The 144,179-nt window shown below is 45.5% G+C and overlaps 1 protein-coding gene across 1 annotated transcript; it reads left to right on the forward strand.

Moving 5' to 3' along the window:
- Nucleotides 1-1,772: 1,772 nt before the first annotated feature.
- On the forward strand, nucleotides 1,773-98,528 carry LOC143768184 (uncharacterized). The gene is made up of 9 exons (XM_077256874.1): nucleotides 1,773-2,598; nucleotides 3,262-3,505; nucleotides 36,096-36,153; nucleotides 54,395-54,544; nucleotides 54,674-54,853; nucleotides 54,937-55,060; nucleotides 55,138-55,235; nucleotides 55,864-55,954; nucleotides 96,716-98,528. Exons 1-9 carry the CDS (start codon nucleotides 1,773-1,775, stop codon nucleotides 98,323-98,325), a joined length of 3,381 nt encoding a protein of 1,126 aa, XP_077112989.1. The 3' UTR covers nucleotides 98,326-98,528.
- The last annotated feature ends 45,651 nt before the right edge of the window (nucleotides 98,529-144,179 follow it).

Below are 144,179 nucleotides of genomic sequence, written 5' to 3' on the forward strand. Positions count from 1 at the left end.
ATGAGGACATAGTAATATGCAGCGATGCCCTGCGCATCAGGGTTAGAAAATCCAAATGCGATCCCACCAGTAGGGGCACATGGGTCCTGGTTAACTCTACAAATGGCCCAGTTTGCCCATTAAAAATTGTTAAAAGATACGCCGGAATAAGACATGCAGGGAGATTTTTCTTCGCTCATACAGATGGGTCCCCTCTGACCAAGTACCAATTCCAGGCAATGTTCAAGCTATACTTGGAAAAAAATGGCGCAAATCCAAAGGAGTACGGAACACATTAGTTCCGGATAGGGGCGGCCACAGAAGCAGCTAGGGCAGGAGTGTCAGAGGCCGAAGTGCAGAGAATGGGTCGTTGGAAGTCCGCATGCTTTGCCAGATACATAAGACCTGACTTGCTTAATTAACATATGTTGTCTCTTACAGGGGTTGAAGTTTGGGGTGTAGGAGATTCCTACGTGTACTGGGCCGAAAAGAGGGCCAAACTGCGGCCAGGAGGAACAAATGTTTACCTCCCGGGCATAAAAGTTAACTGGAGGGGTATCAGAGGCCTCCAGTGGAAACAGGTGTTCAAGGAGATAGTTGGCATAGCAAGGATGGCGGAACGCCCGGTGATAATGGTGTTACACGCGGGTGGCAATGACCTAGCCAAACAAAAGGTGGCCGAATTGTACAAATGGATGACAACAGATATGGAACGGTTCAGCTGTCTATTCAGGAACATAATACTGGTGTGGTCGGATATAACACCACGGGCCGTTTGGCGAGGCGCAAGAGATAAAAAAGCCATAGAGGGGACAAGGAGTAAATTCAATGCGCGGATTGGAAAATATGTGAGAGGAAGAGGCGGTATCGTGATTCGTCACCAACAGCTACAAGGGGATAACACGCCTCAATTAAGACTGGACGGAGTTCACCTAACGGACATTGGCCTCAATATTTTTCTGTCTGGTTTACAGGATGGGGTTTAACAGGTGTGGTGCAGTAAAAGGTGTAGTGCTGGACAGAAGATATATTTCTCCCAGCAGGATAAGTTTTGGCCTGTTATTTTCCTAAGGTTGAGGACCTGCAGTGATGTCACGATCACGTGATCAGCCCATGTGATGGGTACCTCACCTGTGGGTGTGGCTATAGACTATGTAATGGAGTTTCTTTTGTTTGGCACATGTTATTCTGGGTTTGGAGCTGGGCTAGAATGAGCCTGAACTGTTTTTCTCTGCCACATATGCCGCAAAGGACAGTGACATGACTGTTAGCAACTGGGAATGGCACCGCTGATGGCACTTGGCAGCCGCTTAGTTAAGCCCGTCCTGTGTAAGGGTGAGTCTGAGACCAGTGGTTCTCCAAGCTGGAGTATGTTTGGTTTTTTTCTCTTACTTTCTGTCATGGACTGTTTAAAGTGCCAATAAACCACTGAAGTTTGGACTGTAAGCCTGTGTGTTGCCTCATTACTGCAGCCCTACCTCTGCTCACCCGAGCCAATCCCTACATTTTGGTGTTCGAATACGGGCAATCGCAGTGAGGCCAGGCTATTTTGGCTTATTTTAACTCTGAACTCCAGCTTATGTCCTGGGTGAAAGGAGTGGCGCAGACCCAGTCGGGGAACTCTGCGGAAATGGAGGCCACAATAAAAGTGCTTGTGGATGCTATGTGACAACAGCAGCAGGCTACACAGCAGCTGCAGGAAACCAACCAGCTGTTGATACAGCGTCGCAGACAAGAGGAGCTTACGGGGAATCCATGATGTCCGGAAAGCGGTTCGTACAGCGATCCCCAAAATGGAGAAATCTGATGATGTCGAGACATACCTGGAGATGTTTGAGGGAGTGGCTGAGCGGGAGAGACTACCCCGGGACCAGTGGGCAGAAGTCATTGCTCCGTTTCTGGCTCCAGGACCGATGAAAGCCTATCAAGACCTACCCCCCGAGCAGAGGGAGAACCAACCAACCCCCCACAAGAGTGTAATAGAGCATGTTGCAAAAATGCAGGAAAGGATGGAGACAGTCCTACCATTGGTCTGGGAACATATGGAAGCAGCACAACGGTCTCAGAGTCGGGTCTATAACCGGGAGGCTCGGGTAAGAACCTTTAGTCCTGGGGATCGGGTATTGGTACTTGTGCCCACAGTGGACAGCAAATTTCTGGCAAGGTGGCAGGAGCCCTATGAGATTATGGAGAAGGTGGGTCTGGTAGACTATAAGGTACATCAACCAGGTCGAAAGAAGCCAGAGCAGGTTTATCATATTAATTTGCTTAAACTGTGGAAAGACAGAGACCACCTTAGCGGGGATAGTCCGCTGCCTGCATTTCCTGTAGAGAAGGCTCCATTACCGCTGAGTGAGTCAGGAGAAGCCTTGTCTGTAGTCAAAATACCAGATACTTTGTCTCCTAAACAGGTTCAGAAGGTCCTGGAGATTGTTAGCCGAAATACGGTCGTTTTCTCTGAGCTCCCTGGATGTACCTCCATAGTCCAACATGACATTGTTACGGAGCCACAGGTCAAAGTCCGATTAAAGCCATATCGGGTGCCTGAGGCCCGGCGACAAGCCATATCACGGGAGGTGGAAAATATGTTACAATTAGGGGTCATAGAAGAGTCGCAGAGTGACTGGGCCAGTCCAATAGTCCTAATACCTAAGCCTGATGGGACGCTAAGATTCTGTAATGACTTCAGAAAACTTAATGAAGTTTCAAAATTTGATGCTTACCCCATGCCCCGGGTGGATGAGTTGATAGAGCGGTTTGGGCAGGGATGGTATTTTTCAACCCTTGACCTTACAAAAGGGTATTGGCAGGTGCCCCGATCAAAGGCAGCTAATGAAAAAATGGCCTTTGTAACGCCCGAAGGGCTGTTTCAGTATAAGGTATTACCCTTTGGTTTGCATGGCGCGCCGGCGACGTTCCAACGGCTAATGGATATTGTTCTCCATCCCCATCGCCGTTATGCCTCAGCCTATCTGGATGATATTATTGTGTACAGTGCAGACTGGGAAAGTCACTTACCCAAGGTACAGGCGGTGATAGATTCCCTCCGACAAGCAGGGCTAACAGCCAATCCCAAGAAGTGTTCCATAGGGTTGGAGGAAGCTCGGTACTTGGGTTATGTCATCGGGAGAGGGGTCCTTAAGCCTCAAATAAACAAAGTGGAGGCAATTCAGAACTGGCCCCGTCCCCTCACAACCAAGCAGGTAAAAACCTTTTTAGGCTTAGTGGGATATTACAGGCGATTTGTTCCCAACTTTGCAACATTGTCCACGCCTCTAACAGACTGCTTGAAAGGGAGGAAGTCTGTGTTGGTCCAATGGAATGATCAGTTAGAAGAGGCCTTTGTAAAGTTAAAATCAGTACTGTGTGGTACACCTGTTCTAATTACACCCAATTTCAAAAGAGAGTTCATCGTGCAAACCGATGCCTCTGAGATAGGTCTTGGTGCCGTGTTGTCTCCAGAAATTAACGGAGAAGAGCATCCCGTTAGTTTCCTGAGCCGGAAGCTTACCCCAGCCGAAAGCAGGTACAGTATTGTGGAGAGAGAGTGCCTGGCCATTAAATGGGCACTTGAATCTCTTCGCTATTATTTGCTGGGGAGAAAATTTCGCTTGGTGACAGACCACTCCCCTCTTACATGGATGAGTCAAGCTAACGAAAGAAATGCACGAGTTACCAGATGGTTTCTGTCCCTGCAAAATTTTAAATTTTCAGTAGAACATAGGGCAGGCAGACTACAGGAGAATGCAGATGCCCTGTCCAGAGTCCACTGTATGTCATGTGTCCACCCCCATAGGGTTGAACAAAGGGGGGAGGTATGTGGTGCAGTAAAAGGTGTAGTGCTGGACAGAAGATATATTTCTCCCAGCAGGATAGGTTTTGGCCTGTTATTTTCCTAAGGTTGAGGACCTGCAGTGATGTCACGATCACGTGATCAGCCCATGTGATGGGTACCTCACCTGTGGGTGTGGCTATAGACTATGTAATGGAGTTTCTTTTGTTTGGCACATGTTATTCTGGGTTTGGAGCTGGGCTGGAATGAGTCTGAACTGTTTTTCTCTGCAACATATGCCGCAAAGGACGGTGACATGACTGTTAGCAACCCTGGGAATGGCACCTGGCGGAAGCCGCTGACTTGGCAGCCGCTTAGTTAAGCCCGTCCTGTGTAAGGGTGAGTCTGAGACCAGTGGTTCTCCAAGCTGGAGTATGTTTGGTTTTTTCTCTTACTTTCTGTCATGGACTGTTTAAAGTGCCAATAAACGACTGAAGTTTGGACTGTAAGCCTGTGTGTTGCCTCATTACTGCGGCCCTACCTCTGCTCACCCGAGCCAATCCCTACACAGGCCCTAACATTAATGGGTGGGGTCAAAGTCCCGCGTAGGTAATACACGGGATCCTCCGTGGCGGAAGAAGCGGAGGAGGGAAAAGGTCGTAACCGCTCATTTGGCCAATTCCCCTGTCGATCACGGACAGGAGCTCGGCGCGAGCCCCCGTTAAGATATGTAATTGCCTTTCTCTGCTTATTTAATTAATAAACTGTGACCAACCTGCTCAACCCACCTAGGACTGTGTGTGTTTCATTACGTGAGTGATGGGAGGGGGGAAGGCACTGGTTACAACACCCAGGTCTCCACAGTCTATTACTTGCTTTGTGCTGCATTTCAGTGGCATATAACACTCCAAATAAGCGTTGAGAAATTTTTCTGGATTGAATTTGTAATCCATACACTTTTACATGCTTTATGTTACATTATAGTGATATTAAACTAAAAAAAACACGTTGACCGCTGCAGGTGACCAATTTTTTTTATTTTTAAATAAAAAATAAACTTGGTTTCTAGAGAGCTAGCAAATTAGAAAATTGGTAATGCTTGACGTAAGGGATAGGGAAGTAGAGGTGCTAATGATGGTGCACGTAGATGCCAAGGACTTGGGACAGATGTGACTATGCCTGTTTCTGAAGTACAAGAACCGTGCCCATCCACGTCACATAGGTTCCTGTCCCACTTTGCAGGAAGGTAAGGTACACCACTTCTGAAGACAGAACAGTGCCAACCGGTGGTCAGTTGTATAGCAGATAATGCCTCTAGCATGCTGATCCTCCTTCCATTTTGAGTCCCAGAAGATTAGTGATCCCACACTAGGACACTCCGTGAAGCTCTTTACAACATAATTTCTGGATTGTGGCCTCTCAACCTGCATATTTCAAGAGGATATTCAGTTTAATGATGCACAAAACTTAGAGCACCCACATTTTGTCTAAGGAGGAAGATGATGATGAGGCACAGTTGTTGACAAGTCAGGTTGTTAAGTCACCAAGTCAGGAGGACCAAGATGCAGTGGTGGAAGATGAAGTTGTCCATGACAAAGTCGGTGACCCAGGGTGGCATGCACAGCAAGGCCGGAAGTGAGGAGGGGGATAGATCAACCACACCGAAAGAGGCAGTGAGGTGATGAGAGGCAGAAGGCAGGCAACTGTTCCATAGAGTACCGACACTCGAGAATTTCTCCATCATAGAGTTAGTAGTTTGTTATGAACTGGTGGCCTAGGAGCAGCATGGACGAGCTCTGGAGTAGGTGGCCTCTATACTGACCGCAGACCCTGAACTTAACACATCAACTAGAAGTAGCCGTGGGATGTTTCTGTCACTCCCTAGACACCTCGTCACGGCCGGAGGACTAATTACACCTAAAGAAAGAAACAGGAATACTATTTTGCCTCAGAGAAAATTCCCAAAGGAAAGGCAGCCCCCCACAAATATTGACTGTGAGAGGAGAGGGAAATTACAAACACAGACTGAAAACAGAATTTAGCAAAGGAGGCCACGCTACCTAGAAAGAAAAGACAGGAAAGAGTACTGTGCGGTCAGTACAAAAAATACTACAAAATCCACCACAGAGAATACAAAATCTCCACACCTAACTAAAGGCATGGAGGGTAACTCTGTGACTCCAGAGCTTCCAACTAGTAAATCTTAACACAGACAAAGCTGGACAAGAAAAAACATAATAGTTCTGTGAATTGCTGTCCACAGCATGTAGACTGCAAAAACAGAGCCAGGACTTATCTTTGATTTGGACAATCCAGAAGGAGAAACCAAGCAGACATGTGGATCCCTAGAAAACAATGGACAACTGGCACTCATTAAAGGAAGGAGCCAGACTAAATAGCCCCGTCCAAAGTGGAAGCAGCTGATGACTGTTGTGAAGGACAAACAGCAGCACTACCACTTATAACCACCGGAGGGAGCCTAAGAGCAGAACCCACAACAGAATTCACAACAGTACCCTCCCCTTGAGGAGGGGTCACCGAACCCTCACCAGAGCCCCAAGGCCGATCCGGATGAGCCAAATGGAAGGCACGAACCAAATCGTCAGCATGAACATCGGAGGCAACAACCCAAGAATTATCCTCCTGGCCATAACCTTTCCACTTGACAAGATACTGAAGCCTCCGTCTAGAAAAACGAGAATCCAAGATCTTCTCCACAACATACTCCAGCTCCCCATCAATCAACACCGGGGCAGGAGGATCAACAGAGGGAACCACGGGCACCACATATTTCCGCAACGAAGATCTATGAAAAACATTATGGATGGAAAAAGAGGCTGGAAGGGCCAAATGAAAAGACACTGGATTGATAATCTCAGAAATCCTATAAGGACCAATAAACCGAGGCTTGAACTTCGGGGAAGAAACCTTCATAGGAACATGACGAGAAGACAACCAGACCAAATCCCCAACCCGAAGCTGGGAACCCACACGCCGACGACGGTTGGCAAAATGCTGAGCCTCCTCCTGGGACAACACCAAATTGTCCACAACATGAGCCCAAATCTGCTGCAACCTGTCAACCACAGAGTCCACCCCAGGACAATCAGAAGACTCAACCTGCCCTGAAGAAAAACGAGGATGAAATCCTGATCGGCAGACACAAAGCATCTCAAATAAGTTTCCAAAGTCTGGTTAGTTCACTCGGTTTGGCCGTTTGTCTGAGGATGAAATGCGGAAGAAAAAGACAAATCAATGCCCAGCTTAGCACAAAAGGACCGCTAAAACCTGGAAACAAACTGGGAACCTCTATCGGACACAATATTCTCCGGAATGCCATGCAAACGAACCACATGCTGAAAAAACAACGTAACCAACTCAGAAGAGGAAGGCAACTTAGGCAAAGGTACCAAATTAACCATCTTAGAAAACTGGTCACAGACCACCCAGATAACAGACATCCTCTGGGAAACAGGAAGATCCGAAATAAAATCCATAGAAATATGCGTCCAAGGCCTCTCAGGGACCGGCAAAGGCAAAAGCAACCCACTGGCGCGGGAGCAGCAAGGTTTGGCCCGTGCACAAGTCCCACAGGACTGCACAAAAGAACGCACATCCCGTGACAAAAAAGGCCACCAAAAGGACCTACTAACCAAATCTCTGGTACCAAAAATCCCAGGATGGCCAGCCAACACAGAACAGTGAACCTCAGAAATCACTTTACTAATCCATCTGTCAGGAATGAACAGTTTCCCCGCTGGACAGCGATCGGGTTTATCAGCCTGAAACTCCTGAAGAGCCTGTCGCAAATCAGGGGAGATGGCAGAAAGAATCACCCCCTCTTTAAGAATACCAACCGGCTCAAGAATCCCAGGGGAATAAGGCAAGAAACTCCTAGAGAGGGCATCAGCCTTAACATTCTTAGAACCTGGAAGATACGAGACAACAAAATCAAAATGGGAGAAAAACAGGGACCATCGGGCCTGTCTAGGATTCAGCCGTTTGGCAGATTCTTATGATCGGTCAAGACCACAATATGGTGCTTGGCCCCCTCAAGCCAATGTCGCCACTCCTCAAATGCCCACTTCATAGCCAACAATTCACGATTGCTGACATCATAATTGCGTTCCGCAGGCGAAAACTTTCGAGAAAAGAAGGCACACGGTTTCATCAAGGAACCATCAGAATTCCTCTGAGACAAAACGGCCCCTGCCCCAATCTCAGAAGCGTCAACCTCAACCTGAAAAGGAAGAGAAACATCCGGCTGACGCAACACAGGGGCAGAAGTGAATCGGAGCTTAAGCTCCTGAAAGGCAGAAACGGCCTCAGAGGACCAATTAGCTACATCAGCGCCCTTCGTCGTCAAATCGGTCAGGGGTTTCACCACACTGGAGAAGTTGGCAATGAAACGGCGATAAAAATTAGCAAGGCCCAAAAATTTCTGAAGCCTCTTCACGGATGTGGGCTGGATCCAATCATGAATGGCCTGAACCTTAGCCGGATCCATTTCTATAGATGATGGAGAAAAAATGAAGCCCAAAAAAGAAACCTTCTGTACTCCAAAGAGGCACTTAGACCCCTTCACAAACAAGGCATTATCACGAAGGACCTGAAATACCATCCTAACTTGTTTCACATGAGACTCCCAATCATCTGAAAAAATCAAAATATCATCCAAATATACAATCATGAATTTATCAAGATAATTCCGAAAAATATCATGCATGAAGGACTGAAACAGAGATGGGGCATTAGAGAGTCCGAATGGCATCACAAGATACTCAAAATGGCCCTCGGGCGTATTAAACGCAGTTTTCCATTCGTCACCCTGCTTGAAACAAACCAGATTATATGCCCCTCGAAGGTCAATCTTAGTAAACCAACTATCCCCCTTAATTCTGGCAAACAAATCAGAAAGCAAAGGCAAAGAGTATTGGAATTTGACCGTGATCTTATTCAAGAGGCGATAATCAATACAGGGTCTCAAGGAGCCATCCTTCTTGGCAACAAAAAAAAACCTGCTCCTAATGGAGAAGAAGATGGCCGAATATGCCCCTTCTCCAAGGACTCCCTTACGTAGCTCCACATGGCGGCATGTTCAGGCACAGGTTGAAAAGCCGGCCCTTAGGAAACTTACTGCCTGGAATCAAATCAATAGCACAATCACAGTCCCTATGCGGTGGAAGGGAACTGGACTTGGGCTCATCGAAAACATCCTGGAAATCTGACAGAAACTCAGGAATTTCAGAAGAGGGGGAGGAGGAAATTGACATCAGAGGAACGTCATCGTGAACCCCCTGACAACCCCAACTAGTCACAGACATAGATTTCCAATCCAGCACCGGATTATGTACCTGTAACCATAGAAACCCCAGCACAACAGCATCATGCAAATTATGTAACACCAGGAAGCGACAATCTTCCTGATGGGCTGGCGCCATGCACATGGTTAACTGTGTCCAAAACTGAGGTTTATTTTTAGCCAATGGTGTAGCATCAATCCCCCTCAAAGGGATAGGACTCCGCAAAGGCTGTAAGGAAAAGCCACAACGTCTGGCAAATTCTAAGTCCATTAAATTTAAAGCGGCGCCTGAATCCACAATTGCCATGACAGAGAATGACGATAATGAGCAGATCAGGGTCACAGATAACAGAAATTTAGGTTGTACAGTACTGATAGTAACGGAATTAGCGATTCTCTTGGCACGCTTAGGGCAATCAGAAATAACATGAGCAGAATCGCTGCAGTAAAAGCACAACCTATTCTGACGTCTGAATCCTTGGCGTTCCGCTCTAGACACAATCCTATCACACTGCATAGGCTCAGGACTCCGCTCGGAAGACAACGCCATAGTGTGCACAACTCTGTTCTCACGCAAGCGCCGATCAATTTGAGTGGCCAGAGACATAGAATCACTCAGACCTGCAGGCGTGGGGAACCCCACCATAACATCTTTAACAGATTCAGAAAGACCCTTTCTGAAAATTGCCGCCAAAGCATCCTCATTCCACTTAGTAAGCACAGACCATTTTCTGAATTTCTGGCAATATGACTCTGCCGCTTCTTGACCCTGACACAGGGCCAAAAGTGTTTTCTCAGCATGCTCTACAGAGTTAGGTTCATCATACAATAACCCAAGTGCCTGAAAAAAGGTGTCTACATTAAGCAAGGCCGGATTCCCAGATTCCAGGGAAAATGCCCAATCCTGCGGGTCACAGCGCAACAGAGAAATGACAATTTTTACCTGCTGGATGGGATCACCAGAGGAACGGGGCTTAAGAGCAAAAAACAGTTTACAGTTATTTTTAAAGCTCAAAAATTTGGACCTGTCCCCGAAGAACAGATCGGGGGTAGGAATTCTAGGCTCTAAAACAGGAGTCTGCACGATATAATCAGAAATACCCTGTACTCTAGCAGCAAGTTGACCCACCCGAGAAGCAAGTCCCTGAACATCCATGTCAACGCCTAACTCCTGAGCCACCCAGAAGTGAAGAGGGAAAAAAAAACACAACAGAGTACAGAAAAAAAAATGGCTCAGCACTTTCTTTCCCTTCTTTTGAGATGCGGTTAACTCATTGTTGGCCAGTTGTACTGTTATGAACTGGTGGTCTAGGAGCAGCATGGACGAGCTCTGGAGTAGGTGGCCTCTATACTGACCGCAGACCCTGAACTTAACACATCAACTAGAAGTAGCCGTGGGATGTTCCTGTCACTCCCTAGACACCTCGTCACGGCCGGAGGACTAATTACACCTAAAGAAAGAAACAGGAATACTATCTTGCCTCAGAGAAAATTCCCAAAGGAAAGGCAGCCCCCCACAAATATTGACTGTGAGAGGAGAGGGAAATTACAAACGCAGACTGAAAACAGAATTTAGCAAAGGAGGCCACGCTACCTAGAAAGAAAAGACAGGAAAGAGTACTGTGCGGTCAGTATAAAAAATACTACAAAATCCACCACAGAGAATACAAAATCTCCACACCTAACTAAAGGCATGGAGGGTAACTCTGTGACTCCAGAGCTTCCAACTTGGCTGAGTAAATCTTAACACAGACAAAGCTGGACAAGAAAAAACATAGCAATTCACAGAACTATTAAGTCCACAGCATGTAGACTGCAAAAACAGAGCCAGGACTTATCTTTGATGATTTGGACAATCCAGAAGGAGAAACCAAGCAGACATGTGGATCCCTAGAAAACAATGGACAACTGGCACTCATTAAAAAAAGGAGCCAGACTAAATAGCCCCGTCCAAAGTGGAAGCAGCTGATGACTGTTGTGAAGGACAAACAGCAGCACTACCACTTATAACCACCGGAGGGAGCCTAAGAGCAGAACCCACAACAGAATTCACAACAGTAGTTCCCCAGTCTGGGACTTTTTTAAAGAGAGTTCTGAGACCTAACCACTAAGAGCCTAAGCACCATTAGCATGATCAGGCCCCTGTCATCTCTGCACCCAATGCCTGGGTCTACGATTGATGCAAGCGTGTGACACCACTGCCTCTTCTCCTGTACTAGATGCTTCCCAATCCCCTGTTTATGACACTGGGGTGAATGCCTCCTGCCCTGCACCTGTCCTTGCACATTACGATTCACCATCATTAGGCAATTCCAAATCATTGTCCCAGCACAGCATTCAGCCAGATTTACCAGAGCCTCTGATCCAGGTACTCTGCGTCAGTGCTCATTTCCCCAAGTCTGCTACAGCTGCTGCCGCTCTGGCAGTGCTGCAGCAGCGCATACAAGTGCCAGCTTACCGACTGGTATATGACATGACAACGCCCTGAAACTCCGCTGCACATACGAGTAACGATTTGTGAGAAGCAGAGGTCAGTTGTGCAATACCAGCTCCAACACTTTCTTTCTTGTGCTGTGCCTAAAGCGTTGGCATGGATGTTTGACATTTGTGCGGTTCTTTAAGACTGAGGAGTCCACTAAGATGGTGAGCAGCGATGACGCCATAGTTCGTACAACAATCCCACTTCTGTACCTACTTAAACAGTCACTGAAAATTAAACATGAAGCTATGCATGTGGACCAGGTGGAGATGGAAGAAGACATGAGTCAGGGAGATATTACCTAGACCAGCCTCATTTCATCAGCTCAGCGTGCATTGGATAACAATGAAGAGGAGGAACAGGATCTAGTTGCTAGCACAACATAAACAAGTACCCACACAAGCTTTGTCCTGTCTCTCCTATGTGGCTGACGAGTTGGAGATGGAGAGTAATCATCATGGTAGAGACAAGGAAGTGTTGGCTGTAGTGAGCTTGGCACATATGGCCAATTTTATGTAGCGCTGCCTTTCCTGTGACCCTTGCGTTATATTTACCTTGGCCAAAAAAACAGTACTGGTTGTTCTCCCTGATAGACCCACGCTACAAGGAGAACTTTGCATCTCTCCTTCCTGTGGCGGAGAGGTTTTCTAAAATTCTGCTATACCAGAAGGCCATTGTGGAAAATATGCTGAAAATATTACCATCAAACAACACTAGCAGCAGAGGCCAACCAAGGAAGAGAGGCGAGGGAGACACACAGCAGAGGCAGAGGTACATTGTCAAAGGCATGGTCCAATTTCATTACAACATCCTAGCATCCAGGGCCTGATAATCGGTTATTTGTGACAAGAAGGGAAACATTTTTAAAGATGGTCAAGCAATACCTGGCTGACCAAACCAGCATACTCCCTAATTCCTCTGTGACCTTCAACTACTATTGGGTCTCAAAGCTGGACACCTGGCATGAGCTGTCACTCTATACTTTGGCAGTATTATGCAGCCCTGCCACTTGCGTCTTGTTTGAGAGGGTTTTTAGTGCTGCCAGGAGGCATTGACTGTTATAAATATATGTTGACTTTTGAATTTTTATTTTTCTAATTGGTCAGCAAAACACAGATTTTAGTTTGTATAAGCCTGTAATATTGACTTGTAAGTTGACATTTGATGTAATATATTGTGCTGTTATACTGGATGACCAGAGAAGCAGGATAATTGAATAATGATTTTTGCTGATATGTTGATTGATTACACATTGTCCAGGCCAGCTAGCTTGTAGGCTTGCAAAACAGATGAGGAAAAATTATGCAAATAGATTAAATAATCAAATAATGCGACTTGACCCCATTATCATTTTTCCCTTTTACCTCTGGATGCTGGCTTGAAGGACAGTTGTAAACTATAAAAAGAGGATTTATGTGCCTCTATAACATATACCTCCATATACAGATATACATTCAATGAACCTTGAGACTCTCTATAGGAGAGCATGGCTCCATCACAAGGGACACAATTTGTCATTCTACAGGATGCCAGTTTAGGGGTCCATGGCCCTGGCTGAAAAAATACAAGTAGTGTAGCTTACAAGTTATTTGTCAAACTTTAACCTGACAAGTGACATGCCACTATCAAAGGGTTTCAAAAAGTTTGTGTTCTGTCCCCCCTTTCCAAACACTCTCCCCTCCCCATCAGACGATCTGTTGTGCTGTTCCCTGCATTTTATATGTGTTTGATATCTTGTATCTCTCCCTATATTTTATGAGTTTGATATTCCCATTATTTATTTGTCATTCTTATTTGATAGCACGATTCTCATTGCTTAGGTCTGTATTCACTATATATGCAGTATTTTATAGGAGTTTGATATACACATCAGATAGTTTATTTGTCAGTCTTAGATCATTTGTCATTCCTATTTGATAGTGTGTTTATCACTAATTGGATATATTATTTATAGGGCCCATAAATCTTATTATTCAGCTCTTCCAAATCACCTTCCCAAGTATAAAGTGTGTGTTTTGTACGTTTGTGAAAAAAAAAAAGGAGAGACACAATATTGTAAATATTGCAGTGACGTGGCAGTGGGCTTAATACAGTCTGATCAGAATGTTAAACTAAGAACCTCTTGTTCAGTTATATAAATTTTTGCCTAGCGGCTTTAGATCAATGTATGATTTTTGGAGGTTCTGTCTGTCCATTCTCTTTTTTTTTTACAATATTGTAAATGTTTTAAAAGATTTTATTATCCTGAAAATAATTACCTCTCAAAATGATTCAGTCACAGATTTAATGTAATCAAGAAAGGTATGCAGTCTATAGGGAGCTCTAGGACACAGTGGATGGGGATAAAATTAAAATTAGAAAAGTCTGGGTGACCCATGGTGCCTGCTGGGGCCAGTGTGCAGAGATAGTACAACGTGACCGCTGTGCGCGCTCTGCCACACGTGACCGCAGGTCCTGAGTAACAATCCAGATTATTCTGTAAGAAATGTAATAATGTATATTATTAAATGCATTTGTGATACTTTTATATTATTCTGTAAAAATTGTAATGATGTATATTATTAATTGCAGTTGTAATGCTTTTTATATTACTGAATTGTCTTGTGTCTACATAAAATCTGTAAAAACAAAAGAGTGTGCGGCCTGTGGAGGAGCGCTGAGAGGCAGAATGGGTGAGGATAAAATTTAAAGGTGCAAACCTTTATTAAGGGATAAATTCCACAATACATTTCAGTGGCAAAACGCTGTGTTCATCAGGTGGGGTACTGAAGATACTTGCCGTTGAAACGCATTGCACCTTTTAATTTTATCCTCACCCATTCTGTCTCTCAGTGCTCCTCCACAGGCTGCACTCTTGTTTTTATTCTCTATCCCTCTCTGAGGCTGTGTGTCTAGAGCTGCGACCCACAGGACTATTTCTTAATTCATCCTTAGTAGTGTAGCTTACATATCACTCGTCAAACTCAATTTGACAGGTGCCCCGCCCCCTATCAAAGTGTATCAAAGTGTGTAACCTGTTATGATCCGGTGACCCTGGTGCCGCATGAGACTATCTCTGGAGTAGGTAGTACCTGTACTGACCACAATCCCAATACTGACACCTCAACTAGAAGTAGCCGTGGGATGTACCTAACATGGCCTAGACACCTCGACACAGCCAGAGGACTAAATACCCCTAAAGATGGAAATGGGAAATCCTATCTTGCCTCAGAGCAGAGCCCCAAAGGATAGGCGGCCCGCCACAAATATTGACTGTGAGTTTAAGAGGAAATACGTACACAGGCAGAAAAGACAGAGTTTAGCAAAAGAGGCACTTCTAGCTAAAATAGAAAAGGATAGGACAGAGTACTAAGCGGTCAGTATTAAAACTCTAGAAAAATCCACAGCAGAATATACTATCACTACATCTAACTAAAGACATAGGATGTATATCTGCATCTCCAAAGAATCCAGCATGACAGAAAAATCCAAGCAAGTCTAAGCTGGACAAAAACACAATAGATTGCACTGCACATAAAAGCACACTGCATACGTGCTACAGAGAACAAAAACCAGACACTTATCTTAGCAGAAATGACAGCAGGGCAAGTGGAGCCAGACAGAGATGCAATCCCTCCAAGATACAATGGACAACTGTCAGGGATTGATGGATCCTACAACCCTAAATACCTAATAGAGCTGCAATAAGCAGAAACACCTGCCATGCTTACAATCCAGAGACCGCTGCACTACCACTAACAACCACCGGAGGGAGCCCAAGAGCAGAATTCACAACAGTACCCCCCCCCTTGAAGAGGGGTCACCGAACCCTCACCAGAGCCCCAAGGCCGATCAGGAGGAGCCAGATGAAAGGCCCGAACCAAATCAGCAGCATGGACATCAGAGGCAAAAACCCAAGAATTATCCTCCTGGCCGTAACCCTTCCATTTGACAAGATACTGAAGCTTCCGTCTCGAAAAACGAGAATCCAAAATCTTCTCAACCACATACTCCAACTCCCCATCAACCAACACAGGAGCCGGAGGATCAACAGAGGGAAGAACGGGCGTCACGTATTTCCGAAATAAAGATCTATGGAAAACATTATGGATGGCAAAAGATGCCGGAAGGGCCAAACGAAAAGAAACCGGATTGATAATCTCAGAAATCCTATAAGGACCAATAAACCGAGGCTTAAACTTAGGGGAAGAAACCTTCATAGGAACATGACGGGAAGACAACCAGACCAAGTCCCCAACCCGAAGCCGGGAACCAACACACCGACGACGATTAGCAAAACGTTGCGCCTCCTCCTGAGACAACACCAAATTGTCCACCACATGAGCCCAAATTTGCTGCAACCTGTCAACCACAGAATCCACACCAGGACAATCAGAAGGCTCAACCTGCCCTGAAGAAAAACGAGGATGAAAACCAAAATTACAAAAGAAAGGCGAAACCAAGGTAGCCGAACTAGCCCGATTATTAAGGGCAAACTCGGCCAATGACAAGAAAGCCACCCAATCATCCTGATCAGCAGACACGAAGCATCTCAAATAAGTTTCCAAAGTCTGATTAGTTCGCTCGGTTTGGCCATTTGTCTGAGGATGAAATGCGGAAGAAAAAGACAAATCAATGCCCAGCCTAACACAAAAGGCTCGCCAAAACCTAGAAACAAACTGGGAACCTCTGTCGGGCACAATATACTCCGGAATACCATGCAAACGGACCACATGCTGAAAAAACAATGGAACCAAATCAGAAGAGGAAGGCAACTTAGGCAAAGGCACCAAATGAACCATGTTAGAAAACCGGTCACAAACCACCCAGATAACTGACATCCTCTGGGAAACCGGAAGGTCTGAAATAAAATCCATAGAAATATGCATCCAAGGCCTCTCAGGGACCGGCAAAGGCAAAAGCAACCCACTAGCGCGGGAACAACAAGGCTTAGCCCGCGCACGTCCCACAGGACTGCACAAAAGAACGCACATCCCGCGACAAAGAAGGCCACCAAAAAGACCTACCAACCAAATCTCTGTTACCAAAAATACCAGGATGACCAGCCAACACCGAACAATGAACCTCCGAAATCACTCTACTGGTCCATTTATCAGGAACGAACAGTTTCCCCACTGGACAGCAGTCAGGTTTGTCAGCCTGAAATTCCTGAAGAACCCATCGCAAATCAGGGGAGATGGCAGAAAGGACCACCCTTTCCTTTAGAATGCCGACCGGTTCAAGAACCTCTGGAGAATCAGGCAAAAAGCTCCTAGAGAGGGCATCAGCCTTAATATTCTTAGAACCTGGAAGATACGAGACCACGAAATCAAAACGGGAGAAAAACAAAGACCATCGAGCCTGTCTAGGATTCAGCCGCTTGGCAGACTCGAGGTAAATCAGATATTTATGATCGCTCAAGACCACAATACGGTGCTTGGCTCCCTCAAGCCAATGTCGCCATTCCTCGAACGCCCACTTCATAGCCAACAATTCCCGATTGCCGACATCATAATTACGTTCAGCAGGCGAAAACTTTTGGGAAAAGAAGGCACATGGCCTCATCAAGGAACCATCAGAATTCCTCTGAGACAAAACGGCCCCTGCCCCAATCTCAGAAGCGTCAACCTCAACCTTAAATAGAAGAGAAACATCTGGCTGACGCAACACCGGGGCAGAAGTAAATCGGCGTTTAAGCTCCTGAAAGGCAGAGACAGCCGCAGAGGACCAATTTGTCACATCAGCGCCCTTTTTCGTCAAATCGGTCAGGGGTTTAACCACACTGGAGAAGTTAGCAATGAAGCGGCGATAAAAATTAGCAAAGCCCAAAAATTTCTGAAGACTCTTCACGGACGTGGGCTGAATCCAATCATGAATGGCCTGAACCTTAACCGGATCCATCTCTATAGATGAGGGAGAAAAAATAAAGCCCAAAAAAGAAACCTTCTGCACTCCAAAGAGACACTTAGACCCCTTCACAAATAAAGCATTATCACGAAGGATCTGAAATACCATCCTGACCTGTTTCCAGGCTCGGACTGGCCCACCGGAGAATTGGAGGATCCTCCGGTGGGCCCAGGCACTGACACCTGCTGGCAGGGCCCCCACTGCTCCAGGGGCCCCCACTGCTCCGGGGGCCCCCCCGGCCGCCCCCCACCCACCCTCCTTGAAGACGATACTCACCCTGCTCCAGCGATGGTCTCGGCGTCTGCTCTGCACTGCATCTTCTTCCTGCTTGTGCGGTCACGTGGTACCGCTTCATTAAGGTCATGAATATGCGCATATTCATGACTTTAATCAGTATCACATGACCGCACAAGCTCAAGCAGGAAGAAGATGCAGTGCAGAGCAGACTCCGAGACCATCGCTGGAGCAGGCAGCAGGGTGAGTATCGTCTTCAAGGAGGGTGGGTGGCGGCCGGGGGGGCCCCCGGAGCAGTGGGGGACACTGGGGGGGCAGAATGCTGGACACACACTGGGGCAGAATGCTGGAGACACGCTGGGGCAGATTGCTGGAGACACCCTGGGGCAGATTGCTGGAGACACACTGGGGCAGATTGCTGGACACACACTGGGGCAGAATGCTGGAGACACACTGGGGCAGATTGCTGGAGACACACTGGGGCAGAATGCTGGAGACACACTGGGGCAGACTGCTGGACACACACTGGGGCAGAATGCTGGAGACACTGGGGCAGAATGCTGGAGACACACTGGGGCAGAATGCTGGAGACACACTGGGGCAGATTGCTGGAGACACACTGGGGCAGAATGCTGGAGACACACTGGGGCAGACTGCTGGACACACACTGGGGCAGAATGCTGGAGACACTGGGGCAGAATGCTGGAGACACACTGGGGCAGAATGCTGGAGACACACTGGGGCAGATTGCTGGAGACACACTGGGGCAGAATGCTGGAGACACTGGGGCAGAATGCTGGAGACACACTGGGGCAGATTGCTGGAGACACACTGGGGCAGAATGCTGGACACACACTGGGGCAGATTGCTGGACACACACTGGGGCAGAATGCTGGAGACACACTGGGGCAGAATGCTGGAGACACACTGGGGGCAGAACGCTGGACACACTGGGGGCAGAACGCTGGACACACTGGGGGCAGAACGCTGGACACACTGGGGGCAGAACGCTGGACACACTGGGGGCAGAACGCTGGACACACTGGTGGCAGAACGCTGGACACACTGGAGGCAGAACGCTGGACACTGGGGGCAGAACGCTGGACACTGGGGGCAGAACGCTGGACACTGGGGGCAGTGCTGGGCACACTAGGGGCAGTGCTGGACACACTAGGGGCAGAATGCTGGACACACTGGGGGCAGAATGCTGGACACACTGGGGGCAGAATGCTGGACACACTGGGGGCAGAATGCTGGACACACTGGGGGCAGAATGCTGGACACACTGGGGGCAGAATGCTGGACACACTGGGGGCAGAATGCTGGACACACTGGGGGCAGTGCTGGACATAGTGGGGCAGATTGTTGGACACACTGGGGGTAATATGCTGGACACACTGGGGCAGATTGCTGGACACTGGGGCAATATGCTGGACATACTGGGGCAGGTTGCTGGACACACTGGGGGGTAATATGCTGGACACACTGAGGTAGATTGCTGGACACACTGGGGGCAGGACTGGAGGCATGGGCAGAATGTAGATACAGGGCATGATTGGAGACACGGGGCAGAATGAAAGACATGGGGCAGGATTGGATCATGGGGCAGGATGGATACGATGGAGACAGATGGGGCAGGATGGGGAGATCATATGGGGTAGAATGGATACTCATGAGGGCAGGATGCGAGAACATATGGCTGGAGCCAGGAATTAGATAAACGGGGCCAGGATGGGGAATATTATTACCATAGGGGCTAATTAAGGGATATTATTACTGCAGTGATGTATTTATTTTATTTTTTTAGTATACTGTTTTAATTGGGGGGGCGGTCCTGTTACTGTGTAGAGTGACACTATGTCGCCTTTTTTTCTTCATGTGGTGTAATGTAGAAGTTGTGAAAAATTAAGTAATGTGTTCTGCAAGCGGAGCTCGAGATAACTGTGTTATTTCCTGCAGAAATGAGTCCTGGCTGGAAGAAATGATGGCGGTCTGTGCTGGATGAAAGATGAAGGACTTCACCTAGAGACGTCACTGGTGAGTCAGTGTTACCTATACACTGACACTATACACTGTATACTATATACAGAGCTCCTGTGTACAATGTCACCAGTGATCACTGTATTACCTATACATTATATACAGAGCTCCTGTGTATAATACCACCAGTGATCTCTGTATTACCTCTACACAGACACTGCATACTAAGTACAGATCTCCTGTGCATAATGTCACTTAGGCTGCCGTCACACATTCAGTATTTGGTCAGTATTTTACATCAGTATTTGTAAACCAGGAGTGGGTGATAAATGCAGAAGTGGTGCACATGTTTCTATTATACTTTTCCTCAAATTGTTCCACTCCTGGTTTTGGCTTACAAATACTGATGTAAAATACTGACCAAATACTGCGAGTGTGACAGCAGCCTTATGGTGATAGTATTGTGGGTTATTTTTGTTTTTTTTTATTTCTGATCAGTATTGTAGTATTCAGTCACTATGTGGTGGTAATATGTGGTCTGGAAATGGTGTTGTGGTATTTGTCCCTTGTATGTGCTATTTGGTCACCAAGTGGTGGTAATATGTGGTCTTGATATGGTGCGGTGGTATTTGTCCCTTGTATGTAGTATTATTCGGTCACTATGTGGTCTGGTCATGGTGTGGTGGTATTTCTTCCTGTATGTGGTAATATTGGTCTTGGTATAGTGGATTGTGTTGTGTATGGCGGTCATTTGTTCTCTCTGATATTAATTAGGAGAAGATTCTTTATTTCCATTAGAGTTTTAATGCTTTGTACACAGCGGCGGAGATGCACTTACAGGGGTTTCCTGTGGAAAAAAGTAATCACCTCTCCACAGGATAAGTGATAACATATTGATTGGTGGGGGTCTGATTGCTTTGACCCATTCAGCAAAATGTGGAACTTTTTATCCCCATGAGACTGGAGTGGCATGTCCGACTAGATCACTGATCCATTCATTCCCTCAGTGGCTGCTCTTGTTTTTTTCTGGAAGCCCCAAAGAGAATGAATGGAGCTGCGGTCAGAAATCCCACCTGCCGCTGCATTTTAAAATAGTGATAAAAGTGTCCTGTCAGGGATAAAACTTCCCCAGTTTCTAATGGTCGGATCTAAGCGATCACCTATCCTGTGGAGCCCATGGATCAGTGATAACTTGTTTTACCAAGAACCACATTAATGTAAACTACCGTAATTATACATCCCAGTTATTGGGGCACACGGTAGATGTGCGGCAGCCGCCGGTGTTTTACAGCCGATGCTCCACTATAATGACAGATATTTGCATATAGCTGTAGGCAGTGGCGTAACTACAAAGTTATGGGCCCCGGTGCGAACTTCCAAATGGGGCCCCCCCGCCATAAAATTCAATGTAACCCCCATAGAATACAATGCAGCCCCCCTCATAGTATAATGCAGCCCCTCCATACAGGGGCAGTGAGAAAGACACAAGCAAATGGTGATGAGGGGGCAGGGGAGAGGGCACAAGGGGGCAAGGAAGACAGGCACAAGGGGACACATGGGGGCTAGGAGGAAGGGGAGAAGGTTACAAGGGGACTAGTGGGCAAGGGAGACTGACACAAGGGGACAATGGAGACTGACACAAGGGGCACACGGGGACAAGTGGGCAAGGGAGACTGACACAAAGGGCACACGGGGACTAGAGGACAAGGGAGACTGGCACACGGGGACACAGGGACTAGTGGGCAAGGGAGACTGACACACAGGGAACAGTGGGCAAGGGAGACTGATACAAGGGGACTAGTGGGCAATGGAGACTGACACAAGGGGACACAAGGGGACAAGGGACAAGCACAAGGGGACACACGGGGACAAGGGACTAGCACAAGGGGACAAGGGAGACAGGCACAAGGGGACACACAGGGACTAGTGGGCAAGAGACTGACACAAGGGGACAAGGGATACAAGCACAAGGGGACACACAGGGACAAGTGGGAAAGGGAGACTGACACACAGGGACTAGTGGGCAAAGGAGACTGACACAGCCCGAACAGTGGTATATCCAGCACAGCCCGCACAGTGGTATATCCAGCACAGCCCGCACAGTGGTATATCCAGCACAGCCCGCATCTCTCGCCCCCCCGAGAATGCCCCCACAGTCCAGTAAAAAAAAACAAAAAAAAAACCACTCTCCTTACCTTTCCTCTTGCCAGCGTTGCTTCCTGCTCCGGTCTCAGGCTCGGCTGCAGTCTGCCCGGGACACAGCAGGTGCGCGATGATATGACGTCATCGCGCACCCGCAGTGTCAGAGGCAGAGCGGGGAATGATGGGAGAGGGAGCGTCTGTAGACGCTCTCTCCTCCGTCATTGCATTCAACTGTACCGGCGTCATAGACGCCGGTATAGTTGAATGCGACGGCAGGGGGGTGAGTCGGCGGCGGCGGGGGGGAGGCGGATCGAGCTACCCATGACTGGCACCGGCTCTTCTGGCATTTGCCAGAAGTGCCTGATGGCCAGTCCGGCCCTACTCTGACCTGCCGGCCCTGGGCCCTTGACCTGCCGGGCCCGGTCGCGATGGCGCCCGCTGCAACCGCGGTAGTTACGCCCCTGTCCATACTGTACAATGGCCACACATAGTGCTCCATACTGTACAATGGCCACACATGATATTGCCTACAGTATAATGGCCACACATAGTTACTCCTACACACGTGGCTGAGCTCCGTACACATTGCACATGCGGCTCCCCTCCGTACACCTCGTACACACCCGGCTCCGCTCTGTACACCTTGCACACACGGCTCCGCTCTGTACACCTCATACATACGCGACTCCGGTCCGTACACCTCGTACACACCCGGCTCCGCTCCATATACCTCATACACACCTAGCTCCGCTCCGTACACCTCGCACACACCCGGCTCCGCTCCGTACACCTCATACACACACGGCTCCGCTCCATACACCTCGTACACACCCAGCTCCGCTCCGTACACCTCGTACACTCCCAGCTCCGCTCCGTACACCTCGTACACACACGGCTCCGCTCCATACACCGCATACACACCCAGCTCCGCTCCGCACACCTCGTACACACACGGCTCCGCTCTGTACACCTCATACACACGCGACTCCGGTCCGTACACCTCGTACACACCCAGCTCCGCTCCATATACCTCATACACACCTAGCTCCGCTCCGTACACCTCGCACACACCCGGCTCCGCTCCGTACACCTTGTACACACACGGCTCCGCTCCATATACCTCGTACACACATGGCTCCGCTCCGTACACCTCATACACACGTGGCTCTGGTCCGTACACCTCGTACACACCCGGCTTCGCTCCGTACACCTCATACACACATGGCTCCGCTCCATACACCTCGTACACACCCAGCTCCGCTCCGTACACCTCATACACACCCGGCTCCGCTCCGTACACCTCATACACACACGGCTCCGCTCTGTACACCTCATACACACACTGCTCTGCTACATCCACACAAACCCCTCCTGACCTCACACAAAAGCTTACCCTCCTCCAGCACGATGACAACCAGCACTGCACTACTGTCCTGCACTACACGGAAGCCCTTGATCATGTGACTCTGACTCCTCCCCTCCTCTGACCTCATCACAGGTCCTGTGTGCACAGAGCAGCTGCAGCCATAGTTGTGGTGTGCGGCTCTCTGCGGTGGAGGGGCTCTGCTGCGGGACAAGTGCAGTCCCACCCGTGATCGCGCATGCACTGAGAGCCTGCACGTGCACCAGGGCCTGTAAAGAAGGTTTATTTAAAGGGCCGGCAGCCCATTTTGTAGCTCAGAGTTCTTAGGGGCCCGCCCAGTCTGCTGGACTGGAGGGGCCCCTAAGACTGCGGGCCCCGTCGCAATTGCGACCCCTGCGACCGCGGTAGTTACGCCCCTGGCTGTAGGGTGGGCCCCTAGAGTCCATTCCTCTGGTGGGCCCCAGACACCCCAGTCCGACGCTGCCTGTTTCACATGAGACTCCCAATCATCGGAAAAAATCAAAATGTCATCCAAATATACAATCATGAATTTATCAAGATAATTCCAGAAGATATCATGCATGAAGGACTGAAAAACAGATGGAGCATTAGAGAGCCCGAAAGACATCACAAGGTATTCAAAATGGCCCTCGGGCGTATTAAACGCAGTTTTCCATTCGTCACCCTGCTTAATACGAACAAGATTATATGCCCCTCGAAGGTCAATCTTAGTAAACCAACTAGCCCCCTTAATCCTAGCAAACAAATCGGAAAGCAAAGGCAAAGGGTATTGAAATTTGACCGTAATCTTATTCAAGAGGCGATAATCAATACAGGGTCTCAAGGAGCCATCCTTCTTGGCAACAAAAAAAAATCCCGCTCCCAATGGTGAAGAAGATGGCCGAATATGCCCATTCTCCAAAGACTCCTCAATATAACTCCGCATGGCGGTATGTTCAGGCACAGACAGGTTGAAAAGTCGGCCCTTAGGAAACTTACAACCTGGAATCAAGTCTATAGCACAATCACAGTCCCTATGCGGTGGAAGGGAACTGGACTTGGGCTCATCGAACACATCCTGAAAATCAGACAAGAACTCTGGAATTTCAGAAGAGGGGGAAGAGGAGATTGACATCAAAGGAAGGTCACCATGAACTCCCTGACAACTCCAACTAGTCACAGACATAGATTTCCAATCCAACACCGGATTATGTACCTGCAACCATGGAAAACCCAGCACAATAGCATCATGCAAATTATGCAACACCAAAAAGCGACAATCCTCCCGATGGGCTGGCGCCATGCACATGGTCACCTGTGTCCAAAACTGGGATTTATTTTTAGCCAAAGGTATAGCATCAATGCCCCTTAAAGGAATAGGGTTCTCCAAAGACTGCAAGGGGAAACCACAACGTCTAGCAAATTCAAAGTCCATTAAGTTAAAAGCGGCGCCAGAATCTACAAACGCCATGACAGAAAATGACGACAATGAGCAGATCAATGTCACAGATAACAGAAATTTAGATTGTACGGTACCAATGGTAACTGAACTAGCGATCCTCTTAGTACGCTTAGGGCAGACCGAAATGACATGAGAAGCATCACCACAGTAAAAACACAACCCATTCTGACGTCTGAATCCCCGTTGTTCCGCTCCAGACAGAATCCTATTGCACTGCATAGGCTTAGGTGTCTGCTCTGAGGACAACGCCACAGCGCGCACAGCTCTGCGCTCACGCAGGCGCTGATCAATCTGAATGGCCAGAGACATAGAATCGCTCAGACCAATAGGCGTGGGAAACCCCACCATAACATCTTTAACAGATTCAGAAAGACCCTTTCTGAAAATTGCCGCCAAAGCATCCTCATTCCACTTAGTCAGCACAGACCATTTTCTAAATTTCTGACAATACAATTCTGCCGCTTCCTGACCCTGAAACAGGGTCAACAAGATCTTCTCAGCATGATCCACAGAATTTGGTTCATGATACAATAACCCTAGAGCCTGAAATAAAGCTTCTACATTAAGCAAGGCAAGATTCCCAGATTCTAGGGAAAATGCCCAATCCTGAGGATCGCCACGCAGCAGGGAGATGACAATTTTAAGCTGCTGAATGGGATCACCAGAAGAACTAGGTTTCAGAGCAAAAAACAGTTTACAGTTATTTTTAAAACTCAAAAATTTAGACCTGTCCCCCAAAAATAAATCAGGAGTAGGAATCTTAGGCTCTAAAACCGGAATCTGAACAATATAATCGGAAATACCCTGTACCCTAGCAGCCAGTTGATCTACATGAGAAACTAATCCCTGAACATCCATGCTAGCACACAGCTCTTCAGTCACCCAGAGGAAAAGAGGGAAGGAAAGACAAAACAGACTACAGAAAAAAAAATGGCTCAGCACTTTTCTTCCCTTCTTCTGAGATGCATTTAACTCATTGTTGGCCAGTTGTACTGTTATGATCCGGTGACCCTGGAGCCGCATGAGACTATCTCTGGAGTAGGTGGTACCTGTACTGACCGCAATCCTAATACTGACACCTCAACTAGAAGTAGCAGTGGGATGTACCTAACATGGCCTAGACACCTCGACACAGCCGGAGGACTAAATACCCCTAAAGATGGAAATGGGAAATCCTATCTTGCCTCAGAGCAGAGCCCCAAAGGATAGGCAGCCCCCCACAAATATTGACTGTGAGTTTAAGAGGAAATACGTACACAGGCAGAAAAGACAGAGTTTAGCAAAAGAGGCACTTCTAGCTAAAATAGAAAAGGATAGGACAGAGTACTAAGCGGTCAGTATTAAAACTCTAGAAAAATCCACAGCAGAATATACTATCACTACATCTAACTAAAGACATAGGATGTATATCTGCATCTCCAAAGAATCCAGCATGACAGAACAATCCAAACAAGTCTAAGCTGGACAAAAACACAATAGATTGCACTGCACATAAAAGCACACTGCATACGTGCTACAGAGAACAAAAACCAGACACTTATCTTAGGAGAAATGACAGCAGGGCAAGTGGAGCCAGACAGAGATGCAATCCCTCCAAGATACAATGTACAACTGGCAGGGATTGATGGATCCTACAACCCTAAATACCTAATAGAGCTGCAATAAGCAGAAACACCTGCCTTGCTTACAATCCAGAGACCGCTGCACTACCACTAACAACCACTGGAGGGAGCCCAAGAGCAGAATTCACAACAGTAACCCCTCCCCTCCCTGTCTGTCTGCTTTCCCCTTTGAATACTGTTTGATATTGCTATCACAGTATTTGATACATTGTTTTTATATCATATAAGATTTTCATTTTATATGAAGTTGTTATGAGATCGCTGCTGTAATCAGAGCAATGTATTTTAGAACCAATGTTTCTGTCGGCAATCCTGCAGCCTGTTATGTGAAAGGTATTCTCATTTTACACAGAGTAGATGTCATGTTTCAAGAGCTATTCCTTAAACACAAACAGATGTGTCCGTGCAAGACATACAGCAAATGGTCAGCTAGCCCGAATAGGTCAATCAACACAGAGGGGCAGTGACACAGCAAAACAGATGTGGGAGAGATATACAGACAGCCAGAGTTTCTGCTGCCCCAGGCATCTCCATACAGACAGAACAGGGCAAACCCCAACTGTGGGACAGCAATATACCCAACAGACATCAAACAGACCTATGACCCAGACACTGCGATACAGACAGACCAGTTCAATCCCCAACTGTGGGACATCGACATGCCCAGCAGACATCCAGGACAGGTCAATCTCTTCCATGACCCCTACATGTCCTGACACCCCCATGCATACATGGACAGACAGAGCAATCAACACAGCGGGGCACCGACACAGCAAAACAGATGTAGAAGCAAACAGAACAGAGATCAGCTTAAAATATTTATTGCCAGATGCCAGAACTACACGAAAGTTAAAAAAAAGCACATTATAAGTCAGCTTTAGCTAAGTGCTAGCAGCCGCTAGCTATCAGTGTGACGCAGCCAAAAGACAAGCACATTTTTGATGAAATTGATAATTTCTGTCAGAACAGTGAATTAAACTTGAAAATTTTGATGACACAAAATCTGATACGATTCTATCATTTCTCTGCAAGTCAGAAGTGAACCACTGTAAAAGCTTTTTGAATGGTAACCCGCGCACTAAATGGTGTAATGTAATGTGCTGCTGCAGTGTAGTATAGTGCAACCTCCACCAGGGGGAGCTGGTTCAGGAAAAGAGGTTGTACACAAAGCACAGCAATACTGAACAACAACACAGGTGTCATAGGTAATACAAGAGAAGTCAGACAAGCCAAAGGTCATACACATAGAGGTAAGCGCAGTACACAGGGGAAGTCAGAAGAATGGTCGGGGACAAACAAAAAGTCAGAGCCTACCGGGAACGTGGTAACAAAATGTGAGACGTAAGACGAAGTCGGGATACAAGCCAAGGGTCAGAACAAGTCATAAACGGGTACAGGCAGTCAGAGGCAAAAAGGAACACTAATACAAGTGAACAGGTCAGGTGCTCAAGCCGTGCAGCATGAACTATAGCAGACACTGGGCCACAGGCTGCAGAGGACTTAAATAGCTCAGCCAGCTTTAAAGTGAGGCAGAGGGAATTAACTCCCACATGACCAGTCCAGAGACAAGACAGCTGAACATAAACACAGAACTGGATCATGACATGTAATACATATATGCAATAATGACCACATACAGTACTATATGTATCCTGGATTTGTGAGTTTTGATAACAATAAGATTCACAATTCTTGTTCAGGAATGTCACAAATTCGCGTGGAAAGATAATATTGTCCGGACAAAAGCCATAGCTATCAAAAAATATGACCATCTTATCATCGCAGAGTACGATCAATACACAGTGGCGACCAGCTTCATTCGACGGGTCTGTATTCTCGATATATGCTGCGGCATATCTCTGAGGCACTCTTTCTTCCGGAAGCAAATCACACGGAAACACACCGGCGAATATGCGTTCTGTATAATTATCTGTCTTCAGTACTGCTGTAAGCTGAAGACTGTCCATCGTTACTTAATTAAAATCGTACAAGATCTCTCGCCTATTATTAATTTCCAGAATGGTGTGGTTGACTGCAAAAACGATCATATTTATCTTGTGGGGTGTCGCTAGCGCAAAGCGGACTTCAGCACGTAGGTTACCTGTTTTAATGAGCGAGAAAAGCCCTCCAGGCTCTTGATCAGGTGATAAATCAAAAGCAAATAGAGTGAATCCAGCCATAAATTTTTCATGATCTATTGCCATGGCACAATCAGCCTTTTGCTTGCCAGATATATGTGCAAGCGCCATATACTCTCTGATGGCTAAATCAACATTAAAATTAGGATTATTAAGTCTCGCGGGTATCTGTTGGCCATCCAGAAATAAAGCTGCGTGGCTGACATGATAGTGATGAACAGCAAAGGGGTTTTTTGCATAAGACCCGCTAAACGGTTCATTATCTACAAAGCCCAATATAACAGTTTTTGGTATCTGGCCTAGGAAAAGGTTCTCGTGGTTCGTGACCCGTGTCTCTGCGGCGATACTGTACACTTTCATGCATGTTAGGTCAATAGCATACTTGGCGGTTGCGGATAAGAGGGCCTGACTGTGGCCGATTCGGACTGCTGGAGATACCTGCACTCTTTTCACATAGAGAGCCGCTTGTGAGATTTGCACCTTCAGCGGCTCGGCTTCTGCTGACATGAGGCAGAAAGCATCCTTATTTCTTGTTAACATAACCTTAAGGTCAAGTCCATTCAATACTAACTTTGGTTGATTAAATATATCCCCAAAAATGGGCCCCAAGAGGTCGACTGTTGTGAATTAGACTTTTTTGGCTCCCTCTAGTGGTTACTAGTGATATGACTCTGGGATTTCCTTCCCTCTGTCTGCACCCAGCTGGGTCGTTACTTCAGGGGTGTTGCTATATAAACCTCCTGGAACCTTAGTCCAGTGCCTGGCATCGGTGTTATCAGACACATTCTGTTTGCTCCTGTTTGCTGGTCCTGGTTCGTGCTAAATTAAGCTAAGTCTTGCTTCTTTGTTTTTTGGGTTATTTGTTTGCTATCATTTTTGTCCAGCTTGTACTAAATGTGATTCCTGACCTTGCTGGAAGCTCTAGGGGGCTGGTGTTCTCCCCCCGGGCCGTTAGACGGTTCGGGGGTTCTTGAATTTCCAGTGTGGATATTTTTGATAGGATTTTTTGCTGACCATATAAGTTATCTTTCTATATTCTGCTATTAGCTAGTGGGCCTCTCTTTGCTAAATTCCTAGCTCATTCTTATGTTTGTCTTTTCCTCTTACCTCACCGTTATTATTTGTGGGGGGCTTCTATCCAACTTTTTGGGGTATTTCCTCTGGAGGCAAGAAAGGTCTTTCTTTTCCCTTCTAGGGGTAGTTAGCTCTCCGGCTGGCGCGAGACGTCTAGGATCAACGTAGGAACGTTCCCCGGCTGCTGGTATTTGTGGTGCTAGGATTAGTTATATGGTCAGCCCAGTTACCACTGCCCTATGAGCTGGTTTTCTGTATTTACTGACTTAGCATTATTCCTGAGACCCTCTGCCATTGGGGTCATAACAGTATGCCAGGCCAATATTGAATGTTTAAAGCATTGCAGAAGTGGGATAATAAGAAAGGAAATTCTGAGTTTTTTTTTTTCCTTCCTTCTCTTCCTCCCCTTTACCTTTGAGTGGCGTGTGCTTGCTGCAGACATGAATGTGCAGACCTTGATTACAAGTGTTGACCAGCTGGCAGCTCGTGTGCAGGGTATACAAGATTTTGTTACCAGTAGTCCTATGTCTGAACCTAAAATACCTATTCCGGAATTGTTTTCTGGAGATCGATTTAGGTTTAGGAATTTCAAGAATAATTGTAAATTGTTTCTTTCTCTGAGACCCCGTTCATCTGGAGATTCTGCTCAGCAAGTTAAAATTGTTATTTCTTTTTTACGGGGCGACCCTCAGGATTGGGCTTTCTCGCTAGCGCCAGGAGATCCGGCATTGGCGAATATTGATGCGTTTTTTCTGGCGCTCGGATTGCTTTACGAGGAACCCAATCTTTAAATTCAGGCAGAAAAAGCCTTGCTGGCTATTTCTCAGGGTCAGGATGAAGCTGAAGTGTATTGCCAAAAATTTCGGAAATGGTCCGTGCTTACTCAGTGGAATGAGTGTGCTCTGGCCGCAAATTTCAGAAATGGCCTTTCTGAAGCCATTAAGAATGTGATGGTGGGTTTCCCCATTCCTACAAGTCTGAATGATTCTATGGCGCTTGCTATTCAAATTGACCGGCGTTTGCGGGAGCGCAAAACCGCTAATCCTCTGGTGGTGTTGTCTGAACAAACACCTGATTTAATGCAATGTGATAGAATTCAGACTAGAAATGAACGGAAAAATCATAGACGTCAGAATGGGTTGTGTTTTTACTGTGGTGATTCTACACATGTTATATCAGCATGCTCTAAACGCCTAACAAGGGTTGTTAGTCCTGTCGCCATTGGTAATTTGCAACCTAAATTTATTTTGTCTGTGACTTTAATTTGCTCTTTGTCTTCTTACCCTGTTATGGCGTTTGTGGATTCAGGTGCCGCCCTGAGTCTTATGGATCTGTCATTTGCCAAGCGCTGTGGTTTTGTTCTTGAACCGTTAGTAAATCCTATTCCTCTTAGAGGTATTGATGCTACGCCATTGGCGGAAAATAAACCGCAGTTTTGGACGCAGGTGACCATGTGCATGACTCCTGAACATCGGGAGGTGATTCGTTTTCTTGTTCTGCATAAAATGCATGATTTGGTCGTTTTGGGTCTGCCATGGTTACAGACCCACAATCCAGTCCTGGATTGGAAGGCAATGTCTGTGTCAAGTTGGGGCTGTCAGGGAATTCATGCTGATTCCCCGCCGGTGTCTATTGCTTCCTCTACTCCTTCGGAAGTTCCTGAGTATTTGTCTGATTATCAGGATGTATTCAGTGAGTCCAGATCCAGTGCTCTGCCTCCTCATAGGGACTGTGACTGCGCCATAGATTTGATTCCAGGTAGTAAATTTCCTAAGGGAAGATTATTTAATCTGTCAGTACCTGAGCATGCCGCAATGCGTTCATATATCAAGGAGTCTCTGGAGAAGGGGCATATCCGTCCATCCTCTTCCCCTCTTGGTGCGGGATTCTTTTTTGTGGCTAAGAAGGACGGATCTTTGAGACCTTGTATTGACTATCGGCTACTGAATAAAATCACTGTAAAATTTCAGTATCCTTTGCCTCTCTTGTCGGACTTGTTTGCCCGGATTAAGGGTGCCAAGTGGTTCACCAAGATAGATCTTCGTGGTGCATACAACCTTGTGCGCATTAAGCAAGGTGATGAATGAAAGACTGCATTTAATACGCCCGAAGGTCATTTTGAGTACTTGGTGATGCCTTTTGGGCTTTCTAATGCTCCCTCAGTATTTCAGTCCTTTATGCATGATATTTTCCGGAAGTATCTGGATAAATTTATGATTGTTTATCTGGACGATATTCTGGTTTTCTCTGAAGATTGGGACTCACATGTGGAGCAGGTCAGGATGGTGTTTCAGGTTTTGCGTGAGAATGCCTTGTTTGTTAAAGGCTCAAAGTGTCTCTTTGGAGTACAGAAAGTTCCCTTTTTGGGGTTTATTTTTTCCCCTTCTGCTGTGGAGATGGACCCAGTCAAGGTCCGAGCTATTCATGAGTGGACTCAACCCACGTCAGTTAAGAGTCTTCAGAAGTTCTTGGGTTTTGCTAACTTCTACCGTCGTTTTATCGCTAATTTTTCTAGCGTTGTTAAACCTTTGACGGATATGACCAAGAAAGGTTCTGATGTTGCTAACTGGGCTCCTGCAGCCGTGGAGGCGTTCCAGGAGTTGAAGCGCCGGTTTACTTCGGCGCCTGTTTTGTGCCAGCCTGATGTCTCACTTCCCTTTCAGGTCGAGGTAGATGCTTCTGAGATTGGGGCAGGGGCCGTTTTGTCACAGAGAGGCCCTGGTTGCTCGGTAATGAGACCATGTGCTTTCTTCTCTAGGAAGTTTTCGCCTGCTGAGCGGAATTATGATGTGGGCAATCGGGAATTACTGGCCATGAAGTGGGCATTTGAGGAGTGGCGTCATTGGCTCGAGGGTGCTAAGCATCGTGTGGTGGTCTTGACTGATCACAAAAATTTGATGTATCTCGAGTCTGCTAAACGCTTGAATCCTAGACAGGCCCGCTGGTCATTGTTTTTCTCCCGTTTTGACTTTGTGGTCTCGTATTTACCAGGTTCAAAGAATGTGAAAGCTGATGCTCTTTCAAGGAGCTTTGTGCCTGACTCTCCTGGAGTCACAGAACCTGTTGGTATTCTTAAAGAAGGAGTTATTTTGTCAGCCATTTCTCCTGATTTGCGACGTGTGTTGCAGAGATTTCAAGCTGGCAGACCTGACTCTTGTCCACCTGACAGACTGTTTGTTCCTGATAAGTGGACCAGCAGAGTCATTTCCGAGGTTCATTCCTCGGTGTTGGCAGGTCATCCGGGAATTTTTGGCACCAGAGATCTGGTGGCTAGGTCATTTTGGTGGCCTTCCTTGTCACGGGATGTACGGTCATTTGTGCAGTCCTGTGGGACTTGTGCTCGAGCTAAGCCTTGCTGTTCCCGTGCCAGCGGGTTGCTCTTGCCCTTGCCTGTCCCGAAGAGGCCTTGGACACATATTTCCATGGATTTCATTTCTGATCTCCTGGTGTCTCGGGGTATGTCTGTCATCTGGGTGGTATGTGATCGCTTTTCAAAAATGGTCCATTTGGTGCCTTTGCCTAAGCTGCCTTCCTCTTCCGATCTGGTTCCTGTGTTCCTTCAGAATGTGGTTCGTTTACACGGCATTCCTGAGAATATTGTGTCTGACAGAGGATCCCAGTTTGTTTCCAGGTTCTGGCGATCCTTTTGTGCTAGGATGGGCATTGATTTATCGTTCTCGTCTGCCTTTCATCCTCAGACTAATGGACAAACTGAGCGAACTAATCAGACTCTGGAAGCTTACTTGAGGTGTTTTGTTTCGGCAGATCAGGATGATTGGGTGACCTTCTTGCCGTTGGCTGAGTTTGCCCTAAATAATCGGGCTAGTTCCGCTACTTTGGTTTCGCCATTTTTCTGCAACTCTGGTTTCCATCCTTGTTTTTCCTCGGGACATGTGGAGCCTTCTGACTGTCCTGGAGTAGATTCTGTGGTGGATAGGTTGCAGCAGATCTGGAATCATGTGGTGGACAACTTGAAGTTGTCACAGGAGAAGGCTCAGCGTTTTGCCAACCGCCGCCGCGGTGTGGGTCCCCGACTTCGTGTTGGGGATTTGGTGTGGCTGTCTTCTCGATTTGTTCCTATGAAGGTCTCCTCTCCTAAATTTAAGCCTCGCTTCATCGGTCCTTACAAGATATTGGAAATCCTTAATCCTGTGTCCTTTCGCTTGGATCTTCCGGTTTCGTTTGCCATTCACAACGTGTTCCATAGGTCTTTGTTACGACGCTACGTTGTGCCTGTGGTTCCTTCTGCTGAGCCTCCTGCTCCGGTGTTGGTTGAGGGCGAGTTGGAGTACGTGGTGGAGAAGATCTTGGATTCTCGTCTCTCCAGGCGGAGGCTTCAGTATTTGGTCAAGTGGAAGGGTTATGGTCAGGAGGATAATTCCTGGGTGGTTGCCTCTGATGTGCATGCGGCCGATTTGGTTCGTGCCTTTCACGCTGCTCATCCTGATCGCCCTGGTGGTCTTGGTGAGGGTTCGGTGACCCCTCCTTTAGGGGGGGGTACTGTTGTGAATTAGACTTTTTTGGCTCCCTCTAGTGGTTACTAGTGATATGACTCTGGGATTTCCTTCCCTCTGTCTGCACCCAGCTGGGTCGTTACTTCAGGGGTGTTGCTATATAAACCTCCTGGAACCTTAGTCCAGTGCCTGGCATCGGTGTTATCAGACACATTCTGTTTGCCCCTGTTTGCTGGTCCTGGTTCGTGCTAAATTAAGCTAAGTCTTGCTTCTTTGTTTTTTGGGTTATTTGTTTGCTATCATTTTTGTCCAGCTTGTACTAAATGTGATTCCTGACCTTGCTGGAAGCTCTAGGGGGCTGGTGTTCTCCCCCCGGGCCGTTAGACGGTTCGGGGGTTCTTGAATTTCCAGTGTGGATATTTTTGATAGGATTTTTTGCTGACCATATAAGTTATCTTTCTATATTCTGCTATTAGCTAGTGGGCCTCTCTTTGCTAAATTCCTAGCTCATTCTTATGTTTGTCTTTTCCTCTTACCTCACCGTTATTATTTGTGGGGGGCTTCTATCCAACTTTTTGGGGTATTTCCTCTGGAGGCAAGAAAGGTCTTTCTTTTCCCTTCTAGGGGTAGTTAGCTCTCCGGCTGGCGCGAGACGTCTAGGATCAACGTAGGAACGTTCCCCGGCTGCTGGTATTTGTGGTGCTAGGATTAGTTATATGGTCAGCCCAGTTACCACTGCCCTATGAGCTGGTTTTCTGTATTTACTGACTTAGCATTATTCCTGAGACCCTCTGCCATTGGGGTCATAACAGTCGACCGGCTTTGAGTGAGAAGTTGCATTGGCTCTTTTGATAAACCCTGCATTTGCACCATCCAAGCCCCGGTCATTATGATGGCCCACAGTGTCTTTATAGAACAAACTGGCTGTAAATTGTAAGGCCAGCGTCTGCGAGCTGTAATTTAAAAGGGTCTCTATGTACGCTCTATAGCTGTAGAGATTGTCCGATTGTGAGATAAGTCGGTCTCCCAGAGTAATATCAACCTGGTTAAAAAGAATGGCTAGAGGGTAGTTTATGAGCGCCACACGCGAGCCATCGGCGATAGCCATATTATCTTGCTTGATGATGCGGCAATTTATGTACAGCAGCGTGTTGTTCAGATCATAATAATAATTGCCACTCCCAGATATGAAAAATTCCAACCGCCCACTGTCTGACAGTGCCGCAACCGGTTGTACCTCTACAAATAGAGATTTCTCTATACTTGTTTGTGTCGGTGGTATGTCAAAAATATCCAGTTCAGATTTTGCGCACTCTACAGAAGCATCATGCAGGAAAGCCATGATAATTGATTAGAAGATGTCGTTCACAGAGCGTCTTACTCATTTCTGACGGGGGCGTCTCTTGGTTGTAGTTTTATTCATGAGCATCGGCGGTAAAGTCGGGCACGCGCGTCTCTTTCTTTTTTGTGCTTTTTTAGCGACATAAATTATCCCAGTACCATCCTGCTGAGGTTGTGTATTTATCGTATTCATAAGGGCTGATGAGACAGCAGTGACAGTGTCTTTAGCAATGTTTCTGACAGCCGTCTTCACGTGTGGCTTTACTAATCCTAAGCCTTTTCTGAAAAGTGGTACGGCTGGAGAGCTGACCAGTGAAATACCAAATGGTACACACATCACAAAATTTGTATCCGCGGGCCCCAAAACTTACGGATACAAACTCAACACCGGTAAAACTGTCTTAAAAGTTAAGGGGATAACACTAAATGTTGCTAACTCTCAATCTATTAATTTCAACAGTCTAAAAGATCTAGTTCTGGACTACCCGCGCAATTCTGACACAGAAACTCAGAAACGTATTGTCGTACAGCAGCCGTCCATTGTGAGAAATAAAAAGTACTGGGAGATTAAGACAAGGCCATTACGCAAAACACAAAAGTGCGTTTACACAAAGCGTCGACTATTAGACGATTTCACCACCTTGCCTTTAGGCTATTAGTCGAGTATTGCGATGGATACACGTCTGCAACACCCATTCTCTTGCATTCTAGCAGGCCCGTCTAATTCTGGAAAGAGCTATTTTGTAAAACAACTGCTATATAATACTGAAACTAATTTTTCTCAGAAACCTGATAATATTGTTTGGTTTTATTCGTGTTGGCAAAAACTATATGATGAAATCTCTCTCTCTCTTTTCCCAACACCAGATTTGTGGAGGGTCTGCCGAATACATTCGTAGATGACGAATTATTCCAGCCGGAGAAGGTGAATTTGGCTATTGTTGATGATCTGACGGAGAGTGCTAGTGAAAATTGTGAGATAGAAAAAGCCTTTACCAAGTATGTGCACCACCTAAATCTCAGCATTTTCTACCTGGTACAAAACATATTTTGTCAGGGTAAGAAAAGCTGCATGATAAATTTAAACACCAAGTACATGGTGCTTTTTAATAACCCCCGAGATAAATTACAAATTTTAACTCTAGCTTGTCAGATGTATCCCGGAAAAACATGTTTTTTCCTAGAAGCTTTTGAGGATGCCACACGGGAGCCTTATGGGTATTTGCTGGTAGATTTGAGAGCTAATACCCCTGAGGATCTTCGCCTAAGGACTGGATTGTTTCCACCAGCGTTGCCTGCTGTCTATGTTCAAAAGAAGCACTTCTAAAAAGTTACTTTTACGTTGCATCAGACATTCTACGCTGTGTGCGTTGTGATGTAAAGATGTCTGAGAGACTCCGGCGTAACTGGGCTCTCTTAAAAACTCTGGTGAAAGCAACCCCCGCTGTCAGAAAGTCTATTTTGCGCAATGCAAGCAATGATTTAATTACAGCCGTAGGCGAGATTGCTTTAACCCCTTAGTGACAGAGCCAATTTGGTACTTAATGACCGAGCCAATTTTTACAATTCTGACCACTGTCACTTTATGAGGTTATAACTCTGGAACGCTTTAACGGATCCCGCTGATTCTGAGATTTTTTTTCGTGACATATTGTACTTCATGTTAGTGGTAACATTTCTTCGATATTACTTGCGATTATTTATGGAAAAAATGGAAATATGGCGAAAAATTTTTAAATTTTGCAATTTTCAAATTTGTATTTTTATGCCCTTAAATCGGACAGATATGTCACGAAAAATAGTTAATAAATAACATTTCCCACATGTCTACTTTACATCAGCACAATTTTGGAATCAACATTTTTTTTGTTAGGGAGTTATAAGGGTTAAAAGTTGACCAGCAATTTCTCATTTTTACAACACCATGTTTTTTTTAGGGACCACGTCACATTTGAAGTCATATTGAGGGGTCTAAATGATAGAAAATAACCAAGTGTGACACCATTCTAAAAACTGCACCCCTCTAGGTGCTCAAAACCACATTCAAGAAGTTTATTAACCCTTTACGTGCTTTACAGGAACTGAAACAATGTGGAAGGAAAAAATGAACATTTAATTTTTTTTTGCAAAAATTTTAGTTCAGAACCATTTATTTTTATTTTCACAAGAGTAAAAACAGAAATGTAACCACAAATTTTGTTGTGCAATTTCTCCTGAATATGCCGATACCCCATATGTGGGGGTAAACCACTGTTTGGGCACATCGCAGAGCTTGGAAGTGAAGGAGCACCATTTGACTTTTTCAATGCAGAATTGGCTGGAATTGAGATCGGACGTCATGTCGCGTTTGGAGAGCCCCTGATGTGCCTAAACAGTAGAAACCCCCCACAAGTGACACCATTTTGGAAACTAGATCCCTTAAGGAACTTATATAGATGTGTGGTGAGCACTTTGAACCCCCAAGTGCTTCACAGAAGTTTATAACGTAGAGCCATGAAAATAAAAAATCGCATTTTTTCTACAAAAATGATCTTTTTGCCCCCAAATTTTTATTTTCACAAGGGTAACAGGAGAAATTAGACCACAAATGTTGTTGTGCAGTTTCTCCTGAGTACGTCGATACCCCATATGTGGGGGTAAACCACTGTTTGGGCGCACCACAGAGCTTGGAAGAGAAGGAGTGTCGTTTTACTTTTTCAATGTAGAATTGGCTTGAATTGAGATCGGACGCCATGTCACGTTTGGAGAGCCCCTGATGTGCCTAAACAGTGGAAACCCCCCACAAATGACACCATTTTGGAAACTAGACCCCTTAAGGAACTTATCTAGATGTGTGGTGAGCACTTTAAATCCCCAGGTGCTTCACAGAAGTTTATAACGTAGAGCCGTGAAAATAAAAAAATCGCATTTTTTCTACAAAAATGATCTTTTTGCCTCCAAATTTTTATTTTACCAAGGGTAACAGGAGAAAATGGACCCCAGAAGTTGTTGTACAATTTGTCCTGAGTACGCCGACACCCCATATGTGGGGGTAAACCACTGTTTGGGTGCATGGCTGAGCTCGGAAGCAAAGGAGCGCCATTTGACTTTTCAATGCAAAATGGACTGGAATTGAGATCGGACGCCATGTCGCGTTTGGAGAGCCCCTGATGTGCCTAAACAGTAGAAACCCCCCAAAAGTGACCCCATTTTGGAAACTAGACCCCCCATGGAACATATCTAGATGTGTAGTGAGAACTTTGAATGCCCAAGTGCATCACAGAAGTTTATAATGCAGAGTCGTGAAAATAAAAAATATATTTTTTTTTAACAAAAAAGATTTTTTAGCCCCCAAGTTTTTATTTTCACAAGGGTAACAAGAGAAATTGGACCCCAAAAGTTGTTGTCCAATTTGTCCTGAGTATGCTGGTACCCCATATGTGGGGGTAAACCACTGTTTGGGTGCATGGCTGAGCTCGGAAGGGAAGGAGCGCCGTTTTGGAATGCAGACTTTGATAGAATTGTCTGTTGGCGTTATGTTGCGTTTGCAGACCCCTAATGTACCTAACAGTAGAAACCCCCAACAAGTGACCCCATTTTGGAAAATAGACCCCCCAAGGAACTTATCTAGATATGTGGTGAGAACTTTGAATGCCCAAGTGCTTCACAGAAGTTTATAATGCAGAGTAGTGAAAATAAAAAATATATTTTTTTCCCACAAAAAAGATTTTTTTAGCCCCCAAATTTTTATTTTCACAAGGGTAACAAGAGAAATTGGACCCCAAAAGTTGTTGTCCAATTTGTCCTGAGTATGCTGGTACCCAATATGTGGGGGTAAACCACTGTTTGGGCGCACGGCAGAGCTCGGAAGGGAAAAAGCGCCATTTTGGAATGCAGGCTTTGATAGAATGGTCTGCGGGCGTTATGTTGCGTTTGCAGAGCCACTGATGTACCTAAACAGTAGAAACCCCCCACAAGTGACCCCATTTTGGAAACTAGACCCCCCAAGGAACTTATCTAGATATATGGTGAGAACTTTGAATGCCAAGTGCTTCACAGAAGTTTATAATGCAGAGTAGTGAAAATAGAACATTTTTTTTTCCACAAAAAAAAAATTTTTTTAGCCCCCAAGTTTTTATTTTCACAAGGGTAACAAGAGAAATTGGACACCAATATTTGTTCTCCAATTTGTCCTGAGCATGCTGGTACCCCATATGTGGGGGTAAACCACTGTTTGGGCGCACGGCAGAGCTCAGAAGGGAGGGAGCACCATTTGACTTTTTTAGCGCAAAATTGTCTGTCGTGTTTGGAGACCCCCTGATGTACCTAAACAGTGGAAACCCCCCAATTCTAACTCCAACCCTAACTCCAACACACCCCTAACCCTAATCTCAACCCGATCCATAATCCTAATCACAACCCTAACGATAATCACAACCCTAACCCCAAAACAGCCCTAATCTCAACTCTAACCATAACCCTAATCAAAACCCTAAATCCAACACACCCCTAACCCTAATCTCAACCCTAACCTCAAACCTAACCCTAATCCCAATACACCCCTAACCCTAATCCCAACCCTAACCTTAACCCTAATCCCAACCCTAACCCTAATCCCAACCCTAATCCCAAACGTAACCCTAATCCCAACCATAACCCTAATACCAACCCTAATCCAAACCCTAACCCTAATCCCAACTCTATCCCTAACTTTAGCCCCAACCCTAACCCTAATTTTAGCCCCAACCCTAGCCCTAACCCTAACTTTAGCCCCAATCCTAACCCTAAATTTAACCCTAACCCTAGCCCTAACTTTAGCCCCAACCCTAACCCTAAGGCTACTTTCACACTTGCGTCGTGTAGCATCCGTCACAATCCGTCGTTTTGGACAAAAAACGGATCCTGCAAATGTGCCCACAGGATGCCTTTTTTGCCCATAGACTTGTATTACCGACGGATGGCCACACGTCGCGTCCATCGTGCACTGGATCCGTTGTGTTTTGGCGGACCGTCGTCACAAAAAAGTTCAATGTAACCTTTTTCTTGTACGTCGTGTCCGCCATTTCCGTGCATGCGTGGCCGTAACTCTGCCCCCTCCTCCCCAAGACATAGACTGGGCAGTGGATGCGTTGAAAAACTGCATCCACTGCCCACGTTGTGCACAATTTTCACAACGTGCGTCGGTACGTCGGGCTGACGCATTGCGACCGCCCCGTACCGACGCAAGTGTGAAAGAAGCCTAAGGCTACTTTCACACTAGAGTCATACTCGGCCCATCGCAGTGTGTCGGGCCGACGCTAGCGTTGTAAGCGCCGCACAACGGGTGCAGAGGATGCTGCTTTTTCAACGCATCCGCTGCCCCATTGTGAGGTGCGGGGAGGCGGGGGCGGAGTTCCGGCCGCGCATGCGCGGTCGGAAATGGCGGACACGTCGCACAAAAAAAGTTACATGTAGCATTTTTTTGTGCCGACGGTCCGCCAAAGCACGACGGATGCGACGTGTGGCAATCCGTCGCAATGTGTCGCTAATGCAAGTCAATGGAGAAAAAAACGCATCCTGCAAGCACTTTTGCAGGATGCGTTTTTTCTCCAACGATGCATTGCGACGGAAGCCAAAAAACGCTAGTGTGAAAGTAGCCTAACCCTAACCCTAGCCCTAACCCTAAATTTAGCCCCAACCCTAGCCCTAACCCTAGCCCTAACCCTAACCCTAGCCCTAACCCTATCCCTAACCCTAGCCCTAACCCTAACCCTAATTTTAGCCCCAACTCGTCTCCCCTGCCGGCCGGCAGATGGCAGCAGATGGTGGGCGCACTGTGCATGCGCCCGCCATTTTCTTTGCAGAGGAAGAAGCCGGCCGGCAAGAGGAGACGCAGGAGGACCCGGGGACACCGGATGAGTATGATAGGGTCCCCGAATCCCCCTATTTCTCTGTCCTCTGATGTGCGATCACATCAGAGGACAGAGAATTACAGATCGCTTTTTTTTTTTTTTTTTTTGCGGTCGCCGGTAAACAGTTAATTACTAGCGATCGCAAAACAGGGGTCGGTAAAAACCGACCCCGATCATGTTCTTTGGGGTCTCGGCTACCCCCGGCAGCCGAGACCCCAAAGATCTTCCGGGTGCCGGGCGGCGGGCGCACTGCGCATGCGCCCGCCATTTTTTCCCGGAAAAAAAGATGGCGGCGCCCATTGGGAGCCACGAGGAGCACCGGGGGAGATAGGTGAGTATTGGGGGGCTATTGGGGGCCATCGGGGACACTATTTCTCTGTCCTCCGATGTGCGATCACATCGGAGGACAGAGAAATTACATGGCAAATCGTGTTTTTTTTTCTTGTTGCGACCGCCGGTAAACGGTTAATTACCGGCGATCGCAACTCGGGGGTCGGTAAAAACCCCCCGAATCATGTTCTCTGGAGTCTCGGCTACCCTCGGCAACCGAGACCCCAGAGAAAATCCGACTCTGGGGGGCGCTATTCACTTTTTCCACAGCGCCGTTAATTAACGGTGCTGTGGTTTAAGTACCCTTAGTGGCCGCCGTTAAAAGGCGTATCGGCGGTCGTTAAGGGGTTAAAAACATTTAAAACCGTAAACACAACAGAATATACCCAATAAAACAATAAGGGAAGACAAGAAAATACACATGGGGGAACAGTTCCTGGTCAAATCTCCTCACAAAGATACAGTTATTAAATTTAAACCATAGATAGCCCTATTCTCATGGATTGGTACCCAATATAGGCAAAAAAAGTGTGACCTGCAATGTCTATAATAATCTGATAAACCAGAAGAGTAACACTAGACATACAAAGCCTAAATACACAAATAACATTTTAGTACCATACCCATCTGGGCATTTCAATAAAGAACCAATATAGTTGAGCAAAATGAATTATTAGGATAAAAATGCATGGAATAAGCTCCTAATAAACATGCTCACACTCTGTAAATGGCTGAGGAAAATGAGATGGAGAAACAGAACGGGCTCCATTGTAGCCCACCCTTTGCGGATTGCATTCTAATTAATAGGATGCTTAATGTGAGCGTTTTTTTCACGGTTTTATAGCGTATTTATAGCGAAAAACTGCGAAAAAAACGCGACTTGTGCACATAGCCTTACTGATGAGTCCACCCCCTTACGACCTCTTGTTTCACAGTTAGAAGGTGTGATGGCAGACATAGAAGCACATCTCCCACAGACTCTGTCACCATGGTTACAAGACATCTTCAGAGGCTCCTCTTAAAGGAACCTGTCAACAGAAAAAATACTATCAACCTGCAGATATGGGGTTAATCTGTAGGTTAATAGTGTTCCTAACCTGCCTGGCACCTGCACTAGCCAAACGCTTCAGGGAGAAAATTAATTTTATTCTCCATGTAGCGTTCGTGTTTTAGTCACAGAGACGGCGCGGACACAGGTTCAGTCACCGCTCTGAGTCTACAGAGTGGCGGCTGTAACCGCACCCTGGCATTGACTGATGCTCTGCATTGGGAAGGGCTGTCAGTCAGGGCCGGGTGCGCACTTACAGCCATCACTCTGTATACTCAGAGTGGTGACTGAACCTGCACCGGCACTTCTCCCACCCCGTGACTGAAACCCGAACGCTGGAGGGGGAAAAAATTTTCTTCTTCCACACAGCGTTCGGCTAAGGCTACTTTCACACATCAGGTTTTTGCTTTCAGGCACAATCCGTCAACTGTTGAAAAAAACGGATCTGTTGCAAATTGTGAAAAACTGATGCGACAGATCTGCTTTTTTTCGCTGGATCCTGCTAGGTGATCCGGGATCCCAAGCCATCCGTCGCAATCCATCGCTAATACAAGTCTATGAGAAAAAAACGGATCCGGTGGCAATTTTTGCCGGATCCTTTTTTTTTCAAAATTTGCCGGATTGTGCCAGACGGCAAAAAACTTGTGTGAAAGTAGCCTAAGTGCGGGCACTGGGCAGATTAGTAACACTATTAATATGCAGATAATTCCCATAGCTGTAGGTTAAGCGTGTTTTTCTGCAGTCAGGCTATGGTTGCACAGTCTGGAATCCCTGCCCTTTGGACGCAGCGGGGACCCCACTCCACCCAAAGCACCGCCCCCTGTTATACGCACGGTGATTCTGGATGTGTTCATTGAAGACATGCGGAATCACCTCATCGTATTCATAGACTGTTATTTATCTTGCGGAGACTGAGCGTCTCCGCAAGATAAATAGACGTGCTGCAGTCTATAAAGACGCGCTGCATGTCAGGTTATTCAGGGCCGCCGGATGCAGCCCTGCACGCATAGTGGAGATGGGATTTCATAAAATCCCCTCCACTATGTTGTAGCATCTGGACACTGCGGATTGGACGCTGCTGCTGTATGCAGCGTCCAATCTGCAGCGAAAACTGAAGAAATACGGACAGTGGAAACATACCCTTAGAGATTAGATAGGTAGAGAGTAGTGATGAGCAAGCATGCTCGGGTGGCCTCTGAGTATCTTGGGCGTGCTTGTAGATTATGTTTGTGTCCACGTAGTGCATTTTTTGCGGCTGCTAGACAGCCTGAATACATGTGGAGATTCCCTAACAAACAGGCAACCCCTGCATGTGTTCAGGTTGTCTAACGGCCGCAAATCATGCAGCTATGGGGACACAAACATAATCTATGAGCACGCCCAAGATACTCAGAGACCACCCGAGCATGCTCGCTCATCACTAGTGGGGAGAAGTGTAGGGTGTTGTGTAATAAAGCTCATTACAAAGCAGTTAGGGTGTAAGGATAGAAATTTACAAAGGACATTATAGGTACCGGACCATCCCTCTAATGTTGGCAGTGCAGCTGTAAGATTCATTAAGAGGCACACTTAATGAATTAGGCACATCTTATCAATGGTGTGCGCCTTGCCAAAAGTGTACATTTCTGGCTTAAGTTAGGCCACTAAAGTGTTGTAACTTTTGAAGAATTTGGCTGATGGGCTTCGGCATACGACTTGCCTCCCATGTTCTTCCTACTTTGGTGTATCTGGCTAAGGGCTCATACTCACCTGCGAGAAACTCGGATGAGTCTCGCATGTTAATACCCGGTGCTGCTGCCGGCACTCAGGAGCGGAGCGTACGGCTGCATGTGTTCCTATGCGGCCGCACGCTCCGATCTGAGTGCTGGCAGCAGTGCCGGGTATTAACATGAAAGACTCATCCGAGTTTCTCGCAGGTGAGTATGAGCCCTAACACTGGGTGAAAATGGCAAAAGCCACAACATTTTTTTAATAAGTTCGAGATGTGCACAAATTTTCTGACTGTATTATGCCAGAATTCTAGAAAAAATACTTTGATGAATTGTGGCCTTTGTGAATTAGCAGATTCAGTTCACAAATAAAACTAAAGTGTCTTAGGCATTTGTCATGTCTGTATATCAATCTTACATTATGTGGCTGTGCACACTGGAGTGTTCCTGCGAGGCATGTGATTATAGACATAACAGGTTTAGGCTGGCATCTCAGGTAGCATTTGTTGTGTGGAACACTTTACTGTACGGCTGCTAAGAAGTAGAGTTGAGTGAATATGTTCGGAATCGGTCACCAAATCTGAATTTGCCATATTCGTGCCATACTGGCAGGGCCGGCTCCAGGTTTTCATGGGCCCTGGGCGAAAGAGTCCCAGTGGGCCCCTTTAATACATACCACAATTCATAATGCACCGATACGGCAGAGAAATAAAGGTATAGTACAATGCCAAAGATTTCACTTACTTCTTTCATTACATGAGTGATATCTATTGTACATTCTACATTAGCTCAGAAACCGGACAGTATAGTCCTCTATACAGAATAATGAGCCCCATATATTGCCCCATACAGTAAAATGGCCCCATATAGTGCTCCATAAAGTATAATTGGCACCACATAGTCCTCTACACAGAATAATGAGCCCCACATAATGCTCCATACAGTATAATGGGCACCACAGAGTGCTCCATACAGAATGAGCCGCATATATTGCTCCATATGGAATTGATCCCATATAATGCTCCATACAGTATAGTGAGCCACATATAATTCTCCATACAGTATAAGATGGGCCCCATCTATTGCTCCATATATAATGGGCCTCATATAATGCTCCATACAGTATATGATCGGCCCCATACAGTATACTGAGTCCCATATATTGCTCCATACAGAATGGGCCCATATAATACTCCTTACAAAAGGGTCCCATATAATACTCCTTACAGAATGGGTCCCATATAATGCTCCAAAAATAATTGGCCCCATATAATGCTCCATATATAATTGGCCATATAAAATGCTCCATATATAATTAGTCCCATAAGATGCTTCATATATTATTGGGCCAATATACTGCTCCATATGTAATTGGCCCCATATACTGCTCCATATTGAATTGGCCCCATAAGATGCTCCATATTAAATTGGCCCCATATAATGCTCCCTATAGAATTGGCTTCATAAGATGCTCCCTATATTATTGGCCCCATAAGATACTCCATATAGAATTAGCCCCATATAATGCTCCATATATGGGCCCCTTCTGATGGTCCCCATATATTGCTCCAAATATAAAAAAAAAAATTAAATACCTCTCGTTGCTTGTCGCTGCTCTGCTCTGGACTCCTCAGCATCGGCGTCTTCCTGCTCTCTGTGCTGCGACTGCTCAGGCAGAGGGCGCGCACTGGTGACGTCATAGCGCACTCTGAACCTGAACGTCACAGTCAGAGGATGGAAGACGCTGCAGCGCTGGAACCGGGAGAGGTAAGTATCGCAAGTGCCGGGGCCCGGAGCAGGCGGGGGGTCCACTCGCGGGGGCCGGCAATATAGCGCGCCAGTGTCCCCGACAGCGAGTGGGCCCCGGCACTTGCCCGGGTGCGCCGGGTGCTGATGCCGGCCCTGCATACTGGTACCAACATATTCAGTTATTTCTACGCCCATTGGCTCCAATGACGGTCGGAGAATATTGCAAATATTGCCGCTGATCATAATCAGAACCGTATTTTGAAAAATTCGCTCAACTCTACTAAGAAGGCCATTTAAGTTTAGTATGTATGAAATGGTTTCTTATCAGTTGCACCTCGGATGCGCACTTCTCACGCTGAATGGTACGTGAGACCTTAGGACTCCTTAACATAAAGATGGACCACCACTCCTGGGCCAGTGCTTTGTGTTTGCCCCCCAGGCTAAAATTTGCCAGTCAGCCCCTGGACACACTAGTATGACTCCATCCTTAGCCTTTGTGTCCATAATGAGATTTTGGTGCTTTTTATAGCTACATATTTTTATTGCATCAAAAACGCAGCGTCATTAATGTGGATGGGATTTGCCGTATAAAACTTATAAAATCTCCTGCCCACTCTGCTTTTTTATGCAGTGTAAACTGACCTGCTTGTTCGTGCTTCAACTTCACAACATGTCAATTTTTCTTGCAGATATGCTAAATTTTCTGGGCACATTTTTCCCATAGAAGCAAAATTTAGCTAATGTGGCCACTTTGGACCAGACCGTAGCACTATGGAAAGCGCAGATTCATCTTCATTGTTTACGAGACCCCGCTCTGTGTGTAAAGCAGTAGCTTTTCTTGGTACTGCAACGAAGGCTGGAATCACACTAGTGTATAACATCAGATGCGAGATGCCAATGACCCTCGGCTCCAGCTCTGCTGTGAGTGTGATCCGAGTTTTAGTGCTCTGCTCCGATCCTCTCACATGGGAGAATCAGAGCACAGCTGCGGAGGAGACGGAGAAAGTAATTTTTCCATCTCCTCCATTACCTGTCTCGGCGTATATCGGACTGCTCTGGGATGATAGTCTGATGTTTCACATGCATCCATAGACTTGTGTGGGTGTGAGTGAGCCAAGTCTCGGTGCCAATCGCAGCATGCAGCAATTGCTCTCTCAGGCCGGCGTCACACTCAGCGTATGAAAATACGGTCCTTTTTTTACGGCCGTAATACGCAGAAATGTTCCCAAAATAGTGATCCGTGTGTCATCCGTAGGCAGGGTGTGGCAGCGTATTTTGCGCATGTCATCCTCTGTATGTAATCCGTATGGCATCCGTACTGCGATATTTTCTCGCAGACTTGCAAAACCAACATACAATGGATCCATGGGCTCAAATGTTCGTTAAAACATATATACAGTATATATATATATGTCAGTGAGACATGCATGCATGATTTTCTACGGCCGTACAAGACCGTATAATACGGATATGTAAAATACAGCAGATAGGAGCTGGGCCATAGAGAATCATTGTACCGTATGCAATCCGTATTTTCTGCGCTTCTCACACGTCCGTAAAACTCGCTAGTGTGACGCCGGCCTCATGCTGAATCGACGAGAAAATAATCGCAGATCTGAGATGCTCCATAGAATAACACTGGTCTGAGTTCTATACGATGTTTTATCACATATCACTCAGCCGTGTTATACGTTCGTGTGACCCCGGCCTTAGAGCAATAAATAAGACTGAGCTGTAATACTGGGCCATCTGTGACTGTATAATAATAATCTCTTTATTTATATAGTACTAACATATTCCGCAGCGCTTTACAGTTTGCACACATTATCATCGCTGTCTCCGATGGGGTTCACAATCTAAATTCCCTATCAGTATGTCAGTGCCAACCGTAACTGTATGTTATATAGTCTTGTTACACGCACCTCACATCTTGTGACATACAGGTGCACAAATATATTATATATACACCATGCGACAGGTAGGCCTGTGTAACTTCAAATGCCAGGGCTGAATTTTAGTCCCAGAGCCGCACAGATGAGGAAAAGGCTAAATCCAAACTGGTAAAGGACTTCTGCCAACATCAGGCCCATGTGACCATGTGAGGAGATGATGTCACAGGAGGGGCGGAGCCTCTTCCTCCATTACAGACCTGATACCAGGAAGCCGCATTGTGCTGAGGCTGCAGAGATTACACTGAGGTGATTTGGGGGCACAGATAAGTGGATATTCCTGCAAGGGGGGCTGCATGTTTGAGGGTCGCACATGGAACAAGGAGACTTTGTATTTGTTGGATTGGGGTCTGCGTGGCGAAGAAAGGGTCCTGTTACTTGTGTGTGGTTGGGGGTCTGCGTGGAGAAGGAAGGGGCCTGTTACTTGTGCGTGGCTGGGGGGTCTGCGTGGAGAAGGAGGGGGCCTGTTACTTGTGTGTGGCTGGGGGTCTGCGTGGAGAAGGAAGGGGCCTGTTACTTGTGTGTGGCTGGGGGTCTGCGTGGAGAAGGAGGGGGCCTGTTACTTGTGTGTGGTTGGGGGTCTGCGTGGAGAAGGAAGGGGCCTGTTACTTGTGTGTGGCTGGGGGTCTGCGTGGAGAAGGAGGGGGCCTGTTACTTGTGTGTGGCTGGGGGTCTGCGTGGAGAAGGAGGGGGCCTGTTACTTGCGTGCGGCTTGGGGTGTGTGTGGAGAAGGAGGGGGCCTGTTACTTGTGTGTGGTTGGGGGTCTGCGTGGAGAAGGAGGGGGCCTGTTACTTGTGTGTGGTTGGGGGTCTGCGTGGAGAAGGAAGGGGCCTGTTACTTGTGTGTGGTTGGGGGTCTGCGTGGAGAAGGAAGGGGCCTGTTACTTGTGTGTGGCTGGGGGTCTGCGTGGAGAAGGAGGGGGCCTGTTACTTGTGTGTGGCTGGGGGTCTGCGTGGAGAAGGAGGGGGCCTGTTGCTTGCGTGCGGCTTGGGATGTGTGTGGAGAAGTAGGGACTGCTGTTAATTGTGTGTGGCTGAGTTCTGCATGGAGAAGGAAGGGTCCTGGTATATGCGAGTGTCTGGGGGTCTGCGTGAGGAAGGAGAGGGTCCTGTTACTTGCATGGGGCTGAAGGTCTATGAGGAAGGAGGGAGTCCTGTTACTTTCATGAGACTGGGAGTCTGCATGGGGAGAAGAGGGTCTTGTTACTTGCGTGTGGCTGCGTCCTGCAGGCCTGCATGGGGAACGATGGGTTCCTGTCACTTGCATGGGGCTGCATGCTGGGGGTCTGCGTGGGTAAGGAGGGGGTCCTGTTGGTCTGCATGCTGGGGGGCTGCATGGGAAAGATGGGGACCTGTCACTTGCATGTGGCTGCATGCTGGGAGTCTGCGTGGGGAAGGTGGGGGGTGTTGCTGCTTGCTGGAGGCTGATGTGGGGAAGGGGGTGTTTTGTGTGTGGGGAAGGAGGTGAAGTTACATGTTGCAGTACAGGTTAATGTGTAATGTCACTTGCTTTGGGCTGCATGTGGGGGGGTGTTTTGAATATAGAGCGCCTTTCCTCATTAATAATATTTTGTGACACAGGACTGCAGGTTTACGCCCAGCCATCAGGAGGCTCCAATCTGCGTAAAAAGCCTAAGAAATTTAGCCCCCAGCTTTGGCCTTGTGCAGGCCACAGCCGGAGACTCTGGCGGCTCAGCCCACTATGCAGACCTCGGTGGCTATCTTTCACCTTCCCCTGCCTCCTCTGGACACACGCTGGCATCCGGAAGCGGCTTCCTGGCACAAGAATCTGGAGGCATCAGCGCTGAAGACAGCGCTAACCACATCAGGAGTGCCACACTGCAAAGAAGAGATGGGACACAGGATCTGGGTAAGGGAGTGATGCACTATCACTCCCACACCTCTGCTGTATCCCATACTGTGTAGGAATCCTTTTACATGGGCACATAGAGGGGTACATCATGTCCCTGCCTAAGGCACCAAAGAAAACTGATAAGACTATTACAGTCTTTTTCACTTCATATAACTTCTGCCAGTCTGCATTTCCTAAAGCTGAGAGTTCGATGCTCTGCAAAGCCTGTGACCCCAAATACACTCAGGAGCCCCCCACTGCCACCGAGCCCAGTGTACTTAGTCCCCCTGAGTGGGTTTCATCAATGTTGCAATCCATGGCTTCTCTGGCCAAAGCGATTGAATCCTTCCTTGTTCCTTCTGTGGATCGTGGCATTCACATGACTGACATAGATGGATCCTCCCCTACAAGGCAGCCATTGGCTAGCAGCAAGCACTCTAGAAAAGCACAGGCGTCTAGAAAACCGATCTGTAGTACGTCACCTGAGCAGTCACGTGCTTTGGCGTCTGTGAGCTCCGTTTCTCGCTCTCCCTCTCCAGAGGTTTGTAGCGAACTCGATTCTGAGTATGAATCGGACGTCTCCTTGGATCCGGATTCACCAGATTTTCAGAAAATGGGGGATTCACTGATTGAGGCTGTCAACCAGACTCTGAAGGTTGATGAAGACTCCGGCTCTGTGCCAGATCACGCTGTGTCCTTCAATAGGAATAAACGCCCTCACAGACCATTTGCCATTCACCCGGAGTTTCGGGCTATAGTTATCAGCACAGGGAGCGACCGGATAAACGCTTCACAGTTGATGTAAGGAAAGATTGGGCTGGATCTCCTGCAGTAGACCCGCCAGTGTCTTTCCTGGCATTCAAAACCCTTCTATCCTTGCCAGATGGATCATCCATTTACCCCCAAGGGTGGTTTGCATGTTAATGACCAGGCCAATTTTTACAATTCTGACCACTGTCCCTTTATGAGGTTATAACTCTGGAACGCTTCAACGGATCCTGGTGATTCTGACACTGTTTTCTCGTGACATATTGTACTTCATGGTAGTGGTAAAATTTCTTTGATATTACCTGCGTTTATTTGTGAAAAAAACGGAAATTTGGGGAAAATCTTGAAAATTTCGCAATTTTCCAACTTTGAATTTTTATGCCCTTAAATCACAGAGACATGTCACACAAAATACTTAATAAGTAACATTTACCACATGTCTACTTTACATCAGCACAATTTTGGAACCAAATATTTTTTTTGTAAGGGAGTTATAAGGGTTAAAAGTTGACCAGCAATTTCTCATTTTTACAACACCATTTTTTTTTTAGGGACCACATCACATTTGAAGTCATTTTGAGGGGTCTATATGATCGAAAATAACCAAGTGTGACACCATTCTAAAAACTGCACCCCTCAAGATGCTCAAAACCACATTCAAGAAATTTATTAACCCTTCGGGTGCTTCACAGGAATTTTTTGAATGTTTAAAAAAAACGAACATTTAACTTTTTTTAAAAATTTTTTTTTACTTCAGCTCCAATTTGTTTTATTTTACCAAGGGTAACAGGAGAAATTGGACCCCAAAAGTTGTTGTACAATTTGTCCTAAGTACCCCATATGTGGGGGTAAACCACTGTTTGGGCGCATGGCAGAGCCCGGAAGGGAAGGAGCACCATTTGACTTTTCCAATGCAAAATTGACTGGAATTGAGATGGGACGCCATGTTGCATTTGGAGAGCCCCTCATGTGCCTAAACATTGAAACCCCCCACAAGTGACACCATTTTGGAAAGTAGACCCCATAAGGAACTTATCTAGATGTGTGGTGAGCACTTTGACCCACCAAATGCTTCACAAAAGTTTATAATGCCATAAAAATTAAAAAATCATATTTTTTTCACAAAAATTATCTTTTCGCCCCCCAATTTTTTATTTTTAAAAGAATAAGAGTAGAAATTGGACCCCAAAAGTCGTTGTGCAATTTGTCCTGAGTACGCTGATACCCCATATGTGGGGGTAAACCAATGTTTGGGCGCATGGCAGAGCTTGGAAGGGAAGGAGCACCGTTTGACTTTTCAATGCAAAATTGACTGGAATTGAGATGGGACACCATGTTGCGTTGGAGAGCCCTGATGTGCCTAAACAGTGGAAACCCCCAATTCACACTGAAACCCTAACCCAACCACACCCCTAATCCCAACCACACCCCTAACCCCAAACACACCCCTAACCTCAACACACCCCTAACTCTAATCCCAACCCTAATCACACCCCTAACTCCAACACACCCCTAATCCTAACCGTAAATGTAACCCTAGCCCTAACCCTGATGGGAAAATGGAAATAAATACATTTTTTTAATTTTTCCCTAACTAAGGGGGTGATGAAGGGGGGTTTAATTTACTATTTATAGCGTTTTTTAGCGGATTTTTATGATTGGCAGCCGTCACACACTAAAAGACGCTTTTTATTGCACATTTTGAGAGCTATAATTTTTCCATATCTTGGTCCACAGAGTCTTGTGAGGTCTTGTTTTTTGCAGGACGAGTTGACGTTTTTATTGGAACCAATTTCGGGCATGTGACATTTTTTGATCGCTTTTTATTCCGATTTTTGTGAGGCAGAATGACCAAAAACCAGGTATTCATGAATTTCTTTTGGGGGAGGGCGTTTATACCGTTCCGCGTTTGGTAAAATGGATAAAGCAGTTTTATTCTTCGGGTCAGTACGATTACAGCGATACCTCATTTATATCATTTTTTTATGTTTTGGTTGTTTTATACGATAAAAACTTTTATAGAAAAAAGAATTATTTTTGCATTGCTTTATTCTGAGGACTATAACTTTTTTATTTTTTCACTGAGGATGCTGTGTGGTGGCTCGTTTTTTGCGGGACAAGATGACGTTTTCAGCGGTACAATGTGTATTTATATCCGTACTTTTCATCGCGTGTTATTCCACTTTTTGTTTGGCGGTATGATAATAAAGCGTTTTTTGCCTCGTTTTTTTTTCAGGGTGGTCACTGAAGGGGTTAACTAGTGGGACAGTTTTAAAGGTCGGGTCGTTACGGATGCGGCGATACTAAATATGTGTACTTTTATAGTGTTTTTTTTTTCTTTAGATAAAGAAATGTATTTATGTGAACAATATTTTAGTTTTTTTATTTAGGAACTTTTTTAAAAAATTTTTTTTACACTATAAGGCTACTTTCACACTAGCGTCGCACGACGCAATGCGTCGTGATGACGTACCGACGCATGCTGTGATAAAAAAGCACAACGGGGGTAGCGGATGCAGTTTTACAACGCATCCGCTGCCCCATTGTTTGCTCCGGGGAGGAGGGGGTGGAGTTCCGGCCGCGCATGCGCGGTCAGAAATGGCGGACACGACGCACCAAGAAACGTTACATGCAACGTTTTTTGGTGCCGATGGTCCGCCAAAACACGATGCATCCGTCGCACGACGGATGCGACATGTGGCAATGCGTTGCTAATGCAAGTCTATGGAGAAAAAACGCATCCTGCGGGCAACTTTGCAGGATGCGTTTTTTCTCCAAAATGACGCATTGCGACGTGCGTCGTACGACGCTAGTGTGAAAGCACCCTCACATTGCCCCGGGTGGGGGCATCATGTTATAGTGTAAGATCACTGATCTGACACTTTGCTGTGCAGTGTGTCAGATCAGCGATCTGACGTGCACTGCAGAGAGGCTTCCCGGCGCCTGCTCTGAGCAGGCACTGGTAAGCCACCTCCCTGCAGGACCCGGATGCAGCCCCGCGGCCATTTTGGATCTGGGGCCTGCAGGGAGGAGACGCTCGGTACAACGCGAGCACATCACATTGTACCAAGGGTCTCAGGGAAGCCCGCAGGGATTCCCCTCCCTGCGCGATGCTTCCCTATGCCTCCGGAACACTGCGATCATGTTTGATCGCAGTGTGCCAGGGGTTAATGTGCCAGGGGCGGTCCGTGACCGCTCCTGGGACATAGTGCCGGGTGTCAGCTGCGATAGTCAGGCCGATCGCTATGACGTACTATCCCGTCGGTGGGCAAACGGGCCTACCCAACCTCGACGGGATAGTACGTCACATGTCAGAAAAGGGTTAAAAATCCCACGGACCGGCAGATAGAGCGAGCCAAATTTTCTGTCTTCGAAGCATCAGGCTCGGCTCTCTATCCGTCTTTCGCTGCAGTGTGGGAAGCTAAAGCAATGGTCTTCTGGTCAGAGACCTTGGCTAATTCCATTCAGAGCGGTAATCTTCCACCGGAGGCAGTGCATCTGGCCATCCAGATTTCTCAGGCAGGAGATTACCTGGTACACGCATCTTTGGATGCGGTTAGCTGTGCTGCTCTGTCAGCGGCAAATGCCATCACGATCAGAAGGGCCTTATGGTTCAGAGAATGGAATGCGGATTCTGCATCAAAAAAGTCTCTGACATCCCTTCCTTACCAGAGTTCCCTTTTATTTGGAGAGAAGCTGGATCAACCACTGATTGGGAGCATGGAGGAAATGTCTTAGTCAGAAATTCAACTTATATTCCAGTCCACACAAGATTACAAAATACAACACCTACATGTTCTATCTTTTGAGATGTTTCCCCTTATAATCTCCAGTAATTGTATTATCACATAGGATTTTTATGATGTTACATTGGCTCATCTTCTCATTCAGGACTCTACAATATCAGATCCTGTCAGTGAAGATCTTCCATATAAGATAATTTTCCTGATTTGCTCATCAAGTATGGATATGGACAGAGACAAGATGGTGGAGAGGATATTACACCTCACCCTAGAGATCCTCTTAAGTCTTACTGGAGAGGTGAGAGATTCTGATGAAGTCACATTACAACATTCTTATCTATGGGAATAACAGATGGACAGAACTGGAGAGGTGAGGACTCTGGAAATGTCTGTAGTGAGATTTATTAATGTGTCTCTCTATAACCAGGATTATACAGTAGTGAAGAAGACCTCTAGTGAGCGCTGTCAGGCCCCTGTGTCTGAGGAATGGGGAAGACGCCTGAGCCCAATCACAGGGCCTCCACCTCACCCCCTGATACATGAGGACATTAATGACCAGAAGATCCTTGAACTCACCTTCAAGATCATTGAGCTGCTGACTGGAGAGGTGACACTGCTGGGAATGCTGGGACATTATACATTAACTCTATGAAGGAATCAGGGGAGTGACGGTATCATTGTATGTGTCAGGTTCCTATAAGGTGTCTGGATGTGACCGTCTATTTCTCCATGGAGGAGTGGGAGTATTTAGAAGGACACAAAGATCTGTACAAGGACGTCATGATGGAGGTTCCCCAGCCCCTCACATCACCAGGTAATAGGACTAAATACAAGCAGGCTATAATTATCTGTATGTAAAGAATGAATTCAGTCCTTATGTGTTTCCTCCAGATCTATCCAGTAAGCGGGCAACACCAGAGAGATGTCCCCATCCTCTTCTTCCACAGCACTGTAAAGAAGAAAATCCTGATATTCCTCAGGATCATCAGGTAGATGGAGAGAAGGTGTCATGAGATCTCCCCTATGATGTGTAGACGGCTGTGAAGGTCTTGTGCTCAGTATTGTTTTATCCACCAGTATTATATGTTTTGGAAAAGGAAAGGATATGTTTCCAGCACACTGACCAGCTAAAATGAAAAAGTTTATTTGGACATGATTGAAAATAAACAATGCCTTTGATAGGGCCATGCGTGGCCGGGATTCTTATGTTTCTTGTAAAATGTTTGTTTGGTATGTGAGAAAATTCAATATAAACGATTGAACAAAAAATAATAAAACCAACTTGACTAAGGGCGCATCTTTGCGCCAGAAACACGTCAGGTTGTTTTTATTGTTTTATTTTTAATCGTGTCCAAATAAACTTTTTTCATTGTAACTGGTCGGTGTACTGGAAACGTTTGCTGAATGCACCAGCCGGTTTGGCACCCACCAGACACATTTTAGCAAACTCGCTTGGATTCCAGCTGGATGCTACCCAGGTGGAGACTCCCTGTCCCTCCTCCCTGCCTATTATATGTGTTATACTTGTGTAATAAGAACGGTGGAGATGGCAGGATTAGAGCTGATCATAGATGTGACTTCTCCATCTGTCGGTGACTTGTACAATATTTGTTTCAGAGTAAAGATCTGACCCATATTAATACTACAGAGACACATGTGAGGGGTGATGAGCAGTGTAAAGAGGAGATTCCTTCATATGACTACCCAGGTGAGTAGTAACCACTAAATGCAGATAAGTCACAGATTGTTCTCAGTCACCGGCTGTGGCTGCTTTATTGGTGGTGTAGTCCAGCCATGTTACAATCATGTCATCACCATTTTGTCTCTAGACCACAACATTCTCCAAAACTGTTCAAATGACTTTGGGCATTAAAAGCCCTTTTCTGTAGAACATATAGCCTGAAAGATCCACCTACCCCCTGAAATTAGGAGATGCTGACCGTAACCTGCCCATATCTGTAAACTGCAAAGACAAATAACCTCAAAAGTAGAATGTACTTACAAGTTAAAAAATCGTTTGAATAAAAATATTATGATGGGCCTGTAAGAGAAAGCGGAGGGTAATGATGCTGTTACCTTCCTAGAACCCTGATATCTTATTGGATGAATCTACCTTCTCTCCCTTTTGTGCTGCTGAATGTGCTCATATGGTCCCTACAAGACCAGGTCCAGTCTTTCTGGCCGAACTTCACTTTTATGATCGACAACAGTAAATGTGTAATGAGGCCAAGTGTGAATTTCTGTACAATAACAGCAGAGTTTCCCTTTATCCTGACATTTCATTTTCTTTTAAAACAAAAAATGAAAATAAATTAAGGTGCCGTGCTAGAAAGCAAATTGAGACTAGTGCTGCAAGATCTGCCTTCGTGCAATGTGGCTGGTAAAAATAATAAAAAAAAGTCACTTACTGTTGCATGCCTGAAGTTGTTGTTTTCCAATATTTCAATCCATGCTAGTGAGGTAGATCTTCTGCATACAGTCCAGAGAGGGGGAAAAGGGAACAGTCCAAAGTATATAGGAAAAAACTAACAACTTTATTGTACAAAATATATTAGGAAATATTGCAACAACAGTGAAACACATACATGAATATAAAATACTAATGACAGGCAAGATCCTTTAGGACCATGGGTAAGTAACAAGAATGTTTAGTATAGAAACCCATAGTAAATACTATTTTAATAAAGGTATGATGTCAGAATAGCCATGTAACATATCATATCATTTATCAAAGAGGCTTGTGTCTATCAGATTGTCTGATGGCTACCATTTAGTTCAAGTAAAAGCCCACTCAAGATTATATAAATTAGTTATATGGCAGCATATAAATAGTGGCTATATCCCAAGGCAGTAAAGTGCAATAGTGCAAGTAATGGACCATTTACTGTATATAAGGTGAGGGCTACTCTGATAGACCTATTAAATACCATACCTAATGGATAACACCAGTAAGGACCTAGGGGATTCACCTGTCCGCCCCTACGCGCGTTTCGGATGGCACCTTCTTCCGGGGGTGCAGTGTATTTCCGCAGACCAGAAGTAACACATCTGTCACCTCGGCAACCGCGTAGCCAGCTGGCACCCGCATCATACAGCAGGAGGCATCAGGAACACGCCATGCCCCACTTGACCTGATGCCCCCGGCTCCATAGAGACACGGGAAGTCGGCGGGGATAGCGGAGACAAGGTGCGCATGCATACTGCCCGCGGCAGCGCTATTGATGTGTGACAGATGGACAGAAATACATCTACTATATAATTGTCTAAGGGGTACTTCTGTCTGTCTGACCTTCTGTCAGTCACGGATATTCATTGGTCGCGGCCTCTGTCTGTCATGGAATCCAAGTCGCTGATTGGCCTTGCCAGCTGCCTGTCATGGCTGCCGCGACCAATCAGCGACGGCCACAGTCCGATTAGTCCCCCCCTACTCCCATGCAGTCAGTGCCCGGCGCCCGCTCCATACTCCCCGCAGTCACCGCTCACACAGGGTTAATGCCAGCGGTAACGGACCGCATTATGCCGCGGGTAACTCACTCAGTTACCGCCGCTATTAACCATGTGTGACCAAGTTTTTACTATTGATGCTGCTTATGTAGCGTCAGTAGTAAAAACATCGAATGTTAAAAATAATTAAAAAAAATAAAAATCATTATATACTCACCTTCCGCTGCCTTTCCCGCTCCTCGCAACGCTTCAGTGACCGGTCCATGTAAGCGGCACGTTCCGGTGGCAAGGATGGTATGCGACAAGGACCTGCCATGACGTCACGGTCATGTGACCGTGATGTCATCACAGGTCCTGCGCGTCTGCGCGAGAAGGACCTGCCATGACATCACGGTCACGTGACCGGACCGCGACGTCATCACAGGGCCTTCGCGAGAAGGTCCTGCGAGCTTGCGTGAGAAGGACCTGCCATGACGTCACGGTCACGTGACCGGACCACGACGTCATCACTGGTCCAGCGCACCTGCCGAAGCTGGACTACAAGGGGCCCTCGGAAGGTGAGTATATGTTTATTTTTAATTTTTTAACCTGTGACATACATGGCTGGGCAATATACTATGTAGCTGGGCAATATACTATGTAGCTGGGCAATATACTACGTAGCTGGGCAATATACTACGTAGCTGGGCAATATACTACGTGACTGGCCAATATACTACGTGACTGGCCAATATATTACGTGACTGGCCAATATACTACGTGACTGGCCAATATACCACGTGACTGGCCAATATACCACGTGACTGGCCAATATACTACGTGACTGGCCAATATACTACGTGACTGGCCAATATACTACGTGACTGGCCAATATACTACGTGACTGGCCAATATACTACGTGACTGGCCAATATACTACGTGACTGGCCAATATACTACGTGGCTCTGTGCTGTATACTACGTCGCTGTGCAATATACTACGTGGCTCTGTGCTGTATACTACGTCACTGTGCAATATACTACATGGCTCTGCTGTATACTACGTCACTGGGCAGTATACTACGTGGCTGGGCAATATACTACGTGGCTGGGCAATATACTACGTGGCTCTGTGCTGTATACTACGTCACTGTGCAATATACTACGTGGCTCTGCTGTATACTACGTCACTGGGCAGTATACTACGTGGCTGGGCAATATACTACGTGGCTGGGCAATATACTACGTGACTGGCCAATATACTACGTGACTGGCCAATATACTATGTGACTGGCCAATATACTACGTGACTGGCCAATATACTACGTGACTGGCCAATATACTACGTGACTGGCCAATATACTACGTGACTGGCCAATATACTACGTGACTGGCCAATATACTACGTGGCTCTGTGCTGTATACTACGTCGCTGTGCAATATACTACGTGGCTCTGCTGTATACTACGTGGCTGGGCAGTATACTACGTGGCTGGGCAATATACTACGTGGCTGGGCAATATACTACGTGGCTGGGCAATATACTATGTGGGCTGTGCAATATACTATGTGGACATGCATATTCTAGAATACCCGATGCGAATCGGGCCACCATCTAGTACCATATAACAGTGCCACAACAATGTCATTGATTTAACATGGGGATCTTTTAGATGTATCTATCTCTCTCCGTATCTCACTCTTGTGCCACACCATGTATTAGATATAACACCCTTTAGAGAAAGTAATAGTAGCATCATACAAAGTCCAAGACATATATCACAAATACCCCACAGTTACATATCATTATGGCAGAATTATAATATAAATATCAAATAGTATATATACCGTATATACTCGATTATAAGCCGAGACCCCTAATTTTGCCACAAATAACTGGGAAAACTTAGTGACTCAAGTATAAGCCTAGGGTGGAAAATGCAGCAGCTATTGGAAAATTTCTAAAATAAAAAGAGATACGAATAAAAGTAAAATTAATTGAGACATCAGTAGGTTGTGTTTTTAAATAAAAAAAACACCAAAAAAGGAAAAATTCAAGAAAACACACCCAAAACAGGCAGAGATGCTTACCTGTCTAAATAGGCCTCAATACAAATGCACAAGCAGGGTGCAGCGGACCCAAATAAAGTAGCAAATGCACAGGTTTTGCACGTATATTTTTTGCAGGGTGCAGTTGGGCCCAAATGGTTCTGTACACTGGCCTCTGTTCACACAGGATGCATTTTAGCACTGGGCAGCCCGCCATAGGGCGTCATTAATAGGCTGGAGCCAGATGCTCTGCATTCCTTGTGTGAACACGCCACATACAGAGTATGTATCTTTGCATTGGTGTACCACACGGCCAAACCCTTATTGAAGGCTGGCTGTTTCATTAGGTATTGCACCTGTGCATTTGCTATTTTATTTGGGTCCGCTGCACCCTGCTTGTGCATTTGTATTGAGGCCTATTTAGACAGGTAAGCATCTCTGCCTGTTTTTGGTGTGTTTTCTTGAATTTTTCCTTTTTTGGTGTTTTTTCATGTTAGAGTAGGACTGGCAAAACGTAAGGACCCTTGGCGCGGGTTGCCGGCTTGGCGCGGGTTGTTACGGACTGCTCCTGGCATATTAACCCCTGGAACACTGCCGTCAAACATGATCGCAGCATTCCGGCGGTATAGGGAAGCATCGCGCAGGGAGTGGGCTCCCTAAGTGCTTCCCTGAGACCCTCGGTACAACACGATGTGCTCGCGTTGTACCGAGCGTCTCCTCCCTGCAGGCCCCGGATCCAAAATGGCCATGGGGCCCCTTCCGGGTCCTGCAAGGGAGGTGGAAGTAAAAAAATATATATATTGTTGCAATAAATACATTTTTGACTAAATAAAAAAACCAAACAATAAAAGTACACATATTTAGTATCGCCGCATCCGTAACGACCCGAACTGTAAAACTGTCCCACTAGTTAACCCCTTCAGTCACAAAAAATAAACGAGGCAAGAAACAACACTTTATTATATTACCGCCGAACAAAAAGTGAAATAACACGCGATCAAAAAGACAGATATCAATAACCATGGTACCGCTGAAAACGTCATCTTGTCCCGCAAAAAACGAGCAAACATACAGCATCATCAGCGAAAAAAAAAAAAAAAAGTTATAGTCCTCAGAATAAAGCGATGCAAAAATAATTATTTTTTATATAAAATAGTTTTTGTCGTATAAAAGCACCAAAACATAAAAAAATGATATAAATGAGGTATTGCTGTAATCATACTGACCCGAAGAATAAAACTGCTTTATCAATTTTATCAAACGCGGAACGGTATAAATGTCCCTCCCCCAAAAGAAATTCATGAATAGCTGGTTTTTGGTCATTCTGCCTCACAAAAATCAGAATAAAAAGCAATCAAAAAATGTCACGTGCCCGAAAATGGTTCCAATAAAAACGTCAAATCGTCCCGCAAAAAACAAGACCTCACATGACTCTGTGGACCAAAATATGGAAAGATTATAGCTCTCAAAATCTGGAAACGCAAAACTATTTTTTGCAATAAAAAGCTCCTTTTAGTGTGTGAGCTGCCAATCATAAAAATCTGCTAAAATACCCGCTATAAATAGTAAATCAAACCCCCCTTCATCACCCCCTTAGCTAGGGAAAAATAACAAAATTAAAAAAATGTATTTCCATTTTCCCGTTAGGGTTGGGGTTAGGGCTACAGTTAGGGTTGGTGATAAAGTTAGGGTTAGGGTTTGGATTACATTTACGGTTGGATTAGAGTTAGGGGTGTGGTTAGGGTTACCGTTGGGATTAGGGTTAGGGGTGTGTTGGCGTTAGGGGTGTGGTTAGGGTTGGGGTTAGGGGTGTGCTGGGGTTAGGGGTGTGGTTGGGATTAGGGTTAGGGGAGATACCGCTGTTTTGTGAAGAAAAAAAAAAAAAGATTTTTTTATTTTCACGGCTCTGCGTTATAAATCGTAGTGAAACACTTGGGGGTTCAAAGTTCTCACAACACAGTTCCTTAGGGGGTCTACTTTCCAAAATGGTGTCACTTGTGGGGGGTTTCAATGTTTAGGCACATCAGGGGCTCTCCCATCTCAATTCCGGTCAATTTTGCATTGAAAAGTCAAACGACGCTCCTTCCCTTCCAAGCTCTGCCATGCGCCCAAACAGTGGTTTACCCCCACATATGGGGTATCATGGTACTCAGGACAAATTGCACAACAACTTTTGGGGTCTAATTTCTCCTGTTACCCTTGGTAAAATAAAACATATTGGAGCTGAAGTAAATTTTTTGTGAAAAAAGTTAAATGTTCATTTTTTTTTTTTTAAACATTCCAAAAATTCCAGTGAAACGCCTGAAGGGTTAATAAACTTCTTGAATGTGGTTTTGAGCACCTTCAGGGGTGCAGTTTTTAGAATGGTGTCACACTTGGGTATTTTCTATCATATAGACCCCTCAAAGTGACTTCAAATGTGATGTAGTCCCTAAAAAAAAAAAATGGTGTTTTAAAAATGAGAAATTGCTAGTCAAATTTTAACCCTTATAACTCCCTAACAAAAAAAATTTTGATTCCAAAATTGTGCTGATGTAAACTAGACATGTGGGAAATGTTACCTATTAAGTATTTTGTGTGACATATCTCTGTGATTTAAGGGCATAAAAATTCAAAGTTGAAAAATTGCGAAATGTTAAACATTTTCGCCAAATTTCCATTTTTTTCACAAATAAACGTGTCTTATCGAAGAAATTTTACCACAATCATGAAGTACAATATGTCACGAGAAAACTGTCAGAATTATCAGGATTCGTTGAAGCGTTCCAGAGTTATAACCTCATAAAGGGACAGTGGTCAGAATTGTAAAAATTGGCCTGGTCATTAACGTGCAAACCACCCTTGGGGGTAAAGGGATTAATAAGCCCAACTACACACACAGTATATGTGTCCGTAAAAGACAAAAATAGTCAGACTTTTGATATTACACAATGCAAGGAAAACGGACTTGGGAGGATAGATAGTGCCTTCCCCTAATAAAGTCCCTTCCTTGCATCTGAGGTTGGCACCCTGGGGAACGAAATGGCACCCCCGCTCAACGTAGACTAGCCCTAGGAGACCCTACCAAGGTATCCCTACCAAAGCCACCACCAAACACATAAATGGAAAGTCCTGTTAGTGCCAATATTGTTGATCTGTATGTGCTTATTAGAGATTATTACTGCGTCACTATATTTGAGACTTCCATAAAATTAGCTATAGGTTAGCATAATATCTTGCGATGGTGTTCTTATATAAGAGAAGAGAGAATACAGATCAACAGATGTTACAAAAAATTATCTAATATTTATAGACATTTATATAGTGTTCTATCATCCTGATGGATCACCAAGCTATATAGCAGTTCAATAGACATATCGTGCAAGTTTCTGGATGATCAAACAATTCATAAATACAATGACAGAAGTTTCTCTGCACTGTTATCTAGATATCCAATCAAAGAAAATGAGCTAGATACGTTCATATACAGGCATATGGGCATTCATGAGAAAAATATATCTAATGGCCAAAAAATTAGAACTTGATGTGCACATTGAAACATACAGATACAGATAGTATATGATTAATAACCACAGGGTGCGATTCTTGCATTAAATACAGCTCTTTATGTGTCCCATAGGTCAAATCAAATAACTATATAGACGTCAGAATAAATAACCAGCCCAACAGCACATGTGTGCAACCATAGCCATAATAGAAACACCAAAATGATATCCCTAATGAGGCCATGAAGGTACACCTATACTGACAAACCAAAACAAAGCACCCTCACATCGAGGCCAAATAATGGAAAGAGTATATACTTTATTGATATAAAAACAACATTTGTAACATATAAAAACTGTTAGGGGTAATGACCACCAGTGCAGGAGCAATGGTGGGTCACACTCAGGAAACGTCCTCAATATGCACAGAAATAGAGCAGCAGGGAGTACTCATTCAGGGAGCATATATGGTAATAACAGTGTACACAGATGTATAATAAGTTCATAAACATACAGCCCAGTAAATACATACATGTCTGTTGTGAATTTGGATTCTGGGCTCCCCCGGTGGCCGCTTGTGGAATTGGACTTGTCATCCTCTTTCCTGTTTCACCTGATTCCATCAGTAGTGGGTGTCGCTATTTAAGCTCATTTCTCTGGTGGTTTCTTGCCGGTCAACAATGTTATCTGATGCCTCTCAGTGCTTGTTCCTGCTTCTAGACAACTACTGATAAGTTGGACTTTTGTCCATGTTTTGTTTTGCCTATTTGTTCCAGTTCGCAGCTGAAGTTTTGTTACTGTGTCTGGAAAGCTCTCGTCGATCAGGGATTGCTACTCTGGCGTTATGAGTTAATGCCAGAGTTTAAGGTAATCTCTGGATGGTGTTTTGTTAGTATTTTTCTGCTGACCATGAAAGTATACTATCTGTCTTCTGCTATCTAGTAAGCGGACCTCAAATTTGCTAAGACTATTTTCCTGCTGCGTTTGTTGTTTCATCTGAACTCACCGTCATTATATGTGGGGGGCTACTGTCTTCTTTGGAATATTTCTCTAGAGGTGAGCCAGGTCTTATATTTCCCTCTGCTAGCTATTTAGGTCTTAGGCCAGAGCTGGGCATCTAGCTATAAATAGGAAATGCTACCTGGCTATTTCTAGTTGCGCGGCAGGCTTAGTTCATGGTCAGTATAGTTCCATCTTCCGAGAGCTTGTCCCTCTATAGGCTTGCTATGATCTCTGCCTGCAGAGATCATGACAGTTTGACCGGCCAGTAAAGTGTTAAAGACCCAGGTTGAGAAAGGAGAGTTATAAGAAGTCTGCTGGAATTTTTATTTTTTTTTTCCTCCAGTCTGCCTTGCTGCAGTCTTTTTTCTCTCTCTCCTCCTAATCTCTGTGTGCACCTGACAATGGTGGATCTCCAGAGTGTAACTGCGGGTTTGAATAATCTCATCACGAAAGTACAAAATTTACAAGATTTTGTAGTACATGCTCCGGTATCTGAGCCGAGAATTCCTTTGCCGGAGTTCTTCACAGGGAATAGAGCTAGCTTCCAGAATTTCCGAAATAATTGTAAGCTTTATTTGTCCCTGAAGTCTCGTTCAGCTGGAGACCCTGCTCAGCAGGTTAGGATTGTGATTTCCTTGCTCAGGGGTGACCCTCAAGATTGGGCCTTCTCATTGCCAGCAGGGGATCCTGCGTTACGCGATGTGGATGCGTTTTTTCTGGCCTTGGGCTTGCTTTATGAGGAACCTCATTTGGAACTTCAGGCAGAAAAAACTTTGATGGCACTATCTCAGGGGCAAGACGAAGCTGAAGTTTTCTGCCAAAAATTCCGTAAATGGTCTGTGCTTACTCAGTGGAATGAGTGCGCCTTGGCGGCAACTTTCAGAGAAGGTCTCTCTGATGCCGTTAAGGATGTTATGGTGGGGTTCCCTTTGCCTGCAGGTCTGAATGAGTCCATGACAATGGCTATTCAGATTGATAGGCGTCTGCGGGAGCGCAAACCGATGCACCATCTGGCGGTGTCTATGGAAAAGACGCCAGAAAGTATGCAGTGTGATAGAATTCTGTCCAGGAGTGAGCGACAGAATTTTAGACGGAAGAATGGATTGTGTTTCTATTGTGGGGATTCTACTCATGTTATATCGGCATGCTCTAGGCGTACAAAGAAGCTTGATAAGTCTGTTTCCATTGGCACCATTCAGTCTAAGTTTATTTTGTCTGTAACCCTGATTTGCTCTTTGTCATCCATTGCCACGGACGCCTATATTGACTCTGGCGCCGCTCTGAGTCTTATGGATTGGTCCTTTGCCAATCGTTGTGGTTTTGATTTAGAGCCTTTGGAGACTCTTATTCCTCTGAAGGGGATTGACTCCACCCCATTGGCTAATAATAAACCACAATACTGGACACAAGTAACCATGCGTATCAATCCGGATCACCAGGAGATTATTCGTTTCCTGGTGCTGTATAATTTACATGACGATTTGGTACTGGGATTGCCATGGTTGCAGTCTCACAACCCAGTCTTGGACTGGAGAGCTATGTCTGTGTTGAGCTGGGGATGTAAGGGTATTCATGGGGACGTACCTTTGGTTTCTATTTCGTCGTCCATTCCCTCTGAAGTCCCTGAGTTCCTCTCTGATTATCAAGACGTCTTTGACGAACCCAAGCTTGGGTCGTTACCTCCGCACCGTGAGTGCGATTGTGCCATAGATTTGATACCGGGTTGTAAATATCCAAAGGGTCGTTTGTTTAATTTGTCTGTGCCGGAACATGCTGCTATGCGGGAATATATAAAGGAGTCTTTGGAAAAGGGACATATTCGTCCATCTTCTTCTCCCTTGGGAGCTGGGTTTTTCTTTGTCTCAAAAAAAGACGGCTCTTTGAGACCATGTATTGATTATCGGCTTCTGAATAAGATCACTGTTAAGTATCAATACCCATTGCCATTGCTTACTGATTTGTTTGCTCGTATAGAGGGTGCTAAGTGGTTCTCTAAAATTGATCTTCGTGGGGCGTATAATTTGGTGCGGATCAGGCAGGGGGATGAGTGGAAGACCGCATTTAATACGCCCGAGGGCCACTTTGAGTATTTGGTCATGCCTTTTGGTCTTTCTAATGCCCCTTCAGTTTTCCAGTCTTTTATGCATGATATTTTCCGCGATTTTCTGGATAAATTTATGATAATATATCTGGATGATATTCTGATTTTTTCTGATGACTGGGACTCTCATGTCCAGCAGGTCAGGAGAGTTTTTCAGGTTCTGCGGTCTAATTCTTTATGTGTGAAGGGGTCTAAGTGCGTTTTTGGGGTCCAGAAAATTTCCTTTTTGGGGTATATTTTTTCTCCCTCTTCCATTGAGATGGATCCCGTCAAGGTGCAAGCTATTTGTGACTGGACTCAGCCCTCCTCTCTTAAGGGTCTTCAGAGATTTTTGGGCTTTGCCAACTTTTACCGCCGATTTATTGCTGGTTTTTCGGATGTCGTTAAACCACTGACTGATTTGACCAGACAAGGCGCTGATGTTGCTAATTGGTCCCCTCATGCTGTAGAGGCCTTTCAGGAGCTTAAGCGCCGTTTTGCCTCTGCCCCTGTGTTGCGTCAGCCTGATGTGAATCTGCCTTTTCAGGTTGAGGTTGACGCTTCGGAGATCGGAGCTGGGGCAGTGTTGTCGCAGAAAGGTTCCGACTGCTCCGTCATTAGGCCTTGTGCCTTCTTTTCTCGCAAATTTTCGCCCGCAGAGCGGAATTATGATGTTGGGAATCGGGAGCTTTTGGCCATGAAGTGGGCGTTTGAGGAGTGGCGCCATTGGCTCGAGGGGGCTAGGCATCAGGTGGTGGTATTGACTGACCACAAAAATTTGATTTATCTTGAGACTGCCAGACGCCTGAATCCTAGACAGGCGCGCTGGTCTTTATTTTTTTTCTCGCTTTAATTTTGTGGTGTCATACCTACCGGGTTCTAAGAATGTTAAGGCAGATGCCCTTTCTAGGAGTTTTGACCCGGACTCTCCTGGTAATTCTGAACCCACAGGTATCCTTAGGGAGGGAGTAATTTTGTCGGCCGTTTCTCCTGATCTGCGGCGGTCCTTGCAAGAGTTTCAGGCGGATAGACCGGATCGTTGTCCGCCTGATAGACTGTTTGTTCCGGATGATTGGACCAGCAGAGTCATCTCTGAGGTACATTCTTCTGCATTGGCAGGTCATCCCGGAATTTTTGGTACCAGGGATTTGGTGGCAAGATCCTTCTGGTGGCCTTCTCTGTCACGAGATGTGCGAGTCTTTGTGCAGTCATGTGACGTTTGTGCTCGGGCCAAGTCTTGTAGTTCTCGGGCTAGCGGACTGCTGTTGCCCTTGCCTATTCCTAAGAGGCCTTGGACACACATCTCGATGGATTTTATTTCAGATCTGCCTGTTTCCCAGAAGATGTCTGTCATCTGGGTGGTCTGTGACCGTTTCTCTAAAATGGTCCATTTGGTTCCTCTGCCCAAGTTGCCTTCTTCTTCTGAGTTGGTTCCTCTGTTTTTTCAGAATGTTGTCCGATTGCACGGTATTCCTGAGAATATTGTTTCTGACAGAGGTACCCAATTTGTGTCTAGATTTTGGCGGGCATTCTGTGCTAGGATGGGCATAGATTTGTCTTTTTCATCTGCTTTTCACCCTCAGACTAATGGCCAGACCGAGCGGACTAATCAGACCCTTGAGACATATCTGAGGTGTTTTGTCTCTGCTGACCAGGATGATTGGGTTGCTTTTTTGCCATTGGCAGAGTTCGCCCTCAATAATCGGGCCAGTTCTTCCACCTTGGTGTCCCCGTTTTTCTGTAATTCGGGGTTTCACCCTCGATTTTCCTCCGGTCAGGTGGAATCCTCGGATTGTCCTGGAGTGGATGCGGTGGTGGAGAGATTGCATCATATCTGGGGGCAGGTTATGGACAATTTGAAGTTGTCACAGGAGAAGACTCAGCGTTTTGCCAACCGTCATCGTCGTGTTGGTTCTCGGCTTTGTGTTGGAGATTTAGTGTGGTTGTCTTCTCGTTTTGTCCCTATGAGGGTCTCTTCTCCTAAGTTTAAACCTCGGTTCATCGGCCCTTATAGAATATTGGAGATTCTTAATCCTGTTTCTTTCCGTTTGGACCTCCCTGCGTCCTTTTCCATTCATAACGTTTTTCATCGGTCGTTATTGCGCAGGTATGAGGTACCTGTTGTACCTTCTCTTGAGCCTCCTGCTCCGGTGTTGGTTGAGGGTGAGTTGGAGTACGTTGTGGAGAAAATTTTGGACTCTCGTGTTTCCAGACGGAAACTCCAGTATCTGGTCAACTGGAAGGGTTACGGCCAGGAGGATAATTCTTGGGTCAATGCATCTGATGTTCATGCTTCTGATCTTGTTCGTGCCTTCCATAGGGCTCATCCTGGTCGCCCTGGTGGATCTGGTGAGGGTTCGGTGCCCCCTCCTTGAGGGGGGGGGTACTGTTGTGAATTTGGATTCTGGGCTCCCCCGGTGGCCGCTTGTGGAATTGGACTTGTCATCCTCTTTCCTGTTTCACCTGATTCCATCAGTAGTGGGTGTCGCTATTTAAGCTCATTTCTCTGGTGGTTTCTTGCCGGTCAACAATGTTATCTGATGCCTCTCAGTGCTTGTTCCTGCTTCTAGACAACTACTGATAAGTTGGACTTTTGTCCATGTTTTGTTTTGCCTATTTGTTCCAGTTCGCAGCTGAAGTTTTGTTACTGTGTCTGGAAAGCTCTCGTCGATCAGGGATTGCTACTCTGGCGTTATGAGTTAATGCCAGAGTTTAAGGTAATCTCTGGATGGTGTTTTGTTAGTATTTTTCTGCTGACCATGAAAGTATACTATCTGTCTTCTGCTATCTAGTAAGCGGACCTCAAATTTGCTAAGACTATTTTCCTGCTGCGTTTGTTGTTTCATCTGAACTCACCGTCATTATATGTGGGGGGCTACTGTCTTCTTTGGAATATTTCTCTAGAGGTGAGCCAGGTCTTATATTTCCCTCTGCTAGCTATTTAGGTCTTAGGCCAGAGCTGGGCATCTAGCTATAAATAGGAAATGCTACCTGGCTATTTCTAGTTGCGCGGCAGGCTTAGTTCATGGTCAGTATAGTTCCATCTTCCGAGAGCTTGTCCCTCTATAGGCTTGCTATGATCTCTGCCTGCAGAGATCATGACACATGTCTGAACTGTGACACAATGCCCATACCTGACATCAGGCAGCTAGATCAGCTTGACAAGAGTGCTCCCATTCTACATAATATAACGTCTGAATAAGGGTATAGTTACCTAGAGGAGGAACCCGGGGACCCACCACACCCGACGCGCGTTTCGCACCGAAATGCTTCGTCCGGGGTGGTTGGGTCCTGGCCACATGGGGTTATATATTGGTCATGACCAATGAGAGAGAAGAGGAGTTTAGAAATAAAGCCACCAACACCTGTGATCATACATGATAATGGCTAAGCATACCTTGACCCTCAACGACGCACTTGCCGCACTAGTAGTAAGGTGCTGCTTTGACAGCACGGGCGCGCCATACAGCGGTATACACCGTTCCACGTGTAGCGCTAGAAACCGGAAGTTTGATCGGCGTCCATCCGACGCCTACAGCGCACGCGCGCGCTTGTTTGGACCGGAGGCATACCTACAGCGCATGCGCATAATTGGACGTGTGTCGCTGAACACTGGGAGTCTATACAGCGTCAGTAGGGCACCTACAGCGCAGGCGCGCACTGTTGAAATAAAGATGCGTGCCTGCTGCATGTGCGTATAATAGATGGAGCCTGAACAGAGCAAAGTGTCTGTCAGACACCGGCGCTGCTACGGGGGAAAAAATACTACATGCTATATATATATGTAGCTAGAATGGCAGTTTTGTGGGGCCACAATAACAAAAGCCGAAGAAGTTTTTATATACAACTGTGCTACAGAATAATAAGGCACCGGCGCATATGGCAGGAAAAGACGTAGTCATACATGGAAATGTGTCAGAAAAAAAGAAATATCACTAGTGCTAATCAACACCAGTAAAGGTGATAGCAAAAAGAGAAAAGAATTGTGAAAATTAAATGAAGAACCGACCAAAATGGAAGTGAAAAAAGTGAGGGAATAGTATTATGAAACGAAAAGTGAAAAAAAGGTGGAAGACAGTAACATAGTACATAGTATAAATAAGTTACAAGAATTGCTACACATACATATACATATATATACATACATACATATATATATATATATATATATATATATATATATATATATATATACATATACAAATACATGAATGAGAACTACCAAGAAAGAGAAAAATGAAGATAAAATAAATAAATAAATAAACTCTAATTAATTAATCGGAAGGACAAAAAATGACATCCACCAAAATGTGTAGATGTGTTGCTCAAAAATCATGTAATAAAATAAACTAGGACATAAAGTGACAAAAGTGCGTATAAATGAATATGATAAATGTGCGAAAAGGTGCAATATGTGGTATATTATGAAGAAAGAAATAAGCATGCATTATACGGTTATAAGGAAACATGAGGTGACAAACATCAATATTATATACACAATTACAATTACAATTATTATACACAATTACATGCACTACCAAAGCAGTGGTTTATCATGCCACTTGCCCCTGCGGCCTCATCTATGTGGGCATGACGTCACGTGAACTTCGCCGCAGGGTGCGTGAGCATGTCTTGGACATTACAGATGCTTCCACTGAAGATGACACCACTAAACTAAAACCAATACCGCGCCACTTTAAGGCCTTTCATAACTGCGACCCTATGGGGTTGAGCGTTAGGGGTATCGATAGAGTGTTTATTGGCCCTCGTGGGGGGAATTGGAAGAGACTCTTGGCTCAAAGGGAAACAAAGTGGATATACAGACTCCAGACTATTTCTCCACATGGCCTGAACGACCATAATAGTTTTGTTCCCTTTTTACCTATATGATCGTCCTGCTTGAGTTATCATCCTCACGACTTCTCATTGCTGTCTTTTGTATGTTTTTATCCTGGCTTGTTTTTAATAAATTTTTATAGATTGTATGTCTGTGTCTTACTCATTATTCTATTTCTAATTTTAATTTTTTAGGGGTTTACATATTTGGTCATACGTTTCCACGGTCTTTCAAGAGGATGCCATTATTAGCCGTTTTAAGAAGATACGCGCTTTATGGCATTATATTTGTTGTATTAATTAATAAGGATTCATCTTTATAGGCATCATTATATGATTTTAAATACCTTTATACATTTACTTACTATGGTATTTATATATTCCAAATTGTTGTATTATTGTATTGATAAATTATTATATTTATTGTCATGCATTCATGTCACTTTAGTTATCATTATATGGTTTTTAATTGTTTATATATTCACCTATTATGGTTTTTATTTATTCCAATTGGCTGTATTGTTGTATTGATAATCATTATATTTATTATCATGCACTTATGTCACTTTATTACTTTATTGGTTATTACTTACCCCACTATATTCTCTACTTGTCCCTTGGGGGGACTTTACACTGTTAACTATTATATTTATTATATGCACTCTATTCTATAAAGTTTCGGGATAATTCCATATATTGATGTTTGTCATCTCATGTTTCCTTATAACCGTATAATGCATGCTTATTTCTTTCTTCATAATATACCACATATTGCACCTTTTCGCACATTTATCATATTCATTTATACGCACTTTTGTCACTTTATGTCCTAGTTTATTTTATTACATGATTTTTGAGCAACACATCTACACATTTTGGTGGATGTCATTTTTTGTCCTTCCGATTAATTAATTAGAGTTTATTTATTTATTTATTTTATCTTCATTTTTCTCTTTCTTGGTAGTTCTCATTCATGTATTTGTATATGTATATATATATATATATATATATATATGTATGTATGTATATATATGTATATGTATGTGTAGCAATTCTTGTAACTTATTTATACTATGTACTATGTTACTGTCTTCCACCTTTTTTTCACTTTTCGTTTCATAATACTATTCCCTCACTTTTTTCACTTCCATTTTGGTCGGTTCTTCATTTAATTTTCACAATTCTTTTCTCTTTTTGCTATCACCTTTACTGGTGTTGATTAGCACTAGTGATATTTCTTTTTTTCTGACACATTTCCATGTATGACTACGTCTTTTCCTGCCATATGCGCCGGTGCCTTATTATTCTGTAGCACAGTTGTATATAAAAACTTCTTCGGCTTTTGTTATTGTGGCCCCACAAAACTGCCATTCTAGCTACATATATATATAGCATGTAGTATTTTTTCCCCCGTAGCAGCGCCGGTGTCTGACAGACACTTTGCTCTGTTCAGGCTCCATCTATTATACGCACATGCAGCAGGCACGCATCTTTATTTCAACAGTGCGCGCCTGCGCTGTAGGTGCCCTACTGACGCTGTATAGACTCCCAGTGTTCAGCGACACACGTCCAATTATGCGCATGCGCTGTAGGTATGCCTCCGGTCCAAACAAGCGCGCGCGTGCGCTGTAGGCGTCGGATGGACGCCGATCAAACTTCCGGTTTCTAGCGCTACACGTGGAACGGTGTATACCGCTGTATGGCGCGCCCGTGCTGTCAAAGCAGCACCTTACTACTAGTGCGGCAAGTGCGACGTTGAGGGTCAAGGTATGCTTAGCCATTATCATGTATGATCACAGGTGTTGGTGGCTTTATTTCTAAACTCCTCTTCTCTCTCATTGGTCATGACCAATATATAACCCCATGTGGCCAGGACCCAACCACCCCGGACGAAGCATTTCGGTGCGAAACGCGCGTCGGGTGTGGTGGGTCCCCGGGTTCCTCCTCTAGGTAACTATACCCTTATTCAGACGTTATATTATGTAGAATGGGAGCACTCTTGTCAAGCTGATCTAGCTGCCTGATGTCAGGTATGGGCATTGTGTCACAGTTCAGACATGTATGTATTTACTGGGCTGTATGTTTATGAACTTATTATACATCTGTGTACACTGTTATTACCATATATGCTCCCTGAATGAGTACTCCCTGCTGCTCTATTTCTGTGCATATTGAGGACGTTTCCTGAGTGTGACCCACCATTGCTCCTGCACTGGTGGTCATTACCCCTAACAGTTTTTATATGTTACAAATGTTGTTTTTATATCAATAAAGTATATACTCTTTCCATTATTTGGCCTCGATGTGAGGGTGCTTTGTTTTGGTTTGTCGTCATAGCCATAATAGAACAAACTTATCTTTAGGGGATTAATACCCCATCCTGACGCTTTTTCCCCCCACACGTCTATCAAGAGGGGTTCATCAGGGCAATGCCGATAGTAGGCGTTGGGCAGCTCTAGGTAGCAGGACGCTGCACTAACAGCACTTTCTATTTATGTGTTTGGTGGTGGCTTTGGTAGGGATACCTTGGTAGGGTCTCCTAGGGCTAGTCTACTTTGAGTGGGGGGCGCCATATCGTTCCCCAGGGTGCCAACCTCCGCTACAAGGAAGGGACTTTATTAGGGGAAGGCACTATCTATCCTCCCTAGTCCATTTTCCTTGCATAGTGTAATATCAAAAGTCTGACTATTTTTGTCTTTTACGGACACATATACTGTGTGTGTAGTTGGGCTTATTAATCTAGCATTGGATTAAACCCTCCAAAATTCCCTGCTATTTTCTGAGTTTTTTGGTTTTGTTTTTTGTAACTTTTAAATATTGTTAAAAGTCATCTTTTAGGTCTTTTTTTTTTTTGTTTTTAAGCTTTTCTATCCATACATTATGCCCCATAAGATGCTCCATACATTATGCCCCAGAAGATGCTCCATACATTATGCCCCAGAATTTGCTCCATACATTATGCCGCATATGCTGTTGCTGAGATTAAAATAAAAAAATCACATACTCTCCTCTCGTCGCTCAGGCCCCCAGCACTTGCGATAGTCACCTTCCCCATTCCGCCGCGCGCCGCTCTGTCTTCTGGCTCTGACTATTCAGGCAGAGGGCGCACAATACCTACGTCATCGCGCCCTCTGACCTGAACAGTCACAGGCAGAGGACGCGGAAGATGGAGCGGCGCCCGGCGGTGGAACGGGGTCAGGTGAATATCGGAATGCTCACCCTCCCCTGTTACACTCAGCTGCTCCCGGTGAGGTCCCTGGCAGCTTCTCACTGTCAGATGGTCTCCGGGAGCCGGCAGCGTCTTCCTATGTTCAGCGGTCACGTACTGCTCATTAAAGTATTGAATATGCGTCCATATTCATTACTTTAATGAGCGATACCACGTGACCGCTGAACACAGGAAGAGCTGCCCGGAGACCATCGGAGATGCAGGCACCATGCCAGGAGCATGTGAGTGTGTGACAGCCGCCGCTCCCCCTCCCCCCGCCGACAATGACTCGAGTATAAGCCGAGAGGGGTACTTTCAGCCTAAAGAATTGGGCTGAAAATCTCAGCTTATACTCGAGTATGATTAACAGAAATTCCAAATTCATTGTGGTGACTGATGTCAGTCACCCCACAATAACGTATACTTCCATACACTACAAAGATACTAATCAAGAGAAACAATGGAAGCTTGTTTAAAAGATTTAAATACAAACTTTATTTGAAAAATAACATACTTAAAAACCAGGCACTTATCAAGTAATGATAGTGCAATACAAAACAAAAATGACAAAAGACACCAGACATGTAAGAGTCTACCGCACAATAAGTGGTATATGCTAGGGAAAGACCCCGTATTTAAAGGTATAGGCATAAGAACTCTAATTAGACCTCCAAACCCATGTACCAATACTCTAAAGGGTACACCATAAGTCCCATATATGAATCAATTCAGGGCCCAGATCCATACTGGATGCCCTCTATCCAATACATGGGGATGGAAAGGTTCCGTAAAGAATACCTCACCTAAGTGCAGGTAGACCTCTGCACGCACCCAGACGCGCGTTTCGCCGCCGTTTGGCCTCGCTTCTTCAAGGGGAAGTGTGTTTTATGACTGCCTACAGGACCTTAAATAGTAAGAGAAACAAACCACCTGACTGGTCATGTGATAGCGCTATGTGAGCTTGGCGCATGCGCCTGACGCCGTCCGGGTCCGCCCACCCCCGCCCGGACGTATCCAACCTCGGGACCGGCGAGAGCTACATTGCTCTTGCCCGTACCCGCTGCAGGACGCTGCCGAAAGTGGAGGGGCGGAGCCAAGACGGAGACGCGCGCACGCGCACACACAAAATCAGGTCTGTATCCACCCACATGAACCATTACAACCAATGGAACAGTGTATATTCCAAAGACAGGAGGAACCATGCCCATATAATAATAATTCGCAGAATTACAGTAATGCGCTTCCATCTATCTTAAATAAATATACAGCAAACATATATAACCATACAAGATGGAAAAAAAAGGGGGGGGAAGAAAAAGGGGGGGGGGGGGAGTCCTCCAAAGAATGTCTGGCAACATTTATACTGCGTCCCATATGTCTTCCCTCCAGTTGTAAACGGTTCTCAGCTCTTTATTTAGGAAGAATCAAGTTTCTTGTAGCAGGGGGAGAAGATGTCAGATCCGGATCAGAAAAATAAAAAAATTTATGGCATATATCCCTTTCCTTTAATATATCTTTAGAGCAGGATACACGTGTATGCGGCACTAGTGTCGCTTCTCTACTATTTACTATAATAATTTTTGTCTTTATTATATACTTTATCTGTATGTATTGTTTTAATGGTTCTTTAATAAACTGTAATTTTTAGCTTTTGGAGTCCATCTTCTTTTTGGTTTATCAGAAAAATAAAATCTAAACACAATATAGAGACATATTAAAAACAAACTTATGTACAATTAAAACACAGGGACCAGGAGAATATAAGGGGAAAGGGGAGAGAGGCAAAGCAGACAGACAGTAATCTAATCAGACGCAGAATCGCACATGGCTTTTATAAATATGAACCAAAATTGAGCGATTCATTTAATCCAGCAGGCTTCATGGTTCCGAGTGTCACAATCCACTTTAATTCACGTTGTGCTAATAGTTTTTTTACGTTTCCACCCCTAATACCCACATGTACCACATCAATACCTCTAACTTTAAACTCTCTAGGATCACTGTTATGTACTAATCGGAAGTGTCGTGGGATCGTCTTAAGGGTTGATATATCTTCCACTGTTTTGGCCGCACCTACACTCACCGGCCACTTTATTAGGTACACCTGTCTAACTTCTTGTTAACACTTAATTTCTAATCAGCCAATCACATGGCGGCAACTCAGTGCATTTAGGCATGTAGACATGGTCAAGACAATCTCCTGCAGTTCAAACCGAGCATCAGTATGGGGAAGAAAGGTGATTTGAGTGCCTTTGAACGTGGCATAGTTGTTGGTGCCAGAAGGGCTGGTCTGAGTATTTCAGAAACTGCTGATCTACTGGGATTTTCACGCACAACCATCTCTAGGGTTTACAGAGAATGGTCCGAAAAAGAAAAAAAATCCAGTGAGCGGCAGTTCTGTGGGCGGAAATGCCTTGTTGATGCCAGAGGTCAGAGGAGAATGGGCAGACTGGTTCGAGCTGATAGAAAGGCAACAGTGACTCAAATCGCCACCCGTTACAACCAAGGTAGGCCTAAGAGCATCTCTGAACGCACAGTGCGTCGAACTTTGAGGCAGATGGGCTACAGCAGCAGAAGACCACACCGGGTACCACTCCTTTCAGCTAAGAACAGGAAACTGAGGCTACAATTTGCACAAGCTCATCGAAATTGGACAGTAGAAGATTGGAAAAACGTTGCTTGGTCTGATGAGTCTCGATTTCTGCTGCGACATTCGGATGGTAGGGTCAGAATTTGGCGTAAACAACATGAAAGCATGGATCCATCCTGCCTTGTATGGAGCATCTTTGGGATGTGCAGCCGACAAATCTGCGGCAACTGTGTGATGCCATCATGTCAATATGGACCAAAATCTCTGAGGAATGCTTCCAGCACCTTGTTGAATCTATGCCACAAAGAATTGAGGCAGTTCTGAAGGCAAAAGGGGGTCCAACCCGTTACTAGCATGGTGTACCTAATAAAGTGGCCGGTGAGTGTATATCTCTCACGTGTTCTCTGACACGAACCCTCAGCTCACGTGATGTGAGCCCCACATATATAAGAGGGCAGCTGCATGTTGCGTAGTAGATAACATTTTTCGTACTACAAGAGATATATTCTCTAATGTCAAATGTTTTTCGATCCACTGAACTGAATGTGGACGTTTGATAAGTATTGGCACATGCCAAACAGTGGTCACATTTATAAAAACCCTTTCTAGGTTGTGTTGCACCAAAGAAATTAGGACTGGGAGCCACATAATGGCTTTTGATAAGTAAGTCGTTCAAATTTTTAGAACGACGAGGAGTCATCAGTGGTCTATCAGTCAGAAAAGGTCTCAGGGAGGGCTCTGCACTAAGAACGGGCCAATATTTTGTCATGACATTCCGCATAGTGTCCCATTCATGATTAAATACTGAGATAAAGCGTATCTTCTCATCATTTCTCTCTCGTATTTTCTTGTGGTATAATAGTGAGTCCCGAGACACCGACTTGGCTCGATTATACCCATTTTTATACTCGAGTATATACGGTATATAATATGCAAGCATACCGGAAGAAGCACTGCCGCGGACTGGAAGTGAGGTATCTGTCACCTCAGCAACCGCCACTCCAGCCGGCACCCACGTCATGTCGGATGTATGTGTGAGATGGATGTTGAGATCATTGCTGTTCAGACCAGTCAAAAATTCATGTAACTCCAAAGGGGTACCCTGCCAGATCAAGAGAATGTCATCAATGTACCGCGTCCAAGAGAGGACGAGGTCCATCGACGCCTGTTTTTTATTATGCTGTTTGTCTATTAACTATGTCGGATATGCATTTTTTATCATGTGACAGAATGTTAACATTCTCTACCATCCATGCAAATGTGCCACCATTTGGGACAATATATGGACTCTCAATATGCATGACATCAACTCCATATGGATGAAGTTGTTGCAACACCATATTATTTCTCTTGCTCTGGACATATGTGGAATTATATACTATTTGATAATTTTGCTATAATCCCATCATAATGATATGTAACTGCGGGTATCGTGATATGTCTAGGATTTTGTATGATGTTACTATTATTGTTTCCCACTCTGATGGTTGTTAGATCTAATACATGGTGAGGCTCAAGAGTGAGATATGGAGAGAGATAGATACATCTAAAAGTTCCCCACGTTAAATCAATGACATTGTTGTGGCACTGTTATATGGTATATATTTATGTCCATCTGTCACAAATTGATAGCGCTGCCGCGGGCAGTACGCATGCGCGCCTTGTCTCCGCCATCCCTGACGACTTCCCGTGTCTCTATGCAGCCCGGGGCATCAGGTCACGTGGGGCATTGCGTGTTCCTGAAACCTCCTGCTGCATGACACGGGCACCAGCTGGGGTCGCGGTTGCCGAGGTGACCCATGTGTCACTTCCGGTCTGCGGCAACGCTACTTCCAGGACGCTCGCATGTATATATATAGTCCAGCATGTCTTAATACACTGCACACCCTGAAGAAGGTGCCATCCAAAACACGTGTAGGGGCGGACAGGCGGATCCCCTAGGTCCTTACTGGTGTTATCCATTAGGTATGGTATTTAATAGGTCTATCTTAGTAGATCTCACCTTATATACAGTATATGGTCCATTACTTGCACTATTGCACTTTACTGCCTTGGGATATAGCCACTATTTATATGCTGCCATATAACTAATTTAATCTTGAGTGGGCTTTTACTTGAACTAAGTGGTAGCCACCAGACAATCTGATAGACACAAGCCTCTTTGATAAATGATATGATATATTTTTCAATGCTATTCTGACATCATACCTTTATTAAAATAGTATTTACTATGTGTTTCTATACATACCTTTAAACATTCTTGTTACTTACCCATGGTCCTAATGGATCTTGCCTGTCATTAGTATTTTATATTCATGTATGTGTTTCACTGTTGTTGCAATATTTCCTAATATATTTTGTACAATAAAGTTGTTAGTTTTTTCCTATATACTTTGGACTGTTTGATCATCTTTTTTCCCTCTCTGCTTATGTAAGTTGACGATTTGTGCATATTTAGTCCAACTACCACATTGGTGTGGCATTTGCCTTATACTATGTTTTAGATAAATTAATTTAAGGATAACCAATTGTCACGCAGTCCTTGTCCGATACCACACAATCAACAGAGCAAGAGAATGGGGGGGGGCGTGGCTATGTAGTGAAGGAGAGAGGACACATTGCGAGAGAGCTCCTGAATCCTACTATAATCCTGCACTCAAGACCCCCAGATACGCCAGTATATCTACCACCGCTGAGCTCCCCTGGCTCCGGGCGACTCCTCTGGAACCTGTGAAGGGACCGCTGTGACCGGGAAGCTCCGGTGGCTGAGGAGACCTGGACGGACCCATAGTGAGGAGGCGGCCATTTTCGGCAAAGCGTGCTCTGCTACAAAGAAGCGCGGTGCTGATTTCTATCAGAGACTTGACCTCACCCTCAGTCTCCGGGTGGTTACCGGCGCCTGCGGTGGGTGCTGTGTGCTTGTGGTGCACCAGGAGCGGGGGAGACTCGGGCAGAGGCAGTGTCTGTGTGAAGCGGCTGCCATCTTCAGAGCGCACGCTCCAGCAGGTGGAGACGCGGCGCCATTTCTCATCCCTGCAGCGCTATATGAGTGGGTGATTAACCACATATTCTGGACACACTGAGGGGAAGCGTGGAGTGTGCCCTGGAAAATTGGGCCCTGCGCTTCTCACATTTGCTATAAGACACCCTATCTATCGGTGCCATTACTTTGGAAGGCCCTTGGACCCCCCCTCCTTGCTGCTGTCACTACAGACACAGTGAATCCTCCCTGGTGCGCAGCACTTTAGTGGAGTCCTGAGATTGCCATATCTATAACTCTTCAGCTCACGGCAGATATTACTCCTCCATAGCCTTACTGTGTCTATGCGACTTGTGACTCTGACCTTGCTAACCATGCAGCGTGCCAAAGGATCAGGGGCAGCTGATAAGTTAAAAGAGTTTGCCAGAGTTGATCCCTCTGATAAAACACGAACCCTTAGCAACAACCCCTCTCAAGTGCAACGTAAAAACCGTCCCTCTGATAGCTTTGAGGGAAATGAACCGGAAGAACTGACGCTTAAGCAAGCGTCTGAGCAATTAATGCCAGCTATTTCCCTAACCAGAACATCCCTCACTGAAAAAATAGAGGATGTACATACTGAGGTGGGACGCCTCCGTCAAGATATGCAAGCTATGAAGGGACGCATTACAGAGGTGGAGACGAGGGTATCCCGTGTAGAAGATACCATTGCACCCATGGAAGCCAAGTTGACAAAAGTAGCTGGCTCTATAAATGCCTGGAAACAAAAGGCAGATGACCTAGAGAACAGACTGCGCCGGAATAATATTCAAATTATTGGTCTGCCAGAACGTACAGAGGGTCAACAGCCTGAGGTATTTTTGGAGGGATGGCTCAAATCTTCTCTGGGAGATGAATTTTATTCAACGTTTGCTGTGGAAAGAGCCCATCGAGTACCCACAAAGCCTCTCCCACCCTGGACTCCACCTAGACCTTTTCTGGCACGGATCCTCAATTGCAAGGACAGAGATACAATTTTGCGACTGGCACGGCAAAAAAGCCCCATTAAATTTAATAATGCTGTAGTCTCGATCTTTCCGGATTTTTCCATGGAACTTCAGAAGCAAAGGGCCAGGTTTATGGAGATCAAGAAGCGACTCAGAGACAGAAAGATCATCTACTCAATGATCTATCCGGCCCGACTCCGAGTTGTTTATAAAGGTTCTTCTGTGTTCTTCACGGATCCAGCGGAGGTAGCTGAATGTCTACGATCTCATGGGGCGTCTTGTGCAAAGGAATCCTAAATGCATCAATGCGTCAAGTAAAATTCTTCTGCTTACTAAATATGGAGCTCTCTCTGGAAATGTCCAGATTACCAACAATACCGGACGCTGAATCCAGCGAGGGTATCCCCTTACTACTTTGATAACGGGAGCACAGGACGTTGCTCCTATACTGTTTGGTTCTTGTTTAACTTTTCCTTTCCTATTGGTTTTCTTTGTTATTTAAGTAGAAACTGCCGCCAACGATGTTCTTGTTTTCTATGCGCTACCTTTGACCTTTGCCTGAGTAAAAACGCATACCATATTTGGATAAGTAAACATGGGATCTGAAATAGTATGTATGACATGGAATGTACGAGGTATTAAGTCCCCCCGAAAGAAAATTAAGGTTTTTTCGCAAATCAGACGCCATCACCCCCATATAGTAGCTTTGGTAGAGACGCACCTGACCAGAGATACAGCTCGGTGTGTGCAGAAACCGTGGGTAGAATGGCATATACACGCTTTCCATACCAGCTACTCTAGAGGAGTTTCATTATTAATACATAGAAATGTCAGATGGGAAGCTAGGGAGGCCCGAAGGGATTCTGAAGGCCGGTTTGTTTTTGTGCATGCGCTAATTAATTCTAGTGAATATTAATTTTATGTATCTATAACCCCCCCGGCTAATATGTCAATCCTCCGGATGGCAATGAGCTTTGCTCTAAACTATCCAGACGCACAAGTTATCTGTATGGGAGACTTTAATTTAGTTATGGATAATAGCCTTGATAGATTGAGATTAGATGATGAGAGATCTGGGGAGCCACCCTCTTTGGTCCGGACCCAGCTGGCATTTATGGAGGGCAGTGGATGGTTAGATCTGTGGCGGATGCATCACCCTAGAGTGAAAGGGTATACCTGCCACTCATCTACTAAACGGTCTTTGTCCCGCATAGATTACATATTTGGTTCTAGTGGGTTTGCAGCGTGGGTGGACAGTGTGGAACACGGTAATAGGGGGATATCAGACCATAGCCCGATCATACTTAAACTCAAATTTGGGCAACCAAGGAGTGGTGTGGTCTGGAAGCTGAACCCCTTTTGGCTGAAACTAATGGATCATAACGACAGAACAGTGGATCAGTTGAATTGTTTCATTTCATCCCACCCAGAACCCCAGAATGTCAATTTATTTTGGGACCCCCTCAAGGCATACTTAAGAGGATGTTTGTCCTCCACAATTTCATATATAAAAAGGGTGACCTCAAGAGAGGATGATGGGGTGGAACAGAGACTGAAAGATGCGGAGGCCGCATATATATCTAGCCAAACTAATGGTAATAGAATTGAGTGGTTGACCTCACAGAGGCTGTATACTCAGCACATGGACACCAAGTCTAAGCGTAAGCTATTTTTTGCACGTCAGTCATATTTTGAGTTGGGAAATCAAACCGGTAAATTTCTAGCCTACCTAGTGCGTCAACATAATACATCTAATACAATACTGCAGGTTCGCGCGCCAGACGGCCTATTGATGTCCACGACAGACGAAATACTTCACTGTTTTTATGACTACTATGAGTCATTGTATAACTCCAAAAGTGGCCTCGGCGTTTTTCAGTGTCTGGATTATCTGTCAGATGTAATATTTCCCACATTGAATCCCACTCAGCGAGATTTTATGGATGCTAAATTCACATTGGAGGAGGTAGAATATGCAATAATGGACATGTCCTCTGGGAAAGCTCCTGGGCCGGACGGGTTTCCCGTTGAGTTATATAAAAGATATTGGGATATACTGGCGCCACTCCTATTGAAGGTATTCCAGGGTATATGGGAGGGAGGATGTATGCCCGAAACTTTCTATGAGGCACATATTGTCATACTCAAAAAAGAGGGGAAGGACCCTCTGGACTGTGGCTCCTATCGACCCATATCGTTAGTCAATGTAGATTATAAAATCTTCACTAAAATCCTGGCCATTAGATTGAATTCCATCATACTGGACCTTATTCACCCAGATCAGACTGGCTTTATGCCTGGTAAAAATACCTCTATTAACATCAGGCGAGTTCAATCAATAATTCAATATAGTTCTTTGGTGTCGGATAACAATTGGGCATTAGCATCCTTGGATGCGGCTAAGGCCTTTGATTCTCTTGAATGGCCCTTTCTGTCAGCATGCTTGCAGAGGTATGGCTTTGGAGATAAGTTTCTAAGGTGGATCAATGTATTATACATGAAACCTAAGGCGCGTATAATTATAAATAATTCCATCTCTAAGTCCCTCTCATTATCTAGGGGAACTCGTCAGGGGTGCCCCCTCTCGCCGGCTCTTTTTGCTCTTGCGATAGAGGCACTGGCAATACGTATGAGATCCTCCTCTGATGTCAAGGGCATAGATATAGCGGGTCGGGTGGACACCATCGGCTTATATGCCGACTATATGGTGATATTTATGGACAAGGCAGAGGAAACGCTACCAAAAGTGATTGCTACTATAGATGTCTTTAGTACATACTCCGGCCTATATATAAACTGGGACAAATCTGCCCTATTGTCGCTCTCTTGTGCCCCAATGCCAAATCTTGAAACTCTATCCTTGCTACCTGTAGTATCCAATTTCAAATACTTGGGTATCTATATGTCCCAAAGCAGTAATTCTGATCTACAACTTAATGTCTATCCATTGTTAGAATTAGTCAAATCCAAATTTGCATCTTGGAGCAAACTCCCACTATCTGTTGCAGGCCGTATTAACCTAATAAAAATGATTCTGCTCCCTAAACTTAGTTCTTGCCTTCAACATAGTGCAGTACCAGTACCTAAGTCCCTCTTTACAAATTTAAACTCCCAAATCACTTCCTTTATATGGGGGAAATCTAGGCCCAAACTTAGACTGTCTGTTTTGCAGAGGCCTAAGCGGGGGGTGGAGCGGCATTGACGGATTTTTTTCTACATTACCTGGCCGGGCAGGCTAAGGCATTGGACAAGTGGATGCCTGGTGGTTGTCTCCCTAACTCTGAGCATCATCTGCTTCATTCTGCTCGGGTGGAATGTCCATTGAGTTTTTTTAAATCAGAAAAAATGAGTGCCCCTCATCCACTGCCCATGCTTCGACTGGCACGATTAGTATGGAGACAAATAAAAAAAAAGTTGTTGGATTTACAGATATTATTGCTGAAATGCCCCTGTGGAAAAATAACTATTTTCCGGCGCTACTAAACCACCCGTCCACTGATTTTTGGGTGATGCATGGTGTTACCTCGGTGGGGGACTTACATGACCAGGGAACCTTCATGTCCTTTGAACAAATGCAGTCTAAATACGATATTCCAAGATCACAATTTTTTCGTTTCTTACAATTAAGATCAGCTTTCCAGTCATATATGAGGGGGGTGAACATAGGCCGCACAAGTTCGTCTTTACCTCTGATAGGAATACTCAAATCCCAGGGACCCCAGGGCCTTATTTCTTCTTTATACACCTATCTGCTGTCAGTGGGAACGGGATCAACTATAAGACTCATCAAAGGGAAGTGGGAGAGACTCATCCCTGATGTACAGGAAGAAGAATGGGAGGAAATTTTTAGAGTCCCCACTTACAGTATCCCCGTCGGTCAATAATAGAATTACATAACTATATATAATATACCAATCGTATTTGACTCCCATACGGCTTTTTAAGATGGGTCGACTTCACTCCTCGCAATGTCTGCGTTGTCATTCACCAGATGCAGATTTTATCCACATGATGTGGAGTTGTCCTTCAATATTGGAAAGAGGTGACATCACTGCTTTCATCCATAGTATTACCTCCTGTTCCTCTTGAGCCATTAATTTGTTTATTTGGGGTGTGGGATGAGGAGACTTGGGGTCATCATGTTGGGAATTTTTTACGGGAGTCACTCTTTATGGCAAGGAAGGTGGCAATGCTGTGGATGGGGGGTTCATGCCCCTCCCTCAGAGCTTGGGTTGAGTTAGTAAATTCGGTCATTCCGTATGAACGTACGCTATATCAAAATAGAGGATGCCCAGGTAAATTTGAGAAAATTTGGAGCGGATGGAACTCCTCTCACCTCGCTTTATAAACTTATAGTTAATTGCGTTAGTGCAAAGTGTCAAATTTCTCTAGATGTTACACAAAGGAGGATGCGAAGTTATTGTCAAGCTGCAGAAAGGTGGTTAGTAGGATATAGTTGTAGTAATGGTTTAATGTCTGCAAATTTTCATGACTCCATGTTAGGTTTGTATGGTTTGAATGGAGTAAAGGATATGTTGAGCACAAATTGTGATATTCAGTCATGCATACAATGTACATGTTCTATATTGACTGTAATACTAATGAGCACAAATATGTATATTGTATATTTTTCACTTTATGGTTGATAAACGAATTTAAAAAAAAAAAAAAAAACAGAGCAAGAGAATAGTGAACAATTCCAAAAGCTTTATTTAGGCAAAAACACGAAAGGTCCATATACGATCCACCACACAAAGGATAAGATAGTCCAGAAGCCGAATGCAGTTCAGTAACCGGATAAATGTCCAAGGAGATGAGAGTCCAATAATCCAGCAGACAGAGGATTAAAAATGGTCCCTATGATTCCCCTTCTCTCTGAGGTGCTGTGTTCATATCCTCATTCCACACAAGACTGATCTGTGTTTCACGTCCCTGATTTTTAAAGTCTCCCTCCTCATTCACAGGTTAGGGGGGAGGGTCGCAGGGGCTCATTGTTTCAACAAGCTAGTTCAATATGTCATTAGCATATTAGCAAACGACATTAGTCACTGACCCTGTGGAGAGATAACAGTACAGGACTGTGGGGGCTGATATCAGATGGCAAATAACAACTCATCCTACAAGAGAACACCATAATAATCAGTAAAATATAAATGTACACAAAATGATACCCACATAACATATCGCACCATCACACCAATGTTATTCATAAGCTATTTGTGCATACAGTCCAGAATAAGGGAGGGTCCTCCCGTTAGCAAAAGAATCCCCCTCACACTCGTACCTGCATTGTCCGGCGGTGAGCCTCACCCGAATGGCGCCGCCATGTAGTGGTGTAGCGAGCGGGAGCGTGGTTTAGCGGTGACGTCACCTGCCCATACTGACGGGCACAAACAGGGGGTTGATTGCTCTTTAGGCAGGGCTGCACACGCCACCTGCTAAGGTGCAAGCGGCTTTCCAATAGCATTTTATTCAGTTTAAGTGCAAATGTGACTTTGTGTATCAGTAAAAAAATTTTAAAACCAACTTACGTCAAACAGGATCACGATAAACTGCATAAAATGCATTACACCTGTGTCATGATATATCTCTAAGCTGTGCGTGACTGGTGGCTATAACATACATTTATTCACGCCTGCAGGAGATGTGTTGGCATAGCTCACGCCCTGGTTTCATGGATTTACTCCACGTCATAAATTCCATTATGTATTCAATCCTAAGAAATTCAGATTACTGCACAATCTCTCCTAAAATGGGGGCTCTAATACTTTCTCTATTCTTATCTTTGACTATCTAATATTTCTTTTTGAAACTCATCTGACAGAAAATATTGGCCCTTATGATAGTTTAGTTTGCCAAAAACCGTCATGGTCTGTATGAAGTTTTATCTAGTGCTTCTGTGGTTAATCTTGTTGGCCTCTCTCTGGCTTTGGGAGGGCTTTAAATAGCCTCTCTTGGGCTGTCTATTTGTCAGTGATACTCCTGCCCTCGGCTGAGTTAGTTGACCCTTGAGTGCTTGTGTCTTGTGAATGCTTTTGTGTGATCCCCCTGTTTCTGACCTGGTCTGTTCCTGTTTTGTTCTTGCCTGCTGATTCTGTACTATTTGTTGTTTGCCTGGTATTGACTCCTGCTTCGTCTTGTGTTGTGAATTCTGCTCTTGGGTTCCCTCCGGTGGTTGTTGATGGTAGTGCAGTCATCTCTGGGTTGCAATCCTGGGCAGGTGTTTCTGCTGATTGCAGCTCTGAATGGGGTATTTAGGTGTGCTGGATCCATTAGCCCTTGCCAGTTGTCCATTGTTCTTGGAGGTTTTGCATCTCTGTCCTGTTCCTCCTGCCCTGCAGCCAATTCAGCTAAGATAAGTGTCTGGTTTTTGTCTCTGCAGCACACATGCTGTGTGCTTTACAATTCAGTGCAATTCATTGTGTTTTTTGTCCAGCTTAGACTGTGTTTGGATTTTTTTCAGTCATGTTGGATTCTCAGGAGATGCAGATATACATTCCATGTCTTTATTTAGATGTGGGATTTTTGTATTATCTGCTGTGGATATTTTTAGGATTTTAATACTGACTGCTTAGTACTCTGTCCTATCCTTTTCTATTTAGCTAGAGGTGCCTCTTTTGCTCAATCCTGTTTTCTGCCTGCGTGTGTCTTTCCTCTTATACTCACAGTCAATATTTGTGGGGGGCTGCCTATCCTTTGGGGGTCTGCTCTGAGGCAAGATAGAATTCCCATTTCCATCTATAGGGGTATTTAATCCTCCGGCTGTGTCGAGGTGTCTAGGATGTGTTAGGTACACCCCACGGCTACTTCTAGTTGCGGTGTCAGTTTAGGGTTTGCGGTCAGTACAGGTCCCACCTACTCCAGAGAAAGTCTCATGCGGATCCAAGGTCACCGGATCATAATAGTCTTGTGCCTGCCCGTTTTGCCTGTTCCCCTGATACCTCCGTCGCTCTCCCGGTATCTGACTCTCAGCTTTGACCTGACCATTCTCTTGTCTCTTGTTCTGAGTCCCCGCTGATCTCCCGGCACTGACCTCAGTTCGTTTAACTTCCCCTCGGCCCAGCCGGTCCCCGCCGCTCTCCGATATCTTCTCCGGGAGCTCGCCGGTTGGCTCCGCCCCTGACCCTCCCTCTACAGTCACGTGTCGCAGGACTTGCACACTTGCGGTCATGCCCGTCCCGGTAAACCCTTCATGCACTAAGGACCAGGTAACCCAGTACCCAGGTTGGATACGTGTACTGATCCAATCTGTGCATCAGTCACGGTGTTCCTGATACACCAAGTCCATTCTGTAATTACTCCAGAGAGGTTTCACCACTAGTTACTAATTTTTTACTGATGAAGACTGTTGAGTTTGATCATTTCTTTAAATGTGTTATTGTCTATAGTCACAGTTTTTGACTACAATAGCTAGTGTCCAAGATACTCTGATAACTGTTGTGAATTAGACTTTTTGGCTCCCTCTGGTGGTTACTAGTGATATGACTCTGGGATTTTCTTCCCTCAGTTTGCACTCACCTGGGTCGTTAGTCCAGGGGTGTTGCTATATAAACCTCATGGATCCTTAGTCCAGTGCCTGGCATCGTTGTAATCAGATCCTTTTTGTTTGCTCCTATCTGCTGGTCCTGGTTCGTGCAAAATTAAGCTAAGTCCTGCTTCTTTGTTTTTTCAGTTATTTGCTTGCTCTCATTTTTGTCCAGCTTGTACTAAATGTGATTCCTGACCTTGCTGGAAGCTCTAGGGGGCTGGTGTTCTCCCCCCGGGCCGTTAGACGGTTCGGGGGTTCTTGAATTTCCAGTGTGGATATTTTTGATAGGGTTTTTGCTGACCATATAAGTTATCTTACTATATTCTGCTATTAGCTAGTGGGCCTCTCTTTGCTAAATACCTAGCTCATTCTTACGTTTGTCTTTTCCTCTTACCTCACCGTTATTATTTGTTGGGGGCTTGTATCCTACTTTTGGGGTCTTTTTCTCTGGAGGCAAGAAAGGTCTTTCTTTTCCCTTCTAGGGTTAGTTAGTTCTCCGGCTGGCGCGAGACGTCTAGAATCAACGTAGGCACGTTCCCCGGCTGCTGTTATTTGTGGTGCTAGGAGTAGATATATGGTCAGCCCAGTTACCACTGCCCTATGAGCTGGTTTTTGTGTTTGCAGACTTGGTAACTATTTCTGAGACCCTCTGCCATTGGGGTCATAACAGTATGCCAGGACAACATTGAATGTTTAATGCATTGCAGAAGTGGGATAATAAGAAAGGAAATTCTGAGTTTTTTTTTTTCCTCTCTTCCTCCCCTTTACCTCTGAGTGGCTTGTGCTTGCTGCAGACATGAATGTCCAGACCTTGATTACAAGTGTAGACCAGCTTGCTGCTCGTGTGCAGGGCATACAAGATTTTGTTACCAGTAGTCCTATGTCTGAACCTAAAATACCTATTCCTGAACTGTTTTCTGGAGACCGATTTAGGTTTAGGAATTTCAGGAATAATTGTAAATTGTTTCTTTCTCTGAGACCCCGTTCATCTGGAGATTCAGCTCAGCAAGTTAAAATTGTTATCTCTTTTTTACGGGGCGACCCTCAGGATTGGGCTTTCTCGCTAGCGCCAGGAGATCCGGCATTGGCAAATATTGATGCGTTTTTTCTGGCGCTCGGATTGCTTTACGAGGAACCCAATCTTGAAGTTCAGGCAGAAAAAGCCTTGCTGGCTATTTCTCAGGGCCAGGATGAAGCTGAAGTGTATTGCCAAAAATTTCAGAAATGGTCCGTGCTTACTCAGTGGAATGAGTGTGCTCTGGCCGCAAATTTCAGAAATGGCCTTTCTGAAGCCATTAAGAATGTGATGGTGGGTTTCCCCATTCCTACAAGTCTGAATGATTCCATGGCGCTGGCTATTCAAATTGACCGGCGTTTGCGGGAGCGCAAAACCGCTAATCCTCTGGTGGTGTTGTCTGAACAAACACCTGATTTAATGCAATGTGATAGAATTCAGACTAGAAATGAGCGGAAGAATCATAGACGTCAGAATGGGTTGTGTTTTTACTGTGGTGATTCTACACATGTTATATCAGCATGCTCTAAACGCCTAACAAGGGTTGTTAGTCCTGTCGCCATTGGTAATTTGCAACCTAAATTTATTTTGTCTGTGACTTTAATTTGCTCATTGTCTTCTTACCCTGTTATGGCGTTTGTGGATTCAGGTGCTGCCCTGAGTCTTATGGATCTGTCATTTGCCAAGCGCTGTGGTTTTGTTCTTGAACCGTTGGTAAATCCTATTCCTCTTAGAGGTATTGATGCTACGCCATTGGCGGAAAATAAACCGCAGTTTTGGACGCAGGTAACCATGTGCATGACTCCTGAACATCGGGAGGTGATTCGTTTTCTTGTTCTGCATAAAATGCATGATTTGGTCGTTTTGGGTCTGCCATGGTTACAGACCCACAATCCAGTCTTGGATTGGAAGGCAATGTCTGTGTCAAGTTGGGGTTGTCAGGGAATTCATGCTGATTCCCCGCCGGTGTCTATTGCTTCCTCTACTCCTTCGGAAGTTCCTGAGTATGTATTTGATTATCAGGATGTATTCAGCGAGTCCAGATCCAGTGCTCTGCCTCCTCATTAGGACTGTGACTGCGCCATAGATTTGATTCCAGGTAGTAAATTTCCTAAGGGTAGATTATTTAATCTGTCTGTACCTGAGCATGCCGCAATGCGTTCGTATATCAAGGAGTCTCTGGAGAAGGGGCATATCCGTCCATCCTCTTCCCCTCTTGGTGCGGGATTCTTTTTTGTGGCCAAGAAGGACGGATCTTTGAGACCTTGTATTGACTATCGTCTTCTGAATAAAATCACTGTTAAATTTCAGTATCCTTTGCCTCTGTTGTCGGACTTGTTTGCCCGGATTAAAGGTGCCAAGTGGTTCACCAAGATAGATCTACGTGGTGCGTACAATCTTGTGCGTATTAAGCAAGGAGATGAATGGAAGACTGCATTTAATACGCCCGAAGGTCATTTTGAGTACTTGGTGATGCCTTTTGGGCTCTCTAATGCTCCCTCAGTGTTTCAGTCCTTTATGCATGATATTTTCCGGAAGTATCTGGATAAATTTATGATTGTTTATCTGGATGATATTCTGGTTTTCTCTGAAGATTGGGACTCACATGTGGAGCAGGTCAGGATGGTGTTTCAGGTTTTGCGTGAGAACGCGTTGTTTGTTAAGGGCTCAAAGTGTCTCTTTGGAGTACAGAAGGTTCCCTTTTTGGGGTTTATTTTTTCCCCTTCTGCTGTGGAGATGGACCCAGTCAAGGTCCGAGCTATTCATGATTGGACTCAACCCACGTCAGTTAAGAGTCTTCAGAAGTTCTTGGGTTTTGCTAACTTCTACCGTCGTTTTATCGCTAATTTTTCTAGCGTTGTTAAACCTTTGACGGATATGACCAAGAAAGGTTCTGATGTTGCTAACTGGGCTCCTGCAGCCGTGGAGGCGTTCCAAGAGTTGAAGCGCCGGTTTACTTCAGCGCCTGTTTTGTGCCAGCCTGATGTCTCACTTCCCTTTCAGGTCGAAGTGGTGCTTCGGAGATTGGGGCAGGGGCCGTGTTGTCAGAGAGGCCCTGGTTGCTCGATAATGAGACCATGTGCTTTCTTCTCTAGGAAGTTTTCGCCTGCTGAGCGGAATTATGATGTTGGCAATCGGGAGTTGCTGGCCATGAAGTGGGCATTTGAGGAGTGGTGTCATTGGCTCGAAGGTGCTAAGCATCGTGTGGTGGTCTTGACTGATCACAAAAATTTGATGTATCTCGAGTCTGCTAAACGCCTGAATCCTAGACAGGCCCGCTGGTCATTGTTTTTCTCCCGTTTTGACTTTGTGGTCTCGTATTTACCAGGTTCATAGATATTTAAAAAGGCTGATGCTCTTTCAAGGAGCTTTGTGCCTGACTCTCCTGGAGTCGCAGAACCTGTTGGTATTCTTAAAGAGGGAGTTATCTTGTCAGCCATTTCTCCTGATTTGCGACGCGTGTTGCAGAGATTTCAGGCTGGTAGACCTGACTCTTGTCCACCTGACAGACTGTTTGTTCCTGATAAGTGGACCAGCAGAGTCATTTCCGAGGTTCATTCCTCGGTGTTGGCAGGTCATCCGGGAATTTTTGGCACCAGAGATCTGGTGGCTAGGTCCTTTTGGTGGCCTTCCTTGTCACGGGATGTGCGGTCATTTGTGCAGTCCTGTGGGACTTGTGCTCGAGCTAAGCCTTGCTGTTCTCGTGCCAGCGGGTTGCTCTTGCCCTTGCCTGTCCCGAAGAGGCCTTGGACACACATTTCCATGGATTTCATTTCTGATCTCCCGGTGTCTCAGGGCATGTCTGTCATCTGGGTGGTATGTGATCGCTTTTCTAAAATGGTCCATTTGGTGCCTTTGCCTAAGCTGCCTTCCTCTTCCGATCTGGTTCCTGTGTTCTTTCAGAATGTGGTTCGTTTACACGGCATTCCTGAGAATATTGTGTCTGACAGAGGATCCCAGTTTGTTTCCAGGTTCTGGCGATCCTTTTGTGCTAGGATGGGCATTGATTTGTCGTTCTCGTCTGCCTTTCATCCTCAGACTAATGGACAAACGGAGCGAACTAATCAGACTCTGGAGGCTTATTTGAGGTGTTTTGTTTCTGCAGATCAGGATGATTGGGTGACCTTCTTGCCGTTGGCTGAGTTTGCCCTTAATAATCGGGCTAGTTCCGCTACTTTGGTTTCGCCATTTTTCTGCAACTCTGGTTTCCATCCTCGTTTTTCCTCGGGACATGTGGAGCCTTCTGACTGTCCTGGGGTGGATTCTGTGGTGGATAGGTTGCAGCAGATCTGGAATCATGTGGTGGACAACTTGAAGTTGTCACAGGAGAAGGCTCAGCGTTTTGCCAACCGCCGCCGCGGTGTGGGTCCCCGACTTCGTGTTGGGGATTTGGTATGGCTGTCTTCTCGATTTGTTCCTATGAAGGTCTCCTCTCCTAAATTTAAGCCTCGCTTCATCGGTCCTTACAAGATATTGGAAATCCTTAATCCAGTTTCCTTTCGCTTGGATCTTCCGGTGTCGTTTGCCATTCACAACGTGTTCCATAGGTCTTTGTTGCGGCGCTACGTTGTGCCTGTGGTTCCTTCTGTTGAGCCTCCTGCTCCGGTGTTGGTTGAGGGCGAGTTGGAGTACATGGTGGAGAAGATCTTGGATTCTCGTCTCTCCAGACGGAGGCTTCAGTATCTGGTCAAGTGGAAGGGCTATGGTCAGGAGGATAATTCCTGGGTGGTTGCCTCTGATGTGCATGCGGCCGATTTAGTTCGTGCCTTTCACGCTGCTCATCCTGATCGCCCTGGTGGTCGTAGTGAGGGTTCAGTGACCCCTCCTTAAGGGGGGGGTACTGTTGTGAATTAGACTTTTTGGCTCCCTCTGGTGGTAACTAGTGATATGACTCTGGGATTTTCTTCCCTCAGTTTGCACCCACCTGGGTCGTTAGTCCAGGGGTGTTGCTATATAAACCTCATGGATCCTTAGTCCAGTGGCTGGCATCGTTGTAATCAGATCCTTTTTGTTTGCTCCTATCTGCTGGTCCTGGTTCGTGCAAAATTAAGCTAAGTCCTGCTTCTTTGTTTTTTCAGTTATTTGCTTGCTCTCATTTTTGTCCAGCTTGTACTAAATGTGATTCCTGACCTTGCTGGAAGCTCTAGGGGGCTGGTGTTCTCCCCCCGGGCCGTTAGACGGTTCGGGGGTTCTTGAATTTCCAGCGTGGATATTTTTGATAGGGTTTTTGCTGACCATATAAGTTATCTTACTATATTCTGCTATTAGCTAGTGGGCCTCTCTTTGCTAAATACCTAGCTCATTCTTACGTTTGTCTTTTCCTCTTACCTCACCGTTATTATTTGTTGGGGGCTTGTATCCTACTTTTGGGGTCTTTTTCTCTGGAGGCAAGAAAGGTCTTTCTTTTCCCTTCTAGGGTTAGTTAGTTCTCCGGCTGGCGCGAGACGTCTAGAATCAACGTAGGCACGTTCCCCGGCTGCTGTTATTTGTGGTGCTAGGAGTAGATATATGGTCAGCCCAGTTACCACTGCCCTATGAGCTGGTTTTTGTGTTTGCAGACTTGGTAACTATTTCTGAGACCCTCTGCCATTGGGGTCATAACAGATAACCATTTTCCGCAGCCAGTTTTGTGTTCCTTATCAGGGCCCATTTTTCAAATCTGATGTGTGTCGCTTTATTTGGTGATAATTTTAGAATTCTTCACAAAATATAAGCCCCAATTTTTTTCACTTTCACAAAGTGGAATAGCATACAGATGGACCTCACAAATTATTTTACAACTTCTCTTGAATCCGACAATACCCTATATACGGTTGTGCACTACTGTCTGGGCTCATTTCAGGGTTAAGAAGGGAAGGAGCGCCATTTAGCTGTTTGAATCCATATCTTACTGGAATAGTTTGCAGACACAATGTATCGGGAGCAGGGTTTGTGACCACCTGGCAGCTTAAATGATGGCCACTACGAACAGGCTTGGCGCTATCTACTCCATTTTCCTGATCCCAAAGATTGTCTTACTCATCACCGAATTAACACACCTACATGGATCTGGACTTACATAGAGACCCCCCAGGCTTGGGCCATAGTGTTGCCTGCTGTTTGGTGGTGTAAAATGGAAAGAACAATGGTTAGGTTGCCGGGTCAGAACCAGTAAGGCAGAGAAATTACAAAATCAGAAGAAGCAATAGTAGTCAGCAAACAGGCCATGATCACAACAGGATACAAATACACAAGCCAGGAGCTGAGCATAGAGAACTGAACCAGAGGAGAAGAAGGCTGTATCTGGCAGGTTCTTTCAATATGCTTCGAGCTTTCGTAGAATATGGTGCTATGCAATTGGCCGAATCAGTGAGCAGATTACTTTAGCTGGACAGCACATACACCCATACTTCCAGACTGGATTGCACTAATTGCCCCAGGCACCCTAATCTTAGTGGCTGAACTGAGCCTGCATCATCCACAGCTTCAGGTTCCAACGTTTACCCCATTACCAGCCCCGCCTGCCATGTGAATAAGGAAACGCCTAGTGACAAAAGCAAACATCGTAGGAGCAGATCTCAGAAGAGATGTGACACCATCTGCAGAAGCCCTAATATGAAAAAATCAGAAAACCAGAGCAGTAGAAATCCCCATAAAGTGACTCCATTTTAGAAATTTTAACCCTCAGATAATTAATCTGTTGGAATAATGACTATTTTTTATTCCACAGGCACTTTCTGGATATTAGCACGCAGTGGATGTGGGAGAAAAAAAATTGCCAATATGCCATTTTATTACCCAACACATAGTGCCCAGATTGTGCTCCAGGACACACACACCATAAATTAAGTGGGTTCTTGTCACTATAGTAATGCCAAATACATGTGTGCTAAATGTGGTTTGGGCACATTGAAAGACTCAGAAGTGAGAAAGATATTTGACTTTGAGAGAGTGGTTATTGATGGATTGGTTAATGGAAGCCATGTATCTGCACCTCAAAAACATTTCTAGAATTCAACACTTTCTTACTTTCGACTCTGCAAAAACTCACAATATTTCTCTTATTCATTCTCGTCTGGACTATTGTAACTCTCTACTATCCCTCTTACCAAACTCTCCCCTCTCCAATCTGTTTTGAATGCTGCAGCTACGATCATATTCCTCACCAATCGTTACACCAATGCCTCTAGCTTGTGCCAGTCATTACACTGGTTACCCATCCACTGCAGAATCCAGTACAAACTTATTACCCTCACCAACAAAGCACTCCATGGCTCACCACCACCCTACATCTCCTCCCTCATCTCAGTCTATCACTCTACCCGTGCCCTCTGTTCTGCTTATGACCTGGGGTTAGCATCCTCAATAATCAGAACCTCCCACTCCCATCTCCAAGACTTTTCACGTGCTGCGCCAATTCTTTGGAATGCACTACCCATGTTAATACGATTAATGCCCAATCCCCAGTTTTAAGTGTGTGCTAAAAACACATTTGTTCAGACTGGCCTACCGTCTCAACGCATTAACCTAACTATCCCTGTGTTGCCCAGTCAAAATTTTTTACCATAACCAGGTTCCTCGCATCATGTTCTCACATGCTTTATGCATTTAATAGCCCTCTGTGTCTGTACTGTTACATACTTAGGCTGATAACCGGTTCATGCAGCATTACATGAACACCCAATTCTTACACATTGGCTGGTCCGAACAACGAAAGCAATCGTTACCATCCACCTTTCGTGTCTCTTTTCCTCATAGATTGTAAGCTTGTAAGAAGGAACCTCATTTCTCTACATATCTGTTTTGATCTATGTGTTCGTAATGCTTAATGTCCATTGTCTGTACAAATCCCCTCTAAAATGTAAAGTGCTGTGGAATATCTTGGTGCTATAAAAATAAAAGTATTGTTAATAATAATAATAATATTATGTTACTTTTCAAGAGCCTTTAAGCAACTAATAATGTGGACACCTCTGTTTTTCCACTAACAGATGATTGACCTGAGTGGGGACTTTGTTTTTTTGTGAGAAGAATAGAAGTTTTTTTCGGTATTATGTTCGTCAACATAATGTTTATTTGTGGCTTTTTATTTCATATTTGGGAGGCAGAATGAACAAACAGTTCAGCACCACACTCTACTGGTTCATCCTATGAGATTTTCTATTAGACTGTGAACTGTCATTGTCTTAGTGAAGAATTCAGTATTTTTACATAACCTGCCATTTTTATAGACCGTTTAAGTAGAAATGTGAAATGACATTCAAAGATATTTTATTCAAAAATAATAATTGGTTTAAATCTTTGCAGATGACTGTACCAAGAGATCAGAGGAACAGCTGACATCTTTAATTTTTAAATCAGATGATTTTGAGATCCCAGTGGATACAAATCAAGTGAATGCCGTTACTCCAAATATACCATCATCCCTTCACAGCAAAGATCTCTCATCTGATCCTTTGAAACAAGTCCTGTCTTCTGATTCATTAGCGACAACTAAGGAAAACCAGAGTCACAAAATAAGCATTAAACATGGAAATACTCCTAAATCAAAGAAGCCATTTTCATGTTCAGAATATGGAAACAGTTTTCCCATCCAAAAGTCTTTTCTTAAACATTCAGAAATTCACACAGTGGACAAAAGTTTTTCTTGTTCCAAGTGTGTTAAATGTTTTAAGCACAAATCGCATCTTGTTAGACACCAAAGAACCCACACAGGGGAGAAGCCTTTTTCATGTTCAGAATGTGTGAAATGTTTTAAGGAGAAATCAGATTTGAGTGCGCACCAGAGAACCCACACAGGGGAGAAGCCTTTTTCCTGTTCAGAATGTACGAAATGTTTTATGCTAAAATCGGGTTTGGTTATGCACCAGAGAACCCACACAGGGCAGAAGCCTTTTTGCTGTTCAGAATGTGGGAAATGTTTTATGCTAAAATCGGGTTTGGTTATGCACCAAAGAACCCACACAGGGCAGAAGCCTTTTTGCTGTTCAGAATGTGGGAAATGTTTTACACAGAAATCAGATTTGGTTAATCACCAGAAAACTCACACAGGGGAAAAGCCGTTTTCATGTTCAGAATGTGGGAAATGTTTTTATCAGAAATCGGCTTTGGTTACGCACCAGAGAACCCACACAGGGGAGAAACCTTTTCCATGTTCAGAGTGTGAGAAATGTTTTAATCAGAAATCGGCTTTGGTTACGCACCAGAGAACCCACACAGGGGAGAAGCCGTTTTCATGTTCAGAATGTGGGAAATGTTTTAAGGAGAAATCAGATTTGAGTGCGCACCAGAGAACCCACACAGGGGAGAAGCCTTTTTCCTGTTCAGAATGTGCGAAATGTTTTAATCAGAAATCGGGTTTGGTTATGCACCAGAGAACCCACACAGGAGAGAAGCCTTTTTCCTGTTCAGAATGTGGGAAATGTTTTATGCTAAAATCGGGTTTGGTTATGCACCAGAGAACCCACACAGGGCAGAAGCCTTTTTGCTGTTCAGAATGTGGGAAATGTTTTACACGGAAATCAGATTTGGTTAAACACCAGAAAACTCACACAGGGGAAAAGCCGTTTTCATGTTCAGAATGTGGGAAATGTTTTTATCAGAAATCGGGTTTGGTTACGCACCAGAGAACCCACACAGGGGAGAAACCTTTTCCATGTTCAGATTGTGAGAAATGTTTTAATCAGAAATCGGCTTTGGTTACGCACCAGAGAACCCACACAGGGGAGAAGCCGTTTTCATGTTCAGAATGTGGGAAATGTTTTAACAAGGAATGGAATCTTGTTATACACCAAAGAATCCACACAGGGGAGAAGCCTTTTTCATGTTCGGAATGTGGCAAATGTTTTGTAAAGAAATCATATCTTCTTAGTCACCAAAGAATTCACACAGGGGAGAAGCCTTTTTCATGTTCATAATATAGGAAATGTTTTACACTAAAATTAACTCTTTAACATCAGAAAAGTCACAAAGGGGGTTAAGCCTTTTTCATGTTCAGAATGTTGGAAATGTTTTAACCAAAAAATGTATTTCTTAAAGGGGTTGTCCATTACTAGGACAACCCCTTATGATTAATAAAAATTGAAGAAACGAGCACTCACCATAAATCCAAATAAAATCTGTCTTTATTATGGCTTCATGCGTAAAAACAGCAAGGCAAATGCCTTATGATTACTAATGTTTGTCCTATTTCAAATAAAAATATTCATACTTACTTTCCGTGCAAGTGTCGTTCCAGTGGTCTTGACACTCACGTTCCCGGGACTTATGTGAGGTTGAAACAAAATCAGCGCTGGCTTCACTGTTCCTGCCTTCGGATTTATTGAACATCAACAGGAAGCTAGGGCCACCGCTTCTCTCTGACTTACACTTATTGTTTGATTTGTCCAAAAGTGGAGACAGTGAACCAAGTTTAAGAACGCACATACTTTCGAAACACATTTGGTATTCTATTAGTCTTTTCCCTATGTTCCCTATGATTTTTAAATACATTTTTCCTACATGTTTCAACCAAAAAAGAAAAAAAGACTATTTGATGTGACTAATACTTTATTTTTTCAAAGTTAAAATATAATCAGTTTAAACATTCTTGGATTTGTAGATTAGAATCTGGATCAATCTTTCCTTTTCCAGTGAGAAGGGGTTGTCCAAGTAGTGGACATCCCCTTTAAGCATCAAAAATGTCACACAGAGAAACGATTATCATACCTACAGTAGAGTGTGAAAAATAAGTTCCTCGAAAATCGTATTTTGTTGACCATCAAAAATAACTCAGACTGGGAGACACTACATAAGTTATTGACAAATTGTACAAAAGCATAACAGATAGTCGTATAATTACTAGGGATGAGCGAACGTGCTCAGTGATACTCTGATATCACTTGAGAATCTGGCTGCTTGGAAATACTCGGTGAGCATTAACAGCTGCTCAGATTTGAAGTTTGAATCCACACTCTGCATGTTTGGTGTCTTACACAGCCAATAAACATGCAGGGGATTGTCTGCCAGTCACTATAATGCCATAGCCATCTCAGTAGTGGCATTACTATGATTGGCTGGCCATATTATATAATCGGGCTATAAAGGAACGGGTGCCGCCTCGCTCAGCACACTGACGCCAGTGCACAGCTCAGGGACAGTTCTTATTGGAGGAAGAGAGTGGTTATACAGGCCTGTATGCACAGTATAAAGAATCAGAGTCCTGTAGTGTTGATACTGGTGCTGAAGCGGAACCATCAAATTAAGTAATTGCAAGGGCTAATCTTGTGATTTGTTGTTTTTATCAGATACATTCTTCATTTAGCCTAGTGAGGGACAGTTGCATGAGCAGGGTGATTGGCTGAATACAGGGGCTTAGTGCTTTGCAGTCCATTGCTAAATATATAGCAGCGACCGTTTGTTAGGGCTAGCGGAACGCACCGAGTAATAGGTAGGTAGCTACAAGGTGTGTTCGCAGCCCGGGGTCCACCGTGCAGAGTTACCTGCTGCAAAGTAATGGCAGATAGATGCTGAGCTCACACGTGGGTTAAGCTTCACCCCATGTGAACTGGAAGCGAGCTCTGTTGCCTCACAGAGTCACACTGTACACAAAATTATTACCCTAACTAGGGTTGTGCTTTCTCTGGAACTCTTCTGTGCTAACCGCACACATGAAGGTACCAGATGCTAAGCCAAGGCTAATTTCCCCCACTGACGATAGCTGCCTGCCTGAGTGTACAGTCCCCAAAGCTAACAGCTTCACACCACATATGTAGAGTGGTATAGTATCCACTGGCATAAGCCAAACACAATTGATACTAGCGCATGGACGTGCGGCCATGTGAACCTTTTATAGTTGCAGCTCTTCAGGACCTTCCTGGTGGACTAATAGGAGCTGCTACAGGACCTGAGCGTGTGACCCCCGACCTTCAATGATAGGTCCTCCCATGGTCATGCTCAGTGTGTGAAAAGCAGGACTTCGTCCCAGAAAAGCCTGCTCACTGTTGACCAGTGCTGGCTAGAGAGGCAGAGCCTGGAAAGGCAGCAGTAACCATTCGCACAGTAACAGGCTGAGCCAGACACTGGGACCGACGTCTCTGCTGAGCAGGTTCCACTGCGGCTGGAGGAGAATGAGAGACTGCAGCAGACATGGTTTGAGATTTCCCCTGTGCAGCTGTGGGAACCTAACAGTTAACCACATTCTTTTTTTGGGGGGGTGAAAAAATAGACTATAGTGTTATTCACAGAATGGCAGGCGCGGTACTGAATAAGGCTGGTTTCACATTTGCGTTTTTTGCCGCTGCGTTTTTGCGCAAAAAAAGCATGCGTTTTTTTCCCCTATATTTAACATTAAAAACGCATGCGTTTTTTTTGTATGCGTTTTGACGACGCATGCGTCGTTTCTATGCTTGCGTTGTGTTGCAGAAATGCAACATGTAGTAATTTCTAGAGGCGTTTATTTGCCGCAAAAAAACGTATTGATGTCTATGTAAACGCATGCGTTTTTTAGCACATGCGTTTTGTTGCGTTTTTGAACGCATGCGTTTCAATTAAGATAACAATGTCTAGGCACTGATAAGCCACCCCCCACCATCAAGGTGATAAAAGGGAGGGTGTGGACAGTTGCAGGTCACTTGTCACCAGACTCTGAAGCCGAAGACACCCTGACAGGCCACATCTTGGAGGAAAAGACTCTGAACAATGTGAGTATATCGTAGCCAAGCCTTTATTTTTTATTTTCTGTCTCTACATGTCCTAATTTCTGCCATTTTTTTCTTTCTACATGCATCAACTTCATCATGTCATCTTTGGATTCTTCGTCTGGTGAGGAGTTTCAGCCACGACAGTCGGAAGTGGAGCATGTCAGTGAGGTGAGTATTTGCCTCGTCAGATTGGTAAGTATTCACTGTCACATCGACACATGTGACAATTTGATTTTTCCTTTTTTTTAGAGCTCTTCTACTGCGGCAGAGACAGGGCCGGAGCAGCGGAGTCAAGGTCCGGTGGAAAGGCGGCAGCGGGTACGTATACAAGGCTGACTGTCCTCAGTGTAATATTCTTGAATCTTCCTTTCTTTCCACTCGTATTTTTAAACTTTTTCCTTCTGGAATCCTTTTGTATCTTGACTTTCCTATTCATGCCGTTTCTCAGCATCTTTTTTTCTTTCTTTTCCTTATGTAATTGAGCAAACTTTAATGACTTTCTTTATCTTTTAGGTTTCACAACGGGACCATAACCTGATAAGACAATGACCTACTCATCACCCTGGTCCAGGAGCGAGTCCCATTGTGGGGCACCCGGGATCCACTGCACTCGAACAACACCACGATCCGGCGGTTGTGGATTGAGGTGGCCCAAGCGATGTGGGATGGCTGGGACAACGCCACGACACGGGTCCAAAATGCATTTGGTAAGTATTGCACTGCAGTGTGAAGCAGCAGAGACCTTGGCCGTGCTCACTCGACTCTGTGTGATGAAAGAAACTCTACGGAGTTTCTCTCATCACACACAGTTGGATGAGCACAGCAAAAAGTCCATTTTCTGACCATAAGGGTTTTTTTTTTTTTTAACAGCGGACAAAGTAAAAACACATTGGCGTTCGATGAAGGACCGCTTCAACAAGGACCTGCGTGAAGAGAGTCGTGTTCCCAGTGGTTCAGGAGCAAGAATCAGACGATACAAATACCATCAAGTATTGGCATTTCTAAGACCGGTCCTTGCCCAGAGAACGTAAGTATTTATCACGTGCATTAGGTTGTGTTGTATTGCCATAATCTGTATTTTTAAATTCCACAGGATTTTGCGTCTGGTTAATTTTTGGTATTAATTTTCTTTTTCCTTTTTTCACAGCACATACAGCACGACTGTCGGCCCAGTTTCAGGAGCGGTCCTTCATCCGACAGCCACGGACCCGTCCCAGCCATCCAGCAGCTCAGCAGCAGGTGGGCCTTCCACACTAACTGGAGACCAGGGAGCTGGTCCATCAGGTCTTCCCCTTTCGCAGTCCTCTTCCACTGCCCCCTTTTTTTTGGGCACATCCCGGCAGCGGCAGAGGGCTTCGGACAGGTCACTTATGCCCGAGTTTTTGCACTTGAGCTCGGTTTTACACGAAGCAATCAAGGCTTTAGGTGACCAAATGGATGTTTCACATAACCTCTTGAATGCCCGTATCCAGGAGGTCACCAAAAGCCTTGATCAAGTGAAAGCCGACCTCCAGAGGCCAGCTCATCATTTTTTTAACCAAATTGAGCAGGGCATGTCGGAAAACCTTACTCCTGATCTCCTGCTGAGTGTCATGCAGGCCTGCAATGCTGCTTACGTGCAGGCTATGCAGCAGAGTCGGTATTTCCAGCAGACAGTGGCGGCATATCCAACTGTGCCTTCACTGTCACGATTAACCTCAATGCCGACCTCTGCTGCATACCACTGCACGGCCACCTCTATTCCTTCCACAGGCGGACTCCACTACAGCGCCAGCACCATGACGAGTGCAGTTGGACATCCCACCGCCACCACCGTGACAACCGCTGCTCCTGCTTGGACCTCCTCCACTGACACCACGATGCAGCAGGACCCTGGCATGGCTTTCCGGACCGCCCCCACCACGATGCAGCAGGACCGTGGCATGGCTTTCCAGACCGCCCCCACCACAATGCAGCAGGACCCTGGCATGTCTTTCCAGACCGCCCCCACCACGATGCAGCAGGACCCTGGCATGGCTTTCCAGACCGCCCCCACCACGATGCAGCAGGACCCTGGCATGGCTTTCCGGACCGCCCCCACCACGATGCCGCAGGACCCTGGCATAGCTTTCCGGACCGCCCCCACCACGATGCAGCAGGACCCTGGCATGCCTTTACGTACCGCCCCCACCATGATGCAGCAGGACCCTGGCATGCCTTTACGTACCGCCCTCACCACGATGCAGCAGGACCCTGGCATGGCCGTCCGCTCGCCAATCGCTATGGACTGTGACACAGTGCAGCCGGACCCTGACAGGTCACCCGCCACGGCATATGAGCCCACCAAGACGTCCCACAACCAGGCAAACCCAAAAACCCCAGAAAAAAAAAACAGAGGGCTCTTAGCATTCCTCCCCCTTCACCTACCAATGTGTCTGTAATGTCAGTTTTGTCTCACCCTTCCAGTGCGTCTCAAGCCTCTCATGTGTCAAGCCCCATCCCCGAACTTCCAGACCCTTCTAGTTTCATTGCCCCTTCTCCTGCCACCTCTGCGTCGTCCACGGTTAGCCAGGCCTCAGTGCTTCACACCCCCCGTTTACATCACTCTACCCCAAGCCGGTGCAGTAAAAAATAATTTTTTTCAGTTGTTAAATAAAAAAAGTTTGATATGCCACAATTATGTTTGGTTTATTGTGTCTATCGCCGCCTGCAACACACACCGTGCGTCAAGAAACGTCGCCACTAGGGTTGAGCTAAACAGATCGGCAAATTTCAAAAGTCGCCGATTTTTGGCAAAGTCGGGTTTTGTGAAACCCAACCCGATACTGTAAACCATGTCATATCCCCCTTTTTTTTGCATATTCCACACTACTAATGTTAGTAGTGTGCATGTGCAAAATTTGGGCGCTGTAGCTATTAAATTTAAGGGTTAAATTGCGGAAAAAATTGGCGTGGGCTCCCGTGCAATTTTCTCCGCCAGAGAAGTAAAGCCAGTGACTGAGGGCAGATATTAATAGCCAGGAGAGGGTCCATGGTTATTGCCCCCCCCCCCGGCTAAAAACATCTGCCCCCAGCCACCCCAGAAAAGGCACATCTGGAAGATGCGCCAATTCTGGCACTTGGCCACTCTCTTCCCATTCCCATGTAGCGGTGGGATATGGGGTAATGAAGGGTTAATGTCACCTGCCATTGTAAGGTGACATTAAGCCAGATTAGTAATGGAGAGGCGTCAATTATGACACCTATCCATTATTAATCCAATTGTATGAAAGGGTTAAAAAAAAACCCACACATTATTAAAAAGTATTTTAATGAAATAAACACACAGGTTGTTTTAATATTTTATTGCTCTCTCAATCCACCTGAAGACCCTCGCTCTAACAAAGGAAAAATAATAAACTAACAATATACATACCTTCCGATGATCTGTCACGTCCCACGATGTAAATCCATCTGAAAGGGTTAAAATATTTTACAGGCAGGAGCTCTGCTAATGCAGCTGTGCTCGTGCCTGTAAAAAACCCCGTGGAATGAAGGTAATGTAGGTCAATGACCTGTATTTACCTTCATTCGCGGTGATGCGCCCCCTGCTGGATGTCCCTCGAACGTGGGAAAATATTCTGAAAAGTTACCAGGCTCGAGGTCATATGAGGACATCCAGCAGAGGGCGCATCACCGCGAATGAAGGTAATGTAGGTCAATGACCTGTAGTTACCTTCATTCGCGGTGATGCGCCCTCTGCTGGATGTCCTCATATGACCTCGAGCCTGGTAACTTTTCTGAATATTTTCCCACGTTCGAGGGACATCCAGCAGGGGGCGCATCACCACGAATGAAGGTAACTACAGGTCATTGACCTACATTAGCTTCATTCCCCGGGGTATTACAGGCACGAGCACAGCTGCATTAGCAGAGCTCCTGCCTGTAAAATATTTTAACCCCTTCAGATGGATTTACATCGTGGGACGTGACAGATCATCGGAAGGTATGTATATTGTTGGTTTATTATTTTTCCTTTGTTAGAGCGAGGGTCTTCAGGTGGATTGAGAGAGCAATAAAATATTAAAACAACCTGTGTGTTTATTTCATTAAAATACTTTTTAACAATGGTTTTTTTAACCCTTTCATACAATTGGATTAATAATGGATAGGTGTTATAATTGACGCCTCTCCATTATTAATTTGTCTTAATGTCACCTTACAATAGCAAGGTGACATTAACCCTTCATTACCCCATATCCCACCGCTACACGGGAATGGGAAGAGAGTGGCCAAGTGCCAGAATTGGCGCATCTTCCAGATGTGCCTTTTCTGGGGTGGCTGGGGGCAGATGTTTTTAGCCAGGGGGGGCCAATAACCATGGACCCTCTCCTGGCTATTAATATCTGCCCTCAGTCACTGGCTTTACTACTCTGGCGGAGAAAATTGCACGGGAGCCCACGCCAATTTTTTCCGCAATTTAACCCTTAAATTTAATAGCTACAGCGCCCAAATTTTGCACATACACACTACTAACATTAGTAGTGTGGAATATGCAAAAAAAAGGGGGATATGACATGGTTTACTGTATGTAAACCATGTCTCATATCATGTCGGGTTATGATAACATAATAACTAGCACCTCTGCCTTTTTCACCCACTCCTGGTTTTGGGTTACAAGAAATTATATTAAATACAGATCAAATACTGCCAGTTTTAGGACAACCTTGGTTTGGAGAGGGAAAAAGGAGAGATGGTCAACACAAACAAAACTAAAGTTTATTAATGAGAAATATTATTATCATTTTAGAAAATTACTGGTACAGATATAATTACAACAGGACATTTAGACAACATTGTCCTGCCATGACACACGTCCAATATCTGAATCAAAAAAGGCAGCAAATTGGTCCCGCATGTGACCAACGGCTGCAGTTGACCGCAGCGGGTGATGCTGGAAATCGGGCCGTGGGTGTGCAACTTGTTCATCCAGTTCAATGTTGGGTCGCTCCTTAGTCATTATGTAATTGTGGAGAACCACACAGGCTTTGACGACCTCGTCGACTGTTTCCACTTTTAGATTTATGGCTGATGCAAGAATGCACCATTTAGCGACCAGAATGCCAAAGGTACATTCTACTGTTCTTCGGGCCCTGGTCAGTCTGTAGTTAAAGATCCTTCTAGTGTGGTTCAAGTCCCGACTGGAGTAGGGCTTCAGTAGGTTTTTACACATCTGGGAGGCCTCATCCCCAACCATAAAGAATGGCAGAGGTGGACCTTGAGTGTTGGGGAGAGGTTGTGGTGGGGGAAAATTGAAATTTTGGCCATACCCACGCCGGCCCATATCTGAGTTCTTGAAAGTCTGGGAATCGTTGCCACGGCCAAAAGCTCCAATGTCCACGGCGATGAAGCGACATTCCACTTCAGCTATTGCCATGAGTACAACAGAAAAATATTTTTTATAGTTGAAGTACTCCGATCCTGTTCTGGCAGGTTTGATAATGCGGATGTGCTTTCCATCCACCGCTCCTAAACAGTTGGGGAAATCACACACACTCCAGAATTTTTCAGCTATTTCAAGCCACATGTCCGCGGTGGGTACGGGTATAAACTCATCCCAGAGTACATTCCAAAAAGCCCGGCAGGTGTCCGCAACTATTCCGGAAAGGGTGGATATTCCAAGCCGGTATTGGAAGTGGAGGGATGATAAACTCTCTCAGGTTGCCAGAAATCTGTAAGAAAAACAGAAACAAAAAACAATACAATCTATTCTATTTATGGTGTGTTTACGCTAAAGAAAGATAGGTAAATAGCCAAAACATACATGTGTGAAAACAAAAAATTTGGACTGTCATTGGGTTTAGATTTGTAATGTACCTTAATGTAACCAGCAGACGTTCCTCCGGTGGAATCGCTCTACGGAGCTGGGTGTCCTGTCTCCGTATGGTTCCTTGGACACGAGCAAGCAAATCCCGGAACGAGTCTTGCGACATCCTTGTATATTCGTGGAATTTCTCCGGGTTGGCATTAAGCTCGGCATAGAGTGTGTGATAGGCTCCACGGCTCTCACGTACTTCGATAATGGGGTGCCTCCAAAAACGCCTACGTTGTCTCCTCCATCTTTCGCGATTTCTGACTTGCTCCCAAGCAAAAGCACAGGCAAGAAACAGCTTGAAGCTGAAATCCAGGTTGAAATAAAAGCTCTCCATGCGAAGATCCATCATGACACAGGATACAGTAGCAAACTGTTAAAATTTCAGTAGCCCTAGGGTCTATATATACACTGTGTTCCAAATTATTATGCACAAAGAGTTTAGGAGTGATAAGGTTAGAATTTTTTTGTTTGTCATTTAAACTCATTGATGGTGATGTGTGTCAGGGCTCTTTATATCACTGAAAGCAATTGCAGATACCTATGCGAATTAGTTTGGCAGGTGTGTCCAAATAAAGGCAAGACTACTTAAGAAGGCTGTTCCACATTATTGAGCAGCCTACATTTTTGGCCAAAATGGGGAAGAAAAAGGATGTGTCGGCTGCTGAGAAGCAACAAATTGTGGAGTATTTAGGTCAAGGCATAACTACCATCAACATTGCCAAGACACTTCATCATGATCATCGCACAATCAAGAAGTATGTAGCTGATTCCCAGCACACACGTGTGCGTGCTGATAAGGAAAAATTGAGGACTCTTTCCAACAGGCAATTGCGTAAGGTTAAAAAAGCAGCTGCAAAAATGCCTTGTCATAGCAGCAGACAAGTTTTTGAAGCTGCTGGTGCCTCCAACGTCCCCAGAACAACAAGATGCAGGGTCCTTCAGAGGTGCGTAAGCCATCCTGTCGACCACCTCTATCCACTGCACACAAGCAGAATCAGCTCCAGTGGGCCAAACGATACATGAAGACTGACTTCCAAACTGTTTTGTTCACCGATGAGTGCCGTGCAACGCTCGATGGTCCAGATGGATGGAGTGGAGGATGGCTGGTTGATGGACACCCCATGAAAACACGGCTAAAGCGCCAACAAGGAGGAGGTGGAGTAATGTTTTGGGCTGGAATCATGGGGAGAGAGATTGTCGGCCCCTTTATGATCCCTGAAGGGGTAAAGATGAACTCCATAATCTATGTGGAGTTTCTAAAAATACTTCCTGCCATGGTTCAAGAGGAAGAACCGTGCTTTCTGCAGCAAGATCATTTTCATGCATGATAATGCACCGTCTCATGCTGCAAAAAACACATCTGCATCTCTGGCTGCTATGGGCATAAAAGAGGACAAACTTATGGTGTGGCCACCATCTTTCCCTGGCCTCAACCCCAATGAGAACCTCTGGAGCATCATCAAAAGGAGTGTCTATGATGGCGGGAGGCAGTTCACATCTAAGCAACAGCTCTGGGAGGGGATTCTGTCCACATGCAAAACAATTGAAGCAGAAACCATCCAAAAACTGACAAATTCAATGGACGAGAGAGTTCAGAAGCTTCTTTCGAACAAGGGGTCCTATGTGCAAATGTAACATCACCTAAAATAAAGTTTTCACTTGAAAACTGTTTGATTTCATTTTGTAATAAGCTGATAATGCTTATAACTTCACAATTGACCATTTTTTTGTTCAAAATAAAATAAAAAAGGTTGAAAACTCTGCTGTGCATAATAATTTGGAACATGCATTTTGAGTGTTTATTTTTTTTAAAAAGATACTGTTTTCATAGGCAGTTTGTTCCAAAACATTGCAATTATACTAGAATAGTAGATGACTGGAAAATAACAATGACTGCAATTCAGATAGGTAATTTAGAGAAAATATGAGAAAATATTATTTGCATAATAATTTGGAACACAGTGTAGAAATCCCAACATATACGCCCTCTTTAGTCCCATTGGCAGTGTCTGGTTATCTTGATTTTTTCTCTTGTGAAATTTCTCTTCATGGGAAAAAAACGCAAACGCAGGAAAAAACGCATGTAAACGCGGCAAAACGCCGCGTTTTTTTACCGCATGCAAAAATGCATGCGTCTAAAAAAACCGCAGCGTTTGCACGCGTTTTTTTCACCTCCTGCGTTTGCGTTTTCAACGCTGCATTTTTAAACGCAAATGTGAAACTAGCCTAAGGTGCGCGCCTCTGACTGGGGAGCGCACAGATAGAGCAACATTAAAATGATGTCAGTGCCAGTTCCCCCCTAGCATCACTCCTCCCCCTTAGTGATGCACTAATTAGGAGACCCCCGGCCGGCCAGTGGTCACTAGAGGGGAGGGGTCCTACGGCCACTCCTACGGGGGTTAAATCCAGGTGTCCGGCCGGGAACTTCCTCTTTTCCTCCCGGCGGACACCTGGAAGCTTTTGTCCCTGCAGTAATGTCGGATCCCCTGGTTGAGGCCCTGCTGAAGAGAGCGGCACAGGAAGGTGAGGACAGGCTCAGGCCCTTTTTACCGGTGGCAGGGCTCTCCTTCTTGTCCCCTCTCCTGACCCCCTGCTCACAATCCCCTCATCTGATCTGGCTAGGTCAGTCACCCCTGCGCCCCCGGGTCCCCGTTCTCCGCCGCTGACCGGCACGCCAACTGTGGGTACCCGAAGGTTGGAGCTGCCCAGATTCCCACACCGGAGCCCCTCTGCATCGCAGCTGATCGAGGCCCTCCCAGCTGTGGGCGTGCAGGCGACCTCCAGAAGGCGACGGGGTAGGGCTGGGCGTCGCACCCGCCGTAAAAATGTTTGTGGTACCCCGTTGGAAGGAGCAGCTGGTCGCACCAAGCTGCGCGCGACGCCGCCACTTTCCCCTCCTGCTGCTCCGGTTGCAGGCGGTGTGTCGGCGGGCTGCGCCAGGCGGCTAGAGGCATCGCCCCATTCCCCGACCGCTCCAGTGATGCTGCGGTCAGTTCAGAGGGAAAGGCGGTCCGCCCGCCTACCCCGCGCCCCGGAGCGGCTCCAGGTCGGGGAGGGGGCGGCCTCGCAGCTGCAGACGGCTTCCGGCTTCTTCGGGCACCGCTCGGAGCTCTGGGAAGGCTCCGCCCAGCCACTTCCGGTCACCGCATTTTAGTGCGGAGGCCAGCGCTGGCCAGTCCTCCATTACCTTCCCTGCGGGCATATATATGCCGCCCGCAGGGGGTAACCTGGAGGCTGGCATTAACACAACACAGTCCCCAGAGCGTGCTGATTGGTCAAACCCAACCGAACAGCGCGTTGAGTTCCCATCTGGCCTGACCTCCAGCCTACCCCTGGCAGACGAAGCACTAATGCCTGCACGGGGGTATCAGCTGTCAGGCCATACATGTCACAGGGCAGCTGAAGAGCGCATTGTTTGGTCCACAAGGACCGATGAAGGCGCTCAACAGCTGCACAGTGCGAATCACTGAAATTTCAGTAATGGCACCAAACATGGACACATTTACACCTCCCCCCACAGCCCAAATTCCTAATAAAAATTATCCGAGACACCAAACATCCTCCCAATCCTCCACGGATAATTCCCATCGCCATTCGCGCTACCCCTCTAAATGCCCCTCCCGTCACCGACGCAGCTCCCATAGGAGCCGACGCAGATCTCGGGCCTCAGAATGGCTGTCATCAGCAACATCCGAGGGATCCGAAGTATCGCAGAGCCCGGATAGGAGTTATCGTGCACGTGTCAAATCCTCTAAATCACGGGCACCATCTAGGGCTATCGGCCGGGGAGAACAATCCCCCACGGCTTCCAGCCACAACAACTGCCATGCAGTCGCTGAAGACAGAGCCATTAATCCGCCACTACGTGGTTGTAATCAGGCTCCAACACGCGATAGCGCATCGGCCAGTCCCTCGCTGTAGCGGGAGCCAGAGTTTCCCCGTCCTGTGACATCACCCCGTCAACATCAGCGGGACCCGGGGTTCCGCCAGGATCAGAGTACACTCGTCCAGAGTCACATAGCGGTGAGTGTTCCAAAGGTAGCGAGGAAATGTTACGCTACGGGGTTAACTTAAAGGAACTGGAGCTAACCTCAGCGATAAAGGAGTTAATACTACAACTATCACATTCGAGCATAAAAGTGGTGCACAATACAGCACCACAGTCAGCTAATCTACACAAAGACGCCTTCTTCTGTGGGATCAGCCCGCTAGGCACTCATATAGATCAGGAAACTAGACAGAAAATCTGGAGCAACGATTATATTGACACTAGATTGTGGCCCGATTCTAACGCATCGGGTATTTTAGAATATGCATGTCCCCGTAGTATATGGACAATGATGATTCCAGAATTCGCGGCAGACTGTGCCCGTCGCTGATTGGTCGAGGCAACCTTTATGACATCATCACTACTTAAAAAGCCCTCCCTCGATCAAAATTGTGCCGCCAATTATAGACCTGTCTCTAATCTTCCCTTCATCTCTAAACTCCTGGAACGCCTGGTCCACTCCCGTCTTACCCGCTATCTCTCAGATAATTCTCTTCTCGACCCTCTTCAATCTGGTTTCCGCTCTTTACACTCTACTGAAACTGCCCTCACTAAAGTCTCTAATGACCTACTAACAGCTAAATCTAATGGTCACTATTCCATGCTAATTCTCTTGGATCTCTCCGCAGCATTCGACACTGTGGATCATCAGCTCCTCCTCACTATGCTCCGCTCCATCGGCCTCAAGGACACCGTTCTCTCTTGGTTCTCCTCCTATCTCTCTGGCCGATCCTTCACTGTTTGTTTTGCTGGTTCCTCCTCCTCTCACCTTCCCCTTACTGTTGGGGTTCCTCAAGGATCAGTCCTAGGCCCCCTCCTCTTCTCTTTGTATACTGCCCCTATTGGACAAACAATCAGTAGATTTGGTTTCCAGTACCATCTCTATGCTGACGACACCCAATTATATACCTCTTCTCCTGTTATCACGCCGACCTTTTTAGAAAACACCAGTGATTGTCTTACCGCTGTCTCTAACATCATGTCCTCCCTCTATCTGAAACTGAACCTGTCAAAAACTGAACTCCTCGTGTTCTCTCCCTCTACAAACCTACCTTTGCCCGACATTGCCATCTCTGTGTGCGGTTCCACCATTACTCCAAAGCAACATGCCCGCTGCCTTGGAGTCATCCTTGATTCCGAGCTTTCATTCACCCCCCACATCCGATCACTGGCTCGCTCTTCTTATCTGCATCTCAAAAACATTTCCAGAATTCGCCCTTTTCTTACTTTCGACTCTGCAAAAACTCTTACTGTCTCACTTATTCATTCTCGTCTGGACTATTGTAACTCTCTACTAATTGGCCTACCTTTTACCAGACTCTCCCCGCTCCAATCTGTCCTGAATGCTGCTGCCAGGATCATATTCCTCGCCAACCGTTACACCGATGCCTCTACCTTGTGCCAGTCATTACACTGGCTACCCATCCAATCCAGAATCCAGTACAAAACTACTACCCTCATCCACAAAGCACTCCATGGCTCAGCACCACCCTACATCTCCTCTCTGGTCTCAGTCTACCAACCTACCCGTGCCCTCCGCTCTGCTAATGACCTCAGGTTAGCATCCTCAATAATCAGAACCTCCCACTCCCGTCTCCAAGACTTTACACGTGCGGCGCCGATTCTTTGGAATGCACTACCTAGGTTAATACAATTAATCCCCAATCCCCACAGTTTTAAGCGTGCACTAAAAACTCATTTGTTCAGATTGGCCTACCGCCTCAACGCATTAACCTAATTATCCCTGTGTGGCCTATTAATAAAAAACAACAACATAATCACGTTCCTCCATCATGTTCTCATACACTTTATGCAGTTAATAGCCTCTGTGTCTGTACTGTTACATACTTAGGCTGTTAACTGGTTCATGCAGCTTTACATGAACACCCGAGCCTTACACTATGGCTGGTCCAAATAACTAAAGCAATTGTTACCATCCACCTCTTGTGTCTCCCCTTTTCCTCATAGATTGTAAGCTTGCGAGCAGCAGGGCCCTCATTCCTCCTGGTATCTGTTTGAACTGTGATTTCTGTTATGCTGTAATGTCTGTTGTCTGTATAAGTCCCCTCTATAAGTTGTAAAGCGCTGCGGAATATGTTGGCGCTATATAAATAAAATTATTATTATTATTATTATTATCATCATCGCCATGGCAAGCATTATGACATCTACGTCGATACTGTGCCCGTCGCTGATTGGTCGAGGCAACCTTTATGACATCATCGTCTCCATGGCAACCATTATGACATCTACGTTGATACTGTGCCCATCTCTGATTGGTCGAGGCCGCCTTGCTGTTATCAGCGGACCAACAAACGGTGGATAAAGCTAACGAAAGGGGTTTTGATAGGGGTAGATCGAAAATAGCATTATCCATGAATAATTGGCTCCAGGCCTTTGCAGTATTGGGCTGTATTATGGGCCAGAAGCAACCGGAACGCTGCTCCGAATTGTTTATATATCAGGACATGATATATAGTTCGTACAAGTCGCATGGCAGTTCGGCCTGGCGGCGGTAAGACGAGGAGTCCTGCAGGCATCTGGCCCTGCAGCCCGATCTAGGCTGGGGAGTCGAAGCAACAGACGTGTGGTTGCGACTGATGCTGTCCCAGAAACAGCCCCCCTTTTCAGCCACAACCACTAATTGCTCTACAGCCGCAGGTCAGAACTCAGTGGTCGTGTGAAAACCCGGGGCCTGCTGTTTATTCAACAAGGGAAACTGCCGTTTCCACGCGTTATGCAAATTTAGACATGATTGCTCCGCTTGCTGGGGGGGGGACACCCAGCGTCAAGGTGCACTCGTCAGCTATACAAAGCGCCTACAAGGCAGAACCCCAGTGAGCGTAACCGCGATGGCCCCCTGGCTAAATCTCTACCCCAATAAGAAAGCGGCTCAGCAGCTGCAAGCGGGATTCTCCGACAGGTTTTTTATTCCCTTCAGGTTTACAAGAACGCCAACCCTATCCGATAACCTAAAATCTGCTTGTGAATTCCCCAAAATACTTAGACAAAAAATAGAAAAGGAGGTAGACTTGGGTAGAATAGCAGGCCCCATTCATTCGCTTCCTTTCAAAAACATCAAAATATCACCGTTAGGCATTATTCCAAAAAAGGAACCCGGTAAATACCGTCTAATCCATCATTTATCTCATCCAAAGGGCGATTCGGTTAACGACGCAATTTCCCGAGAGGAAGCTTCCGTCTCATACGCGTCTTTCGATAAGGCGGTAGAGTTAGTACGGGTAGCCGGACCCGGCACCCTGCTAGCCAAATCCGACATAGAATCGGCATTCCGTTTACTACCTGTGCACCCTGAATGTTTCCACCTTCTGGGCTGCAAAGTGGACCAGCTCTATTACTTCGACATGTGCCTTCCGATGGGATGTTCCATCTCATGTCACTATTTCGAGCTATTCAGCACCTTCCTAGATTGGGTAGTTCGGTACGAGATGGGCAGCAAATCCCTAATTCACTACCTCGACGATTTCCTGTTCGTCGGTCCCAGAAATTCTAAACTCTGCTCCGTTCTTCTAGAAAAATTCAAATCTATCTCACACAAATTCGGCTTGCCATTGTCACCGGAGAAAACGGAGGGACCATGTAATTTATTGCCTTTCTTGGGCATCGAAAGAGATACCAATTCAATGGTTTTCCGCTTACCAAAGGATAAAATAATAAAACCCAGCAAATGTTGAAAGGCTTTCGCAAAGTTATCAAGGTAACCCTCCAGCAAATGCAGGCATTATTGGGCCTACTGACGTTCGCCTGCCGCGTAATGCCAGTCGGCAGAGCATTCTCGCGCAGACTATCCTTGGCAACAAAAGGTGCTTCGCAGCCCGGCCACAGAATTAGGCTCACTCGTTCGCTAAAAGCAGATCTGCTAGTATGGCAGACGTTTCTACAATCATACAACGGTCACACATGCGTCATGGCTAGAGAGATCACAAGCAAGCAATTAGGGCTGACAATAGGGTGGAACAAAAAGGAGGGTTTTGCAGCAATTTATAAAAACCAATGGTGCAAATCTGATTGTCTGGAGCAATGGACGACAGCAAAGTGGGGGCAAGATCCAGCCCTATGGGAATTGTTTGCGGTAGTAGCAGCGCTGGAGATATGGGCCGATCAGTTGAGAAACATGAACATTTCCAAACAAAAAATGCGAAAACAGCAAAGAGTCTAAATCACATGTCTTCTTCATCCTTGCCTATACTCGCTCTCTTGCGCCGGCTAGCGCTGATATGCCTAGAAAACAATATTTGGTTTAGAGCCACCGTGGTGGCGGAAGTAGATGATAATATCATTAACCCACTGTTATTTTCCAATTGGCAGGCTTTCAGAATCCAGCAGCCCAACGCGCAACCTTGGGGTATTCTGTGTCCACTGTCCCTGTGGGAAACAGTGGCCAATCATTGATGCCCTTAATCCAGGCCTCCGTTTCGCCAGCTACCTGGCAGTTGTATGGTAAGTAGTGTTGAGCATTCCGATACCGCAAGTATCGGGTATCGGCCGATATTTGCTGTATCGGAATTCCGATACCGAGATCCGATACTTTTGTGGTATCGGGTATCGGTATCGAAACAACATTAATGTAAAAATGTGTAAAAGAAAGAATTAAAATAAAAAATATTGCTATAATCACCTCTCCGACGCAGCCTGCACCTTACCGAGGGAAGCGGCAGCGTTCTTTGTTTAAAATTCGCGCTTTTCTTTCCTTACGTGAAGTCCCGGCTTTGTGATTGGTTGCGTCGCAGTCACATGGGCGACGCAACCAATCACAGCAAGCCGTGACGTAATTTCAGGTCCTTAAGGATTTTAAAATTACGTCCCGGCTTTGTGATTGGTTGCGTCGCAGTCACATGGGCGACGCAACCAATCACAAGCCGTGACGTCACGGGAGGCTGGACATGCGTGCATTTTAAAATGCGCGCTTGTCCAGCCTCCCGTGACGTCCCGGCTTGTGATTGGTTGCGTCGCGATCAACCAATCACAAGCCGGGAGGCTGGACACGCGCGCATTTTAAAATGCGCGCTTGTCCAGCCTCCCATGACGTCCCGGCTTGTGATTGGTTGCGTCGCGATCAACCAATCACAAGCCGGGAGGCTGGACAAGCGCGCATTTTAAAATGCGCGCGTGTCCAGCCTCCCGGCTTGTGATTGGTTGACCGCAAAGCAACCAATCACAAGCCGGGACGTCACGGGAGGTTGGACAAGCGCGCATTTTAAACTGCGCGCGTGTCCAGCCTCCCGGCTTGTGATTGGTTGACCGCGAAGCAACCAATCACAAGCCGGGACGTCACGGGAGGTTGGACAAGCGCGCATTTTAAAATGCGCGCGTGTCCAGCCTCCCGGCTTGTGATTGGTTGACCGCGAAGCAACCAATCACAAGCCGGGACGTAATTTTAAAATCCTGAAGGACCTGAAATTACGTCACGGCTTGCTGTGATTGGTTGCGTCGCCCATGTGACTGCGACGCAACCAATCACAACGCCGGAACGTAATTTTAAAATCCTGAAGGACCTGAAATTACGTCACGGCTTGCTGTGATTGGTTGCGTCCCGGCCACATGGGCGGCACGCGACCAATCACAAGCCGGGACTTCACGTAAAGGAAAGAAAAGCGCGAATTTTAAACAAAGAACGCTGCCGCTTCCCTCGGTAAGGTGCAGGCTGCGTCGGAGAGGTGAGTATAGCAATATTTTTTATTTTAATTCTTTCTTTTACACATTAATATGGTTCCCAGGGCCTGAAGGAGAGTTTCCTCTCCTTCAGACCCTGGGAACCATCAGGGATACCGTCCGATACATGAGTCCCATTGACTTGTATTGGTATCGGGTATCGGTATCGGATTGGATCCGATACTTTGCCGGTATCGGCCGATACTTTCCGATACCGATACTTTCAAGTATCGGACGGTATCGCTCAACACTAATGGTAAGGCTTGGGAGGAGTGGTGCTCGCTAATTCAGGGTAGGCCAGTTGATAAATGCGACCGAGCACGAAGCACGGTGACGACCGAGTTTCTATTACGGTTAAGGGAAGGCAGGGCGTCAGGCACTTCGGCACAACGGAAATTATCGGGGCTGGCATTTTTCTTTCAATTATTGGGATGGGTAGACGTAACTAAGTCCTTCTGCATAAAGCAAGCCATTAAAGGTTGGAAAAGGCTTCAGCCAAGCCAAGAATGTCACCACCCCTTTTCAAGGAGACTATTGCATGACCTGATTTCGATATCCCCGTCAGTCTGCTCATCGCAATACAAGGCGGCCCTCATATCGGCAGCTTTTGCGACCGCCTTTTTCGGAGCACTGCGCATTAGTGAATTGCTACCGCGGTCAAAAAACGAGTCGGAAGGGGGCCTAATTAATGAGGACATAGTAATATGCAGCGACGCCCTGTGCATCAGGGTTAGAAAATCCAAATGCGATCCCACCGGTAGGGGCACATGGGTCCTGGTTAACTCTACAGATGGCCCAGTGTGCCCCTTAAAAATTGTTAAAAGATACGCCGCAATAAGACACGCAGGGAGATTTTTCTTCGCTCATACAGATGGGTCCCCTCTGACCAAGTACCAATTCCAGGCAATGTTCAAGCTATGCTTGGAAAAAAACGGCGCAAATCCAAAGGAGTACGGAACACATTAGTTCCGGATAGGGGCAGCCACAGAAGCAGCTAGGGCAGGAGTGTCAGAGGCCGAAGTGCAGAGAATGGGTTGTTGGAAGTCCGCATGCTTCGCCAGATACATAAGACCTGACTTGCTTAATTAACATATGTTGTCTCTTACAGGGGTTGAAGTTTGGGGTGTAGGAGATTCCTACGTGTACTGGGCCGAAAAGAGGGCCAAACTGCGGCCAGTAGGAACAAATCTTTGCCTCCCAGGCATAAAAGTTAACTGGACGGGTATCAGAGGCCTCCAGTGGAAACAGGTATTCAAGGAGATGGTTGGCATACCAAGGATGGCGGAACGCCCGGTGATAATGGTGTTACACGCGGGTGGCAATGACCTAGCCAAACAAAAGGTGGCCGAATTGTACAAATAGATGACAACGGATATGGAACGGTTCAGCTGTCTATTCAGGAACATGATACTGGTGTGGTCGGATATAACACCACGGGTCGTTTGGCGAGTCGCAAGAGATAAAAAAGCCATAGAGCGGACAAGGAGTACATTCAATGCGCAGATTGGAAAATATGTGAGAGGAAGAGGCGGTATCGTGAGTCGTCACCAACAGCTACAAGGGGATAACACGCCACAATTAAGACCGGACGGAGTTCACCTAACAGACATTGGCCTCAATATTTTTCTGTCTGGTTTACAGGATGGGGTTTAACAGGCCCTAACATTGATGGGTGGGGTCGGAGTCCTGCGTAGGTAATACACGGGATCCTCCGTGGCGGAAGAAGCAGAGGAGCGCAAAGGTCGTAACCGCTCATTTGGCCAATTCCCCTGTCGATCACGGACAGGAGCTCGGCGCGAGCCGCCCGTTACGATATGTAATTGCCTTTCTCTGCTTATTTAATTAATAAACTGTGACCGACCTGTTCAACCCACCTAGGACTGTGTGTGTTTCATTACGGGAGTGATGGGAGGTGGGAAGGCACTGGTTACAACACCCAGGTCTCCACAGTCTATTACTTGCTTTGTGCTTCATTTCAGTGGCATATAACACTCCGAATAAGCGTTGAGAATTTTTTCTGGATTGAATTTGTAATCCATACACTTTTACGTGCTTTATGTTACATTATAGTGATATTAAACTAAAAAAAACACGTTGACTGCTGCAGGTGACCAATTTTTTTAATTTTTAAATCAAACATAAACTTGGTTTCTAGAGAGCTAGCAAATTAGAAAATTGGTAATGCTTGACGTAAGGGATAGGGAAGTAGAGGTGTTAATGATGGTGCACGTAGATGCCAAGGACTTGGGACAGATGTGACTATGCCTGTTTCTGAAGTACAAGAACCGTGCCCATCCACGTCACATAGGTTCCTGTCCCACTTTGCAGGAAGGTAAGGTACACCACTTCTGAAGACAGAACAGTGCGAACCGGTGGTCAGTTGTATAGCAGATAATGCTTCTAGCATGCTGATCCTCCTTCCATTTTGAGTCCCAGAAGATTAGTGATCCCACACTAGGACACTCCATGAAGCTCTTTACAACATAATTTCTTGATTGTGGCCTCTCAACCTGCATATTCCAAGAGGACATTCAGTTTAATGATGCACAAAACTTAGAGCACCCACATTTTGTCTAAGGAGGAAGATGATGATGAGGCACAGTTGTTGACAAGTCAGGTTGTTAAGTCACCAAGTCAGGAGGACAGTGGTGGAAGATGAAGTTGTCCATGACAAAGTCGGTGACCCAGGGTGGCATGCACAGCAAGGCCGGAAGTGAGGAGGGGGATAGATCAACCACACCGAAAGAGGCAGTGAGGTGATGAGAGGCAGAAGGCAGGCAACTTCCATAGCGTACCGACACTCGAGAATTTCTCCATCAAAGAGTTAGTAGTTCCCTAGTCTGGGACTTTTTTAAAGAGAGTTCTAAGACCTAACCACTAAGAGCCTAAGCACCATTAGCATGATCAGGCCCCTGTCATCTCTGCATCCAATGCCTGGGTCTACGATTGATGCAAGCGTGTGACACCACTGCCTCTTCTCCTGTACTAGGTGCTTCCTGTTATGACCCCAGTGGACAGGGTCTCAGAGGAACGTGTAAGTCTGCGAGATACAAAAATCCAGCTCATAGGGCTGTGGTAACTGGGTTGACCAAATAGCTACTCCTAACGCCAACACTAGAAGTAGCCGGGGATCATGCCTACGGTGATCGCTAGATGACTCGCGCCAGCCGGAGAATCTAACTACCCCTAGGAGAAGAAAACAAAGACCTCTCTTGCCTCCAGAGAAAGGGACCCCAAAGCAAGATACAAGCCCCCCACAAATAATAACGGTGAGGTAAGAGGAAATGACAAACACAGAAATGAACCAGGTTCAGCAAAGAGAGGCCAGCTTACTAATAGCAGAATAAAGCAAGATAACTTATCTGGTCAACAAAAACCCTATAAAAATCCACGCTGGAGATTCAAGAACCCCCGAACCGTCTAACGGTCCGGGGGGAGAACACCAGCCCCCTAGAGCTTCCAGCAAAGGTCAGGATACAGATTGGAACAAGCTGGACAAAAATACAAAACAAAACCAAAGCAAAAAGCAAGGAAGCAGACTTAGCTTGAAATACAGGAACCAGGATCAAAGGACAAGAGCACAACAGATTAGCTCTGATTTCAACGATGCCAGGCATTGAACTGAAGGTCCACGGAGCTTAAATAGCAACGCCCCTGAACTAACGGCCCAGGTGAGGAAATAGGAAAAGACAGACGCTCCAGAGTCAAATCACTAATGACCACTAGAGGGAGCAAAAAGCAAAATCACAACAGTACCCCCCCCTTAGTGAGGGGTCACCGAACCCTCACCACGACCACCAGGGCGATCAGGATGAGCGGCGTGAAAGGCACGAACTAAATCGGCCGCATGAACATCAGAGGCGACCACCCAGGAATTATCTTCCTGACCATAGCCCTTCCACTTGACCAGGTACTGAAGCCTCCGCCTGGAGAGACGAGAATCCAAGATCTTCTCCACCACGTACTCCAACTCGCCCTCAACCAACACCGGAGCAGGAGGCTCAGCAGAAGGAACCACAGGCACAACGTACCGCCGCAACAAGGACCTATGAAACACGTTGTGGATAGCAAACGACACAGGAAGATCCAGGCGAAAGGATACAGGATTAAGAATTTCCAATATCCTGTAAGGACCAATAAAACGAGGTTTAAATTTGGGAGAGGGAACCTTCATAGGAACAAAGCGGGAAGAAAGCCACACCAAATCCCCAACACGTAGTTGGGGACCCACACCGCGGCGGCGGTTGGCAAAGCGCTGAGCCCTTTCCTGTGACAACTTCAAGTTGTCCACCACAAGATTCCAGATCCGCTGCAACCTATCCACCACAGAATCCACCCCAGGGCAGTCAGAAGGTTCCACATGACCCGAAGAAAAACGAGGGTGGAAACCAGAGTTGCAGAAAAACGGCGAAACCAAGGTGGCAGAACTAGCCCGATTATTAAGGGCAAACTCAGCTAACGGCAAGAAGGTCACCCAATCGTCCTGATCAGCAGAGACAAAACACCTCAAATAAGCCTCCAAAGTCTGATTAGTTCGCTCCGTCTGTCCATTAGTCTGAGGATGGAAAGCAGACGAAAACGACAAGTCAATGCCCATCCTACCACAAAAGGATCGCCAGAATCTGGAAACGAACTGGGAACCTCTGTCTGACACAATATTCTCAGGTATGCCGTGCAAACGAACCACGTTCTGGAAAAACACAGGAACCAGATCGGAAGAGGAAGGCAGCTTAGGCAAAGGAACCAAATGGACCATCTTGGAGAAGCGATCACATATAACCCAGATAACAGACATGCCTTGAGACACCGGAAGATCAGAAATGAAATCCATGGAGATATGTGTCCAAGGTCTCTTAGGGACAGGCAAGGGCAAGAGCAACCCGCTGGCACGAGAACAGCAAGGCTTAGCTCGAGCACAAGTCCCACAGGACTGTACAAATGACCGCACATCCCTAGACAAGGAAGGCCACCAAAAGGATCTGGCCACCAGATCTCTGGTGCCAAAAATTCCTGGGTGACCTGCCAACACCGAGGAATGAACCTCGGAAATGACTCTGCTGGTCCACTTATCAGGCACAAACAGTCTGTCAGGAGGACAAGAATCAGGCCTATCAGTCTGAAATCTCTGCAACACACGTCACAGATCTGGAGAAATAGCTGACAAGATAATACCATCCTTAAGAATACCAACAGGTTCAGCGACTCCAGGAGCATCAGGCACAAAGCTCCTGGAAAGAGCATCGGCCTTCACATTCTTTGAACCTGGTAAATACGAGACAACAAAGTCAAAACGGGAGAAAAACAATGACCAGCGGGCCTGTCTAGGATTCAGGCGTTTAGAGCATGCTGAGATAACATGTGTAGAATCACCACAGTAGTAGCACAAGCCATTCCGGCGTCTATGAATTTTCCTCTCATTTCTAGTCAGGATTCTATCACATTGCATCAAATCAGGTGTCCGTTCAGACAACACCATGAGGGAATTTGCGGTTTTTCTATCACATTGCATCACATCAGGTGTCTGTTCAGACAACAACATGAGGGAATTTGCGGTTTTGCGCTCCCGCAACCGCCGGTCAATTTGAATAGCCAGGGACATGGTATCATTCAGACCTGTGGGAATGGGAAAACCCACCATAACATTCTTAATGGCCTCAGAAAGGCCATTTCTAAAATTAGCGGCCAGTGCACACTCGTTCCAATGTGTCAGCACGGACCATTTCTGAAATTTTTGGCAATACACCTCAGCCTCGTCCTGGCCCTGAGACATAGCCAGCAAGGCTTTCTCTGCCTGAATCTCAAGATTGGGTTCCTCATAAAGTAAACCGAGCGCCAGAAAAAACGCATCAATATCAGCCAATGCCGGATCTCCTGGCGCCAGCGAAAAAGCCCAATCTTGAGGGTCACCCCGTAAGAATGAAATAACAATTTTTACTTGTTGAGCAGAGTCTCCAGACGAACAAGGTTTCAGGGACAAAAACAATTTACAATTATTCCTGAAATTCCTAAACTTAAATCGGTCTCCTGAAAACAGTTCAGGAATCGGAATCTTGGGTTCAGACCTAGGATTTCTGGTAACATAATCTTGTATACCCTGCACACGAGCGGCAAGCTGGTCCACACTTGTAATCAAGGTCTGGACATTCATGTCTGCAGCAAGCTTAAGCCACTCTGAGGTAAAGGGGAAAAGAAAAAAAAAAAAAAATGAGAGAGGGGAAAAAAAAACTCAAAATTTTCTTTCTTATAATCCCACTTCTGCAATGCATTAAACATTTAATACTGGCCTGGCATACTGTTATGACCCCAGTGGACAGGGTCTCAGAGGAACGTGTAAGTCTGCGAGATACAAAAATCCAGCTCATAGGGCTGTGGTAACTGGGTTGACCAAATAGCTACTCCTAACGCCAACACTAGAAGTACCCGGGGATCATGCCTACGGTGATCGCTAGATGACTCGGGCCAGCCGGAGAATCTAACTACCCCTAGGAGAAGAAAACAAAGACCTCTCTTGCCTCCAGAGAAAGGGACCCCAAAGCAAGATACAAGCCCCCCACAAATAATAACGGTGAGGTAAGAGGAAATGACAAACACAGAAATGAACCAGGTTCAGCAAAGAGAGGCCAGCTTACTAATAGCAGAATAAAGCAAGATAACTTATCTGGTCAACAAAAACCCTATAAAAATCCACGCTGGAGATTCAAGAACCCCCGAACCGTCTAATGGTCCGGGGGGAGAACACCAGCCCCCTAGAGCTTCCAGCAAAGGTCAGGATACAGATTGGAACAAGCTGGACAAAAATACAAAACAAAACCAAAGCAAAAAGCAAGGAAGCAGACTTAGCTTGAAATACAGGAACCAGGATCAAAGGACAAGAGCACAACAGATTAGCTCTGATTTCAACGATGCTAGGCATTGAACTGAAGGTCCACGGAGCTTAAATAGCAACGCCCCTGAACTAACGGCCCAGGTGAGGAAATAGGAAAAGACAGACGCTCCAGAGTCAAATCACTAATGACCACTAGAGGGAGCAAAAAGCAAAATCACAACAGCTTCCCAATCCCGTTTATGACACTGGTGTGAATGCCTCCTGCCCTGCACATTACGATGCACCATCATTAGGCAATTCCAAATCATTGTCCCAGCACAGCATTCAGCCAGATTTGCCAGAGCCTCTGATCCAGGTACTCTGCGTCAGTGCTCATTTCCCCAAGTCTGCTACAGCTGCTGCCGCTCTGGCAGTGCTGCAGCAGTGCATACAAGTGCCAGCTTACCGACTGGTATATGACATGACCACGCACTGAAACTCCACTGCACATACGAGTAACGATTTGTGAGAAGCAGAGGTCAGTTGTGCAATACCAGCTCCAACACTTTCTTTCTTGTGCTGTGCCTAAAGCGTTGGCATGGATGTTTGACATTTGTGTGGTTCTTTAAGACTGAGGAGTCCACTAAGATGGTGAGCAGCGATGACGCCATAGTTCGTACAACAATCCCACTTCTGTACCTACTTAAACAGTCACTGAAAATTAAACATGAAGCTATGCATGTGGACCAGGAGGAGATGGAGGAAGACATGAGATATCAGGGAGATATTACCTAGACCAGCCTCATTTCATCAGCTCAGCGTGCATTGGATAACAATGAAGAGGAGGAACAGGATCTAGTTGCTAGCACAACAGGCAAGTACCCACACAAGCTTTGTCCTGTCTCTCCTATGTGGCTGACGAGTTGGAGATGGAGAGTAGTCATCATGGTAGAGACAAGGAAGTGTTGGCTGTAGTGAGCTTGGCACATATGGCCAATTTTATGTAGCGCTGCCTTTCCTGTGACCCTTGCGTTATATTTACCTTGGCCAAAAAAAGAGTACTGATTGTTCTCCCTGATAGACCCACGCTACAAGGAGAACTTTGCATCTCTCCTTCCTGTGGCGGAGAGGTTTTCTAAAATTCTGCTATACCAGAAGGCCATTGTGGAAAATATGCTGAAAATATTACCATCAAACAATGCTAGCAGCAGAGGCCAACCAAGGAAGAGAGGTGAGGGAGACACACAGCAGAGGCAGAGGTACATTGTCAAAGGCATGGTCCAATTTCATTACAACATCCTAGCATCCAGGGCCTGATAATCGGTTATTTTTGACAAGGAGGGAAACATTTTTAAAGATGGTTAAGCAATACCTGGCTGACCAAACCAGCGTACTCCCTAATTCCTCTGTGACCTTCAACTACTATTGGGTCACAAAGCTGGACACCTGGCATGAGCTGTCACTCTATACTTTGGCAGTATTATGCAGCCCTGCCACTTGCGTCTTGTTTGAGAGGGCTTTTAGTGCTGCCAGGAGGCATTGACTGTTATAAATATATGTTGACTTTTGAATTCTTATTTTTCTGATTGGTCAGCAAAACACAGATTTTAGTTTGTATAAGCCTGTAATATTGACTTCTAAGTTGACATTTGATGTAATATATTGTGCTGTTATACTGGATGACCAGAGAAGCAGGATAATTGAATAATGATTTTTGCTGATATGTTGATTGATTACACATTGTCCAGGCCAGCTAGCTTGTAGGCTTGCAAAACAGATGAGGAAAAATTATGCAAATGGATTAAATAATCAAATAATGCGACTTGACCCCATTATCATTTTTCCCTTTTACCTCTGGATGCTGGCTTGAAGGACAGTTGTAAACTATAAAAAGAGGATTTATGTGCCTCTGTAACATATACCTCCATATACAGATATACATTCAATGAACCTTGAGACTCTCTACAGGAGAGCATGGCTCCATCACAAGGGACACAATTTTTCATTCTACAGGATGCCAGTTTAGGGGTCCATGGCCCCGGCTGAAAAAATACAAGTAGTGTAGCTTACAAGTTATTTATCAAACTTAACCTGACAAGTGCCATGCCACTATCAAAGGGTTTCAAAAAGTTTGTGTTCTGTCCCCTTTCCAAACACTCTCCCCTCCCCATCAGACGATCTGTTGTGCTGTTCCCTGCATTTTATATGTGTTTGATATCTCTCTCTATATTTTGAGTTTGATATTCCCATTATTTATTTGTCATTCTTATTTGATAGCATGTTTCTCAATGCTTAGGTCTGTATTCACTATATATGCAGTATTTTATAGGAGTTTGATATACACATCAGATAGTTTATTTGTCAGTCTTAGATCATTTGTCATTCTTATTTGATAGTGTGTTTATCACTAATTGGGTATATTATTTATAGGGACCATAAATCTTATTATTCAGCTCTTCCAAATCACCTTCCCAAGTATAAAGTGTGTTTTGTACGTTTGTAAAAAAAAAGGAGAGACACAATATTGTAAATATTGCAGTGACGTGACAGTGGGCTTAATACAGTCTCATGAGAATGTTAAACTAAGAACCTCTTGTTCAGTTATATAATTTTTTGCCTAGCGGCTTTAGGACAATGTATGATTTTTGGAGGTTCTGTCTGTCCATTCTCTTTTTTTTTTACAATATTGTAAATGTTTTAAAAGATTTTATTGTCCTGAAAATAATTACCTCTCAAAATGATTCAGTCACAGATTTTATGTAATCAAGAAAGGTATGCAGTCTATAAGGAGCTCTAGGACACAGTGGATGGGGATTAAATTAAAATTAGAAAAGTCCGGGTGATCCATGGTGCCTGCTGGGGCCAGTGTGCAGAGATAGTCCAACGTGACCGCTGTGCGCGCTCTGCCACACGTGACCGCAGGTCCTGAGTAACAATCCATATTATTCTGTAAGAAATGTAATAATGTATATTATTAAATGCATTTGTGATACTTTTATATTATTCTGTAAAAATTGTAATGATGTATATTCTTAATTGCAGTTGTAATGCTTTTTATATTACTGAATTGTCTTGTGTCTACATAAAATCTGTAAAAACAAAAGAGTGTGCGGCCTGTGGAGGAACGCTGAGAGACAGAATGGGTGCGGATAAAATTTAAAGGTGCAAATCTTTATTAAGGGATAAATTCCACAACACATTTCAATGGCAAAACGCTGTCTTCGTCAGGTGGGGTACTGAAGATGGCGTCTTGCCATTGAAATGCGTTGCACTCTTTAATTTTATCCTCACCCATTCTGTCTCTCAGTGCTCCTCCACAGGCTGCACTCTTGATTTTATTCTCTATCCCTCTCTGAGGGTGCATGTCTAGAGCTGCGACCCACAGGACTATTTCTTAATTCATCCTTAGTAGTGTAGCTTACATATCACTCGTCAAACTCAATTTGACATGTGTCCCGCCCCCTATCAAAGTGTATCAAAGTGTGTAACCCCTCCCTGTCTGTCTGCTTTCCCCTTTGAATACTGTTTGATATTGTTATCACAGTATTTGATACATTGTTTTTATATCATATTAGATTTTCATTTTATATGAAGTTGTTATGAGATTGCTGCTGTAATCAGAGCAATGTATTTTAGAACCAATATTTCTGTCGGCAATCCTACAGCCTGTTATGTGAAAGGTATTCTCATTTTACACAGAGTAGATGTCATGTTTCAAGAACTATTCCTTACTTAAACACAAACAGATGTGTCCGTGCAAGACATACAGCAAATGGTCAGACAGCCCGAACAGGTCAATCAACATAGCGGGGCAGCGACACAGCAAAACAGATGTGGGAGAGATATACAGACAGCCAGAGTTTCTGCTGCCCTAGACAGCTCCATACAGACAGAACAGGGCAAACCCCAACTGTGGGACAGTGATATACCCAACAGACATCAAACAGACCTATGACCCAGACACTGCGATACAGACAGACCAGGTCAATCCCCAACTGTGGGACATCGACATGCCCAGCAGACATCCAGGACAGGTCAATCTCCTCCATGACCCCTACATGTCCAGACACCCCCATGCATACATGGACAGACAGAGCAATCAACACAGCGGGGCACCGACACAGCAAAACAGATGTAGAAGCAAACAGAACAGAGATCAGCTTAAAATATTTATTGCCAGATGCCAGAACTACACGAAAGTTAAAAAAAAACACATTATAAAGCAGCTTTAGCTAATTGCTAGCAGCCGCTAGCTATCAGTGTGACGCAGCCAAAAGACAAGCACATTTTTGATGAAATTGATAATTTCTGTCAGAACAGTGGATTAAACTTGAAAATTTTGATGACACAAAATCTGATACGATTCTATCATTTCTCTGCAAGTCAGAAGTGAAACACTGTAAAAGCTTTTTGAATGGTAACCCACGCGCTAAATGGTGTAATACATATATGCAATAATGACCACATACAGTACGGCATGTATCCTGGATTTGTGAGTTTTGATAACAATAAGATTCACAATTCTTGTTCAGGAATGTCACAAATTCGCGTGGAAAGATAATATTGTCCGGACAAAAGCCATAGCTATCAAAAAATATGCCCATCTTATCATCGCAGAGTACGATCAATACCCAGTGGCGACCAGCTTGATTCGACGGGTCTGTATTCACAATATATGCTGCGGGTCTCTGAGCCACTCTTTCTTCCGGAAGCAAATCACACGGAAACACACCGGCGAATATGCGTTTTGTATAATTATCTGTCTTCAGTACCGCTGTAAGCTGCAGACTGTCCATCGTTACTTAATTAAAATCGTACAAGATCTCTCGCCTATTATTAATTTCCAGAATGGTGTGGTTGACTGCAAAAACAATCATATTTATCGTGTGGGGTGTCGCTAGCGCAAAGCAGACTTCAGCACGTAGGTTACCTGTTTTAATGAGCGAGAAATGTCCTCCAGGCTCTTGATCAGGTGATAAATCAAAAGCAAATAGAGTGAATCCAGCCATAAATTTTTCACGATCTATTGCCATGGCACAATCAGCCTTTTGCTTGCCAGATATATGTGCAAGCGCCATATACTCTCTGATGGCTAACTCAACATTAAAATTAGGATTATAAGGGTATGTGTCCACGTTCAGGATTGCATCAGGATTTGGTCAGGATTTTACATCAGTATTTGTAAGCCAAAACCAGCAGTGGGTGATAAATGCAGAATTGGTGCATATGTTTCTATTATACTTTTCCTCTAATTGTTCCACTCCTGGTTTTGGCTTACAAATACTGATGGAAAATCCTGACCCAATCCTGATGCAATCCTGAACGTGGTCACATACCCAAAGGTTTCGCGGGTATCTGTTGGCCATCCAGATATAAAGCTGCGTGGCTGACATGATAGTGATAGAACAGCAAAGGGTTTTTTGCGTAAGACCCGCTAAACGCTTCATTATCTACAAAGCCCAATATAACAGTTTTTGGTATCTGGCCTAGGAAAAGGTTCTCGTGGTTCGTGATCCGTGTCCCTGCGGCAATACTGTACACTTTCATGCATGTTCGGTCAATAGCATACTTGGTGGTTGCGGATAAGAGGGCCTGACTGTGGCCGATTCGGACTGTTGGAGATACCTGCACTCTTTTCACATAGAGAGCCGCTTGTGAGATTTGCACCTTCAGCGGCTCGGCTTCTGCAGACATGAGGCAGAAAGCATCCTTATTTCTTGTTATCTTAACCTTAAGGTCAAGTCCATTCAATATTAACTTTGGTTGATTAAATATATCCCCAAAAATGGGCCCCAAGAGGTCGACCGGCTTTGAGTGAGAAGTTGCATTGGCTCTTTTGATAAACCCTGCATTTGCACCATCCAAGCCCCTGTCATTATGATGGCCCGCAGTGTCTTTATAGAACAAACCGGCTGTAAATTGTGAGGCCAGCGTCTGCGAGCTGTAATTTAAAAGGGTCTCTATGTACGCTCTATAGCTGTAGAGATTGTCCGATTGTGAGATAAGTCGGTCTCCCAGAGTAATATCAACCTGGTTAAAAAGAGTGGCTAGAGGGTAGTTTATGAGCGCCACACGCGAGCCATCGGCGATAGCCATATTATCTTGCTTGACGATGTGGCAATTTATGTACAGCAGCGTGTTGTTCAGATCATAATATTTGCCGCTCCCAGATATGAAAAATTCCAACGGCCCATTGTCTGACAGTGCCGCAACCGGTTGTACCTCTACAAATAGAGATTTCTCTATACTTGTTTGTGTCGGTGGTATGTAAAAAATATCCAGTTCAGATTTTGCGCACTCTACAGATGCATCATGCAGGAAAGCCATGATAATTGATTAGAAGATGTCGTCCACAGAGCGTCTTACTCGTTTCTGACGGGGGCGTCTCTTGGTTGTAGTTTTGTTCATGAGCATCGGCGGTAAAGTCGGGCACGCACGTCTCTTTCTTTTTTGTGCTTTTTTAGCGACATAAATTTTCCCAGAACCATCCTGCTGAGGTTGTGTATTTATCCTATTCATAAGGGCTGATGAGACAGTAGTGACAGCGTCTTTAGCAATGTTTCTGACAGCCGTCTTCACGTGTGGCTTTACTAATTCTAAGCCTTTTCTGAAAAGTGGTATGGCGGGAGAGCTGACCAGTGAAATACCCGATGGTACACACATCACAGAATTTGTATCCGCAGGCCCCAAAACTTACGGATACAAACTCAACACCGGTAAAACTGTCTTAAAAGTTAAGGGGATAACACTAAATGTCGGTAACTCTCAATCTATTAATTTCAACAGTCTAAAAGATCTAGTTCTGGACTACCCGCGCAATTCTGACACAGAAACTCAGAAACGTATTGTCGTACAGCAGCAGTCTATTGTGAGAAATAAAAAGGACTGGGAGATTGAGACAAGGCCATTACGCAAAACACAAAAGTGCGTTTACACAAAGCGTCGACTATTAGACGATTTCACCACCTTGCCTTTTGGTTATTAGTCGAGTATTGCGATGGATTCACGTCTGCAACACCCATTCTCTTGCATTCTAGCAGGCTCGTCTAATTCTGGAAAGAGCTATTTTGTAAAACAACTGCTATATAATATTGAAACTAATTTTTCTCAGAAACCTGATAATATTGTTTGGTTTTATTCGTGTTGGCAAAAACTATGTAATGAAATCTCTCTCTCTTTTCCCAACACCAGATTTGTGGAGGGTCTGCCGAATACATTCGTAGATGACGAATTATTCCCGCCGGAGAAGGTGAATTTGGCTATTGTTGATGATCTCATGGAGAGTGCTAGTGAAAATTGTGAGATAGAAAAAGCCTTTACCAAGTATGTGCACCACCTAAATCTCAGCATTTTCTACCTGGTACAAAACATATTTTGTCAGGGTAAGAAAAGCCGCACGATAAATTTAAACACCAAGTACATGGTGCTTTTTAATAACCCCCGAGATAAATTACAAATTTTAACTCTAGCTCGTCAGATGTATCCCGGAAAAACATGTTTTTTCCTAGAAGCTTTTGAGGATGCTACGCGGGAGCCTTATGGGTATTTGCTGGGAGATTTGAGAGCTAATACCTCTGAGGATCTTCGCTTAAGGACTGGATTATTTCCACCAGCGTTGCCTGCTGTCTATGTTCAAAAGAAAAACACTTCTAAAAAGTGAATTTTACGTGGCATCAGACATTCTATGCTGTGTGCGTTGTGATGTAAAGATGTCTGAGAGACTCCGGCGTAACTGGGCTCTCTTAAAACCTCTGGTGAAAGCAACCCCCGCTGTCAGAAAGTCTATTTTGCGCAATGCAAGCAATGATTTAATTACAGCCATAGGCGAGATTGCTTTAACCCCTTAGTGACAGAGCCAATTTGGTACTTAATGACCGAGCCAATTTTTACAATTCTGACCACTGTCACTTTATGACGTTATAACTCTGGAATGCTGTAACGGATCCCGCTGATTCTGAGACTGTTTTTTCGTGACATATTGTACTTCATGTTAGCGGTAACATTTCTTTGATATTACTTGCGATTATTTATGGAAAAAACGGAAATATGGCGAACATTTTTAAAATTTTGCAATTTTCAAACTTTGTATTTTTATGCCCTAAATCAGATATATGTCACGAAAAATAGTTAATAAATAACTTTTCCCACATGTCTACTTTACATCAGCACAATTTGGAAACAAAATTTTTTTTTGTTAGGGAGTTATAAGGATTAAAATTGACCAGCAATTTCTCATTTTTACAACACCATGTTTTTTTAGGGACCACATCACATTTGAAGTCATATTGAGGGGTCTACATGATAGAAAATAACCAAGTGTGACACCATTCTAAAAACTGCACCCCTCAAGGTGCTCAAAACCACATTCAAGAAGTTTATTAACCCTTTACGTGCTTCACAGGAACTGAAACAATGTGGAAGGAAAAAATGAACATTTGACTTTTTTTTGCAAACATTTTAGTTCAGAACCATTTTTTTTTATTTTCACAAGTGTAAAAACAGAAATTTAACCACAAATTTTGTTGTGCAATTTCTTCTGAATGCGCCGATACCCCATATGTGGGGGTAAACCACTGTTTGGGCGCACCGAAGAGCTTGGAAGTGAAGGAGCACCGTTTAACTTTTTCAATGCAGAATTGGCTGGAATTGAGATCGGACGCCATGTCGCGTTTGGAGAGCCCCTGATGTGCCTAAACAGTGGAAACCCCCACAATTGACACCATTTTGGAAACTATACCCCTTAAGGAACTTATCTAGATGTGTGGTGAGCACTTTGAACCCCCAAGTGCTTCACAGAAGTTTATAACGTAGAGCTGTAAAAATAAAAAATCGCATTTGTTTACACAAAAATGATTATTCGCCCACAAATTCTTATTTTCACAAGGGTAACAGGAGAAATTAGACCACAAAAGTTGTTGTGCAATTTCTCCTGAGTACGTCGGTAACCCATATGTGGGGGTAAACCACTGTTTGGGCGCACCGCAGAGCTTGGAAGAGAAGGAGTGCCGTTTTACTTTTTCAATGAAGAATTGGCTGGAGTTGAGATCGGACGTCATGTCGCGTTTGGAGAGCCCCTGATGTGCCTAAACAGTGGAAACCCCCACAAGTGACACCATTTTGGAAACTAGACCCCTTAAGGAACTTATCTAGATGTTTGGTGAGCACTTTGAACCCCCAAGTGCTTCACAGAAGTTTATAACGTAGAGCCGTGAAAATAAAAAAATCGCATTTTTTCTACAAAAATGATCTTTTTGCCCCCAAATTTTTATTTTCACAAGGGTAACAGGAGAAAATGGACCCTAAAAGTTGTTGTACAATTTGTCCTGAGTACGCCGACACCCCATATGTGGGGGTAAACCACTGTTTGGGCGCATGGCTGAACTCGGAAGCGAAGGAGCGCCATTTGACTTTTCAATGTAAAATTGACTGGAATTGAGATCGGACTTTGATAGAATTGTCTGCGGGCGTTATGTTGCGTTTGCAGACCCCTGATGTACCTAAACAGTAGAAACCCCCCACAAGTTTTGGAAAATAGACCCCCCAAGGAACTTATCTAGATGTGTGGTGAGAACTTTGAACGCCCAAGTGCTTCACAGAAGTTTATAATGCAGTCGTGAAAATAAAAAATATTTTTTTTTCCACAAAAAAGATTTTTTAGCCCCCAAGTTTTTATTTTCACAAGGGTAACAGCAGAAATTGGAACCCAAAAGTTGTTGTCCAATTTATCCCGAGTACGCTGATGCCCCATATTTGGGGGTAAACCACTGTTTGGGCGCAAGGCAGAGCTCAGAAGGGAGGGAGCACCATTTGACTTTTTGAGCGCAAAATTGGCTGTCGTGTTTGGAGACCCCCTGATGTACCTAAACAGTGGAAACCCCCCAATTCTAACTCTAACCCTAACCCAACACACCCCTAAACCTAATCCCAACCCGATCGATAATCCTAATCACAACCCTAACGATAATCACAACCCTAACCCCAAAACAACCCTAATCTCAACCTTAACCATAACCCTAATCAAAACCCTAACTCCAACACACCCCTAATCCTAATCTCAACCCTAACCTCAAACCTAACCCTAATCCAAATACACCCCTAACCCTACTCCCAACCCTAACCCTAACCCTAATCCAAACCCTAACACTAATCCCAACTCTAACCCTAACTTTAGCCTAGCCGCAACCCTAGCCCTAACTTTAGACCCAACCCTAGCCCTAACTTTAGCCCCAACCCTAACCCTAGCCCTAACCCTAACTTTAGCCCCAACCCTAACCCTAGTCCTAACCCTAGCCCTAATTTTAGCCCCAACCCTAACCCTAACCCTAATTTTAGCCCCAACCCTAGCCCTAACCCTAACTTTAGCCCCAACCCTAACCCAAAATTTAGCCCCAACCCTAACCCTAAATTTAACCCTAACCCTAGCCCTAACTTTAGCCCCAACCCTAACCCTATCCCTAAGGCTACTTTCACACTTGCGTCGTGTGGCATCCATCACAATCCGTCATTTTGGACAAAAAACGGATCCTGCAAAAGTGCCCGCAGGATGCCTTTTTTGCCCATAGACTTGTATTGCCGACGGATGGCCACACGTCGCGTCCGTCATGCACTGGATCTGTTGTGTTTTGGCCGACCGTCAATGTAACCTTTTTTTTTGTACGTTGCGTCCGCCATTTCCACGCATGCGTGGCCGTAACACTGCCCCCTCCTCCCCAGGACATAGACTGGGCAGCGGATGCGTTGAAAAACTGCATCCGCTGCCCATGTTGTGCACAATTTTCACAATGTGCGTTGGTACGTCGGGCCGACGCATTGCGACGACCCCGTACCGACGCAAGTGTGAAAGAAGTCTAACCCTAGCCCTAACCCTAAATTTAGCCCCAACCCTAACCCTAAATTTAGCCCCAACCCTAACCTTATCCCTAATTTTAGCCCCAACTAGTCTCTCCTGCCGGCAGGCAGATGGCAGCAGATAGTGGGCGCACTGCGCATGCGCCCGCCATTTTCTTTCCCGAGGAAGAAGCCGGCGGGCAGGAGGGGACGCAGGAGGACCCAGGGACACCGGTAAGTATAACAGGGTCCCCGAATCCCCCTATTTCTCTGTACTATTCCGTCAGCTGGCAGATCCCCCGCTTTGAGGTGGGCTCCGGCGGTGAACCCACCTCAAAGCCGCGACATGTCAGCTGTTTTGTACAGCTGACATGTGCGCGCAATGAGCGCGAGCGGAATCGCGATCCGCCCTCGCCCATTAACTAGTTAAATGCCGCCGTCAAGCGCTGACAGCGGCATTTAACTAGCGCTCCCAGCCGCGCGGCCGGAAGTGCTCGCACCGCTGACCCCCGTCACATGATCGGGGGTCAGCGGTGCATTGCCATAACAACTAGAGGTCTCCTTGAGACCTCTATGGTTGTTGATGGCCGATTGCTTTGAGCGCCACCCTGTGGTCGGCGCTCAAAGTACACCTGGATTTCTGCTACATAGAGGTGATCTGTACTTCACCTCTATGTAGCAGAGCCGATCGAGTTGTGCATGCTTCTAACCTCCTATGGAGGCTATTGAAGCATGCCAAAATTTTTTAAAAAAGTGTTTACAAATATTAAAAAAATAAAAAATATATAAAAGTTCAAATCACCCCCCTTTCGCCCCAATCAAAATAAAACAATTAAAACATATCAAACATACACATATTTGGTATCACTGCGTTCAGAATCGCCCGATCTATCAATAAAAACAAAGGATTAACCTGACCGCTAAATGGCGTAGCGAGAGAAGAAATCAAAACGCCAAAATTACGTTTTTTTGGTCGCCGCGACATTGCATTAAAATGCAATAACAGGCGATCAAAAGAACGTATCTACACCAAAATGGTATCATTAAAAACGCCACCTTGGCACGCAAAAAATAAGCCCTCACCCGACCCCAGATCACGAAAATTGGAGACGCTACGGGTATCGGAAAATCGCACAATTTTTTTTTTTTTTTTTAACAAACTTTGGAATTTTTTTTTCACCACTTAGATAAAAAATAACCTAGACATGTTAGGTGTCTATGAACTCGTAATGACCTGTAGAATCATAATGGCAGGTTAGTTTTAGCATTTAGTGAACCTACCAAAAAAGCCAAACAAAAAACAAGTGTGAGATTGCACTTTTTTTGCAATTTCATCACACTTGGAATTTTTTTCCCGTTTTCTGTTACACGACATGGTAAAACCAATGGTATCATTCAAAAGTACATCTCGTATCGCAAAAAATAAGCCCTCACATGGCCATATTGACAGAAAAATAAAAAAGTTATGGCTCTGGGAAGGAGGGGAGCGAAAAATGAAAATGAAAAAACGGAAAAAGCTTCGGGGGTGAAGGGGTTAAAGAAGTGGCGTAAAGCTATAAGAACCCTGAGCGACAGATCTCAGCCCATAAAGAAAAAGAAGCGTCTACTAAAGCAGGCCGGCGGGTTTATCGGCCCTCTTTTAGCTTTTGCAATTCCAATAATAACAAGTCTGCTCACAGGAAAATAATGGAGCATACAGAGAAAATGTATCTAGTACCCAAACAGGAGCTAGACAAACTAAGACCCAGTACTACAGATAACATATGCGAAAGTGTTATTCGTCGACTTGATGGTGGAATTAGCTCCATTTTACAATGGCGTGACATTTCTGATGATGTGAAAATTAAAATGTATAGCTCCGTTCTACAGCGCTACTTGGTACATACGTGGCACAGCTCAAAAGAAGTAACAGCTTTAAATCTCGTTAGCACTCTTGATCCTGATCAGCAACAATTGTCAAATACCGACTGATAAAAATCAAGAGGTCGCTGAAATTGTCAGCCATATAACCCAGAGATATAAAAAGAATGCTGAAATTTTACTAAACAGGTTACTGCAGAATAAAAATGTTACAGCCTGGAATAATAAAGCTGAATTTATTTTCAAAGGATCCGTAATACCCGGGTCTAATTTACTGGATTTGGTACGTAGTACAACACAGAGTCATGCTCTGACCAGCAGAAATTTACCTCCGGGTTGGGATTCATTTATGCAGGCTATGGCCGAGCTAAATATACCATCTACAGTTGTGGGTAATCCCACTACTAGGAAGCTTTTAGATGAATTAAAAATTTCCAGCAGTGAGACACGCGCTGTATCTACACCACAGAAGCTATCCCCGAGGCTGGAGGCGCTACCAGGAGACAGGCCAGTACACCAGGAGACATGGAGGGGGCCGTAGGAGGGCAACAACCCAGCAGCAGGACCGATACCGCAGGCTTTGTGCAAGAAGGAACAGGAGGAGCACTGCCAGAGCCCTGCAAAATGACCTCCAACAGGCCACAAATGTGCATGTGTCTGCACAAACGATTAGAAACCGACTCCATGAGGATGGTCTGAGTGCCCGACGTCCACAGCCCAACACCGTGCAGGATGCTTGACATTTGCCACAGAACACCAGGATTGGCAAATTTGTCACTGGCGCCCTGTGGTCTTCACAGATGAAAGCAGGTTCACACTGAGCACATGTGACAGAGTCTGGAGACGCCGTGGAGAGGGATCTGCTGCCTGTAACATGCTTCAGCATAACCGGTTTGGCAGTGGGTCAGTAATGGCGTGGGGTGGCATTTCTTTGGAAGGCCACACAGCCCTTCATGTGCTCTCCAGATGTAGACTGACTGCCATTAGGTACCGAGATGAGATCTTCAGACCCCTTGTGAGACCATATGCTGGTGCGGTTGGCCCTGGGTTCCTCCTAATGCAGGACAATGTCAGACCTCATGTGGCTGGAGTGTGTCAGCAGTTCCTGCAAGATTAAGGCATTGAAGCTATGGACTGGTTTGCCCTTTCCACAGACCTTAATCCGATTGAACACATCTGGTACATCATGTCTCGCTCCATCCACCAACATAACGTTGCACCACAGACTGTCCAGGAGTTGGCGGATGCTTTAGTCCAAGTCTGGGAGGAGATCCCTCAGGAGACCATTCGCCGCCTCATCAGGAGCATGCCCAGGCTTTGTAGGGAGGTCATACAGGCACGTGGAGACCACACACACTGCTGAGCATCATTTCCTTGTCTTGAGGCATTTCCACTGAACTTGGATCAGGCTGTAACTTCATTTTCCACTTTGATTTTGAGCATCATTCCAACTCCAGACCTCTGTGGGATATTAGTTTTAATTTACATTGATAATTTTTAGGTTTTATTGTTTTCAACGCATTCCACTGTAATGAATAAATATTTACAACTGGAATATTTCATTCAGTGATATCTAGGATGTGGGATTTTAGTGTTCCCTTTATTTTTTTGAGCAGTGTATTTTGCATTGCAGTAGGAGCGCTCCAGGACGTACACAACATGATGTGATTGGCAATTGATGAAGGTTTTAGTAGGAAACTCAGCTTTGTTTGAGGAATCAAAAAATCTCTTACATTTTGTAATGAATGGAAGCGGAGTCACAGATGGTGAAGCGAATATTCGTTTAGTGAAATTTTCTTGGAACCACAAGACCACTATCCGGGGGGCTCCAAATGGGGCATAACTATGCAAACCCCAGACATCCGTAGCAAGACCCAGGTTGGAATGCCCAAGGGATGCAAGGTGCTACCTCCAGTTAGACCCCAAACACGCGGAAGCTGACCAGGCGGGCTGGCAAGAACTGCAGGAAGCGGAGAAATTGACAGGTGAGGAATGGCTGAAGTGGGTAGCGGGCTGAAACTGGCAGGCACTGGTGCAGAAAGAACTGGTGTAGTCCGGAGAGATGTGGAGAGACTTGGCGAGCACAGTGGGGAGACAAACCGTTATTAGCAAGATGGTAGTGGAGTACTGGCAGGCAGGTACAGAGAACCTGGAATAGCAACTGGAAACACTTGTTGTTCAGGCACCTCCCTAAGGGCAGAGGTGCCTGAAATAATACAGGACACAGCCATTGGCTAAGACCTTATTTTGGAAAAAACCAGCTGGCTCTTTAGGAGCCGCTCCAGGAGACCTACGGGCCTCGTGCAGTGTCCAGGAAGAAGAGGCAGGAGCTGGCAGCGTGGGACAAGGGGCGGGAAACCCAGAAGACCGGCTTCCCCACTGGGCACCGCGTTGCAGTGACAGACCCGAGGCATCAGGTGAGTACCGGGAGGCGGACCAGACACGGGGCAGAGTCGCTACTATTTCTTGGTATACAAACACGTTACAAGACTTCACTCCCCATTTAAACTATCCAGTAATTGATAACCAATTTTTTAATGATAGAAAATTGTTCACTGTATTCCAGAGATAAAGTGATGGGTGTGAGGCATCTATTTGTGCGTTCTTCAGAGCTAGATGATTTAAGCCTATGTTTATTATCAACGATGTTTTTCCCCTAAAAGTTTCTGTAATGATTGTTTGACCAATGATACCTGTTAGTTTAACATCAAAAATTCAATCTTGATTTTCTGTATATTGAAAGTTAATTTTAGATTGAATAGATTCAGATTCATATAGTGAATGAATGATGGTATGCCAGATGAGGAGCAAATCATCGATGAATCTGCCAGACCGAAATCTACAGTCCAGAAAAGCATTAGTGACACTGAAGATTGAGCACTTCTCCCACCAACTCATGGTTAAGATGGCAATCATGACACACATCCTTCACACGTGGCTCTGCTCCGTACACACACAGCTCCGCACAACTCATACACACACGGCTCTGCTCCGTACACCTCGTACACACACGGCTCCGCTCCGTACACCTCGTACACCTCGTACACACACGGCTCCGCTCCGTACACCTCGTACACACACGGCTCTGCTACACCCACCCTGTAAACCCCTCCTGACCCCACACATAAACTTCCCCTCATCCAGCACCATGACAACCAGCACAGCAGAGTCCTGCATACACTGAGGCCCCTGATCATGTGACCCCTGACTCCTCCCCTCCTGTGACCTCATCACAGGTCCTGTGCGCACAGAGCAGCCATATATGTGGTGTGCGGCTCTGCAGGTGGAGGTAGATGTGGAGGTTCCCCATTACTGGGTGTGGGGGGTCAGTAACCCTTTCAGTGCCGAGATTATTTTGGTTATTTTCTGTTGTCACCGTCTAAGAATCATAGCATTTTTCTCCTTTCCCTCTGATACATAAGACCCAACTATTGTAAACAGGAAGTAAGGGAACACGTATTCCTCACATAGTGCTTCCCCGTTCTTGGCCCTACACAGTATATTGTGTAATGCAGGGGCTGGCTGGGCCAGGTGGCAGGAAGGAAAATGCCCCTTCGGGCCGCTACCCCTGCAGCTGTGCAGGACCAGCCGCCTGATGGCCGCGCACAGCAAACTGCGCGCGGCTGCGTCTGCTGTGATGAGGCCGGCAGCAGATACAGCCACGCGCATTTATTTGTCTCATAAGTTGCAGAACGCGGCTTGTGAGACCTCAGTGTGCTCATGCAGGGGGTGCGATGACGTCATTGTCTCGTGCCGCTCTACAGGCCAGAAGAGAAAATGGAGGATGTGGTTTCGGGAATCAGGTTGAGGTGAGTATAAATGTTATTTGAATGGGCTGTGGGGCCATCCTATGGAGCGGAGCCGTGTGTGTATGAGGTCTATGGAGAGGAGCCGTGTGTGTATGAGGTGTATGGAGCGGAGCCGTGTGTGTATGAGGTGTATGGAGCGGAGCCGTGTGTGTATGAGGTGTATGGAGCGGAGCCGTGTGTGTATGAGGTGTATGGAGCGGAGCCGTGTGTGTATGAGGTGTATGGAGCGGAGCCGTGTGTGTATGAGTTGTATGGAGCGGAGCCGTGTGTATGAGTTGAATGGAGCGGAGCCGTGTGTGCATGAGGTGTATGGAGCGGAGCCGTGTGTGTATGAGGTGTATGGAGCGGAGCCATGTGTGTATGAGGTGTATGGTGCGGAGCCGTGTGTGTGAGGTGTATGGAGCGGAGCCATGTGTGTATGAGGTGTATGGAGCGGAGCCGTGTGTGTATGAGGTGTATGGAGCGGAGCTGAATGTGTATGAGGTGTATGGAGCGGAGCTGAATGTGTATGAGGTGTATGGAGCGGAGCTGAATGTGTACGAGGTGTATGGAGCGGAGCTGAATGTGTAAGAGGTGTATGGAGCGGAGCTGAATGTGTACGAGGTGTATGGAGCGGAGCTGAATGTGTACAAGCTGTATGGAGCGGAGCTGAATGTGTACGAGGTGTATGGAGCGGAGCTGAATGTGTACGAGGTGTATGGAGCAGAGCCGTGTGTGTATGAGGTGTACGGAGCAGAGCCACATGTGTATGAGGTGTACGGAGCGCAGCCGCATGTGTAGGAGTAACTATGTGTGGCAATTATACAGTATGGAGCATCATGTGGGCCCATTATACAGTATGGAGCATCATGTGAGGCCATTATACAGTATGGAGCATCATGTGTGACAATTATGCAGTATGGAGCATTATGTGTGGCAATTATACAGTATAGAGCACTGTGTGGCCATTATACAGTATGGAGCATCATGTGTGGCCATTATACAGTATGGAGCACTGTGTGGCCATTATACAGTATGGAGCATCATGTGTGGCCATTATACAGTATGGAGCACTGTGTGGCTATTATACAGTATGGAGCATCATGTGGGGCTCATTATACTGTATGGAGCAATATATGGGGCATGTTATTCTGTATGAGGCGCTGTGCAGTGCCCACAATACTGTATGGAGTAATATATGGGACTCATTACACTGTATGGAGCAATATATGGGGCTCATTATTCTGTATGGAGCACTGTGGTGCCCAGAATACTGTATGGAGGACTATACTGTCTGATTTATGACCTATTGTAGAATGTACAATAGTTATCACTCATGTAATTTATGGGGGACTGTATGTGAGATGGGAGCCCTATAGGGGGGCTGTACTGTATATGTGTTTGGGGGGGGCGCCGTTTTGAAGTTCGCCTCAGGCAGCAGTATGGCTAGGTTCACCCCTGCCGATGGGTGTCACTAGTCTTGGTCTGGCGCCTCCCATCTTATGATCGCCGTCCTCCTGCTTGCTCCTTGTGGATGACGCGACCCTGCATCATTTACACAGGCTCCCTGGCATCACGCTCCTGCGCAGGCACACTTCTCTGCCCTGTTGCGGGCAGAGCAAAGTACTGCAGTGCGCAGATGCAGGGGCTCTTTGACCTTTTCCTGCACTGCAGTACTTTACTCTGCCCTCAACAGGACAGAAGTGTGCCTGCGCAGGAGTGCAATGCCAGGGAACCTGTGTAGATGATGCAGGGTCATGTAATCAACAAGAAGCAAGCAGGAGGGTGGCGATCATAAGAAGATGGGAGGCTCCGGACCAAGACTAGCAACACCCATTGCACCAGACCGCCCTGCAGGTCAGTATAATAAAACTTATTTTTCAGTTCTTCCTGGTAGGGTTGGGGGTTTATATACAGCATTATAGAATGCTGTATATAAGCCCTGAAAGGTGATGATCGTATCTTATATCGGCCAAAACTGCTGACAGGTTCCCTTTAAAAGATGGAGGGAGATGACTGGCAATCGTAGTGAGAGAGGCTGGAGAGGCTCCACACATCTTTTGGTCAACTCAAGCCGGCAACGTGTGGAAGTATCTAACTTTTGCTTAAATTGCACTTGTTAATATCAGAGCAGAGAAAAAAGCGTCCTTGAAGTCCTCTGGTATGAATTGGCTAAGATCAGAGGTGTATCCAGGTTTTCTGGCACCTGAGGCAAGAATTCAGTTTGACGCCTCCACCGCACACATGCGATTTGCACTTAGTTATGTACCAAGAAGCTACTCTCCCTAATGCTCTCAATGTTCTGTGAAAAACTGAGAGAAGCAGGAAGAGAAGCTCGTGGTCACAGGACCACAAGTATGAAAGTCACATATGAGTGAAGTATCTATATGATAACTACTGGAACCCGCAGAGCTGAATCCTGACGGTGAGCTGAATCCTGACATTGCAGGCTTCTGAATTCTCACAGCGCATGCATTGCACACTTTTAGGATTCTCCCTTGCTGGTGGCAAGAGTGGACGGTCATGTCAGCACAAGCATGTGATTTGTACAGTGTGTTCAAAATTATTATGCAAATTGGATTTAACCCCTTTACCCCCAAGGGTTGTTTGCACGTTAATGACCGGGCCAATTTTTACAATTCTGACCACTGTCCCTTTATGAGGTTATAACTCAGGAACGCTTCAACGGATCCTGGTGATTCTGACACGGTTTTCTCGTGACATATTGTACTTCATTATACTGGTAACATTTCTTTGATATTACCTGCGTTTATTTGTGAAAAAAATGGAAATTTGACGAAAATTTTGAAAATTTAGCAATTTTCCAACTTTGAATTTTTATACAATTAAATCACAGAGATTTGTCACACAAAATACTTAATAAGTAACATTTCCCACATATCTACTTTACATCAGCACAATTTTGGAACCAAAATTTTTTTTTGTTAGGGAGTTATAAGGGTTAAAATTTGACCAGCAATTTCTCATTTTTACAACACCATTTGTTTTTAGGGACCACATCTCATTTGAAGTCATTTTGATGGGTCTATATGATGGAAAATACCCAAGTGTGACACCATTCTAAAAACTGCACCCCTCAAGGTGCTCAAAACCACATTCAAGAAGTTTATTAACCCTTCAGGTGTTTCACAGGAATTTTTGGAATGTTTAAATAAAAATGAACATTTAACTTTTTTACACAAACAATTTACTTTAGCTCCAATTTGTTCTTTTTTTACAAAGGGTAACAGGAGGAAATGGACCCCAAAAGTTGTTGTACAATTTGTCCTGAGTACGCCGATACCCCATATGTGGGGGTAAACCACTGTTTGGGCGCATGGCAGAGCTCGGAAGCGTAGGAGCGCCATTTGACTTTTCAATGCAAAATTGACTGGAATTGAGATGGGACGCCATGTTGTGTTTGGAGAGCCCCTGATGTGCCTAAACATTGAAACCTCGCACAAGTGACACCATTTTGGAAAGTAGACCCCCTAAGGAACTTATCTAGATGTGTGGTGAGCACTTTGACCCACCAAGTGCTTCACAAAGTTTATAATGCAGAGCCGTAAAAATAAAAAATCATATTTGTTCACAAAAATGATTTTTTCGCCCCCAATTTTTTTATTTTCCCAAGGGTAAGGGAAGAAATTGGACCCCAAAAGTGGTTGTCCAATTTGTCCTGAGTACGCTGATACCTCAAATGTGGAGGGGAACCACTGTTTGGGCGCATGGCAGAGCTCGGAAGGGAAGGAGCGCCATTTGACTTTTCAATGCAAAATTGACTGGAATTGAGATGGGATGCCATGTTGCGTTTGGAGAGCCACTGATGTGCCTAAACCTTGAAACCCCCCACAAGTGACACCATTTTGGAAAGTAGACCCCCTAAGGAACTCATCTAGATGTGCTGTGAGAGCTTTGATCCCCCAAGTGTTTCACTACAGTGTATAACGCAGAGCCGGGAAAATAAGAATTCTTTTTTTTCCCCACCAAAATTATTTTTTAGCCCCCAGTTTTGTATTTTTCCAAGGGTAACAGGAGAAATTGGACCCCAAAAGTTGCTGTCCAATTTGTCCTGAGTATGCTGATACCCCATATGTGGGGGGGACCACTGTTTGGGTGCATGGCAGAGCTCAGAAGGGAAGGAGCGCCATTTGGGATGCAGACTTAGATGGAATGGTCTGCAGGCGTCACGTTGCATTTGCAGAGCCCCTTATGTACCTAAACCGTAGAAACCCCCACAAGTGACCCCATATTGGA

This window comes from Ranitomeya variabilis, chromosome 4 (genome assembly GCF_051348905.1).
Source record: "Ranitomeya variabilis isolate aRanVar5 chromosome 4, aRanVar5.hap1, whole genome shotgun sequence".
NCBI lineage: Eukaryota > Metazoa > Chordata > Amphibia > Anura > Dendrobatidae > Ranitomeya > Ranitomeya variabilis.

What these genes read in the sequence shown, in the direction of transcription:
- LOC143768184 (XM_077256874.1), top strand. Translation starts at nt 1,773, where the DNA reads ATGGAGAAATCTGATGATGTCGAGACATACCTGGAGATGTTTGAGGGA. An exon ending in GGTCATAGAAGAGTCGCAGA is followed by an intron (nt 2,599 to 3,261) that starts GTGACTGGGCCA and finishes CGCCTCTAACAG; the next exon opens with ACTGCTTGAAAGGGAGGAAG. An exon ending in ATATTCCTCAGGATCATCAG is followed by an intron (nt 55,236 to 55,863) that starts GTAGATGGAGAG and finishes TATTTGTTTCAG; the next exon opens with AGTAAAGATCTGACCCATAT.